This window comes from Heptranchias perlo, chromosome 4 (assembly GCF_035084215.1).
Source record: "Heptranchias perlo isolate sHepPer1 chromosome 4, sHepPer1.hap1, whole genome shotgun sequence".
NCBI classification, from domain to species: Eukaryota; Metazoa; Chordata; class Chondrichthyes; order Hexanchiformes; family Hexanchidae; genus Heptranchias; species Heptranchias perlo.
The window spans coordinates 33,606,783-33,728,565 of NC_090328.1; the positions used below are offsets into that span (position 1 = coordinate 33,606,783).

Consider the following 121,783-nt stretch of genomic DNA (forward strand, 5'->3'; position numbering starts at 1 on the left):
TCTATCCAACACAAGACCTGTCTGCCAATCCCACAAGATGCAACCTTACTTAGTGGCCTTTTGTGTGGCACTTTATCAAAGGACTTTTGAAAATCTAGATACACAATATCTACTGGACTTCCATCATCCACCAACTTTGTTACCTCCTCAAAAATTCAATCAAGTTGCTTATAACTGAAGTTAAACTAATGGACCTATCGTTACTCAGTTCTGGCTTAAAAAAAATATAGGCACTAAATGGGCCCCTCTAGTCTATAGGAACAATCCCAGACCTCAGTGGCTTACATAACACAGCCATCATTTCATTTAACACCCAAGGGTGAATGACATCAAGGCCAGCAGCCCGATCTGCTATAAGAGTTCTAATTCTAGCGAGAACTGTTTCTGATCCACTTCTACATGTTCAGTTTTGGCATCAGCTACAATATTGATAGTTCAGCTTCATCTTCAATAGTGAAGACTGATACAAAGAAGCCATTTAAAACCTCAGCCATGTCTTGAGACTCCACCCAAATCTGCCAGGCAGAATGTCTGAATAGCCCTACAAAGTCCTTAATCATAGAATGGTTACAGCACAGAAGGAGGCCATTAGGCCCGTCGCACCTGTGCCGGCTCTCTGCAAGAGCAATCCAACTAGTCCCACTCCCCCACCCTTTCCCCGTAGCCCTGAAATTTTTTTTCACTTCAAGTACTTACCAATTCCCTTTTGAAAGCCACGATAGACTCTGCCTCAACCACCCTCTCAGGCAGTGCATTCCAGATCATAACCACTCGCTGCGTAAAAAAGATTTTCCTCTTGTCGCCTTTGGTTCTTTTGACAATTACCTTAAATCTGTCTTCTCTGGTTCTTGACCCTTCCGTCAATGGGAACAGTTTCTCTCTATCTAGATCCGTCATGATTTTGAACACCTCTATCAAATCTCCCCTCAACCTTCTCTGCTCTAAGGAGAACAATCCCAGCTTCTCCAGTCTATCCACATAACTGAAGTCCTACATCCCTGGAACTATTCTAGTAAATCTCTTCTGCACCCTCTCTAAGGCCTTCACATCTTTCCTAAAGTGCAGTGCCCAGAATTGGGCACAATACTCCAGTTGTGGCCAAACCAGTGTTTTATAAAGTTTCATCATAACTTCCTTGCTTTTGTACTCTATGCCTCTATTTATAAAACCCAGGATCCTGTATGCTTTTTTAACCGCTTTCTCAATCTGCCCTGCCACCCTCAATGATTTGTGCACATATACCCCCAGGTCTCTCTTAATGGCTATGATTCCAAACATATGTGAGAAAGATCTTGATATCAGTATCGACTTTCTTCTTCTCCATTGCTCTTTTAGTCAATCTGATAACAGATCTAGTTGCCCTCGGCTGATTGTGATACCTATCTCTATTGCCCTGATACTTAGTTACCTTATATCTGATAAAATATTTCCAGTGCTACAACCCCCTCCAAACTCTCCATTCCTCTAACTCCAACCTCCTCTTGTGCATCCCCTCTTTGTCCCACCATTGGCAACTATGCCTTCAGCTTTGTCGGCCCCATTGTGGAATTCCCTCCTTAACCCTTTCTGCCCTTCCATCTCCTTTAAGATCTTCCTTAAAACTCACCTCAAACCCCCTAATATTTCCTTCTTTGGCTCAGTGTCTATATTTTTGATGACTCCTTTATATAGCACTTTGGGATGAATCAATTCCATTATTTTACACAGGATGGAAGAGAGACCAATGTATCCGTAAATGTCCGTGCCTGTTTTGTCATCTTTTTTGAATATGGACATCACTTTAGCCCATTTCCAATCTCCCCAGTTTCCAGTATCACCCATATAATGGTTGTCAGTGCCTAACAAATCTCGTCCCTACTCTCTTTCAACATTGAGATAAAGACTATCGAACTCCAGTGACTATTCGTCGAGTTTTTTATAGCCTGACTAGGGTTTTCGTTTTGAAGTCATTGACTTTACTTAGATTACCGCTTTTTTGAGTTAGGCATATTGTCCACGTCTTCTCTTGTGAAAGGTGGAAGTAGTCATTCAGAACATTTATTATTGTCGGCTCATCCTCAGTTTCAAGCCCATTTGCATCTATTATGGTTGTAACCTCTTCTCTGACTGCCCTGTTATTGTTGTAGTACGAGAGCAGTAAGATCTGGCTGTAGGAGGGAATGAAGCCCAGAGTCACCCAGCTGTCAAGCAGCCAGAGAGATGGATTTATGTTTGGAGTCACTTGGAACTGGAACTGGAACTGAGAGGCTTATTACAGAGGACAAAGATTGAGATTGTTCGCAGGAATGTGGGTATTATTCCCTGCGAACCATGCAACTCTTAATACATTAATGGTCTTGTGTTATGACAAATTAATTAGCTGTCAATCAGCATCTAATGAGAGGAAGTCCCTTAATAAATTGAAGATTTAAGGTAAACTACCAAGTTCAGAGGTCAGTGATGATGGACATAGAAATACTAGAAAATACACTTTGCAGTTCAAAAGGACATTCTGATTAGAGAGCCCCTGATCAAATCTAATGTAGTTTTTTTATAAATAGAAGTTATTGTTGAGGGGACAACTTAGTGTTCAAATACAGAATGTAAACAGATGCATAGTCCATCATATTCTCAGTGGACTGTTTGCATCTTTGAAAGGAATTTGAAGAAAATACTTTTCAAATTTCAAAATATTTTTTAAAAAATTAGTCGCCATGCATTTACAGATTTTAAATCCAGATTCCTTTAAAAATGTACAGTGCGCATTCTACATAGGCCCACTTCCTGTTGTGAAGCTGACTGACAATAAAAAGCCCTTCAAAATACAAAGCATGATCCATGTGCAGAGGATACTCTAATATTGTATTGCATACTATTTACAAACACTGCAGAAAAAGTTACTTTATGACTTGGTAAAAGTTAACTACACAATTTGGTAAATGACTTTTAAGGTATCTGAAGAAACTTTTGGATATGTTGGGTTTCGTCCATTTGGCAAAAAGGAACTGAGCATGCGGTAAGACGAAGTTTGACAAAATATTACAACTTATTAAGATAAGAAGTCTTTATTGAAGTGAAAATGGGGGAATATTTTTCTCTGTTCACTAATCTTAGCTGAAATGTTGGCCTGAGTATAATGTGAGTTTCTCTGGTTTATACTCGTGTCAACTTTTTTGCTAATCGACTGGCAACAAAGAAACATCAATTACATCTCCGAAAAAAGGGAAGGAGTATGATGCACCAAGTTTGGGAAATTATTCAAAAGAATTCCAAGCCTGATGAAATATGGGAAAAATTGAAAGATATTCTCCTAACATGGCTTTTCCTTTAGCCATTTATTCTTCAGCTAAAACAGGCTCAGTTTTGTCAACGCTACAGAAAAGACAACTATGTCAGCAGGTTTTATAGCTTTACAATAGTCAAGTGAGTCTGGGCAGTGACCAATGAAGCTTGAATGCAAGGTTTTTGCTAAAACTGCTTCTGCAGGAATTCTTTTGTGCTTTTGGGCAAGTGTGCAAATGTAGGATATAGATTTAAATGAAACCAGAGAGTGTGATGAATAAATAGCTTCTCATGTTAAGTTAAAGTATGATGGAAGCATTCTAAATTATTTTAGAGTCTCTGGATGTACAACAGAAAAACAATGAATCAAGAGTACATTTCTTCCTCTTCCATCCTCAAAAGACATGCAAGAAAAGATGGCATCCAAGTTATAACATAGTTTTTTTCTGGGACCTTTTTCTTAGATACGAAAAATGCATGGCATTCTCTTTGACCTTTCCCAACTACTGTAACAGTGACAATCTTCAAAACTTGCTCATCAACTTTCATTTCCTTTCTTCAAGAATTGCTTTGTTTTTTTTTGTGTTCTATTTGTCTGTTAGAAAATGCAAAACCAGATCTTAAAAAAATTGTTCTTTCAGCAGACTGGATGAATATCAATAATTTGTGAAAGATGCACAGATACAGCTGTTCCACACTATCCAATGATACAGTCCAGGTGAGTTACTCGGAAAGTAAGACTGACCGCAGAGGTTTGTAGGTCCGTCGGCTGATTTTCCTTTGATCCAGCAGAGGGTTAAGGGGTTTCTTTCCATTTGGTGTGTGGCAAAGCATATCATCGAGACTCAGTGTTGTGATTTGTCCAGACTTTTGCAGTGTTTCACACACATCCTCAAACTGGCTTTGAAGCTCTGGTTTGTTCTCCAAGGTTTCTCGCACTACAGCCAGCTTGATGAAAAATAGATCAGAGTTAATATAGGCTTGTGATCGGCTGCCAGATCACAAATCTTCTTCATTTATTTAACTTGGTGGCCGTTTTACAGTGTTAAATGGCATCAGTGATGAGACATGTAGAAAACAAGTGGGCATCAGTTTGATACAAGTGCAGAGAGTTTGGGGATTCAAAACAAAAATACAAATGAGATGGACATTTTTTGTCATACATAAATTGATAGCATCAGTTGGTAGCAAGATACTTAACATAACTCAGTGGACTAAATAATGTTCACAGTCACAATACTTTTACTTCAAGGGTACAAAAGGGGAGTAAAATGTAGAACAAGGTCCCGGTAGATCATGCCATCCACCCTGCAGAGTGCTTGCATGCTCTCCCAAGCCTTGCACCACAGGAGGTGCATAATAAATAAACCAAAAAAAGAACAGTGGTGTATCCTCTCCTATAGAGACAGGGAACAGCTCAACTGATGGCTCAGTTAGTAAATTAACTGTCAAGTGCTGTACTGGACCATACAGAGCAGGAAGATCCCAGATTAAACCCCCGATCTGTGCGGCATTAGATGATCAAAGCCTGGGTAGCAGTATGGTACTAGATGTTGGCTTCAGTGCTTCTGGGCAGGATTTGAGAAATAAAAGGAGCCAAGGTTCCTGCTCAGGATTGCTAGTCTCAGGACTTCAGCTGAAATTCATGCAAGTGGACATCAGGTGAGGACAGAATTGGGATCAACTGTTAGCCTCTGCCAGTCACCACTAAGATGCACACAAGAAGATTGGCCTTTTTAAAAAAACATTCTTCGGGATATGGGCGTTGCTGGCAAGGTCGGCATTTATTGCCCATCCTTAGTTGCCATTGAGGTAGTGATGGGCCTTCTTTTTGAATCGCTGCAGTCCATGTGAAGGTACTCCCCCAATACTGTTAGGTAGGGAGTTTCAGGATTTTGACACACCGACAATGAAGGAACGGGCAAAGTACTGGAGAGTTCAGTCAGGACATTAGGATTCTCTATTTACATACTTACCACTTCTTGTGAAAAATCCACCTTTTTCACAAATTTTGGGACATTGTTTACAACTGCTGTTTCCAACACAGAGAGTAGATTCTGTTGTGCTCCTGACAGAGCCAGTACAAAGACCTGAACAAATATTGCATAGTTACATTTGATATAGCGCTTAAAAACTAAACACATTCTCAGTTGCTAGTAAAAGTATAGTATATAAATATTTATCATATTAAAGACCCTGATTAGATCACCCATCAACTTTCTGAACTCATGGGAATGCAAACCAACTTTATGCAACCTGGCCTTATAATTTAACCCTTTCAGCCCTGGTATTCTGGTGAAGCTGGACTGTACTCTCTCCAAGACCAACGTGTCCTTCCTGAGATGCGGTGCTCAAAACTGAACGGAGTACTCTAAATAGGGTCTAAACAAGGCTCTGTACAAATGAAGCATCACTTCCTCACTTTTGTATTCCAATCCCCTTGAGATAAAGGGCAACATTCCATTAGCTTTTTTGATTACTTTTTGTACATGTCCATGGGATTTTAGTGATTTGTGTACATGGATTGGAACTGGACTGGATTGGAAAATTGCAAATGTCACTCCATTATTTAAAAAAGGAGGGAGAAACGAGGAAACTACAGACCCGTCAATCTAACATCAGTTGTGGGGAAGTTATCATCTGGGACAGAGTAACTGCCATTTCCTTACTGTCCATTATAGTTTTGTCTGCATCTGTCTTTAATATGCCCACATTCCCTTTTACCAGTCACTTTTAATATATTTGTAAAAACTTTTAGTGTTAGGTTTGCTATCACTTGCAAGTTTTTTTTTCCTATTCCCTTTTTATTACTTTCTTTGTATCCTGTTGCTACTTGTTAAAGCTGTCCCAGACTGCTGGATTACTTTTCCTTGCATTTGTGTAAGCCTTTTCTTTTAGTTTAATACTCTCTTACTTCATTTGTTGACCACGGTTGCTTAACCACATGAGTTGAGCCGTTGCCTTTAGGGGTATGTACTGGTTTTGTATCTTGCCAATAACTAATGTCAGTGCGTTTCATGCCCAGTTTACTGCAGTCAACGCATTTCTCATGCTTCCAAAGTTTGTTTTACTAAAATTTAAAACCCCGGTTTGTGACTCTCCCATCTCTCTCTCTCGAGCTTAATATCAAATTTGATCATATAATGGTCACTTTCCAAAGATGTTCCCTTACCATCAGATTCTTAACTAATTTTAATTTGTTACTCATCATTAAATCTAGTATGGACTATTCCCTTGTCGGTTCTAAAACACATTGTTGTAGAAAACTATCCCGAACACATTCTAGAAATCCATTGCCTTTACTACTTGAGCTGTTCTGCATCATCCAGTCCACGTGAAAACTAAAATCTCCCATTATAAATCACATTGTTTTTTGCTATATGCTCCCCTGATCTCCGTATTTATATATCCCCACTACATCATTACAATCAGGAGGTGTGTAGACAGCTCCTACCAGAGTCTTGCATCTTTTGCTGTTCCTTCATTCTGCCCATAGTGTTTCCACTGTTCTATCACCCTTCCTGAACTCCCTCTTTCTACTGTGTCTTTGATCAATATTTCTACTTCTCCTCTTTTCCCAATTTCCCTGTCCTTTCTAAAGATCCTATAACATGGAATATTTCGCTACCAATTATGCTCAGCTTGTAGCCAGGTCTCTGTAATTCATGCCCTTTAAATGGAATTTGTGCTTTTAACTTGCTTGATTCATCTCTTATATTACGTGCATTTGTGTACAGAGCTTTTATTTAGGTAACCACCCCTGCCCTGCCCAAATGTCCTGTTGGTCTTTCTTTTCCAGTTTTTTTTCTTAGTGAATATCAAGGTCATCCCTACCACAGGCTGAGCTCAGCTAATACAACAACAAAAAAAATCAGTGATAGAGCCTGGAACCTTTGTGGTCTGTGGAGTCCAGTTACTCGCTGAATAAATTCTCAAACTAGATATTTAAACCATCAGTATAACAGTTTCCTTAACTATTATGTTGTTATGTAAAAAAGGGGAACTGGATGGCACAGTAGGTGAGCACACTTGTGACCTGGGTTTGAACTCAACTCTCTCTGATGGGATGAAACATGTACTCTTTGCTGACACCATGGGACTGAAGTGAAATTAATTGGAGATAGACAGGTGCTTTTTCAGTTTGTCTGAACTCATTTTTGTTCCATATGTCTAATTAACCTGTTAAAAAGTGTTTACACATTTTAGGTGGTTTGTAAATATACCACTGCTGCCGAATTCTGCCACGAAAATATAGAAAATGCGACACAGGTGAGGTCGTCAGGAGCAGGGACTGGGACTACTTTTCTGGTTAGTCCCACAAATGACTTGCCACCTACTTTAGTTTTTCCAACATGATCTAATGGCATTTTTTGGCTGGGTTGTGAAAGGTGCTAAATGAATCCAAATTCTTTCTTTAATAGTGATAGTGATACTTACATGAAGATTAAGACAAATTTTGCTGTCTGTGTACATAATGCGTGAATAAATTGATCGAGCCTTTTCAATATCATTCTGCAAAATGAGAGAATGCAAAAAAAACCACCATAAATAAAAACAAAGAATTAAGCAATGGCATCACATAAAATTTCCAGTGATGGAATAACTAATACTAGGTTGGATCAAATTCCTCCACTTTTACCGAAGAACATTAAAGACGCTGTGTTTGTTTTTTCCCTTAAATGAAGGCAACTGCATTTAACAGACCTTTAAAAATTAAAAACAGATAGGACATCATAGCAACACCATAGCAAAACCAATAAAACTTACTCAACAAACATCAAGTTACAGTACCTGATGTCAGATGCGCTAATGGGTGCATATTTAAATTCACAATTTAAATATACCTCTGGCATGGTCTCACGCTACTTAAGTACTATGAGATTGAAGAGGCTATTTCCCATTGGAATATTATATATTAAACTCAGAAAAACAGCACAAATGTGATTACTTGGTTTAAACATAGTATATAACTTACAATCTTGGAAATAAAGACCTTGGGCCACAGGAAATTAATTTGAATGCCCCTAATTTGGATGTGCTGTATTAAAAAAGATTATTCACATCTCTTTCTTGTCCTCTCCCCACTGTCTACCACAAATTTGGGGGGTGGGGTGGGGGGGAGGCGAGTAAGAGGAGATTTATTTTTAATTCTGCTGCATTGCTACAAGTATTTTGGATTACACAACATAGTGTTGATGTTTATTTAACAGCACTACAAAATAAACAGAATTCCACTACTACTCTATAATGGTTACAAAAAAAACCTTAAATCACAATGAAAGCAAGCTAAGTTTTTAGTCTGGAAAATAAATTAACTATAAAGAACTGGTCTTTTAAGTGTATCCTCCAGGTAAGACAGTGGAAAACAGAACCACATTAAAGAAAGAAAAACTTCCTGCATGCCTAATTCTACTTTATTAGGATCAGTAGCAACTTATATATTCAGTGCTGCAAGGCTGGGTAGAAAACCATACCTGCTTGATTGCAAATGCTACTGCAAAGCAATATGCATGTCGGGGAATGAAATCGCCTCTTAACAATGATTCTTCCAATAGCACGATGCAGATCTTGTATGACTCAGCGGTATTCTGTGTGAAGATCATTTAGATGTTCAGAGAATGCAGACCTACCCCAGTGAGCAAAGCCACATAGTCTCCTCCCTCAACTAGGACAGCAGGACAAAGTGACATTCATTATTCTACACAGAGTTGAACTTGTTTTCACTGGTAAAAAGATTTGGGGCAGGTGAGACAGGATCAAAGTTTTTAAAATGAGAGTCATTGATGGTGCAGATGTAAGCAGGCAATTTAACTTGTCCCAAGAGTGAAGAACTAGAGGGCATGTGTACAAAATTAACAAGCCTCAAGTGAACCCAGAGGTTAACTACAATCCATCTCACCCCAAACCCTGCTCGCCAAGAGTAGCGGATATATGACAGATTCCCAGCAAAATGTTTAATATAGTGTACAGAGAGTTCAGGAAAGTCCTCAGCAAGGTAGCAATGACCAGTTATATTGATAAAATAGAGACAGCCAAGAAAGAAATGTGGAGAGAAGGTGGAAGATAATCTTTGTTATAATTACAGCCATGACTGGAGCTACAGATATAGGTACTGTACTGTACGACCAGAGTATAATGACCAATTTTCAGGAATGTTGCCCATTTAAGTTTGAATGGAATAATCATACATGGCAGATAAATAACTGTATGATGGTTATGCACAGGGATGTTAAATATATAGTAGACTGAGCTGACTTGCTGGGCAATGACACTGAAGGCAGTTCATAGCCAGTGAAACAGGAACTAAGTTAAAGGCAAATACACATTCAATCATTTTGGACAGAATTAGTGACTGGGTCGTCTCACTGTATGAAGTAACACACCATTTGCCTGCCCACTTACCAATGTTGTTTATATCTGCCTGCAGTGACTCACTAGAGCAGAGAAGATTAAGGGGTGACCTGATAGAGATCTTCAAATAGTGATAAATTACATTCTTTGTAGCAGACCTAAATGTTTCAAACAGAAGCAGTAGTAAAAGATTTGTTTCCATATATTATAAGTGCCCAAGACTCTTTGTAAGAAGTGCTCATCAGGTGTTTTTTTTTCTCCCCTCGTTTCTCTCCCCTCCCCAACTTTCTTCTTCTTACTCCTGCAGGGAAGTACCTATTGCTGGGGTGTGATTCCATAGTTGCCATGTGGACATCCGTTATTCGCAGGCTGCTTAGAGGAAGCCAAGGTGAAATGAATGAGAAGGCATTGTTTAATGGTAACCTTCCCACATATAGGCAGGATATCCAACAGGCTTCTGTTGTTTCTTGATTTGCTTTTACACAAGCTCTGCATGAAAATGTCTTCTGCTTATTAACCAAGCCCTGTGTATTAAGATTCTTTAGGAGTAGGGGTTTCCTTACAGTACCTATATCTGTAGCTCCAGTTGGCAAAGGCATGAAACTGATGGCCAGCTCTCCACTTATGCCAACATACAGATTTAAAGCAAGAAGTGCTTGACATGTTTAAGAATCACTTACCAGTTTGTAACAGACAGCAAATGCCAGTATGTAAGTGTCTTTACTAAATTTTACTCCTTGATTTTTCATTTCCAAGAGGACTTCCAAAGCACCTAATCAATTAACACATTATTAATTTAACATTAAATAATTACAGTGCCGTACAGAAATACAATGGCTGGCTGAAATCTTGAATTAACATTGGCATGGCATATAAAAATGAACAATTCTGACACTTCCATTTGAACTCTTCTCTCCATCAGATTGTCATGTGACATAAAGCTATAATCTTTCAAAGTTCTCTAGATTCAGGAACTGTCCCTCTAGATTGGAAAATTGCACGTCACTCCGCTTTTTAAGAAAGGAGAGAGAGGGAAACCAGGGAATTATAGACCAGTTAGCCTAACATCTGTTGTGGGGAAAATGCTGGAGTCTATAATTAAGGATAGGGTGACTGAACACCGAGAATTTTCAGTTAATCAGAGACAGCCAGCATGGATTTGTGAAAGGTAGGTCGTGCCTGACAAACCTGATTGAATTTTTTGAAGAGGTGACTAAAGTAGTGGACAGGGGAATGTCAATGGATGTTATTTATATGGACTTCCAGAAGGCATTTGATAAGGTCCCACATAAGAGACTGTTAGCTAAGATAGAAGCCCATGGAATCGAGGGAAAAGTACGGACTTGGTTAGGAAGTTGGCTGAGCGAAAGGCGACAGAGAGTAGGGATAACGGGTAGGTACTCATATTGGCAGGATGTGACTAGTGGAGTCCCGCAGGGATCTGTCTTGGGGCCTCAATTATTCACAATATTTATTAACAACTTAGATGAAGGCATAGAAAGTCTCATATCTAAGTTTGCCGAAGACACAAAGATTGGTGGCATTGTAAGCAGTGTAGATGAAAACATAAAATTACAAAGCGATATTGATAGATTAGGTGAATGGGCAAAACTGTGGCAAATGGAATTCAATGCAGACAAATGTGAGGTCATCCACTTTGGATCAAAAAAGGATAGAACAGGGTACTTTCTAAATGGTAAAAAGTTAAAAACTGTGGATGTCCAAAGGGACTTAGGGGTTCAGGTACATAGATCATTGAAGTTTCATGAACAGGTGCAGAAAATAATCAAGGCGGCAAATGAAATGCTGGCCTTTATATCTAGAGGACTAGAGTACAAGGGGGCAGAAGTTATGCTGCAGCTATACAAACCCTGGTTAGACCGCACCTGGAGTACTGTGAGCAGTTCTGGGCACCGCACCTTCGGAAGGACATATTGGCCTTGGAGGGAGTGCAGAGTAGGTTTACTAGATTGATACCCGGACTTCAAGGGTTAAGTTACGCGGACAGATTACACAAATTGGGGTTGTATTCTCTGGAGTTTCGAAGGTTAAGGGGTGATCTGATCGAAGTTTATAAGATATTAAGGGGAACGGATAGGGTGGATAGAGAGAAACTATTTCCGTTGGTTGGGGATTCTAGGAGTAGGGGGCACAGTCTAAAAATTAGAGCCAGACCTTTCAGGAGTGAGATTAGAAAACATTTCTACACACAAAGGGTGGTAGAAGTTTGGAACTCTCTTCCGCAAACGGCAATTGATACTAGCTCAATTGCTAAATTTAAATCAGATAGATAGCTTTTTGGCAACCAAAGGTATTAAGGGATATGGGCCAAAGGCAGGTATATGGAGTTAGATCACATATCAGCCAAGATCTTATCAAATGGCGGAGCAGGCATGAGGGGCTGAATGGCCTACTCCTGTTCCTATGACATTATACTGATTGTGATTACCCTCAGCATTAAATGTGCCTCATTCTCTAATACTATCTACAATATTCTTGTTACCTTTATATCCGGTTATGTGTGCAATCTACTCTTTTTCTAAATGACGAGATATAATCTAGGCTGGCACTTCAGTATAGTTCAGAATGAGTGCTGTAGTGTTGGAGTGTTGTATTAATGTCTTTCAGATGAGGCACTAAACCATGGTCCCATCTATCTGGTCCAGTGGTTCAGGTAAATGTTAAAGATCCCAAGACTCTGAGGAAGTGCAAACAATTCTCCCAATGTTCTGGCCAACATTATTCCCTTAACATACACCACCAATTAAGTTAATTGGTCATTCAACTCATTTAATGTTTGTAGCACCTTGCTGTGTGCAAACTGGCGGCTCTGATTGTCTACATAACAGTGACTACGCTTCAAAAAAATTAATTGGCTGTAAAGCACATAGGATTTCCCGAGGACATGATAAGGCACCTTATAAGGGCAAGTCACGTTCTCAAAGGCAATTAAGGATGGGCAATAAATGCTGGCCTTGCCAGCAACGCCCACATCCCATGAATGGATAAAAAAATTCTCTCTTACTTTCTACTTGATTTCTAACAACTATTGGGTTTACTATTCTTTCCTCAAACAAACAGATAATATATTATAATAATAATTCTGAAGAATATTTAGGAGGTTTCTCTTTTAGGTATCATGACAAGATCAGCCTGAGAGAATAGCAACAAGCAGATATTTGTTTCTGATTGATGCTGGGGCCACAGGAAGGTTTAGAGAAAACATAACGGCCCAGAATTTACTGTCAAAATAATGGCAAGGCTAATGGTGCTCACCGTCATTTATGTGCAAACGCTACAGCAACTTCAGACGAGGGCAGACGCGCGGTCAAACGCAAAAATCCAAAAGTTACTGTCTGAGATGCGCCGCTCCACCATTAGCATCGCGAAAACGGCATCTCGCTGTCTGCCACACCATTGAAAGATATTAAACGGCGTGACATTCCTGTATTTGCGCGGTAGATACAAACTAAATTCGCCACAGAAAGTTAAATCTAGTCAATTTCAGTCTAAGTACCCTTTTAATGACATGATAAGTGTTAATTAGAATCATAGAGTCATAGAGTTATACAGCACGGATAGAGGCCCTTCGGCCCATCGTGTCCGCGCCGGCCATCAAGCCCTGTCTACTCTAATCCCATATTCCAGCATTTGGTCCGTAGCCTTGTATGCTATGGCATTTCAAGTGCTCATCCAAATGCTTCTTGAATGTTGTGAGGGTTCCTGCCTCCACAACGCTTTCAGGCAGTGAGTTCCAGACTCCAACCATCCTCTGGGTGAAAAAGTTCTTTCTCAAATCCCCTCTAAACCTCCCGCCTTTTACCTTGAATCTATGTCCCCTTGTTATAGAACCCTCAACGAAGGGAAAAAGCTCCTTAGTATCCATCCTATCTGTGCCCCTCATAATTTTGTACACCTCAATCATGTCCCCCCTCAGCCTCCTCTGCTCCAAGGAAAACAAACCCAATCTGCCCAGTCTCTCTTCATAGCTGAAGCGCTCCAGCCCTGGTAACATCCTGGTGAATCTCCTCTGCCAGTCAACATCTTTGGCACTGAAAATTAACTATTACAAGTGTGGAGTCTCATTCCTTCAGGTTCTAATTGTCGTTGGAGATTTTTTTTTAAATTTAAAGAAAATTTTAAAAAACTTTTCCTTTATCTCTTTTTTCTCTCCCTCTCTTTCTGTACCTGATTTGACGTTGAATTCACCCACTCTAATTTACACTTCGTTCTCAGTCCTTGCGCTGTTAATTTCACAATCCTTGAATCTGATTGGTTAAGGAGATCCACACTTGCTTGCCCTGTTCACTCAGATCCCAGATACGCGATTTCCCCCACTGCAACGTTTCCATCTCTCATGTCCAGCAACTTGTGGCTCAAAATATCAAAATTAAACAAGCAAGGGCAAGTCTAACTAACGGCGGACGCTGCTCGTTGCCCTGCTACAGCAAATTCTAGGCCATTGGATAGCAATGGGCAAAGTTACACAATTCATGCTCCAGTAATCAATTACTTAAATACATTAACATGTTCTGCCTGTTTGTAACAGGCAGCTGAATGCCTGTATTACATTACAACCACATAAAATAACTGATTCATTATTTGGGTGCTTTGGATGATATACATTTCTTCACCATGCCCTTGATATGTTGTGATTTATGGCTGTAGCATTATTACTATAGATATGCAAGGACTGATTCCAAGATCTGGTGCTAGTTAGGAAATTGTGGGCCCAAAGTACCTAATGGTCCACCCATTAATTTGAACATGGGCCTGCGATTTCCCGCATCACACTAGGAGCACACGATCATGGAATGAGCCCAACGAAGAAATAATCATCTGCGGTCGATTACAAAATTCTTTGTCCAGTACACGTCGTAAAGCACACTGGTTTTCAAAGCTCACTTACGCTCATAGTTTCCCTTCATAAACAGCATATCCATCACAATGTTGAATGAAGTTGAATCAGAGAAGAAACCCTTCAAATTCTAGGGACAAAAGAGTGAAATTAATAGGTTTCCACTTGAATAAAACCCACATATACAATATATTTCTGATGTCTGGTCATCTAACAACAATATTCCTAACCAACCATATAAAGTGTCAGAAATGGCAAACAAGACTTAGCTAGTGCGATACTTTTCAAGAACGGTGTTCCAGATATCACTCAATTTCTTGCCTGTTTTGCCTGGGATATCCCTGGCCCGCATCACTATCACACACACCATGTGGTGAATTTATCCATCAAGCCACCATGGGCTTACTTTATGCCTGCAATTGTAATACTGTAAGTGGCATTAGCACATCTCTGGCAAAAAATAATTCAAGATTAGCTGATTTCCCATGGCGCTGCTTGTGGGTAATCTGGAGTACCAGGATACAGCTGTTTAACTGCTAAAGCGGAGCAGTGTTTAACTTCACCTGTCCTTTTAAAGTGACTGTTCAGGTAGTCCTAAATACGTACATCATGAGGCGAGAAGGTTGTTGCTGTTGGGCCAGCCAGATGTAAACAAAGGTCTTTTCCAGTCCCGTACATCCTTTTTTCCCCAAGTTTCTCTGTATTGACAGCAGCTTGGCTCCTCTCCTTGTGGAAATTCCAGGTTAGAATTATAGAATCACACAGCACAGGAGGTGGCTATTTGGCCCATCTTGCCTGTGTTGGCTCAGTGAAAGAGCTATCCAATTAGCCCCACTCCCCTGTCTTTCCCCATATCCCTGTAAATTTTTCCTTTGAATCTGCTTTCATCACCATTCCAGATCACAACAACTCACTGCATAAAAACTTCTTTCCCCATCTCCCCCCTGGTTCATTTGCCAATTATCTTAAATTTGTGGAAACAGTTTCTCCCTATGTACTCTATCAAAACCCCTCATAATTTTGAACACCTCAATTAAATCTCTCCTTAACCTCTCCGCCCTAAGGAGAACAATCCCAGCTTCTCTATTCTTTCTGCATAACTGAAGTCGCTCATCTCTGGTAGCATTCTATTAAATCTCTTCTTATGAACCATCTCCAAGACCTTGGCATCCTTCCTAAAGTATGGTGCCCAGAATTGGACATAATACACCAGCTGAGTATTATGTCAGTCAGAAAAACTGTAGGAAATGACTAGTTTTCTTTCTCTCAAATACTTTAAAAAAAAACAATTGTCCAGTTATGATTTGTTTGAAATGCAACAGATGTGCCAAATTCTAAACGTGTACTCAAAGGATAGCCTAGAAAGCTTCAAAATGAGTTTGCAGTGAATTGCTGCCCAAGGGCAGTTAACTGACAGAGAAATAGATACTGCACAATAGATACAGCGCAAACAACAGGAGTATAATTTTAACATTTTAGTTACTTAATTCAATATTGTTCGCATTACATAACAATGTCTTATCTATTTTTTAAAAAAATGTGACATATAAACTACATATTAACAGGGGACTACCAGAATACTGTAGAATCATAGAATGGTTACAGCATGGAAGGAGGCCATTCGGCCCATCGAGTTCGTGCCGGCTCTCTGCAAGAACAATCCAGCTAGTCCCACTCCCCTCCCTTTCTCCATAGCCCTGCAAATTTTTTCCCTTCAAGTACTTATCCAATTCCCTTTTGAAAGCCACGATTGAATCTGCTGACGACACCCCCTCAGGCAGTGCCCCATTCCAGATCATAATCACTCGCTGTGTAAAAAAGTTTTTCCTCATGTCACCTTTGGTTCTTTTGCCAATCACCTTAAATCTATGCCCTCTGGTTCTTGACCCTTCTGCCAAGGGGAACAGTTTCTCTCTATCTACTCTGTCTAGACCCTTTATGATTTTGAATACCTCTATCAAATCTCCTCTCAACTTTCTCTGCTCTAAGGAGAACAACCCCAGCTTCTCTAGTCTAGTCACATAACTGAAGTCCTTCATCCCTGGAACCATTCTAGTAAATCTCTTCTGCACTCTCCCTAAGGCCTTCACATCCTTCCTAAAGTGCAGTGCCCAGAATTGGACACAATACCCCAGTTCTGGCTGAACCAGTGTTTTATAAAAGGTTCATCATAACCTCCTTGCTTTTGTACTCCATGCCTCTATTTATAAAGCCCAGGATCCAGTTTGCTTTTTTAACCGCTTTCTCAATCTGCCCTGCCACCTTCAACGATTTGTGCACATATACCCCCAGATCTCTCTGTTCCTGCACCCCTTTTAGAATTGTACCCTTTAGTTTATATTGCCTCTCCTCATTCATCCTACCAAAATGTATTACTTCGCACTTCTCTGCGTTAAATTTCATCTGCCACGTGTCCGCCCATTCCACCATGTCCTCTTGAAGTCTATCACTATCCTCCTCACTGTTTACTACACTTCCAAGGTTTGTATCATCGGCAAATTTTGAAATTGTGCCCTGTACACCCAAATCCAAGTCATTAATATATATCAAGAAAAGCAGTGGTCCTAATACCGATCCCTGGGGAACACCTCCAGTCCGAAAAATAGCTGTTCACCACTACTCTCAGTTTCCTGTTACTTAATCAATTTCACATCCATGCTACCACTGCCCCTTTTATTCCAAGAACTTCAACTTTGATGACAAGCACTGGACAGACTCCATCTGGAATACAGTGCACACTTCTGGTCACCTAATATTGGGAAGGATGTTATTGCCTTTGAGAGAGTACAGGGACAGGCAATGAAAATTATTTGTTGAATCATGAATTTAAATTATGAGGAAAGTTTACAGCAAATAGGCTTCTTAGTTTCAAAAAAAGACTTTAAATTGACTTAATTGAAATTTTTAAGATTATGAAGAGAATTAGTAAAATCAACTATTCACTATGGTGAAAGGTTTAAATAGCCGGTTAGGATTTTGGGACAAGGGAAATCAGATGGTATTTACATTCAAAAGGTAATGAACTTGGGAAATTATTTACCAGAGAAGACCATTAAAGCAGACATATAAATTGGTTTATGAGGCATTTAAATGTATTTCTAGAGAGAGAAAGGATTGAAGAATATGCTGAAGTGAGTAGGTGGGATTGATTCATGAAAAAGGGATGGCTTCTTCTGTCCAAAAACGTTTGTGTGCTGAGACAGCAATACTACATGAATTAATTCAACTAAGGCAGAGCTCAGCTTGTGAAACCCGTGCTCACTACATTGGTAATATGTGTGTTCCCTTGAATAGACATTGGAAGCAAGATCTAAAGTGTCACATGCTCCACTTAGTAGTTTGGCTAAGGACGGAGGGATCCGAGAAATCTCACCTGCTCCTTCTGGATGTAATGTGACCATCTTGCAGTAATCAACCAGCTAATTAGGTGTAGTAACAGTCCTGTGCCGAATTTAAATGTACTCTAAAAGATTAGAAATTTTTGAGGAGACCAATGCATTTTGAAGAAATTTTTTTTGCAAATTTTAATTAAATTCCAATCCAAGCTGTATTTAAAATCATATTCAAATTCAAAAAGGTGTTCATCAGCTCAAGTACACTCAATGAGATGAATAGGCTGGTAAGGGTAATAAACAAGAAGAATATTTATCAATGAAACAATACACAATGTGGTCATCAAGCCCGCAGCTCAATGTTGCAGTCAGCCACCCTCTATAGTAACCTCAAGCTCCCTGGTCCCTAAGCTATCCTTTTATTCTACAACAAAACCCATCCAGTTCTCTTTTTAAAATAGTCTACACATTCAGTATTTAGTGCAACAGATTATTCTAACCTCACACGAGAAGTCTGTCCATTTATTTCACAAATTAGCAGCATGTTTAAAATTAGTTCCTTAAAAAAAAAATCAGGATTAAATAAAACAGAAATTCAAACTGTATCATGTATAATTTTCCGTGATGCAAAAGGCAAAATAGAATCTTCTAAGTAGCTGTAAATTTCTCTGGTGAGGAGCAGCTTTGAAGTATTGACCACTCCAGCATCAAACACTCTAAACTGACCCATAAGTGTGAGTTTTGGCAATCCACACAGTTTAGCTCTGCACTTTAAAGATAGCGTTCCAAATATCGCTCATCATGTTTATGCTTCGACAAGAGATCTCTCTGGTCTGTTTGACTTAGTGCCACACTTCCACAAGTTGAATTTATCCACTGAGTCACAGGGGCATTTATTTCTTGCCGGTTTATAGTATCTTTTGAATTTTATTTCAAAATGGTTTTCATGTTTTTTAGGGACCACTTTTGGGAAAGTTTCTTAGAGCAGCACATTTTAGAGCCAACCAGAGAGCAGGCTATTCTAGATCTGGCAATGTGTAATGAGACAGAATTAATGAATGACCTCATTGTATAGGAGACTCAAGGTAGCAGTGACCACAATATGATTTGAATTTTGCATTCAATTTGAGGGAGAGAAGAGTAGGTCTAAGACTAGCGTTTTAAACTTAAATAAGGGCAATTATGAGGGCATGAAGACAGAGCTGGCTGAAGTGAACTGGGAACTTAGGTTAAGGGATAGGTCAGAAGAGATGCAGTGGCAGACATTTAATGAGATATTTCATAACACTCAGCAAAGATACATTACGGTGAGAAAGAAAGACTCTAAGGGAAGGACATACCATCCGTGGCTACCTAAGGAAGTTAAAGATAGTATCAAATTGAAAGAAAAAGCATACAATTCCACGAAGATTAGTGGGCAGGTTAGAAGATTGGACAGAATGTAAAAAAAAGCAAAGAATGACTAAAAGAATAATGATGTGGAGATGCCGGTGATGGACTGGGGTTGACAATTGTAAACAATTTTACAACACCAAGTTATAGTCCAGCAATTTTATTTTAAATTCACAAGCTTTCGGAGGCTCCAGTCATAGTCATACAGAACAGAATGGACTATTGCAAAGAAGCATACCGACAACTGGACAACCAGGAACACTACAGACGGTTACCCGCAGACCCGACCAAAGAACACACCCACCAGCTCAACAAACTGATCAAGACCTTCGATCCAGACCTTCAAAGCATCCTACGCACTCTCATCCCACGTACTCCCCGCGTGGGAGACTTCTACTGCCTCCCAAAGATACACAAAGCCAACACACCCGGACGTCCTATCGTATCAGGCAACGGAACCCTGTGTGAGAACCTCTCTGGATACATCGAGGGCATCCTGAAACCCATCGTACATGGAACCCCCAGCTTCTGTCGCGACACTACAGACTTCCTACAAAAACTCAGTACCCACGGACCTGTTGAACCAGGAACACTTCTCACCACGATGGACGTCTCGGCACTATACACCAGTATCCCCCACGATGACGGCATCGCTGCGACAGCATCAATACTCAAACCAAACAACAGCCAATCTCCGGACGCCATCCTACAACTCATCCGCTTCATCCTGGATCACAATGTCTTCACCTTCGATAACCAGTTCTTTACCCAAACACACGGAACAGCCATGGGGACCAAATTCGCACCCCAATACGCCAACATTTTCATGCACAAGTTCGAGCACGACTTCTTCACTGCACAAGACCTCCAACCAACACTATACACCAGATACATCGACGACATTTTCTTTCTATGGACCCACGGCGAAGAATCACTGAAGAGACTACACGATAACATCAACAAGTTCCATCCCACCATCAAGCTCACCATGGACTACTCCTCAGAATCAGTTTCTTTCTTGGACACACGAATCTCCATCAAAGACGGGCACCTCAGCACCTCACTCTACCGCAAGCCCACGGACAACCTCACGATGCTCCACTTTTCCAGCTTCCACCCTAACCACGTCAAAGAGGCCATCCCCTATGGACAGGCCCTGCGAATACACAGGGTCTGCTCAGACGAGGAGGAACGCGATGGACACCTACAGACGCTGAAAGACGCCCTAGTAAGAACGGGATATGACGCTCGACTCATCGATCGACAGTTCCGACGGGCCACAGCAAAAAATCGCATAGACCTCCTCAGGAGACTAACACGGGACGCAACCAACAGAGTACCCTTTGTCGTCCAGTACTTCCCCGGAGCGGAGAAACTACGCCATGTTCTCCGCAGCCTTCAACATGTCATCAATGACGACGAACACCTCGCTATGGCCATCCCCACACCTCCACTACTCGCCTTTAAACAGCCACCCAACCTCAAACAGACCATCGTTCGCAGCAAATTACCTAGCTTTCAAGAGAACAGCGTCCACGACACCACACAACCCTGCCGCGGTAACCTCTGCAAGACATGCCAGATCATCGACACAGATACCACCATCACACGAGAGGACACCACCCACCAGGTGCATGGTTCATACTCCTGTGACTCGGCCAACGTTGTCTACCTCATACGTTGCAGGAAAGGATGCCCCAGAGCATGGTACATTGGTGAGACCATGCAGACACTGCGACAACGGATGAACGGACACTGCGCAACAATCGCCAAACAGGAGGGTTCCCTCCCAGTCGGGGAACACTTCAGCAGTCAAGGACATTCAGCCACCGACCTTCGGGTAAGCGTACTCCAAGGCGGCCTTCGAGACGCACGACAACGCAAAATCGTCGAGCAGAAATTGATAGCCAAGTTCCGCACCCATGAGGACGGCCTCAACCGGGATCTTGGGTTCATGTCACGCTACACGTTACCCCACCAGCGAACAAATGTTATCTGTTTTTAATATAACGGGTCAGTTGCTGTCTTTTCTATGTTTCTACCTCTCTATCTCTGTTTTTTTTTGTTTGTTGTTTTTTTTGGTGATTTGTATATTCTGAGACCTGGCAGGTAACACCTGTCTGTCTGCACACTGATTGCCTTGGCAATGGGCAGTTGAAAAAACTGTCTGTAATCACTAAGCATTGTTCTGTGAATTATAAATGCGATTTCATTTCGAGGATTTCATTTTCACATCGTTCACCTGAGGAAGGAGGTAGCCTCCGAAAGCTTGTGAATTTAAAATAAAATTGCTGGACTATAACTTGGTGTTGTAAAATTGTTTACAATTAAAAGAATAATAAGGAGGGAGAAATGAGAGTATAAGAGAAAGCTAGCTAGAAATATAAAAACAGATAGATAGTAAGAGTTTCTACAGGTATTTAAAAAGGAAAAGAGTAAGTAAAGTGAGCATTGGTCGTCTAGAGAGTATCTGGGGAATTAATAATGGAGAACAAGGAAATGGTGGATGAATTGAACAGATATTTTGCGTCCATCTTCATTGTAGAGGATACAAATAACATGCCAGAAATAATTGTGAATCAATAGGTGAAAGGGAGGGAGGAACTTAAAACATTTACAATCACCAGGGAAAGGGTTCTGAAAAAAAAATTAGAACTAAAAGCTGACAAGTCCCCAGGTCCTGACAGACTTCATCCTAGGGCCTTAAAAGAAGTGGCTGCAGAGATAGTAGATGCATTGGTATTAATTTTCCAAAATTCCCTAGATTCTGGAAGGGTCCCATCAGATTGGAAAGTAGCGAATGTAACTCCTCTATTCAAGAAGAGGGAGGCAGAAAGCAGGAAACTACAGGCTGGTTAGCTTAACATCTGTCATAGGGAAAATGCTAGAATCTATTATTAAGGAGGTTAGAGCAGGGCACTTAGAAAATCTCAATGCAATCAAGCAGAATCAACACGGCTTTGTGAAAGGGAAATCGTGTTTGACTAATTTATTAGGGTTCTTTGAGGAAATAACAAGCAATGTGGATAAAGGGGATCCTGTTCCTGTAGATGTGGTGTACTTAGATTTCCAGAAGGCTTTTGACAAGGTGCCTCATCAAAGGCTACTACACAAAATAAGAGCTCATGGTGTAGGGGGTAACATATTCACATGGATAAAGGATTGGTTAGCTAACAGGAAACAGAGAGTAGGCATAAATGGGTCATTTTCAGGTTGGCAAGATGTAACGAGTGGAGTGCCACAGGAATCAGTGCTGGGGCCTCAACTATTTACAATCCATATCAATGACTTAGATGAAGGGACCGAATGTATGGTTGCTAAATTTGCTGATGACACAAAGGAAAGTGTCATTGCTTTGGAGGCGGTTCAGAGAAGGTTCACTCAACTGATTCCTGGGATGAGGGGCTTATCTTGAGGAAAGGTTGGACAAGTTGGGCCTATATACATTGGCGTTTAGAAGAATGAGAGGTGATCTTATTGAAACATATAAAATCCTGAGGGGACTAGAAGGGGTAGATGCTGAGAGGATGTTTCCCTTTGTGGAAGAGACTAGAAGTAGGGGCCACAGTTTAAAAATAAGGGGTCTCCCATTTAAGACGGAGATGAGGAGAAATTTTTTCTCTCAGAGGGTTGTGAGTCTGTGGAACACCCTTCCCCAGAGAGCGATGGTCATTGAATATTTTTAAGGCTGAGTTAGATAGATTCCTGATTAACAAGGGAGTCAAAGGTGGTAGGTAGACGGGAAAGTAGGATTGAGGTCACAGTCAGATCAGCCATGATCTTATCAAATGGCAGAGCGGGCTCGAGGGGCCGAATGGCCTACTCCTGCTCTTAATTCATATGTTCTTTCTTTATAATATTGCAGAATCCCACGTTAATATTTCATTTTTTTTTAATAGTGTGCTCAGCTAAAGAAGACCTTCTTTGTTTTCTTTTTTGTTTTCCCTGTGGACCATTTCCTGACCAACTGGGTAGACAGATGTCTTGCTGTCAGCAGAGTGGTAAGGAGTGGATTTTTTCATCCCTGTGGAGGTGCAGAACCACTTAGTGCCTTCCCCAAGCACTGGATGTGACCAGTGCCTGTCTGTGAAGATTAATAGAGGCTGCAGTACCAATCTCAGTGTCCTTTGTCTTGACTCATATTCCTCGTTGGTGGTGTTCCATTATTTTCTATGAAACCATCACCCCACATCAAGCTGCCTCTATCTTGCTGAGCTTGCTTGTTGCAAAAACATATCTTTAAAAAGCTAAATTCTGTTTATGTTAAACATAAAAAATAACTGGCGGAAATTTAATCTCAGATTTCTGCAGATGCTTATGAACCACTCTCACATTTAAATGATGTTATCAGAACCGCTTAACTGAAGTTCTGTCTGGTTATTCAGTCTTCCTTTTATTATTCTTTATGCAGTACTGTAGGGAGACCACACCCAGAGTATTGCATTAGGAATTAGTTTTTAAAAAAACATTGCTACATTAGAAAAGGTACAAAGGAGGATATCAAAAACAATTCCTGCACTTAGATCACTGTAGTCAGACAGATCAAAACAAAGCTAACTGAACATATAACTCAAATTTGTAATAATATAAAATAATGTACATACGGAGTGCAGATGAAGTGTAAACCAGCAAACTTTGAAATTAAATTGGATTAGTAAGATTAGAGGTCATGCTTCAATTATGGATTAAACTGCCACCTAGTGGGAAGTCTGTAAAGGAGTCAGAAAAAATGCTGTTGCTGGCGGCTGTGAGGGATAGAAGCTGGAATCTAAATTGATTTAGGCTTGAGAGCTAGGAATCAGATAATAACATTTTGCTCAATTACAATCCGCTGGATGCAGTAAACTTAGAGGATCAAATGGCCGTATAGTGTTCCATATGTTCTTTGAGTTGGGGATCCTTAATGGGAACTGTCTCACTGATTTATTAGAAAGATAGTGTCATAAAATAACAATAATTTATTGTAAGTTTACTTTGTGGGATGGGGGAAAATAATCAATTAACTTGCAATGATACTGTTGCCAGCACTCCATAGACGGTACAAAAACAGTCCCATAATATGATGCAATGCAAACAGAAAAGGCTGGAAACTCACAGCAGGTCAATCAGCATCTAAAAGAGAGTGCTCAGATGGTAGGTTACACACAAAACGTTAATCTTATTTCACATGCTGATCTTCCTGCTGCTCATTCCTTTATTTCAGATTCCAACATTAGTGGTTTCCTTTTAACCAAGGTCAAGAAAACACAGTAATACAATTTATTATCATAGAACAGTAATAAAACAAAAAAGGCAAAGAAAAAGCTAGTTGACAAAGAAATCATGGAAATTACCCAATGATTAAGGAAAACATTTTAAAATCAACAACTCGGATTGTTAATACACAATGAACAGATGCACAGTTTAATCTCAAGGGATATATACAAAGGAATTGCTCAACAACTTTTTATCCCATGTAAATTTGTGCAACAACATTAATTTAGACGTGTGAATTGTTCTGAACTCAATACCCATCATGGGGGGTTAAACACTTTATTAACAATCATTAGAACAGCTGTTGCTAAAAACTGCTATGAGTTGGTTTGTTTTTAGCAAGTAAAATGATGGTAAAGTAGACTACATTGATACTGCTTTAATGTTAATGCCAGTGGGGCATTTGCACTGCAGATTACTGAAGAACAGGCCTCAGCTGCAGACAGCAACCCCATGGCATACTTGCCAGATTCACCAAGGTCAGCATCCAGGAAGACAATTTTTACCAGGTCTTCCAAGATTCCAGCCTTAGCTAATCTGGCAGATTTACATTAGCATTGCCAGCAGCGATGTGAGATCTGCACTTCGAGTAGTTACCCTTAACCCCTGTTTTCTGTTTTGTAGCCAACTTGCTATCCATTCTGCTACCTGTCCCCTGACTCCATGTGCTCTGACCTTAGTCATGAGTCTACAATGTGGTACCTTATCAAAGGCCTTCTGAAAATCCAAATATATTACATCTGCTGCATTACCCTTGTCTACTCTTTCTGTTACTTCTTCGAAGAATTCAATAAGGTTGGTCAAGGATGACTTTCCCTTCTGGAAATCCGTGCTGACTATTCTTTATTAAATTTTCTTTCTAAGTTTTTCTATTACATCTTTGAGTAAAGATCCCATTTTCTTTCCTGCCATCGACATTAAGCTAACTGGTCTATAGTTCCCTGGACCTGTTCTATTTCACTTTTTAAATATAAGAATAACATTAGTGTCTGGCAATCTTCTGTCACTATTCCCTTTCCTAATGAATTTTTATTTGTATGTAATAGTGCCTCTGCTATCTCCTCCCTAACTTCTTTTAATATGCACGGACACATTCCATCCGGACCGGGGTTTTATCCTAAGTTTGATTAGTTTATCAATTATCTCCCCCTCTTTCTATCTTAAATGACTTTATATCTTTTTCGACCTCTTCTTCTAATGTCATGCCCACCTTGTTAGTCTCCCTGGTAAATACTGAGGCAAAGTAATTATTTAATATTTCTGCCATTTTGCTGTTGTTACCTGTGAGTTTATCTTGTGCATCCCTTAGTGGTCCTATCCCTATTCTGATCTTTCTTTTGTTATGAGTCTGTAGAATACTTCGCTATTTCTTTTTATATTCCTTGATAATTTAATTTTGTAGTTCCTCTTTGCTTTCCTAATTGTTTTTTTGACTTTTCTAATCTCTTTGTATTTCCTTTTGTCATCTTCTCCTTTATTGTCTATGTACTTAGTGTATGCCTTTTTCTTTAGTTTCAATTTTACCCTTATCTCTTTATTCAACCATGGTGTTTCATTATTGGCTAGTTTGTTCATGCTTTTGAGAGAAATATATTTTTCCTGAACTCTATTGATCACCGTTTTAAATATTTCCCGCTACTGTTCTATCTCTTTGTCTGTCATTTTATTTCCAGTTTACCTTCCCTAGTTCCATTCTTATCCCCTCAAAATGTGCCTTTTTCCAATCTATTACTTTGGTCTTTGTCTTACTTATGTCTTTCTCAATCATTATTTTAAACCTTATTATGTTATGATGGCTATTGCCTAGATGTTCCCCATCGCTTATTTCTCTTATCTGCTCTGCTTCATTTCCCATTACTAAATCCAGCAGTCATTCCTCTCCTGTTGGGCTTCTCACATACTGGGTAAGAAAGGAGTCCTGTAGACACTGTAAAAATTCCATTCCCCTTTCCCTACTTCTTCTTGCCACTTTATTTGGGGGTAGTTAAAATCTCTCATGATTATTATTCGATGATTTACTCATTTCATAGATTTGACTACATATTTCAACCTCTACTTCCCTTCCACTATTACGTGGTCTGTAGAATATACCTATTAACGTGATCGATCCCTTCTTATCCTTTGTCTCAATCTATCTTAATGTTACTTATGTCCCTTTTTTCTATTGCCATCATGTTGTTTCTAATCAGTACAGCTATCCCACCTCACTCAAGAAGCCTATTGCACATTAAAGTGTATTGTTTATTTTTGGATATTTATACTTCGGTACCAGTTGTTCAATTTTTGGTCATAGAGTTATACAGCACGGATAGAGGCCCTTCGGCCCATCGTGTCCGCACCGGCCATCAGCCCTGTCTACTCTAATCCCATATTCCAGCATTTGGTCCGTAGCCTTGTATGCTATGGCATTTCAAGTGCTCATCCAAATGCTTCTTGAATGTTGTGAGGGTTCCTGCCTCCACAACCCTTTCAGACAGTGAGTTCCAGACTCCAACCACCCTCTGGGTGAAAAAGTTCTTTCTCAAATCCCCTCTAAACCTCCCGCCTTTTACCTTGAATCTATGTCCCCTTGTTATAGAACCCTCAACGAAGGGAAAAAGCTCCTTAGTATCCATCCTATCTGTGCCCCTCATAATTTTGTACACCTCAATCATGTCCCCCCTCAGCCTCCTCTGCTCCAAGGAAAACAAACCCAATCTTCCCAGTCTCTCTTCATAGCTGAAGCGCTCCAGCCCTGGTAACATCCTGGTGAATCTCCTCTGCACCCTCTCCAAAGCGATCACATCCTTCCTGTAGTGTGGCGACCAGAACTGCACACAGTACTCCAGCTGTGGCCTAACCAGTGTTTTATACAGCTCCATCATAACCTCCTTGCTCTTATATTCTATGCCTCGGCTAATAAAGGCAAGTATCCCATATGCCTTCTTTACCACCTTATCTACCTGTTCCGCCGCCTTCAGGGATCTGTGAACTTGCACACCAAGATCCCTCTGACCCTCTGTCTTGCCTCGGGTCCTCCCATTCATTGTGTATTCCCTTGCCTTGTTAGTCCCTCCAAAGTGCATCACCTCGCACTTTTCCGGGTTAAATTCCATTTGCCACTGTTCCGCCCATCTGACCAACCCATCTATATCGTCCTGCAGACTGAGGCTATCCTCCTCGCTATTTACCACCCTACCAATCTTTGTATCATCAGCGAACTTACTGATCATACCTTTTACATTCATATCCAAGTCATTAATGTAGACCACAAACAGCAAGGGACCCAGCACCGATCCCTGTGGTACCCCACTGGCCACAGGCTTCCAGTCACAAAAACAACCTTCGACCATCACCCTCTGCCTTCTGCCACTAAGCCAGTTTTGTATCCAAAGTGCCAAGGCACCCTGGATTCCATGGGCTCGTACCTTCTTGACCAGTCTCCTGTGGGGGACTTTATCAAAGGCCTTACTGAAATCCATGTATACCACATCCACTGCGTTACCCTTATCCTTTTTTTTTAAAACTCTGGATATATTTTCAGCTCGTGTTTAAGACTAGTCCTGGGGGCTTTGATAGCCGCTCCCTTAAGTCCAAGGGATGCAGACTTGAAGGTTTATAGCAGACAACTGGTTTAGCCATTCATCACTAGATCTGGCTGGATCACATAAAGCACTATCAGGTCCTGCTCTCCTCTGCCAAAACTGCTCACTATTCCATCCTGGACCCGATAGTGCTTAATAATGATAGGATAGGATGATCCTGGAATGCAAAGATAACCCCCAGCTTCTCTTCTACACTACACACAGTCTTCTTAAACCCCCTCCCCTGCCCCCTCCACCCTCACCTCCAACAAGAGGTTGCAAGGAGCTCACGGCCTTCTTTGTCACTAAGATTGAGACCATCCGTTCAGCTGCCTCTGCCGCTTCCTTCCCTTCCCCTAGCCCACCAAGCCAAATTTCCCCTAAGGTTCCCCCCTGCCCCAGCCCTGAACAGGCATCTTTCTCTAGTTTCTCTCCTACCTCCCCTCATGCCCTCTCCAAACTCATCTTGACCATGAGACCCACCTCCTGCTCCCTCGACCCTATTCCCATCAAACTGATGAACATCCAACTTCCCTTCCTCGCCCCCATGTTAGCTAATATTGTTAACGGTTCCCCCTCCCTATCGTATCTGCCGTCATCACACCCCTCCTCAAAAAAACTCTCCCTTGACCCCACTGTCCTTGCAAACTACGGCCCCATCCCCAACCTCCCATTGCTCTCCAAAGTCCTTGAACGTGTTGTCGCCTCCCAAATCCGCGCCCATCTTTCCCGCAGCTCCATGTTTGAATCCCTCCAACCAGGTTTCTGCCCCTGCCACAATACTGAAATGGCCCTTATCAAAATCACAAATGGCATCTTATGTGACTGTGACGATGGTTAATTATCCCTCCTCATCCTTCTCGACCTGTCTGCAGCCTTTGACACGGTTGACCACACCATCTTCCTCCAACGCCTCTCCTCTGTCATCCAGCTGGGTGGGACTGCGCTCACCTGGTTCCATTCTTATCTATCTAGTCGTAGCCAGAGAATCACCTGCAATTGCTTCACTTCCCACTCCCACACTGTTACCTCTGGAGTCCCCCAAGGATCTATCTTTGGCTCCCTCCTATTTCTCATCTACATGCAGCCCCTTGGCAACATCGTCCGAAAACAAATCAGATTCCACATGTACGCTGACGATATCCAGCTGTATCTCACAACCACCTCCCTTGACTCCTCCACTGTCTCTCATTTGTCACATTGCTTGTCTGACATCCAGTACTGGATGAGCAAAAATTTCCTTCAACTAAATATTTGAAAGTCTTTGGTCCCCGCCACAAATTCCGTTCCCTAGGCACCGACTCCATCCCTCTCCCTGGCCACTGTCTGAGGCTGAACCAGACCATTCGCGACCTTGGAGTGCTATTTGACCCTGAGATGAGCTTCCAAACACATGTCCGCTCCATCACCAAGGCCGCCTACTTCCACCTCTAACATCGCCCGTCTCCGCCCCTTCCTCAGTTCATCTGCTGCTGAAACCCTCATCCATGTATTTGTTACCTCCAGACTGGACTATTCCAATGCTTTCATGGCTGGCCTCTCATCTTCCACCCTCCATAAAATTGAGTTCATCCAAAGGTCTGCTGCCCATATCCCGACTCGCACCAAATCCCGTTCTCCCATCACCCCTGTGCTCGCTGACCTACATTGGCTCCTGGTCCGGGTAGGCCTCGATTTTAAAATTCTCAACCTTGTTTTCAAATCTCTCCATGGCCTCACCCCTCCCTATCTCTGTAACCTCCTCCAGCCCTACAACCCTCCGAGATCTCTGCACTCCTCCAATTCTTGCCTCTTGCACATCCCCAATTCTAAATCGCTCCACCATTGGCAGCCATGCCTTCAGCTGCCTAGGCCCTAAGCTCTGGAATGCCCTCCCTAAACATCTCGACCTCTCTACCTCTCTCCTCCTTTAAGGTGCTCCTTAAAAACCTACCTCTTTGACCAAGCTTTTGGTCACCTGTCCTAATACCTCTGTGTGTCTCGGTGTCAAATTTTGTTTGATAATCGCTCCTGTGAAGTGCCTTGGGATGTTTTACTACATTAAAGGCGATATTTTCATGCAAGTTGTTGTTGTAGTTATAGTCTCATACAGAAGGCTTCATCATGCTCCCTAACTTCCCAAGAGTGTTTTCACTTGCCCTAATTTTTTATTTTTTCATTCTTGGGATGTGGGAGTCACTGGCACGACTGGCATTGCCCATCCCTCGTTGCCATGAGGTGGTGGTGATGGGCCTTCTTCTTGAACTGAAATTCATTATAGCAGTTTGAAACAATTGAGTGGCTAGATGGGGTAAGTAGGGCAAGTTTCCTTCCCTAAAGAACATTAGTGAACCAGTTGGGTTTTTATGACAATCCGACAGCTTCATGGTCACTTTTTTTGATACCAGCTTTTATTTCTAGATTTTTTAAACTGAATTCAAATTCTCAAACTGCAATAGTGGGATATGAACTCACATTCACTGGATTGTTAGTTGAAGCCTCTGGATTACTAGACCACGACATTACCATACCCCATTCTACAGGTAAGTTTGATAATGCACCCAGGATAACTAACTGCAAGCTTTTCTTTAGATTGCTTTAGTTACTAGTTCTATTCCATGCCTCCACAGGAACCTCCTTGCATCTTTGAGAAGCGATAGACCTAGTTTTTAGGCTTTGGCTGCCAAACAAATATAAAAGTAAATGAACAAGTGCACGAACTAACTCATGGTAAAAGGACAATAATCAATGGCTCACAATCTCTATATTAAATTATATATACACGTCATAATTAACTTTTAGAAACATTGTTTTTCTTTTTATATCATTTTTATTGTATTGGCATTGGGTTACTAAACATATCCTGACAATTACTCTGAAGAAAAGTTGATGAAATTTAAGCTGCCAATTATACGCATACCTGAATCAATCATACAGCATGCTTATATTTGAATTGCATGGCTTGGTTCCTTCCTCAAACAAACTGTTTGGCAACAATTAATCAGTCCTCACAACATAGTATCAAGTTAGGCTGTGACAGATTTCTGAGTGCAACTGGTTTTTAAACTTCTGCAGTGACTGAATTAAAGGAGCTAATATCAAATTAAAACAAGACAAAATACACTTGTATACTAAATAAGCCTAGTGACAACATTGATTCCTATTTCAACAATACTAACTAAGCAGCAAGACGAGATAGAGATTAAGATTGCTACAGAATCCTGAGTGAGAAACAAAAGGACACTGCTAATGTGTGACACATTCTCTCTCATAAGAAATAGGAGGAGTAGGCCATATGGCCCCTTGAGCCTGCTCCGCCATTCAATAAGATCATGGCTGATCTTCGACCTCAACTCCACTTTCCCGCCCGATCCCCATATCCCTGGATTCCTCTAGAATCCAAAAATCTATCTCAGCCTTGAATATACTCAACGATTGAGCATCCACAGCCCTCTACGGTAGAGAATTCCAAAGATTCACAACCCTCTGAGTGAAGAAATTCCTCCTCATCTCAGTCTTAAATGGCCGACTCCATATCCTGCGGCTATGTCCCTAGTTCTAGACTCTCCAGCATCTACCCTGTCAAGTCCTCTTATAACCTTATATGTTTCAATGAGATCACCTCTCATTCTTCTAAACTCCAGACAGTATAGGCCCATTCTACTCAATCTTTCCTCAAAGGATAACCCTCTCATCCCAGGAATCAATCTAGTCTCCTACGTTGTTGTTGCTGTTGGAGGCTACCCTGCTGTGAACAGCATCACACCAAACCCAATCTTATTTACACCTGATGCCCACACACTTCTCCAGCAGGGGTCACTGGAGAATAATCACGAACAGGACCCCTGGCTGATTTTTCCTCTCCTTCACCCAAGGGCCAATTCTAACACTCCAATTGCTTTGTGGCTGTAATCAGCTAACTCAGCATAAACCATGGCTTGAAGCTGGGCCTTCTGGTTTAGCTCTACATTGGTAAAAATGTGTCAATGTTATTACTGGTCGATTCTCAGTGTACCCACAGAATGCACAAGAACATAGGAGTAGACCATTCAGCTGCTTGAGCCTGCTCCAACATTCCATTAGATCATCGCTGATCTGTACCTCGACTCCATTTACCTGCCTTTTCTCCATTTCCCTTGAAACCCTTATCTAACAAAAATCTATCGATCCCAGTCAAGAAAGATTTACCTGGTCTTTCACCACCTCTTCTGCAGTTTTTTCCAGACCCAACTCATGACACAGTCTCACAAATAGAGGTCCAAACTTAAATTCTCCAAATGCCATGTTTCTGTTCTCAGCATGGTATCTGTGGGCAAACAAGTAGAGTACTGCACATTAATGTCACTGAGTTATATGAAATGATAGCAATGTCCATGATAGTTATTAAATTACTAAGTAACTCTCAACAACTGTTGTGCCAAACAGAGTAAAATTCAATTATTTAATTTTATACTCTCCAATCTTCCATCATCACAATGGCTAAGTTATCTGGATACCAATGACAACAAATTCTGGATTGACCCATTAGGAGACAACCTTGAAGAGTGAGAGAAAACATTTTTTGCTCCCTTCCAAAAAACCATGTAAGTAGCTCAGGAACAACTATGTTCCAAACAGTATTTGATACGTCTTCTTCGCAAAAGGCAACTTTTATGGATGAGCTTTAACCTTCTGCATTTAGTATAATGCAGAGTGTCCAAGTTTTTGGGATGGGGGAGGGGGGGGTTATGCCTAATTCCCTGTGGTAAAAACAATTCTCCTAACTCTCCCTTCGTTCTTTTGCTGATGATCTCAAATTTATGGCTCCTGGTTACTCACCACCAGTGTAAATAGCTTTTTCCCATTTATTTTATCAAATCCGCTGATAATTTTGAACATGTCAATCAGAATTCCTTTCTCCAGTCTCTCCTCATTACTAAAGCTTCTCATTTCTGGAATCATCTTCTGCACCACCTCCATGGCCTTGGCATCCTTCTTAAAGTAGTACACAAAATGGACACAACATTCTAACTGATCTCCAACCTATGATTTATGTAGATTTAGCATTACCCAGTCACTTTTATACTCCACTCTTACCTATCCAAATTATAGCCAGAGCATCTCCAACGGTAGATTCTCTTCCCACTCCCACACTGTTACTTCTGGAGTCTCCCAAGGCTCTATCCTTGGCCCCTCATCTACACGCTGCCACTTGGCGACATCATCCGCAGACATGGGGTCAACTTCCAAATGTATGCTGGTGACACCCACCTCTACATGACCTCTCTCGACTTCTCCACTGTATGCCCGATGTCTTAGGCATGATTTTAAATGGGAAAAACGGGTGGGTTGGGGAAACAGTAAAAATTTTTAAAATCTAAAACCCGCCCCCTACCTGCCTGCAATCCACCCACTTCCGGTTTTCACAGAGGCGAGATAAGGGCGGGCGACCAACACGCTCTTAGGAGGCGGTTCAGTCAGTAAAAACTTTCAAGGAGGCTGTGGGCCTCCATTTTGACAGGTTTTTTTTGTTATTAACCTGGGAGGGGGGCCAGGATTCCTGGGCCTTCTACTTCACACCATGTGAGAGGAGGCTAGAAGGCCTGAAACTGCTGGTAAGTGTGGGCCCGGAGGGGCAGGAGTGCTTCCCCCAGGCCCAACAAGCCTACCTGCAGCAACCACTCCCACGATCTCCGACCCCCCCACTACGGTCCCCCCGATGACCGACCCCCGACTCCCCCCGAACCTCCCCCCCCCCCCCCCCCCCAACCCCCGATCTAACACATACCTGTTCACATCCTTTTCCCCTGTCCGACTGAGATCAGCCTGTCAATCAGGCTGGCCTGTCAGGCAGGAAACCGTCGAAAAAAATAAACGACATCCATACGTCAAAATGGTAAGGACATCCAGGAAACCCGTACTTCCGGGTGCTGCAATTTCCTTCAGTTAAATATCGGGAAGACTGAAGCCATTATGTTTGGCCCCTACCACAAACTCTGCTCCCTGGCCACGGATTCCATTCCACCCCTGTCACAGAATCAGGCTGATCCGGAGTGTTTGCAACTTCGGAACTCAGGACTCTGTTCTCCAAGCTCTGACCTTTTGTGCATCCCCCCCCCCCCCCACTCCCTTCAGCCCACCATTGGCGGAGGTGCTTTCAGCTCCCTAGGTCCCACTCTCTGGAATTCCCTATGCCCCTCCACCTCTCCAGCTCCCTCTCCTCCTTTAAGACCTTCCACTTTGACCAAGCTTTGGTCACCCCTCACAATATCTCCCTCTTTGGCTAAGCATCCATTTATTTCTGATTACTCATGTGTGAAGCATTTTGGGATGCTTTTCTATGTTAAAGATGCTATATAAATGCAGGGTGGTGTTACACTCTGCCTTTAATGATAATAGAGCATATGAAATACTAGGTTTTTTCAATACATTATCAACTTCTCCCACATTTAAACTTATCCTCCCAATCTTGCTTTAGACTCATTAATTTTACGCTCAAAACCTCCATGTTTATGCTCATAGTCCAAGTTATATAACTTGATTGCAGTTATATCAGTATTTTGAAGACCTGAATTTGTCTCTTTTCAACTTTCTTTAAAAAAATTAATTCAGCTCTGTGAGTCTCTCTTCAAAACTTAGCATTGCACATCAGTATTGTTAGTCCTTATTTTAATTTCAAATCTACTCATATTGTCATTACTAGAACCCAAGTTACTACTCAGTTCTGGTGGACTGCCTGTTAATCTAATATAGCAAATATATCATCCCGCTTCGTATGCTCTGTTGAACAATAAATTGTATCACACTTCATTAACTACCTCCATATAATTGTTTGCATTTTCATCATTTCAGTTGTTCATGATCCATCTTTGCTTCCGGTATGATTAAACTGTCACGTCAATAAAGTTAAAATTCATAAGCGCAGCACTTATGTTCCTTCTTTCTTGGGATGGGGGTTGGGAAGAAAATGTTCAGGCTCTCCCCTCCCGCCACAGCAGGTTTCCTAGTTGTTTAGTGGAAGAGCAGCTTCATAAGGGGAGAGTCACTGCGCTGCTGACAAGATCCGGAGAGTTGAGTGGATTTCAGCAGCAGCAATCACTTCTTTCACTGTGGGACTGGAGGTTGGAGAACAATTCAAACAAATGGGTCAGCAGGCAGGATTACTAATAATTACTAATGCTCCTGCCAACATCACTGGAGACTTTCCAGGTATTCTAAGCAGGGGTCTTAAAATATTGAAACCATCAGATCAGCTGTTGTAGTGTCCAATGATCCTGCCAGCTCGCAAGGAAGACTGATTGGGAATGCTTTGTTAGGCACACAGCTGTGATCCTTATGTTTGGATCTGGAAGCAGTGGTTGGAGCCAGAAGCCATAGTTGGGGCTGGGTTTTAGATAAAGAGGGTTTTGGGAAAGGGGAGCAGCATGCTTATGTGGTTGCCGAGTGAGATTTGGAAGCAATTGCTTGCTTTCTGTGGAAGAAGCCATGTCTTTGGTATTTTGAGGTATTTTTCAGCTGCATGATGATTTAAAGCAGAAATTGGCATCAGTAACTGAAACCATCATGTCAAAACAGCTGCCTGGATCATGGTATCACCAGCAGTCCTCAAATTAACAACAGATTACACCCTAGTACACCTTCACTTACATCCTCCATTAGACAATATGTACACTGCATCTTATACACTAAACACATTCAAAAGTCAATCTACACATCAAAAAATACCTACATTTCCGTGACAATCTATGCATACCCTTTGTAACCAGACCTAAGCTCAAGGTAACTTTTAGTAGGTCTACCAGTGAAATGCTAAATCTATTTAAAACCTGGGAAAAGACATTCTAGGAGAGATCGTGCTGTAGCTGTATTTGTTCTCAGTACTACTGTATAATTTAATACACTTAATTACAACTGCTATAATGCAATGCTAATATTGATGTGATAGAAGAGGAATGTAGATGATTTAATTTTAAGCCTGTTTTAAATTAGAAGATTTTATTGGCTAAAAATCACTAATTTGCTGGAGGGTTAGAGTAAGAAAATAGCTGCCGACGCACACTGTCTAGACTCACACTTGGGACTTATAAATGGAACTGAATAAAAACATTCACTGCAAGCAAGAATAGAAATTGACATTTATGAGATACAATATCTTTAATTTTTTTTTTTAAGAAACACACCTGTAAATGACATCCTTCGCTGCCTCCACATCTGCTGGTGTTTGGCACAAATGTAACAACATTTTTAAATCATCCTTGAGGATTAACTCATTCTTTTTTAGTTTTTCCTCAATGGTGTTGAAATATTGATCTGTAAAGTTTAAAAAAAAGCTCTAGTCTTTAAAGTAAATGATAATCATCAAAAAAATAAGTTTAACTTTTACATGGGCTGCATACTAAAATATAGTAACATTCGTTAAAATATCAATAATATTTGAGAGAGAAAGAAAATTCCTGAGTCTGCATTTCAGTTTGTAAAATTCAAAAAAAAACTGCCACAGATTTTGAATGCTACTGGATAAATAGAAGCAATAAAATACAGGCTCTGCAAGGCCACAGAAACACTGCTACTGTATGCATCCTGAGTCAGGTATACGGCAATGAAGGATGCTCCTTTTTATCAAAGCTGTTTTGTGCAATTCAACAATTGTACTCTCTCGAGTTCAGGAATTCTCCTCTATCAAATTTCAAGTCACATTATCCATCTGAAGAGAATTTTATAATCATGATACAAGAAACTGGGGTGTCCTAGTTTCTTTACTACAAGGCAGTGTAAAGCATATAAATATGTAAGAATTCCCTTACTGAGAGCACCTTTATGGTAAACAAAACAATCCCGTTATCCTCACTTTTCTACCAAAAGACTCTTATTTTTAATTTAATATTTAATCATCCCTCCTGAGGTGCTCATGTTTTTAAAACTTGATTTATAAAATGGTTATGCAGTGCACCTAGCTTTGGTCCTACTGCTTTCCATTCTGTCTCAGTCAGATACAGTAAATTAGAGGGAAGCACACAATGAGAAAAGCCACCTCATCCATCCCATAGATAATGTATAAAGTTGAAAAACCCTAATTTATTAATCTCTGGAGGGAGGTGAATAGTCCAAGAGGAGAAAACGCAGATTTCCATCTGTAGGGTGCGATGCCTAAGAAAATGGGTCAGACTACACAAGGGCAGGAATGATCCCTCAATCCATTGGTAGAGTCACAGCCAAGCTCCTCTACTTCCATTGAAAGAAGTGCTCGTTCCTCTCTCCTGCCACGGACAGATTTTCTCCATTCTTCTGAAGGTGCTGACTCTTGCCAGGATGATGTTTCACAGTTGCTGGCAGCTTTCCTGTTTCTCAACCAAATGACTGTACTTCACACGTGTCCACAGGCTATCCAACCATGGAGGCCGTCAACGCTCAGCCTGATCCTGTCCTCACCAGACATCAACACGGTGCACTTTTCAACATGGATTACTAAAATCGGGAGCAGAAACAGTAGCTGGTTTTCCCCATTCTTAGCTCAGAGGTGCTTTGGTCAATTGTAATGAATAGCAAACTGTGAGGAAGACTGCAGGAGGACAGGCAAGGAGAGGGTACAAATCCAGTTAAAGCAGTTTAATCTGGTAAACAGTTAGTGGTAGAATCACATTATTAACAATTCTACCACTAATAATTTTGCCCAAAGTACACTGATCTATTAAACAAACACCAAGGTGTAAAACAATTGAATAATAAATCAGTAACTCAGCAAACATCCCCTTTTAACAAGTAGCCCATTAATTGGCAGATCTGTTTCGCTTACATGTTTACCCTATCATGTTTCCCAAAATACTTTTACAGTCTTAATATTCTTTCAAACACAAAAACAGTACAGCTTACCTCTATTAACATACATCTGGTTAGCAACTGCAACCTTCTTCTGCTGAAACTCCAGCAAACGAATCACATTGTCAGACAGTAAATATCGTTTTGCTACAAATAAAAAATTAACACAGATTAAACACAGCTTCAAATTTGTACTAACAGAATACACTGCTTGTATGTGAAATTTAAAGAAATAATACAACTGTTACAATAACTTTATTTTATTAAATTTTCTCTGTTAATTTTGGAAAACCATTTTATAATCCGGAGTGTACCTTATCCTGAGAATCAATGATGAGGCATAGCCCCATTCCCTTCAAAACCTCAGAGGTCAACCCCTCAAAAAGTCTAACCGTCAACCCTTTCGTCCTTGCCATCTCTGAATTGAACCATCGCCAACAATATCCTCAAACGTGTTGACACCTCCCAGCTCTGCACCCAACTCTCCCTAAATTCCTTGCTAGATTGCCTCCAGTTCAGTCTCCATCCTTCTCACAGCACCAAAATGGCCCCAAAATCACACCTGTTACTGTGGCCAAGTTTCATTATCCCTCCTTATCCTCCATAACCTCTCTGCAGCATGAGAGTTAACTATGCCAGCCTCCTCCAATACCTCTTCTCCATTATCCAGCTCCATGGACTGCCCTTGCCCAACCATAGCCAGTGCATCTCCAGCAATGGCTTTACTTCCCACCTCCAAACTGTTACCTCCAGAGTCTGCTAAGAATCCAATGGAGAAGATGCAAAAAAGATTTACTGGGATGATACCAGAACTGAGAGGTTATACCTATCAAGAAAGATTGATCAGGCGGGGGCTCTTTTCGCTGCTCTTTTCTCCTTTTAAAAACCTTCTGAAAACCCAACTCTTTGTCCGAGCTTTCAGTCCCCCTTTAGAATCTCTCCCTTCCTGGCATTTTATCCATTCTGTTTATGCCTCAGCAAAGCTCGTAAAATGTTATTGTTCAAGGTGCCATAGAAATGCAAATTTAGCTTTTATGTCCTGATGATGCAGCTGCTACCTCAAAAGAGAAAGCCAACCTTTATGGATCATTTTTCTCCTCTAATTTCAATGAACATAGTATTTAACCTCTTGTCCATTGTCCCATTCTGTTTGACCATTATGATCAACATCATGTTTTATCACCACCAGATTGGTTGGATCATTTGATCTCTAGAATCCAATAAGACCTCTGGTCTTGACAGTATCCCTTCAACCAAAAGAGATTTTCAGAAGGTTTTTAAAAAGAAGAGAGAACAGCAAAGAGGCAGAGGTTTGCAGTGGGAATTCCAGACAAATGAAGTCTCTGCTAGTGGTGGGGCAAGGGTGGGGGGAATGTACAAAAGGCTGGATTTAGAGGAACGTAATATTCGAGGTGATGTATAGGGCTGGACTAGATTGCAGAGATAGGGTGGGCCAATACCACTGGGTTACACACAAAATACATAGAAGTTACAACACGGAAACAGGCCATTCGGCCCAACCAGTCCGTGTAGCATTCACCCTTCAAGCCAGCAAATAAGTTTCCAATTCACATTTACTTACCCTGTTTCCTCATTCATTTATCCAATCGAACCTTCAATGTTGACATAGTTTCTGCCTCAACCACTAACCTTAGAAGTGAAATCTGCATCCTCATAGTTCTGTTCTAAATCTTTTACATTTAATCTTGTGTTTATAGCCTCTCATTCTAGTCTCCTCAAATATTGGAAACAGTCTGTTTCCATCTACCCTGACCCATCCTTTCATAATTTTAAACACTTCTATTATATCACCCTGTAATCTGCATTGTTCTAACAAAAGAGGCTCAATTTTACAAGTCTTTCTTCGTATTTGTATTTCCTCAATACCAGGCAGCAGCCTAGTGAATCTGTGTTGTACCCTCTCTGAAGCCTCAATATCCTATAATGTGTAGTGCAATACTGCACACAGTATTGTAACTGAGATCTTAAGGTTTTATATAGGCTCATCATTACCTCTTGGCTTTTATATCTCTTACAATAATGTCCAGAATGCCATTAGCTTTTTTTTTTAAAACAGCCTTATCAACCCAAGGTTCTGTCTTTAATGTCCTGTGAACCTGTACCTCCAAATCTCTCTGCTCTTCTATAGCACTTCCATTCATAGTATAATTACTGCTGTTATATTTTCATCAAAATGTATCACCTCACACTTACTGACATTGAATTCCGTCTGCCGCATTTTAGGCCATTCCGCCATCTAATCAATATCCATTTGCAGCTTCCTTTGGTCTTCTGAAGAATTAACTATGCCTCCTGTTTTGGCATCACCTCAAATTTCAACACTACTCCGTCTAAGCCTATATCCAAATCCCTCTTGCTAATTTGCTTTCTACATGATTATCTATTTCTCCCTTCACTATTAGCTGATCCTGATTGGTTTTATTTTCACAGCCCCTTCCTAGTTTAAACACATTGGCAAAATGGTTCAATAGGGAAGTAACAATCACGCCACTATTATACAAGTAGGATCAGAATCCCCAAACTCATGTCACTGAGGATCTTTACAGCTGTTAGAAAGAGGCTAATTCATCAGTCTGGGCTGAACACAAATCCAGACTCTAGAGGTGAAGGACAGTGTGTTAACCCACTACATCACTCAGATACCCATTGTTGCGTTTCCAATTTATTTAGGGAATGCTGAATGCTTCTTGCTCTTCAGTTTCTATCAGAAACAAATTCAATCTTTTACATGAGTCCACTTGATGTGTGCTGTCCCCTAATATACACCATTCCGGTGTAAAACTTAATGGAATTACTTCTCTAGGTGGCTACCTATTCTTAAATTTACTCTTTATAAGATCTCTAGGAGTGGACATTAATTACTAGCTTTTACCAAATTTGGAGTTAACCCTGTATGAAACTATATGATCCTGTTAATTTTTTTTTAAAAAGGAGGGGTTAGCTAGGTATCCGACATGTAGAAACCCACCGTCATACTCACAAATCTCCAAACCAAACTATTTAAAATCAACTGATACAGACGGCGCACTGCCTCCTTATGAGGACCATCTATTTAAATAAATCCAAAAGGCTTAGGTTCAGGTTGGCATCTGCCAAGGCTTAAAGGGCCCCCAACTGTGCGAAGCTTACCAGCATTAGTAAGCTTCTCACCGTTCTCCAGCCAGGTCCAAACTGCTTGTTTGGGCACTGGTTTTCAGTGTTATTTGGAGCAGAGTAGTAAGAATCTCAACCTCAGATACCTACCCTCCAGATCCCATTAATGAGCTAAGATTGTTCAATCATTTGAATTTAAAAGTACAGGTTTCACCCTCACTGGCAAACAGCGGATAGCTGAAACTCCTCATCAGCATAACTCACCATAAAATGTGAGTACATCATCATCCTTCTGTCCAGAGTACAGATGCAAACTATACTGCTTGCCTCTCTGCATCCCAATCATGGTAATAAGCATATGAACATAAGCATCCAGAACTAGCTGCGCCTCTAGCCAAGCTGTTCCAGTACAGCTACAACACTGGCATCTACCCGACAATGTGGAAAATTGCCCAGGTATGTCCTGTCCACAAAAAGCAGGACAAATCCAATCTGGCCAATTACCGCCCCATCAGTCTACTCTCAATCATCAGCAAAGTGATGGAAGGTGTCGTCGACAGTGCTATCAAGCGGCACTTACTCACCAATAACCTGTTTACCGATTGCTCAGTTTGGGTTCCGCCAGGGCCACTCGGCTCCAGACCTTGGTCCAAACATGGACAAAAGAGCTGAATTCCAGAAGTGAGGTGAGAGTGACTCCCCTTAACATCAAGGGAGCATTTGACCGAGTGTGGCATCAGGGAGCACTAGTAAAACTGTAATCAATGGGAATCAGGGGAAAAACTCTCCAGTGACTGGAGTCATACCTAGCACAAAGGAAGATGGTAGTGGTTGTTGGAGGCCAATCATCTCAGCCCCAGGACATTGCTGCAGGAGTTCCTCAGGGCAGTGCCCTAGGCCCAACCATCTTCAGCTGCTTCATCAATGACCTTCCCTCCATCATAAGGTCAGAAATGGGGATGTTCACTGATGATTGCAGTGTTCAGTTCCGTTCGCAACCCCTCAAATAATGAAGCAGTCCGAGCCCGCATGCAGCAAGACCTGGACAACATCCAGGATTGGGCTCATAAGTGGCAAGTAATATTCGTGCCAGACAAGTGCCAGGCAATGATCATCTGACATGATCAATGATCATCATGATCACCAACAACGTTCACCTGAGGAAGGAGGAAGCCTCCGAAAGCTTGTGAATTTAAAATAAAATTGATGGACTATAACTTGGTGTTGTAAAATTGTTTACAAACATCTCCAACAAGAGAGTCTAACCACCTGCCCTTGACATCCCCCACCATCAACATCCTGGGGGTCACCATTGACCAGAAACTTAACTGGACCAGCCATATAAATACTGTGGCTACAAGAGCAGGTCACAGGTTGGGTATTCTGCAGCGAGTGACTCACCTCCTGACTCCCCAAAGCCTTTCCACCATCTACAAGGCACAAGTCAGGAGTGTGATGGAATACTCTCCACTTGCCTGGATGAGTGCAACTCCAACAACACTCAAGAAGCTTGACACCATCCAGGTCAAAGCAGTCAGCTTGATTGGCACCCCATCCACCACCCTAAATATTCATTCCCTTCACCACCAGCGCACAGTGGCTGCAGTGTGTACCATCCACAGGATGCACTGCAGCAACTCACCAAGGCTTCTTCGACAGCACCTCCCAAACCTGCGACCTCTACCACCTAAAAGGACAAGAGCAGCAGGTACATGGGAACAACACCACCTGCACGTTCCCCTCCAAGTCACACACCATCCCGACTTGAAAATATATCGCCATTCCTTCATCGTCGCTGGGTCAAAATCCTGGAACTACCTTCCTAACACCACTGTGGGAGAACCTTCACCACACGGACTGCAGCAGTTCAAGAAGGCGGCTCACCACCACCTTCTCAAGGGCGATTAGGGATGGGCAATAAATGCCAGCCTCGCCAGCGACACCCACATCCCATGAACAAAAAAAAAATCTCATACCCAGCATCCAGATAACACCTTCCAGCAACTATCACACCAAGCCTCAGAGTTTTTTTTAGTTAGCTATATGATGGATATCTATCTTCAGCTTGCGGAAAAAAACCTACGCAGAGCAACTTGCATTCTTCCAGCCATCTTTTTACTCTAGATGTCAATATCCAGTGCGACATAAAAGGCTTACTAATTATTAATTGTTTAATCATGGTCTTTATACAAGGAGCTCTGGCAGAGGTGTGCCTCCCATCTCCATAGGTATCGAGTGGAAGGTTCGGATATGTTCAATCTCGCCCTCCTTTACTGGCAAATATTAACCTCAGTACGAGTACTGAACTTTGTATATTGGCCAAAGGAAAGCCTTCTATTGCAAGAGTGCCGAACCATGAAAAGAACTGTTTAGACGTACATCCTACAGATTAATGAAGGAGCAAGACAAAGATCCAAATGGGATCCAACAGAGGATATTATTAGCATTATGTCTCCAAGCTGGGTAGTCATTCTGTGATAGCACTTATTATTGCTGCTATTAAAAGGATTTGTGAATCAGTTTACCGTAACTAGAACTTTGGTAATACCCTATCAGGGAAGGAGGATTGCATCCACCTAGGAACAAAAAAACCCTAGACACTTTTAGCAACCCTTTTAAAAAAGGACGATTTTGTCCTGTTTTTCAAGGTTAAAAATCCTGCTTTCACAAGAGCTCTTAAAGGAGAAAGCGACAGTAGCCGATTGGAAGGAGTGCATGCGATAAACTGCGTTTTGCAGGATTCCTTTCCATTTAAAATTCTTCAGCTTTGGAAAATAAAAAAAGTCAGTCGTGGTCAGAGCCTTAGGAGCTGGTCGAAGAGCTGCAGTTACCACCTTCACGTGTAGAGAGTGACGGTCAATCGCTAACATTTATTTAAAACGTGTCCTATTTTTAAATGCCTCTCACTCTTTTGAAACGAAGTGAAACGCAGCTCCTTCCCTTTAAGCGGGTTCAGCGACCTGTCCGGTGCCCTCTCACTAAACACAGTAACGTAACCCCGGTTTACCTCCCACCCTCCAACAGCCCAGCTGGCACTGAAAGCGAAGCGCTCGGTTAGACGCCAAGGACCCACCGCCCGCCAGCCACTCACCGCCGCGCCAGCACTCGCGGGCTTTATGCTGATGAAGGAACGTGCGGTGCTCGAGGTTCTGGAACAGAACACGGCATCCCCGCGTCACAATCACCGCCATTCTACCGTGGACACTACCACTACCCTCCGGAGGTGGGAGACGTCGGTCATCGGTTGCGCCACCTGACCTACGACCACCAGGGTGCAAATCGCGCGCAGTCCCAGTTCAACCGCAGTCCTATTGAGTTATTCGATGCGGAAGAACTTTAATAACCGGAAGCGTGTAAGCGTTTTAAATGATGCCCGGTGTGTTTACTTTGGCTGTTGGATCCACCTGTCGAGTTGGTTTGGTTCATTCCAAGATGGCGGGCCCCTTGTTGGTGCGGTGCGCGCTGTTGGGCCGAGGACGGAGGGAGCTCGCAGGTACCGAGCGCTCTGTCCATCACTCGACACCCCGAGGCCCGCCGGGCAGCCGCGGCACTTTGCTCCGCTGTGCTGCAGACTGTCGATTCGCGGCTATCGCTTTTTTTAAAAAAAAAATCACATGCGCGACATGTTGGTGAGGCCCCAGGTCTCTCGGGTTGATTACTCTGTCGGCCGTTATCCGCTGTCTATCCCCCCGTTCAGTTAATAACACAGCGGCACTCGGGCTGGGTTTACCTGTGAAGAGAGACCACATACTCGAGGGTTGTCCGAGGGCTGCTCGCTCCCCCAAGGAGCCAAACCCCAGCTTGAGGTGATGGAGGCTGTAATCCAGAACCGTGATGAAATGTTTGTCGCTCGCCTCTGCTGCCTCCGTCTCCAGCACGTTGATCCCTGGGCAAGAAGTGATTGCTCTCCCTCCATATAAACTCTCCTACCCACATTCATGGCCACCCACTCGACCGCACAATCCCACATTGGCCTCTCGTTGTTTCGATTACAGACAAGCCCATATCCGAACACTTCCTTGTGTCCTTCACCACCAGTATCCCCTACCCTTTTCCCAATCCAACTTCTGCATCTGCCCCTAGAAAAACTCTTTCCCCCCCCCCCCCCCACCAAGTCACTTTCAAACTCCCAGCCTTTGGCTCTCCATTCGCCACAATATTTCTTCAGCTCTGCTCAGTCACTCCCTTGCTTCTACCTTTGATGCCCTTGTGCCCAGTAAAACCCATACTTTCTCCCAGCCTGTTCGTACCCCCTGGTATGTCCCCATTTTTTCTCTCTCAAGCCCAAGGAGCGCAGACTTTGTGTATCTGGCATACAACTGGTTTAACCATCCATCACCATATCTGGCTGGACCACATCAAGCACTATAGAGCCTTGCTGTCCTCTGCCAAAATCATTTACTGCTCCAAGATCATCCTGGAAAGCAAAGATAACCCCCAGCCACTTTTCTTCACTACCAGCTGTCTCCTTAAACTCCTCTCCCCTGCCCTATCTCATCTCCATCAACAAGTGCGAGGAGCACATGGACTTTTTTTGTCACACAGATTGAGACCATCCTTTCAGCTGGCTCTGAGACACTTCATTCCCCCCCCCCCCCCCACCGGCCCCCCTTGCCCTTGCCCTTGCCCACCAAGCCAAACCTGCCTCAAGGATCCTCCCAGCTCTAGCATCTTTTTCTAATTTCTCTCCTATCTCCCCTAATGTCATCTCTGAGCTCATCTTGTTCATGGGACTCATCTCTGGCTCTCTTGTCCACATTCCCACTAAACTGCTGACTACCCAACTTCCCTTCCTGACCCCCAGTCTAGCTGACATTGTAAATGGTTCCGTCTCTTCATGTACTGTTTCCCCCCCCCCCCCCCCCCAATCTTTCAAAACCACTGTCATCACCTCCTTCCTCAAAAAAACTCACCCTCAACCCCTCTATCCTTGCCTCTTTTTAAATAAACCTGTTAGGAGACACTGGATTGCACAGTGTCGTCAACCCAAAATAAAAGAAATCTAATAAAAAGTGCCCCTGAGGGGCACAAACAATAAACACCTAAATCGTACAAAAGACATAGGAAACTTAACAAATTAAATATTATTTCTAGTGTCCGCTACACACTCCAGTCCCTGTGGTCGTGGAAGATCTCAAACAAACCAGCGGACACCGCATGCTCTTCCAGGGCCACCTGGGTGCTGATAAGACCCCTCTATCCTTGCAAACTACTGTCCCATCTCAATCCACCCTTTTCTCTCCAAAGTAATTGACTATGTTATTGCCTCCCAAATCTGTGTCCATCTTTCCCGCAACTCCATAGCTGAATCTCTCCCAATCAGTTTTCCACCCCTGCTACAGCACTAAAATGGCCCTAATCAAAGACACAAATGACTGTGACTGTGGCCCTTATCCTTCTTGACTTCTCTGCAGCTGTTGATACGGTCGACTACATCATCCTCCTCCATCGTCTCTCCTCCACTATCCAGCTGAGTGGGACTGCCCTTGCTTGGTTCCACTCTTACCTATCCAACCATAGCAAGCACATCTCCAACAATGGGTTCTCTTCTTGCCCCAGCCCCGTTATCTACGGAGAACCTAATGATCTAACCTCGGCCCCTTCCTCATCTATATGCTGTCCTTGGGTGACATCATCGGTACTCATGGTGTTAGGTTCCACATGTACACTGATGACAGCCATCGCCTCTCACAACCCATCCACTGCCTCTGTGTTGTCAGACTGTTTGCCCAACATCCAGTCCTGGTTGAGCCACAATTTCCTCCAATTCAACATTGGGAGGACTGAAGCTGTTGTCTTGAGCCCCCGCCACAAACTCTGTGCCCTTGCCTCTGATTCCATTCTCCTCTGGCCACTGTCTCAGTTGGAAGCTGACTGTTCGCAACCTTAGCGTCCTGTTTGTCCCCGAGCTGAGCTTCTGACCCTATATCCTCTCCATCACAAAAACTGGTAACTTCAGTCTCCATAACATTGCTCATCTCTGCCCCTGCCCTGGCCCATCTGCTGCCGAAACTCTCATCCAATATTTTGTCACCTCCAGACTTGTCTATTCCAATTCTCTCCTGGCAGGTCTACCATCCTTCACCCTCCATTAACCAATCAGATCATCCAAAACAGAGTTTTGCTGTCCATAATCTATCCCGCACCAAGTCCCACTCACCTATCACCCCATGCTTGTTGACCTGCATGAGCTCCCGGTCCCCCAACCCCTCCAATTTAAAATTCTCACCCTCCTGTTCAAATCCTTTTATGGCCTTGCCCCTCCCTATCTCATAACCTTCTCCAGCCCTACAACCATCCAAGAACTCTGCGTTGCTCTAACGCTGGCCTCTTGTACATCCTGAAATCCCTTTGCACCACCATTGGTTGCCATGCCTTCAGCCACCTAGGCCCTAAAGCAGTGGAATTCCCTCCCTCAGCCTCTCTGCTTCAACACCTCCCCTTCTTCCTTTAAGACCCTCCTTAAAATCCATCACTTTGACCAAGTTTTTAGTCTTCATTCCTAATATCTCCTTCTTTGGCTCGGTGTCAGTTTTAGCCTGATTACACTTTTGTGCAGCTCCTTGGGATATTTTTGCATGTTAAAGGTACTATATAAAGGACAGTTGTTGTTTAGGGCTCTGTCAGTGTTGGTCTGAAACTGTTTAGAAAGTCTGTAAGACTGTCCTGGAGTGACTTTCTTTTTAAATACACTGTTTCCCCTTATTAAAACACCTGGCCTCATCATAGGAACAGGAGTAGGCCATTCAGCCCCTCGTGCCTGCTCCGCCATTTGATAAGATCATGGCTGATCTGTGATCTAGCTCCATATACCTGCCTTTGGCCCATATCCCTTAATACCTTTGGTTGTCAAAAAGCTATCTATCGCAGATTTAAATTTAGCAATTGAGCTAGTATCAATTGCCGTTTGCGGAAGAGAGTTCCAAACTTCTACCACCCTTTGTGTGTAGAAATATTTTCTTATCTCACTCCTGAAAGGTCTGGCTCTAATTTTTAGACTGTGCCCCCTACTCCTAGAATCCCCAACCAGCAGAAATAGTTTCTATCCACCCTATCTGTTCCCCTTAATATCTTATAAACTTCGAAACTCTAGAGAATACAACCCCAATTTGTGTAATCTCTCCTCGTAACTTAATCATGACAGCAGAGCTTAGGCTGAGAGCTCAACATGCGATGGATTATTTGTGACTTTCAAGGAATAACACACTGAGGTTTAATCTACTGTGCTATTGCACGACAAGACAATGATAAAACATTTTTATATTTACAGTCTCAATGGGTGATGGCTAGAAATGTAAACTAACAGTAGTATGTAACAAATGCTATTACTGTTACATATGTGTGTGGTAGCTGCAATCAGGACAGACTTGGAGAGCCTAGGCATTTTACTTTGGAAAACTTTGTAGACTTTGAGAAGATATTATTGAGGTCTTAATGAAGAGAGAAGGTTCTGTCCATTTGGATGGGTTACTTGAGTAGATAGGCAGGGGAGATCAGTGCTGGTTAGAAAAGTATAGAGTTAGGCTAGATGCCAGGAAGTGCTTTGCGCAGAGAGTCATTGACCTCTGGAATAGGTTGCCAGTACGTGCAGTCTGTGTGATTTGCTACAATGTTTAAAAGGGAGCTGGATGAAGAGATCTCGAGTTATAGAAGTTAGGTGGGTTAACAGGGATAGTGATATCAGTTACACAGTCTCTCGGAGCTTGCTTGATTGCCGGTGGGGGAAGGAGAGGAACTATACAGAAATTTTTTCCTAAATTGCCTAAGGACTTTTTTTCTTTTACAATAGATTGCATGACTGGTGGGGGGAGGGGAAGAGAGCTGGTGGGATGGCATAAGTTTAATGGTGTGTGTGTTGGTTGCACCACGCTTGGAAGACACAGACTTGATGGGCCAGCTGGTCCTTTCCTGTCCTTTTTCTTATGTCCATATACTGAAATTTATTTATATTTTTCTTCTAGTAACCAAAAGGTGTCTGCTATCTGCAGCCTATTTGGATAGTCAGAAATGGGACCGGAGGAAGAAAGATCTTCAAAATCTGGGTAAGTGAAAAATCATAGAGTTCAAATTATAACACTTTGTAGGATATTGCTTCTACTTCTGGAAGTTAAGTGGACATCTGGGAGACAGTGGCCCTGATATTTACGGGGAGGTGGGGAGAGAGTGGGGGAGCGTTTTTGCGGGCGAGGTGGGGTCCCGGAAATCCCGGGAAGGCGGAGGTCCTGCCGAATTTAAGGCAGGACTTCTATCATTTTGTTTTACTCCGTTTCCCACCCGGCCAGCCGGGCGGGAAAGCCAGCAGTAAAAGGCCTTAGCTGGGGACCGTTGAGGATGGTCCCTGACAATCTGGAAAGTTCAGGGTTTGTTGAGGGAGGGGGTACTGGGAGAGATCGCGGGGCAGAAGTAGGGGGGGTTGGACTGGCAATCGGGAGGGAGGCTGGACCAGGAGAGATCGCGGAGCAGATTGTCGGGGGTGGGGGGGGGCGGCGGCAATCGCAGCAGAAGATTTGCTTGAGGGGCCGGGGGGAGTACTCCTGCTCCTCCTGCCTCACAAGCAGTGCTCTAAAAGGCACTTACCTGCTGGATCTGGCTGTTCCCGTCTCCATTTTGGCATAGGCATGGTTAGTAAGTTTGCAGATGACACCAAGGTTGGTGGCATTGTGGACAGTGAAGAAGGTTATCTAGGATTGTAACGGGATCTTGATAAATTGGGCCAGTGGGCCGATGAATGGCAGATGGAGTTTAATTTAGATAAATGTGAGGTGATGCATTTTGGTAGATCGAATCGGGCCAGGACCTACTCCGTTAATGGTAGGGCGTTGGGGAGAGTTATAGAACAAAGAGATCTAGGAGTACAGGTTCATAGCTCCTTGAAAGTGGAGTCACAGGTGGATAGGGTGGTGAAGAAGGCATTCGGCATGCTTGGTTTCATTGGTCAGAACATTGAATACAGGAGTTGGGATGTCTTGATGAAGTTGTACAAGACATTAGTAAGGCCACACTTGGAATACTGTGTACAGTTCTGGTCACCCTATTATAGAAAGGATATTATTAAACTAGAAAGAGTGCAGAAAAGATTTACTAGGATGCTACCGGGACTTGATGGTTTGACTTATAGGGAGAGGTTGGATAGACTGAGACTTTTTTCCCTGGAGAGTAGGAGGTTAAGGGGTGATCTTATAGAAGTCTATAAAATAATGAGGGGCATAGATAAGGTAGATAGTCAAAATCTTTTCCCAAAGGTAGGGGAGTCTATAACGAGGGGACATAGATTTAAGGTGAGAGGGGAGAGATACAAAAGGGTCCAGAGGGGCAATTTTTTCACTCAAAGGGTGGTGAGTGTCTGGAACGAGCTGCCAGAGGCAGTAGTAGAGGCGGGTACAATTTTGTCTTTTACAAAGCATTTGGACAGTTACATGGGTAAGATGGGTATAGAGGGATACGGGCCAAGTGCAGGCAATTGGGACTAGCTTAGTGGTATAAACTGGGCGACATGGACATGTTGGGCCGAAGGGCCTGTTTCCATGTTGTAACTTCTATGATTCTATGATTTTGCTGCTGTGTTTCCTGAGCTCGGGAAACCCAGCCCGCAGCTATTAAATTTAAACCAACTGCACTGTGGGAGCCTGATTAAAATATTATGAAGAGGTGTCCCACCTCTCGAGCGGGTCACAGACACACCATGCAACCCGTCACTGTAAAAATGGCGGCAAGTGCGTACGCAGCAGGTTGGGGTTGGGTTACACGATTTTTTATTTTAATCCTGACCCCGTCCCACCCATCGTGGGGGGAGGGCGAGGGTGGTGGTTAAAATTCCCCTCAGTGTACATAGTGTTTTATAAATCCCCGCTAACACTCCCTTATAATCACATCCTGTAACTTTGTGAGTGACAGGATCAAAATTGCATTCATTGGATGTTCTGTATTCAAATCCTGCGTCTGTGGTTAATCGTGTGGTTAATCCTTAAGTGTTAAGGAAGCCATCCAAATGGTGCTGAAACAATGAAAAGTGCTAGCTTGGCCTAGTTCGACTTCCCTGTTGTTATCGGCCTCAAAAATGGTAAATGCAAGTGTGGGAAATCATTTACAAAGCAAAAGAAACTAGTGTGGAATCGAAAGTAGAATGAAAGAACAGAAAAAGAATGGAGAGGAGGAAGAAAGAAAACTGCTTTTATAAGTAGGCACAAACGTGCTCCCAAACATCTGGTGTTGCTAAAATATTTTGTTGGCGTTCCAAATATTTAGAAAACAAGGTTCAAGACACTGGTATTTTTGGCTACCAGATACTTTGATGATGTGGCTACTTTTTATCTTTCTCTGCTAAGTAGTTTTGTTTTCAGTATGTGACATTACTAGCCATTATCCGTTAAAATTGGATAGCCATGTGGTGAAGGCTAGAATACTAGAGCCCAGTCTTTAGTTACTTCCAAGCTTTTATTAATAGAGATTCCCCTTACACACCCTAGATCAGCTCTCTTATAAATGGATACAAGAGCGGGCGCAATTGAGCCACACCACCTGAATACAATTAACACTAATTGATATAAATCACATGGATACAATTAACATTATCCTACGAGGACGTTAGCCCTCATTACCCTAAAGCAGTCTGAACCTTTTCCTGTACAAAGACCATCAGCTGCTATGTGTTCTTCAATTGGACAAAAATTTACAATCTAGCTGAAATCATCTGTCTTGTGAAGTGGAATTATTTTTTCCTCTCTGTCCACACTGAATTGTGGCTATTGTGATTTCTGTATCGTAATTTTTCGCTACATTTTCTGCTGGATCTCAGTTATCATAAAACTGCTGAAATGAGGCCTTTTGACCGAGGACCATAATCATTTTTTTAATCCTGTAAAAGAGTAATTTTCTTAATTATCAGTATCTCCATATCCTTGTTCCAGCTGTTACAGGACTATCAAAATTTGTACTGTCACATCTAGCCCGAAGCCAAAAGTAACTGTCGTCCCTCCTCACTGGAGGAATGGCAGAAGCAAAAATATATTTATTTAAAAAAAATATGAATTTTATTTTGCGATCAGGTGATTTTGTAATTTTTAAAAAATACTGATGGCAATGAAAGCTTGCATAAAGATCTGTTCCTATGGGGGATAATTATATATTGTGGAAATTTCATATAGAAAATTATGTAAATCTGATGCATCAGTTGTTTTTGTGAGAATTTCCATAATGCAAGGTTGATGCTCATTATGGAACTGTCGCATGGGAAATAAAATTTGAAAAGATTGCTTCTGGCAGTTGTATTAATATTGCTTCTACAAGCAATAAGCCATCATCAATATATTGGATGAAGCTCTATTCTGCCACAGGATAAACTTTTTTTAAACAATTCTTTTCAATTATATTCTACAACGGTGCATTATCCGTCAATTTACTGAGTCTTGCTCATTCCAGCTCAAGTGATGCAAAGAGCATTTTGAATATGCACAAGTCATGTTACAGAAAGTAGGAAAACCTATTCTCGTACCCAATACAATTAACTTTGTAGAAGCATTTTTTTAAGGTCTACATTCATCCCACAACTTAAAAGGCAAGGCAAGTCTTGGGAGCGCTCTGTGTTCAAATTACTACTCTTATTCTGCTGAAAGTATTCACAGGAACCAATTGAGAAGCTATTGTGCATGAGTGGGAAGATGGCAGATACTGTAAACATGGGGTTCCAGAGTAAAGAAAGATTTCTTGCACCCTAAAGAATGTCTATTTTAAAATATCTATCTAAAAAGTGTTCGTTGAATGTGTTGTGGATGCCATGATTATAGTACCTGTCATGGACATCTGTCAGCTTTCTTCGTCCTCTGGTTTAGTCTCCTTTTTTTGTTTTCTAATTGGTTATTTTCTACTTTTACTATTAATCCAATATGACACCCCCCACGTAAGCTCAGAGGAAAGCTTTTGATAGTTTTAGTTTAAATGTTATGATTCCTGATGTGAGTGGATTGTCATGTGCTCCTAGGAATAAAATGGCAGAGAGATTACCTGCACAGACTTGTAACTGTATTTACACCAACTTGATACGGAGACTCGACTTAAAAATCAGGCACTCAACTCTTCTTCCATTGTTGCGTATGCTTCTGCTCCATCTATATCCCTCTCCCTTGTACGCTCACCCTGACTGCGGGCCACCTCTGCTCTTCCTTCACACACCTATCTCATTGCTTCAGCTAGGTTCTGGTAGCTTTCTTGACCTCACCCTTGACCCCTCTGTCCTTGCAAATTACCGCCCCATCTCCAACCTCCCTTTCCTCTTTAAAAATCTTGAACTTCTTGTCGCCTCCTCATTATCCCTCTATCAGGGATAATGAGGAGGCGACAGGTCGAGAAGGATGAGGAGGGATAGTGGCACTATCCCTCCTCATCCTTCTCGACCTGTCTGCAGCCTTTGACATGGTTGACCACACCATCCTCCTCCAAACCCTCTCCTCCATTGTCCAACTGAGTGGGACTGCCCCTGACTGGTTCCATTCCTATGTATCCAGTCGTAGCCAGAGAATCTCCTGCAATGGCTTCTCTTCCTGCTTCCGCACCGTTACATCTGGGGTCCCCCAAGGATCTATCCTTGGCTGCCTCCTATTTCTCATCTACATGCTGTATGCCTCAGCCCATCTGCTGCTGAAACTCTCATCCATGCTTTTGTCACCTCCAGTCAGGACCACTACAATGTTCTCCTGGCCGGCTTCCTATCTTCCTCCTCCGTAAACTTCAGCTCATCTGCTGCCCATATCCTGACTCGCACCAAGTCTCATTTACCCATCACCCCTGTGCTCGCTGACCTACATTGGCTCCCAGTCCAACAACATCTCAAATTTAAAATTATCATTCTTGTGTTCAAATCTCTCCAGGACTTATATAGAATCATAGAAGTTACAACATGGAAACAGGCCCTTCGGCCCAACATGTCCATGTCGCCCAGTTTATACCACTAAGCTAGTCCCAATTTCCTGCACTTGGCCCATATCCCTCTATACCCATCTTACCCATGTAACTGTCCAAATGCTTTTTAAAAGACAAAATTGTACCCGCCTCTACTACTGCCTCTGGCAGCTCGTTCCAGACACTCACCACCCTTTGAGTGAAAAAATTGTCCCTCTGGACCCTTTTGTATCTCTCCCCTCTCACCTTAAATCTATGCCCCCTCGTTATAGACTCCCCTACCTTTGGGAAAAGATTTTCACTATCTACCTTATCTATGCCCCTCATTTGACACGATGGGCCGAAGGGCCTCTATCCGTGCTGTATAACTCTATTATTTTATAGACTTCTATAAGATCACCCCTTAACCTCCTACTCTCCAGGGAAAAAAGTCCCAGTCTGTCTAACCTCTCCCTATAAGTCAAACCATCAAGTCCCGGTAGCATCCTAGTAAATCTTTTTTACTTGCTCCTCCCTATCTCCGTAACCTCCTCCAGCCCTAGAACCCTCCAAGAACTCTGTGTTCCTTCAATTCTGGCCTCTATTTGCCAATGGAGAGGCAAAGATTTACTTTGCCCCTCCATTGGCAGTCTTGCCATCAACTGCCTAGGTCCTAAGCTCTGGAATTCTCTCCCTAAACCTCTCTGCCTCCCTAATCTCTCTCCTCCTTTAAGACACTCCTTAAAACCTACCTCTTTGACCAAGCTTTTGGTCACCTGACCTACTATCTCCTTATGTGGCTTGGTGTCAAATTTTGTCTGATAATACTACTGTGAAGCGTCTTGGGACATTTTACAACATTAAAGGTGCTATATAAATACAAGTTATTGTTGTTTCTGCTCTAGCCTTGAGCCCAGGTGGGCCATGGGCGTGCTCATCCTCCACGCCAGCCTTACAGGTCCCTGCTCAAAATGCCTACCTTTGACCCATCTGTCCCCTCCACATCTCTAACCTCCCCATCCTGTCCTGTGTTGTTACTTCCCAGCACAATGCTCATCTCTCCCAAAAATCCCTGTTCAAATTTCTTCAAGAGTACAGGAGGTTTTGCTGTAATTATATAGGGCTCTGGTAAGGCCACACCTAGTGTACTGTGTACAGTTTTGGTCTCCTTACCTAAGGAAGGATATACTTGCCTTAGAGGGAGCGCAACGAAGGTTCACTAGATTGATTCCTGGGATGAGAGGGTTGTCCTATGAGGAGAGATTGAGTAGAATGGGCCTCTAATCCCAGGAGTTTAGAAGAATGAGAGGTGATCTTATTGAAACGTATTAAATTCCTAGAGGGCTTGACAGGGTAGATGTTGAGAGGCTGTTTCCTCTAGCTGAAGAGTCTAGAACTAGGAGTCATAGTCTCAAGATAAGAGGTCGGCCATTTAGGACTGAGATGAGAAAAAATGTCTTCACTCAGAGGGTTGTGAATCTTTGGAACTCTCTACCCCAGAGGGCTGAGGATACTCAAGCATTGAGTATGTTCAAGACTGAGATCGATAGATTTTTGGACTCTAAGGGAATCAAGTGAAATGGGGATAGGGCAGGAAAGTGGAGTTGAGGTAGAAGACCAGCCATGATCTTATTGAATGGCGGAGCAGGCTCGAGGGGCCATATGGCCTACTCCTCCTCCTATGTTTTTCAGTCTGTTCCAATGCAGCCAGCACATATCTTGCAATTGTTTCTCCTTCAGCCCCCGCACAGTCACTTCTGGAGTTCGCCACAGATGAATCCCGAGCAAACTTCACACGTCCAACCTCAGAAAACCACTCCATATTATATTAGTGTAACATTTTACTTTTTGTTTTGGACTTGAAGCCTGTCTGAGTGAAATAGTCAAATTGCTACCAACTGTGTTCAATCATATTAACATCTGTAAAATGCAGCTTTGCATCATGTACCCAGCCCATTGGCAACATGTTTGAAACTACCTGTACTTACTTCACTTAGGAACCTTAAAAGCTGTCTGAGGTGACTTTCATGTTATCATTCTGGGCTGAACTTGAAGCCAGATTCTAGAGACTCAGAACATTTTACAGGGCTCCACTCAGCCCTCCAAAAAGAGCATTTTTTTCTAAACACTAAACTGAACAACAGAGACGCTATGCATAAAAGTTGCTGGAAAGCTTCCTAAGTACATTATAGTAAGACATTGAATTCCTCCATCTTTATTCTTTCCACATTTATAAGTACAATTTTTGCCCGGTAGTATTGCTAGCGAGTAGGAGTAATTTTACCAAGCCGTAATCTTTTAACCTTTCTACTAAGGGATGTGTAGATTGGCTGGTTATACTTTATTTTCCTTCAGTTCTGGGTGAATTTCTTCTGCCACTTAGGAGACACTACAGTTTTACAGGGTGGATAGGTGACCTTTCTCCCAAGTCTTTTTCAATGTCGCTCTAACCTGGTTTCTAACAAGTACAACATGGTCTCTGATTTTCATAAGATTTACCTAGTGTATGTAGAGTATAGTCAGTGAAAAGTAAGTTTAAATTGCAGTTCTTCAAATGGAAGCATGCTGTTTGTACAGTATTTGTCAAACTCCGCCTTTACCTTCAACCCCCTGTGTTGTTATTGCTAGGATTCATTGAAGTGTGAAATTTTTGTACTGTATCTACCTGAACTGTGGGGGGGGGAGAAAGTACCCAAGCAGTACAGTTATCAAAGCTGCCCTTCCAAACGTGGTTGGTACTTAGAGTATTTTGATTTACATATGACACGAGGGTGAAGTATTAGTCGATGGTACTACCGGTGGAATCAATTTGAAAGGATGAATTCAGAGGTCACACAATAAGTGCGTTGCACATTGTGAAAGCGTATTGGTTTAAGTAGAATTTTCCCTTTAACGTGTTGCTTCCAATATGTTAAGTAAAGCTAGTGAAAATACTGCCGTCGGACTTTATGCTGTGACTTTCCCTTTCAGTTCTGGAGTGATTGTTCAGTCATCAGTCTGTGCGGGACATGGCAAGTGGAAGCTATGCCTTGCCCATGGGGGAGGAGAAATCAGAGGCTGTGTTGTTCTCTGACAGCTCCTACCAGCTAGGTCAGATTGGAACTGAGAGCGAGCTGGAGGAGGAAATTATGGAAGAATTGCTGAAGTGTTCACTATTGTTTCACTATATTGAAGCACATTTTGAGGGTTATTTTTACATTGCAACTTTAGTACAAATTATTTTTAAATGATTAATGTTACAATCTTACTGAGATTTGATCTATAAAGGCATAGAATATAAGAGCAGGGAGGTTATGCTAGAACTGTATAAAACATTGGTTGGGCCACAGCTTGTGTACTGCATACAGTTTTGCTCACCACATTTCTAGAGAGGGTACAGAGGGAATTTACGAGGATGTTGCCAGGGCTGGAGAATTTTCGCTATGAGAAAAGATTGGATAGGCTGGGGTTGTTTTCTTTGGAACAAAGGAGGCTGAGGGGAGGTATATAAAATTATGATGGGACTAGATAGAGTGGATAGGGAGGACCTATTTCCCTTAGCAGAGGGGTCAGTGACCAAGAGGCATAGATTTAAAGTAATTGGTAGAAGGATTAGAGGGGGGCTGAGGAGAATTTTTTTCACCCAGAGAGTAGTGGGGATCTGGAACTGACTGCCTGAAAGGGTGTGAGAGGCAGAAACTCTCAACTTATTTAAAAAGTACTTGGATGTACATTGAAGTGTTGTAACCTACAGGGCTACGGACCAAGTGCTGGAAAGTGGGATTAAGCTGGATAGCTCTTTTTCGGCCAGCACGGACACAATGGGCCAAGTGGCCTCCTTCAGTGCTGTAAATTTTTGTGATTTTATAAAACTCTGATTTTTTTTTAGAACATGCATAAGCCGTAATAAGAAAATTTGCTACATCACAACCAAATGATCAGACATAAAATGTAAAATAAATCAATGTACTAAGAATAGAGCAGTAAAGCTGAATATTTGATCAGTTAGAATCTGTTTATAGGCCAGTAATGAAGATGATGTAGTAGTTTTCATCCTACCACTTTGTACTCTTAGAATATGTGTGGTAATTTAATTTATTTTAAATTGAAGTGATGCACATGAGCATTCCAAAATATTAATTTTGAAGATATTCCTGAAATTTGAGAGATAAGGTTAGTGATTTAATGGCTGTTAACAGATTGGTGTACGAAGGAGAAAGCCCCTGAAAGCTTGTGATTTTCAAATAAAACTGTTGGACTATAACCTGGTGTTGTAAGATTCCTTACAATTTATAAAGCATCCCTTAGTCGTAACAGGCTGAATAATGTGGGGATGATAGATTTAGGTGAAGGGTTTTTGGAGAAATGGAAAAGAACAGCAGGTGGCAGTATGGGTTTCTTCCCGGAGGAATATTTATTGCATCTAATTTTTACTTCTTTAAAAATGTATACGACATGGGTCATTGCCAGATTCCAAAATATGATGCAGCGCTTGTTGACGTTGCTGTTTCTTTTCTTTTGTTCTACCAATAATCACCAATGAACCACGCCTTTTTCTCCCAAGAATTTCCAGCCACACCTGGAATATCATTTAACACGTGAAATTTATTTATTTTTTTCCTGAAGGACAATTTGCTTGAATCCATATGCACTTTAATTGTAAAACGTGATTGCAAACATAAAAATAAGGCTGCTTCTGAGTTTTTTTTGAAAGGGTAGGTGGAAAGAATGTCTCCAGGTTTGTGGTGAAAATTGTCCATTATCTTTTGAATGAATGTGAGTATAAGCTGGAACAAATAATGTTGTGAACAACGTTTTATAACCTTGCTGGAATATTGACTGACTGAATGCCTTCATTAATGAGAACTGATGGGCTTTTTTAAGGATTAGCTCAATAGCAGCCAAAGGCCTTTGTTAAATAGGATTGAGCAAAAAAGGTCAAGGATTCCTTCTATTTATGTTTTAAAAATCTTTCCATAAGGGCAGTGATGCTACCTCTTAAATAATGTAAGGTGTTTATGCATATTGCTAGATTTTTCTATAGCTTACAGGGTATTTATTAAATATAATACAAATAATCTCAATCAAAAACAGTAGTTGTGATACTGGTAAAAAATTTTAGCCTGATGAAACAAAAGACTAACACACTTTAGTTCTTTTCCACGAGAATGCTTCTCCTTTATTTTGATATGTGTGCTTATACCTCTCATAAAAATTTCATATAATCAAACATGATTCTGCTTCTTCTCAATCAGCGGAATTAGCTGCACTAATGGACATAACCTATGAGAAGAAACTTCCTGTCAGCTCTTTAACAATAGCACGGGTAAGACTGATAAAGGCATGCTTCATGTATTATTAACATTATATATAATATCTATTTGATGTATCAAAGAATAGTATAGATTTACAACTACTCTAAAAATAGCCTCTTTGAATCTTACCTCTGTGATTCCACTACAAGCATAGATTGTTTTTAAAAGATCATGTTTTTGGGTCTAAAAATGTAAGCTAGTTTAAAGACATAATACCTATAATCCAGTATTATCCATAGATTTCTGTATTGAGTTTATCCTCATGATGAAAAAATTGTACTGAAATAAGCATTATTTGTAACATTGAAGGAAAACTAGGGAGAATTACAAAGATACACACTAAATTATTGGGGGCAGTGAAGAGAGAGAGCAAGAACCAAATTAAATTATGTTTATTTGCTATAATAATATTAGTTGGTGGTGTGAAGAATTCCAAGCCCATATTATTAAATGTTGTCTTTCTAGCCTGAATACTATTCTCTTTCTTGATCCAGTAGATCATTTCAAATTAATGCTCTGCTTCTGATCTAAATCTCTCACCAAAAACAGTCCACAGCATGCAAAACCCTACAGCAGCCATTAATGAGGGGAATTGCCAAGAATGAAGTGGACGATTCTCCTTTAATCTTCCTTTCTTTGACCCTATATCTCAATAATGATTTTTTACTTGTTGCTAGGGATGGTGATTTAATAATGGGATCTTCTTTAGGCAGGGCTAGGCATGGATCCCATCAAGTAATAGGGAGATTGCCTGTCATTTTTTTAAAAAAAAGAAATGATTGGCAGGCAGTGCTCTGGCCACCTCTTTTTGTTGTAGCAGCACATCCCTGGGATCTGCAGCTGCACATTTCTTGCCCCCGACTCCCACATAGAGGAAAGGGAGCCACTGCTAATATGGTAATGAGCCCTGGGATAGAAAACTGGCCAGGGTTGGGGAGCTATCTCAGGGCTGGCAAATGTGGCCGTCTGCCTCACTTCTGCCAACGCAGTAATTGCGCAGAAAGTCAGGCCACGCTGTCTACTCCTATTATTTCAAAATTGAATTACCCAGGTGTTCGAATTAAGTAATTTCAATAAAACAGGTTCATTTTTTTTTACAAAATTTTCAACTCGATAGATAATTTGAATTAAAACTAGACTGTGTTACTGACACTGTGCTACACTGACTTGTCTCAAAACTATACCTATGACTGTACATGGCACAACAATGTTGAATGCAATCCTTTTATTTCCTTTTGATCTTGCCCATTGCAGATAAACTGCCATTACTCAAGAGATGCAATTTGTCTTCTTGCTGCAGGCCTAAATGAAATAAAAAAGCTTAATAAAGCAATAACCGATGCACATAAGCAGAGCCTACATTTTCAATTCTCTGAACGATTTCTTTTGGAGAAATCTTTTTTTTTCCCCCTCGGGTTTATTTTGCTGATTTGGTTAAATGAAGTAGGGAGGGAGGAGGCTCGTGTGAAGCATAAACACTGACATGGACCTGTTGGGCTGAATGGCCTGTTTCTGTGCTGTACATCCTATGTGATTTTTATTATTTCATTATTTATTCTTTATGTTGCTCTTACAGTAAGATAGTTCAAGAACATAAGAAATAGGAGCAGGAGTCGGCTATACGGCCCCTCGAGCCTGCTCCGCCATTCAATAAGATCATGGCTGATCTTCAACCTCAACTCCACTTTCCCGCCCGATCCCCATATCCCTTGATTCCCCTAGAGTTCAAAAATCTATCGATTTCAGCCTTGAATATATTCAGCGACTGAATATCCACAGCTCCTTGGGGCAGAGAATTCCAAAGCATCACAACCCTCTGAGTGAAGAAATTCCTGCTCATATCAGTCCTAAATGGCCGACCCCTTATCCTCAGACTATGCCCCCTAGGTCTAGACTCTTCTGCCAGGGGAAAAAGCCTCTCATCATGTACCCTGTCAAACCTTCTAAGAATTTTATACGTTTCAATAAGATCACCTCTCATACTTTGAAACTCCAGAGAATATAGGCCCATTTTACTCAATCTTTCCTCATAGGACAACCATCTCAAAGAATCATAGAAAGGTTACAGCACGGAAGGAGGCCATTTGGCCCATCGAGTCCGTGCCAGCTCAATGCAAGAGCAATCCAGCTAATCCCACTCCCCCACCCGATCCCCATAGCCGTGCAATTTTTTTCCTTTCAAGTACTTATCTAGTTCCCTTTTGAAGGCCATGATTGCATCTGCATCCACCACCCACTCTGGCAGTGCATTCCAGAACCTAACCACTTGCTGTGTAAAAAGTTTTCCCTCATGTCACCTTTGGTTCTTTTGCCAATCACCTTAAATCTATGTCTTCGGGTTCTTGATCCTTCTGCCAATGGGAACAGTTTATCTCTATCTACTCTGTCTCGACTCTTCATGGTTTTGAATACCTCTATCAAATCTCCTCACAACTGTCTCTATTCCAAGGAGAACAACCCCAGCTTCTCCAGTCCATCTATGTAACTAAAATCCCTCATCCCTGGAATCATTCTAGTAAATCTCTTCTGCACCCTCTCTAAGGCTTTCACATCTTTCCTAAAATGCAGTGCCCAGAACTGGACACAATACTCCAGCTGTGGCCGAACCAGTGTTTTATAAAGGTTCATCATGACTTCCTTACTCTATGTCTGTACTCTATGCCTCTATTTATAAAGCCCAGGATCCCGTGTGTTTTTTTAACCGCTTTCTCAACCTGCCTTGCCACCTTCAGTGATTTATGTACATAAACCCCCAGATCTCTCTGTTCCTGGAACCCTTTTAGAATTGCGCCCTTCAGTTTATATTGGCTCTCCTCATTCTTCCTACCAAAATGTATCACCTTGCATTCATCCCAGGAATCAATCTAGTGAACCTTCGTTGCACCCCTTCCTTAGGTAAGGAAACCAAAACTGTACACAGTACTCCAGATGTGGTCTCACCAAAGCCCTATACAATTGTAGCAAAACTTCCATTACTCTTATACTCCAACCCCCTTGTAATAAAGGCCAACTTACCATTTGCCTTCCTAATTGCTTGCTGTACCTGCATGTTAACTTTCTGTGTTTTGTGTACAAGGACACCCAAATCTCTCTGAACACCAACATTTGATAGCTTCTCACCATTTAACAAATATTCTGTTTTTCTATTCTTCCTACCGAAGTGAATAACCTCACATTTGCCCACATTATACTCCATCTGCCACCTTCTTGCCCACTCACTTAACCTGTTTATATCCCTTTGCAGATTCTTTGGGCTCAATTTTAACATTGAAAAACAGGTGGGTTGGGGGCGGGGGGACATTGAAAGTTGCCACCATTTCAGACCCGCCTCCAACCTGCCCATTTTTGGTTTTCACCCGGGCAGATGGAGGGGCGGGCAACCAACCTGCTCCCAGGAGGTGGGTCGGGCCTTAAAACCTTTTCAAGGAAGCTTCGGGCCTCCATTTTGCTGGACTTCCCGATTTCAACTCGGAGGGAGGGGGCGGAATTCCCTGCCTTCTGTTTTACGCCTCGTGAAAGGAGGTGAGAAGGCGAGGGACTAACGGGTAGGTGCCTAGGAAGGCACAGCTTGAGGGCCCGGAGGAGCAGGAGTGCTTCCCCCAGGCCCAACAAGCCTACCTGTACCGACCCTCCAACGATCGCGGACACCTGACCCCCGATCGCCGACCTCCTCCCCCCCGCCCCCCCAACTCCAATCACCCTCCCCCCACCATCTCCAATCCTCCTACCCGCCAACTCCGATCCCCGCTCCGATCCTCTTTCCATCCCCACCTGCTCCGAAACTCCCTCCCTCCTCCCCGCTCCGATCCTCCCTCCCCCCCCGCTCCGATCCTCCCTCCCCCCCGCTCCGATCCTCCCTCCCCCCCGCTCCGATCCTCCCTCCCCCCCGCTCCGATCCTCCCTCCCCCCCGCTCCGATCCTCCCTCCCCCCCGCTCCGATCCTCCCTCCCCCCCGCTCCGATCCTCCCTCCCCCCCGCTCCGATCCTCCCTCCCCCCCGCTCCGATCCTCCCTCCCCCCCGCTCCGATCCTCCCTCCCCCCCGCTCCGATCCTCCCTCCCCCCCGCTCCGATCCTCCCTCCCCCCCGCTCCGATCCTCCCTCCCCCCCGCTCCGATACTCCCTCCCCCCCGCTCCGATCCTCCCTCCCCCCCGCTCCGATCCTCCCTCCCCCCCGCTCCGATCCTCCCTCCCCCCCGCTCCGATCCTCCCTCCCCCCCGCTCCGATCCTCCCTCCCCCCCGCTCCGATCCTCCCTCCCCCCCGCTCCGATCCTCCCTCCCCCCCGCTCCGATCCTCCCTCCCCCCCGCTCCGATCCTCCCTCCCCCCCGCTCCGATCCTCCCTCCCCCCCGCTCCGATCCTCCCTCCCCCCCGCTCCGATCCTCCCTCCCCCCCGCTCCGATCCTCCCTCCCCCCCGCTCCGATCCTCCCTCCCCCCCGCTCCGATCCTCCCTCCCCCCCGCTCCGATCCTCCCTCCCCCCCGCTCCGATCCTCCCTCCCCCCCGCTCCGATCCTCCCTCCCCCCCGCTCCGATCCTCCCTCCCCCCCGCTCCGATCCTCCCCCTCAATGATCACTGACCCCCGCATTGACCCCCCCCCCCCATCCCGACATCCCCCACCCGTGACTGACCCCCGATCCCTCCCCCCATGACTCACGACCCCCATGCCAACCTATGCCCACCCATTCCCCCGTGCCCGGACCTGCTTCAAACCTCTACAACAAGGCTACTGTTGTTTTACGCAGTAGCTTTGATTTACCTTAAATTTTCCGTATCTAATAATAGCAATAAAAAATGACTACTTTTGATGGTGGAATTATTAGTTAGTGTGATCTAAATGGCTATCACCATATGTCTTTTGTATTGCATAACATGCTGAATTGATAAAGTAACAATTGCTGATTTTATAGCAAAGCATAAATACTTTAAATTCACACATTGTTTTATTTTTATAGTTTATCGACAACATTTCTTCAAGGGAAGAGGTTGAGCAGGCCGAATACTATCTTTACAAGTAAGTACATTTTCTTGCAGAGAGCAGGACTGTGAACAAACAGTACATTGTTCTGTTCCATGCTCACCAGCATGAACCAGTTGGGCCGAATGGCCTGTTTCTGTGCTGTACATTCCATGTAAAAACCAACCTGACCAGTCAGAAAAGGAAGTGCCAAAATCTTCTTGTCCTTGCCTCTTCATAATTTTAATGTTTTGTCTCATTTCTCTTCTCCCCGCCCCTCCCCCCTCCAAGACATATTTTACAATCCTCTAACTGTCTAATTTCTGTTTGCCACACAGTGAGGAAAATTTAAAATAGCTTAATTAGCAGTTAAATATTTTCAATGATTTATTTATGAGAAAGGAAAGGTTGTGCAGTCTAAATACCAAGAACAATAGGATCTCGGTAATTCCCTACAACATCCACTTTTTTGACTTGCTTCAGTCGTGAAAGGTGCAGAAATGATTCTGTAATAGGCCTATTTTTGTCCTACTGTCTGCCTCAGTGTTACATGATTTGTGTTGTACTTACAGGGGAAGGACAGGCTTGCTCATTTTGTTTCCTGCCACCTACTGTTGATTGCGTATTTCTCAAAGAAGCAACAAGGAGCACGTTGGTCAGTTGGGCGTTGTATGCATGGTCGCTTTAATTTACTGTTAGAAAGTTTCCATCAGCTGCAGGTGGATTGAGGTTGTGCTGAATGACCAAGTATCTGCTCATGCCACTTGTTTGTTATTGTCTAGCCTCTCCGCTGCTGGAGGGTTATACAGGTAGTCGCACCTTAAAACCTACCTCTTTGACCAAGCTTTTGGTCACCTGTCCAGTATCTTTTTATGTGGCTCGGTGTCAAAATTTGACTGAAAATGCCCCTGTGAAGCACTTTGGGATGTTTTTACTAAGTTAACGGCGCTATATAAATGCAAGTTGTTGTTGGTGTGGTGGCTTACTTAATCTTTGCTATTTTCTCTTGCAACTTTTTGGCAAGGAATGTTGAGATTGCCAGTAAGAAAGAAATGCCATCTAACAAAATAAGTTACCTTAAAAGAAGAAAATTAATCACTTTTTTTCTTATGCTGTTTAATCTTTGCAGTCTAGAGCTGAAGTTACATTTAGAACTTTGTACTTTGGAAGCATTTAGAGTGAGAGACTCCGATGAGGTGGGAGTCAGGGTGAGAGTATGCAGAGTCAGGCCGAGATCAATGGGATAAAAGTCATCCATTTCAAACCTCCTCTGCACATGCCTAGTATTTTAAATTGGAAACTTGGAAAAACTTCAAGAAAACTCAGAGAGAGAGTTGGATTTTAAATAAAAACTTGAAGTCTCTTCTAATTACAGCAAGTTGGCATCTCTGCTCTTGGCCTATGTAATACCGGAACTAGGAGTACTTCACGCTGATACTGGGTAGATAAAGTGGCAAGAAGTGATATCCCTCATGTTGATGAGCACGAAAATTCAGCAACAAAAATTTAAAATGAGAAGCCTACTCTCAAACTTTTGCTGTGAGGATATGAATGAAAGCCCAAGGACATTTTTACAGAAATAGTTTCAATCATTGAACCAGGAAACTCATTGACACACTGCCAAGTCTGAGTACATAAATATTGCCAGGAATCGGTTTAGATTTGCTTCACACCTCTGTCCTCTTCTTTGACTTCAGTCACTGACGCAGAGGGGAAAATAATGTCCAGGATCATTATCAAGATCTAAACTGTGGTGAATGACTGACTACAAGGCTGTTGCCTCTTCAGTAAATACTGCCTTGCAATCGCATGTTAAGATGTAAGCTTAATTATACAGTTCAGACTTCAGATTATTTTTTGAAAAGCTACCTAGACAAGACAATCCCAACTAATAAATCAGTCCCCTTCCATCTCTCCTTCCCAGCTGATGGCTCTTTTTTAACCTCCTCTGTTGCCGTATTAAATTGGTGAGAGTGATCAAAATCCTAGAACGGAGAAAACTTAAATATAATTGAAAGACAATGAGGTTTAAAGATGAAATAAAGAGGAAACTTTGAAAATGAGTGCTAAGCATCATAGATGCAAATTAGAGAAAAAATAAAATGTACAAGTGTTTGTGTATGACAACATCGGGGACTACAGGATTGGGTTTGTCTGTGATACACCCCACAGTCTTAATAGCTTGCCTATCCTCACTGTCTAGGCTCACACACAGAAGATTGCCTGCTTGGAAGAGGCACTAAAGCCTCATGTCCCAACATACGCCAGTGCTTTAGGGCAGGGGGAAAAAAAGAAAGTGAATAGAAATTTTTTATTTTAAAAATTGCAAGTTATTTGCACCTAATGTAATTTACTGTTCAGGTTATATTTATTTAACAACTCACAGGTTGGTTTTCTCCAAATCCATTTCTGTGTTTTCTTTGCTGTCCTTATTCACACAAAAACAAAAGCAAAATACTGTGGATGCTGGAAATCTGAAATAAAAACAGAAAATGCTGGAAACACTCAGCAAGTCAGACAGCATCTGTGGAGAGAGAAACAGTTAAAGTTTCAGGTCGATGACCTTATTCACACTTCATTTCAGATGTATAACTTGCACTTTTCTTTCATGATTCATCCATGCACTTCAAACAATACAGTTGAAAATATTAATTCTTTACAATAGTTCCTAGTTTTGGATGTTGCTTTTTGATGTGAAATAATGGTTAAGCTAAGCTTAAAGAATAGACTGATTTTGTTCATGCTGAAACAAAACATCAAAAGTAAGATTATGGAAGTAGAAACATTTGATAAGCTCACGATCAGCAGAATGCACCTTGTCTGTGTACTCGCATGTACATGATCAAGATTCAGAATTTTTTTTACATGTAGGATTTAATAGGACACAGATTTTTAGTTCCAGTATTTCTAAGCTTTTAAAAATAAACTAGCAAAATCCCTGCATGAGATGCATCACGATCATTTAGATGTTAAAAATCGAATTACATGGGTGAAATATTGATTAACAATACACTAGTAATTCTGCTTGATCCTGCGAGAAAATTAGGTCTCGTATTTATCTAACTTCACCGGCTTTAAAACTACATCAGCTTTGCAAAAATATACTTCTGTTTATTTGCATTACATCGGAATATAGAATGTGGGCACTATATTCATCAACTAACATTTTTTAAGTTGTTAGTATTTTCTAACCAATAAAGGAACGTATAACCACTACTTACATTTTGTTGGCACATACTATGTACCAAGAGACATCTCAGAACACATGGATAAGTTTAGAATGATCATTAGTTTAGGAAAAATTGCCCCAAGCTTTTATTCAGCTTTGCGACTTCATTTTCAGTGATCTCACCCATTGTGAAAGACTAGTTCTGAAATCTAGAGTCAATAATTGAGACATGTGAGCCTCTTAAAATTATGGAAATATACCAGTAAGCCATCAAATATCAAACACTTGGCCCCAGGTACATTGAAAATCATTTTCTTTCTCCTCAAGCCAGTATGTTGCTCACATACAAGTTATTTGATATTGTTCTCAACACATTGAAACCACAGCCGGACTGACTTACCAGCCTTATGAAAACAGTCCATATAATGGTAATAAATGGTTATTTGGATTGTGCAGCCTCAACACATTTAATACATTAGCTGGTGTTTATTTCTGCGATGTTCTTTTACTATTAGGTTTAAGGGGTGTCGTATAGATAAGGGATGCATTGCCTTGTACAGTGCTAACCATAGGTGTCTAACATAGTACATTGCTTTCTTAGAACGCTACCTCCATCCCATACTTCACTACACAGGAACAACATTAATGTTTGTGCAGGTGTTTTTTTTTAAAGACAAGAGAGTCTTATTTGCCTCAGTGCTGTTTTCAAAATAAAATGAGATTGCTGTAGCATTTCAGATGGTAGCTGTTCCATAGGTCATCAGCAGCACTGACTAAGAGGAGATTCAGAAACTTAAAGCTTCAGGACTAAAAATGTTTAAGCGTTAGATCACTGCACCATTGAAAGTTTTGCTGTGTCAAATCTTCCAATAGTAACTTTATGTAAAATAATTGGAATATAGTATTAGTATGACAAAGGATTTAACTGGTCTGATGCCAGGTCTAGGGAGGTGTTGGAACATTTACTAGTAATTATATGGCTATTTCCTGACTGGTGAAGTTAAATGATTAGATATGTTTAAAGCACTGTACTTTCATCTGCAGTAGGCCATATTATGAAGCAGAAAGCTGTGCTCACTGAAAACCTATAATCCTATAACACAACATAGTGAACTTTCTGAATTTTTGATATTAAAGCAGGTTTGATTCATGCAGCTGATATAAATCAAACTCCATTGGAGCTGCATTAGCACTTAGCAGGGCGCTGGAGGAAATTTCATCACTGAGTCACCATAGCAACCACTCACCCCATCAGTCTGCTCAGTATGCTCAGCCTATCGTAATTTCAGATTCCAATGACACTCCTTGCTTGTGAACCAATACAAATGTATATATCCATTATATTTTAATATATATATGTACATGTGTGCCTGTCTATATCTGAATATATCAAAATGTACTTTTAAAACCAATATAGAATATTTAAAATCCACTGTTTTTGTGCCATTTATTTATTAATTGTTATATTTCATGAATAGAGTTGCTAGGCTTTCTATAAATGGAGAATCCATGTTAATGTTGCTAATAACATCACTGTTACAGGCCTCCAATGTGTAGGATGTTGCATAACTATCATTGAGTTGCAAGGCAGTATTTTGATTATATTTTCTGTGTTTAGCTGATGGACCTAGTGGTACTGCATTTTATGGAAATACTGAGCAAAATAATTTTGTCTTCATTTTCTATTGGTGTTTTGGGATACATCTGAAAATTCTGACCTGGTTTTTCTCCTTCATTCTCCCGTTCTGGCACTTCCTGTCTCCACAGCATTCTCCATGGCTTAGAATGCATGTAAACGGACTGTGGTCTGCATCAATCGGTTGTTAGAGACCAAGTGTTCGCTGGTTGAGACTGCTGGTGTAAAGACTCTCCTCTTTCCCTCCCCCAGATTTCGTTCTTCCTGCTTGTCTGCCTGCTTGAAAACTGATGAGATTGATCACACTATGTACTTCACTGTGGAGGTCCTGAATTCATTGTTAATGAAACCATGATGGAAATATTTTTCTGTTTGCTATTTGTTTGCAAAATTCTATTCATGTGTATATAGGATACATTTTCACTCACTTTCTATTTTCTAAATGGTAAGAAGCTAGGAACTGTGGAGGAGCAGAGGGTTTTAGGGGTCCATGAACAGAAATCGCTAAAAGCTAGTAGACAGGTACAAAAATTAATTTAAAAGGCTAATGGAATTTTAGCCTTTATCTCAAGGCAGGTAAATGGAGTTGAAATACAGATCTGCCATGATCTAATTGAATGGCTTGAGGGGCTGAATGGCCTACTTCTGTTCTTATGTTCCTAATCTCACCACAAATAGCGAATGGGAGAAGTCATCTTCCCCCTCCCCTTCTAGATTATGCGCTGTCTTGAGCATGTCAACCAACACCACATTCTTCTGTGAAAGGAAATTGAAGATAATCATTCAGTAAGTGCAGTGAACTAACAGTCTACATACAATGGTTACTCTGCCGCCCCACACTCTTGCTTTCCTTGATGTAAATACACATATCAACAAAAGGAAAGTTTGAGGTGGGACCTTTTCATCTCACCTGTGCTCTACCTGACCTGTGTGTTGTCGATGATGTCACTGATGAGGTGGTGAAATGTTCCATTTCTCACATTAATGGCCACATATGTAAAAATATTTAGCGAAATGAAGGTCCAAATATTTGTTGACTGAATCTTTTTTGAAATCTGTTCAGGATAACTTTCTTGACCAGTACTTTTCCGAGGAAGGAGGCATTGCTGGACTTGGTTCTAGGGAATGAGGCGGGCCAAGTGGAGCAAGTGTCAGTGAGGGAGCATTTAGGGAGCAGTGATCATAGTATCATAAGGTTTAGAATAGCTATGGAAAAGGACACAGACCACTCTAAAGTAAAAATATTCAATTGGAGGAGGGCCACTTTCAATGGGATGAGAACAGATCTGGCCCGGGTAAATTGGAATCAAAGATTGGTAGGCAAAACTGTAATTGAACAGTGGACAGCCTTTAAAGAGGAGATGGTTCAGATAGTCTAGGCAGAAAGGTAGGGCAACTAAAGCCAGAGCTCCCTGGATGACAAAAGAGATAGTGAGTAAGATGGAACGGATAAAAGGGGTGTCTGACAGATGTCAAGTTGATAACACAAGTGAGAACCAGGCAGAATGTAGAAAGTTCATAGGGGAAGTGAAAAAGGAAATAAGAGGGGCAAAGAGAGAGTAAGAGAATAGACTGGCGGCCAACATAAAAGGGAATCCAAAAGTCTTCTACAGGCATGTAAACAGTAAATAGGTAGTAAGAGGAGGGGTGGGGCCGATTAGGGACCATAAAGGAGATCTACTCATAGAGGCAGAGGGGATGGCCGAGGTACTAAATGAGTACTTTGCATCTGTCTTTACCAAGGAAGAAGATGCTGCCAGAATCTCGTAAAGAAAAATGCAGTTGAGATACTGGATGAGCTAAAAATTGATAAAGAGGAGGTATTAGAAAGGCTAGCTGTACTTAAAGTAGATAAGTCACCCAGTCTGGGTGGGATGCATCCTAGGTTGCTGAGGGAAGTAAGGGTGGAAATTGCGGAGGTACTGGCCATAATCTTCCAAACATCCGTAGATACGTGGGTGGTGTCAGAGGACTGGAGAATTGCAAATGTTACACCCTTGTTCAAAAAAGGGTGTAAGGATAAACCCCGTAACTATAGGCCAGTCAGTTTAACCTCAGTGGTGGGGAAACTTTTAGAAACGATAATCCGGGACAGAATTAAGTCACTTGGACGAGTGTGGATTGATTAGGGAAAGCCAGCATGGATTTGTTAAAGGCAAATTGTGTTTAACAAACCGGATAGAGTTTTTTGATGAGGTAATAAAGAGGGTAGATGAGGGCAATGCAGTTTTGATGTGTATATGGACTTTCAAAAGGCATTTGATAAAGTGCTGCATGGTAGGCTTATCATCAAGATGAAATAAAGGGGGCAGTAGCAACATGGATACAGAATTGGCTAAGTGACAGGAAACAGAGAATAGTGGTGAACGGTTGTTTTTCGGACTGGAGGGAGGTGTGCAGTGGTGTTCCCCAGGGGTCAGTGCTGGGACCACTGCTTTTCTTGATATATATTAATGACTTGGACTTGGGTGTACAGGGCACAATTTCAAAATTGCAGATGACACAAAACTTGGAAGGGTAGTAAACATTGAGGAGGATCGTGATAGACTTCAAGAGGATCTAGATAGGCTGGTGGCATGGGCGGACACGTGGCAGATGAAATTTAACACAGAAAAATGCGAAGTGATACATTTCAGTAGGAAGAACAAGGAGAGGCAATATAAACTAGAGGGCACAATTCTAAAAGGGGTACAGGAACAGAGAGATCTTGGGGTTTATGTGCACAAATCGTTGAAGGTGGCAAGGCAGGTTGAGAAAGCAATTAAAAAAGCATACGGGATCCTGGGCTTTATAAATAGAGGCATAGAGTACAAAAGTATGGAAGTCATGATGAACCTTTATAAAACACTGGTTCAGCCACAACTGGAGTATTGTGTCCAGTTCTGGGCATCGCACTTTAGGAAAGATGTGAAAGCCTTAGAGAGGGTGCAGAAGAGATTTACTAGAACAATTCCAGGGATTAGGGACTTTAGTTACGTGGATAGACTGGAGAATCTGGGGTTGTACTCCTTGCAACAGAGAAGGTTGCGAGGAGATTGCTCTTGCATAGAGCCGGCATGGACTCGATGGGCCAAATGGCCTCCTTCCATGCTGTAACCATTCTATGAATCAAAGAAGTAGTGCTGGAAATTTGACTCTGTTTATTGTGCCTGTTTATATTTTGCTTGTAAGTTTAAGTATCTATATGAAGGTTATTTCTTTCAAAAACACAGATTAGCTGTTCATTCGTCGCATTTATTGTTTGTGGGACATGGCTGCTACATTTCCATACATAACAGTCATTGCACTCCAAAAGTAACTAATTGTGTGAAGCACTTTGAGATATTTCAGTAACGTAGGGTTTTTATTATAGATAAAGGGCTTAAGATCGAGCCATCTCTTATGAGAGACATGAAGAAATGTTATCTTTTTAAAAAAATTTTTGAAAGAAACCAGGTTCCCATTGCTCTATTGACTGATTCAGATATAGTCATTCAGCCATTGCAGTGAGAGGGAACCAGACGTTGCATATACTGACAGCATGCAATTCAAAATAACCTTAGATCCTTAATATGTTAGTGGATAACTCACTGACTTTCCAGCACAGCTTACTGGATAGTGATGAGGGGCAGAAATTTAACTTTGAAAAACGGGTGGGTTGGGAGTGGGGGGGGCATTGAAAATCGCATCAATTTCAGACCCGCCTCCAACCCACTTATTTCCGGTTTTCACCGGGGTAGGATGAGGGTCAGGCAACCAAACCGCTCCCAGGAGGTGGGTTGGTCACTTAAACCTTTCAAGGAGGCTGCGGCCCTCCATTGTCAAAGGTTTTTCGATTTCAACCCGAAGGCCGGGATTCCAGGGCCTTCTCCTTCATGCCACGCGAAAGGAGGCGAGAAGGCTCGAAACTGCAGGTAAGTGCCTTTCTGGCACAGCTTCCCCCAGGCCCAACAAACCGACCTGCAGCTACCCCCCCCCCCCCCCCCCCCCCCGCAACGATTGCTGAGCCCCGATCTCTTTTCCCCCCCCCCCCCCCCCCAATTGCGGGTCACAACGATGACCCTCGATCCTCCTTTCCCCCCCACACCGGTGACTGACCCCCGATCCCTCCCCCCATGACTGACTCCTCCGATGATTGACTCCCCCTCCCCCCTGTGACCCCCATGCCCACCCATGCCTCCCCCTCCCCCTCCCCCTAATCCATACAATGAAAGACTTACCTGAAGACTTACCTTTTCACGTCCTCTTCCTTGCTCTGCTCCTGTCTGACTGAAGCCGGCCAGTCGGACGGCAAACCATCAAAAAATATAAAAGACGTCCTTACGTCAAAATCGTACTTCAGGATTTCCTGTCCGCGATTCAACCCTCCCCCCGCCCCCCTTCCTGGCTCCGGGTTAAAATGACCTCCTAGGAGTGAGAGTCCTGGTACTTTATTCCCCCTTCCTTCCTTAGTTAAGGGACTCAGACCAAATGTAGTGCCCTACTTCTGTCCTCGCTGAAATCAGCAAATTCAGCTCTGACCTGAGACATTCATAGTCTGTATCACTGAGTACCATACCATTTACCCATTTGATTAAATCATCAGAGGAGCCGAAACAGCATTTCTCTTCCTGATTAAGCTCAAAATGGACCAACTCTTCTTCCATGCATGAGGGAAGAAATATTTTGGGAAGAAAAAAATAATACTGCAGTATTTCTTCTAGAGGGAAACGTATCGTAACATTTATACTGCAGTTACTGCTGTTGAGAACAGTGGCTGCAGCATCTGTTCCAGCCTGGCAGTAGCCTGTTCATACCGCCTGGCTCCGACTGGAATTCTCCTGCCTAGGAGGGAGTACTGTATATGCCTGTAAGCAAGTGACACAGAATTTCTCTTCCATATGGATAGAATTTAAATGTTTAGAGCGTGCATGTAGGTCTCTCAACATTCAAATCAACGACAGATTAGGGACACCCTGAGCACTTTTAAACAAGGGTTGATGTTGCAATGGAGTTAGAGGCAAACCCACTATTATTAAAAAGCAGTGTTTTACAGAGACTTCACTGAAATCGTATTGCAAGCCATTTGCATTTCATCAAACTCCTGCCCTTTCCTGACCCCCCCCCCCCCAATAGTGCACCTGATTTCTAATATAAAACGACATTGCTGTTTTTCCTCAGGCTCATCCTCAGCCCCTTTCCCCATGACTCATCATTTGCTGCAATGCAGCACTTGAGAAATAGAAACAAATTGCTTCCTGTACCAAAAGTATAACTTAAGGTTTTGAATTGGAAAACAAGCTGTACTACAAAGAATTTAGGAGGGTTTTCCTGATCAATGAGATTGAGTATGGCTTTTACTTGTAGCTGGTTTTGCATATTGTCTGAATACATCCTCTCCCTTGATTCACTCTGTGATTGCTGCCACAACACCCCACTCTCTATTTGGAACTAGGCCCCATCCCTGCAAATTCTCCATTCTGAGTCAGAGCTACCTTTCGACTGTCCCAAAACAACTGTTGAAATTAGCATGTGTATTTTATAGATGACTCCTTGTGGCTGTGTTAGAAAGGCTTTCTGTTACTACCATATTTCTTATTGAGAGAAATAAATAGCACCAATTTGCAAAATGTTGTAGCCTCTGTTTGTTTTGAGAGTCTTACTGAATCACAGATTTATGCTCCGATCCGCTGAGAAACAGGCATTTTCAAAGCCCACAAGACTTTATCAGCAGAAATTGACACCGAGCCAAAGAAAGAAATTTTAAGAGGGGCGACTAAAAGAGGTAGGTTTTAAGGAGGGTCTTGCAGGAGGAGAGAGAGGTGGAGGTGGAAAATTTTAGGGGGAAGATTCCAGAGCTGAGGTCCTAGACGGCTGAAGGCCAGGCCGCCAATGGTGGGCCGAAGGGAATGAGAAATGCACAACAGACCGGGTTGGAGGAATGCCAAGTTTTTGGAGGGATGTAGGACTGGAGGAGGTTATGAGATAGGGAGGAGCAAGGCTAGAATTTTGAACACTAAGATGAACACTGGGTGTAAAGTTACTGATTTACTGTAACTTTTCTTTTGGTGTAAAGACATTTAATTCAACAACAATAATTTGCATTTATATAGTACTTTTAACTTAGAAAAACATCCCAAGGAATAAAGGGATGCTGAGCCAAAAAATTAGATATTGGGAGGGTGAGCTGAAGTTTATGGAGGGTGGAGTATAGAAGGCCAGCCAGGAGAGCATTGGAATAGTCAAGTCTGGAAGTAGTAAAGGTATGGAGAGTATTTCAGTAGCAAATGGGCTGAGGCAGGGGAGACATTATGGAGGTGGAATTGGCAGTCGTGGTAGAAAGGATACGGGGTTGGAAACCCAGATCTGAGTTGAATAGGATGCTGAGATTGCGAAAGTCTGGTTCAGCCTAAGATAGTAGGCGGGGAGAGGGATCGAGTTTGTGGCAGGGGCTGAAGACAATGGTGTTGGTTTTCCCAATGTTTAGCTGGAAGAAACTGCAGCTCATCCAAGACAGGGTGTCAGAGAGCACAAAGGCAATGGAGGGGTCGAGATAGGTGGTGGAGAGGTTGAGCTAGGTGTCGTCAGTGTACATGTAAAAGTTGAACCGATGTCTTTCAATTGTGCCATCGAGGGAAATGGAGGGGGCCAAGGGTAGATCTTTGAGGAACTCCGGAGGTAACATAGGAACAGGAGTAGGCCATTGTTCCTCGAGCCTGTTCCACCATTCAGTGAGATCTTGGCTGATCTGCATTCTAACTCCATCCACCCACTATGGCTCCATATGCCTCAATGCCCTTGGCTATTAAAAATCTATCGATCTCGGATTTAAAGTTATTGATTGAGCTAGCATCTACTGCTTTTTGTGGGAGAGTGTTCCACACTTCTACCACCTACACTTCTACCACCCTTTGCGGAAGATGTGTTTCCTAACTTCTCTCCTGAATGGCCTGGCTCTGATTTTAAGGTTATGTCTCCTTGTCCTAGACTCCCCCACCAGCGCAAAAGCTTTAATTTTAGTTAACAGTTCTTTTATGTGGAACCTTTTCAAATGCCTTCTGTAAGTCCATATAAACTACATCCATAGACATTCCCCTGTCTACTACTTTAGTTACTTCCTCAAAATATTCAATTAGGTTCGTTAGACATGGCCTACCCTTTACAAATCCATGTTGGCTCTCTCTAATCAGCTCAAATTTCTCAAGTGCTCAGTCACCCTGTCCATAATTATAGATTCTAATAACTTCCTCACAATAGATGTTATACTAACAGGCCTATAATTTCCTGGTTTCTATCTCTCACCTTTCTTAAATAATGGAGTTACATTTGGAATTTTCCAATCTAAAGGGACAATTCCTGAATTGAGAAAGCTTTGGAAGATTATGGCTAAAACATCTGTAATTTCCTCATCTACTTCCTTTAAAACCCTGGGGTTGGAAGAGAAGCCATTGCTGGAGAACCTCTGGCTATGATCAGATAGGAATGAGTGGAAACAAGCAAGAGTAGTCCCATGGAGCTAAACAATGGAGAGGCCTTGAGGAGGATAGTATGGTTGACTGTGTCAGGCTGCAGAGAAGTTGAGGAGCACAAGGAGCGATAATGCACCACGGTCACATTCACGGAGAATGTCATTTGTGACTTTGGTTAGGGTTTTTTCGGTGGGGGGGAGTGGAAACCTGATTGAAGAGACTCAAACAGGGAGTTGCGGGAGTGATGGGCGTGGATCTGGGAGACGTTCAGGTGACAGAGTATGTTAGGAAGAAAATTCCAAACTCTGGAGCCTGACTGCCATTGATATGAACGTTGGGAGAGGATGAACAGCGGTCGGACATTGGAAGAGTGCAAGCTGGGTTGTAGGAGCTTTCAATTCAGAGCATGATAGATTGAAACAACATTTCAGAACTGTTCTAACTGTAAATTTTCTTTATTTCCTACATGAGTGCAAAAATCCTACTGCATTATTGGTCTTAAGAAGAGCGGGTATATGGTTTTTGATTTTACTATAACTTTTCTTTTGGAGTAAAGAAATTTAAAGCACCTTGATGTATTTCCATGTACAGTAATAAGCAGTGAATTATGACAGAGGAGTGGAATGTAGTCATGTGGAAGAGACTGTTTAATACGGGAAGGATGCCTCATCTTACAGAGATTATGTTGTTGCTGACATGTTATTTTTAAACTAGAGGCTTGTCATCTGAGGCTCTTATGATGATCAAAATGTTGAGGACACTAAATATAAGTGACTGTATACTTGTTTCTATCTCATTTAAAACTTGCAAGTAGCCTATAGCCATGGTTTACTGGAAAGCCAGCAACAAAAAAAATGAAGATCATGACCTTTTAAATAACCCAGTAAATGTGGTGGAAAGTTTATTCATCCATACAGAGGAACCAGTCATGAACCTGACTGCTGGTACAAATTCGCTCCAGGCTTTTAACATCACGACTGCTAGAATGTGACCCAGACTGCTGTCAATTGATGTTTGAGTTGGCAGTGTGTCTGCGTTTGTCACAAGCTGGCATTTTTTATTTTGGAAAAATATACATAGACAGCAATGCTGTCCATCATTAGTTTAAGAGCATTCTCTCTTCCCACCCGCCACCCCTCACCCCTCCACTGTCCACCAATCCCGTGTCTGCCAGTTGCAGTATTTAATGTTGCATCATATTAAAGGTTGGCATAGTGCAATCTTTTGTTATCCACCAATATCAAACATGTATAAATAACACTGCTGGCTCCCAGATATGTGAATATTGGTATCAGTAGTGAGAACTGATTGATTTAATAAATATTTGCTCACCACGGTGAGGGATGTTAAAAGGGGCACCTGGTGTCTGGTACAGCACAAGCTGATTCAGAATAAAGCTCCCTGTACTCTGACCCAACAATGTGCCTCAGCCCCAACCTCAGAAAAGCACCAATGTGACATTGTTTCCGTTTTCCACTTCAGCTGTCCTGTGGCCTTTGAGTGAAATTGCCAATTACTGCTGAATTAGAGACCATTGTGTGCTATAACTGGAGTAAGAAACTGCCCAAGCTCATTTCATGTAAGACCCTTACAGCCAACAGACTGAGGAGTCTTTCATCCCATCAGTCTGGGTTGAATTTGTACATGTGTTTTGGAGATGAAAGACCAGTGCATGCTGCTGCTTTAAACTACACTTTTGAACTTCAGGCAATCTGCTGTGCTGCCATTCAATTTGTAATGACTAATTTTAATTTATGTCAGCCAGTCGTTTCTCACAGAAACCCATTAGCAAAGTTGTTTTTGTTTGCCTGACTTGGATTGTACACTCTCTGCAATGGGAACACACCACTCACCTAAGCCAAGAGAACTTAGACGCAGTTTGGCTTAGAGACCCCGAAGTGTAGCTAGGCATATTGCTAGCTGGCTAAACCCATGCAGTTTACCAGCACACAGCACTGGTAAGCTTTCCGTTGCTTGTCCAATTAGGACCATGCTAGTTATTAGGGCATTGGATTTCAGGGTTATCTGAAGCTGACTAGTTGACATCTCTCTGGTGGAGAGACATGTGCAGGAGCACTTGTGACATAATGATTGAAGAAGAGATGACTATTAATAACTAAAAATGTCAGCAGTAGTTATAGGAAGGTAAATATCACCACATTTATACATTTGAAAATATTCTCCTTCCTTCACTCAATAGTGATGCAAGAAGACAGTATTACCCTGGGTGTCCAATTGTGTAACTATTAGAAACGGAATGTATGTACAGAACTGTTACAGCTAAAGAGGTTGATGATATGTTTCCGTCCCAAATCACCAGCTAACATCTTCGTTGTGACACAGTGGTTTTCATGAGCATCTCTGGAACAGCAGTATCTCGAGTAGCAAATGTAATTTCCATGCCTGAGAGAGAGATTGCTGCCTTTTATGGCTATGGGTAGGCTGAAAGTTCAGAGTAAAGATTATGCCTGCTGAGTTGATTTAGACAGAAAAAATGAACACTAATATATCTCTCACATATTAATCCACCTTTACACTGTCACTACTATTACAAAGTACATCTTTAAGAGGTGACAAATTCTAATATTCATATACAATGTTTGGCATTATTTGTGCAGTATCTTAAAAGACCATTTTCTGCTCAGTGAGACCATTTTCTTCACATCTATACATGGAGGTTAATAAGATAATTAACACCTGTTCCAGAGATTACGGCTGAAATGTTTGATAGCCATTTTAAAATGCTTTGTTTTTTTAAACCAACCTAGCATTTGCATTTTGCTCTTGTATATTTTATAATATTCCAGGCCTATCTAAGCTGTTACACAAATAATGGCAGTGTTTGTATATGTACATTAGAATTTGTCAGCTTTTAAAGATGTATTTTGCAATACTGCTGGGAGTGTAAAATTAGATTAATATTTGAGGGATATTTTATTAGTGTTCATGTTTTTCTGTCTAATCAACTCAACAAGTATGATCTTTGTTTTTGTCTCTAAACAATTACTATCTAAAACTTTTCACTAATTGTAGATTATAAATTAAGAATTAAAATATGTGTGTGAATTAAGCTATGTGTGTGAATTAAACTGAGGCACTACCTTGTGCTGCATTTATGTTGCAGAACCACTTCCACTTGAAAACATTCTTTTCGTATTTGCAGTTTTGAATAAATTTATGGTAGAAAACTAACCTGGTCTGTCCTGTTCCAACATTGAATGGTGATAGATTGGGATGAATGGTGATAGATTGGGAAAAGGGGAGGTGCGACAAGACCTGGGTGTCCTTGTACACCAGTCGCTGAAAGCGAGCATTCAGGTGCAGCAAGCAGTTAGGAAGGCGAATGGTATGTTGGCGTTCATTGCAAGAGGATTTGAGTGCAGAAACAGGGATGTCTTACTGCAGTTTTACAGGGCCTTGGTGAGACCACATCTGGAGTATTGTGTGCAGTTTTGGTCTCCTTATCTGAGGAAGGATGTCCTTGCCATGGAGGGAGTGCAACGAAGGTTTACCAGACTGATTCCCGGGATGGCAGGACTGACGTATGAGGACAGATTGGGTCGACTAGGCCTATATTCACTAGATTTTAGAAGAATGAGAGGTGATCTCATCGAAACATATAAAATTCTAACAGGATTAGACAGACTAGATGCAGGGAGGATGTTCCCGATGGCTGGGGAATCCATAACCAGGGGTCACAATCTCAGGATACGGGGTATGCCATTTAGAACCGAGATGAGGAGAAATTTCTTCACTCAGATGGTGGTGAACCTGTAGAATTCTCTACCACAGAAGGCAGTGGAGCCATGTCATTAAATATATTCAAGAAGGAGATAGATATATTTCTTAAGCTAAAAGGATCAAAGGATGTGGGGAAAAAGTGGGAACAGGGTACTGAGTTAGACGATCAGCCATGAACATTTTGAATGGCGGAGCAGGCCCGAAGGGCCGAATGGCCTATTCTTGCTTCTATTTTCTATCATTCTATGATTCTATGGGAGTGACCAGGAAAGGAAGGGCGATCAGGAGGGGGGGCAATCAGCAGAGGGTCGAGTGAGCAAGCGGGACAGGAGTCGAGGGGGGCAATCGGGACATCGGGATAGGGGGCCAATCCGGACATCGGAAGGAGGAGGCAATCGGGATAGCTGGATGGAGGTCGAGGCGGAGGTCAGGAGGGAGGTAGATAGGGTAGATACAGTGCTCGTTGACGTACACTGGCTCCCAGTCCGGTAACGCCTTGATTTTAAAATTCTCATCCTTGTTTTCAAACCCTCCATGGCCTTGCCCCTCCCTATCTCTGTAACCTCCTCCAACCCTCTAACCCTCAGAGATCTCTGCGCTCCTCCAATTCTGGCCTCTTACGCATCCCCAATTTTAATCGCTCCACCAGTGGCAGCTGTGCCTTCAGCTGCCTTGGCTGTAAGCTTTGGAATTCCCTGCCTAAACCTCTCCTCCTCTCTATCTCTCTAACCTCCTTTAAGATGTTCCTTAAAACCTACCTCTTTGACCAAGCTTTTGGTCATCTGTCCTAATATTTCCTTATGTGGCTTGGTGTCAAATTTTGTCTGATTACACTCCTGTGAAACACCTTGGGAAGTTTTACTACATTAAAGGCGCTATATAAATGCAAGTTGTTGTTGTTGTTGAGAAAGGTAGGGGACTTACCCACTGGCTTCTGTAGTTTTAAATTGAAGGCAGCAAGGACATCTGCCCGAAGCCTGCAAGGCATTTTTTAAATATGCAGATTGGACTCCTATGACATCATCGGGACCCAAGTGCATTTTAACCTGAGGTCTGAGCAGGGGAGCAGTGGTGGCTTTCCCACCAGGCCAAAGCTCTCGGGAAGTGGAAATCTTTTAAAGTTTCTTTGTGGGCCAGGAGTGCACCGCCAGGCCTCACAAGGAAACCTTGGGCTTTTCCTGCCCTGGACATCCTTTCTCCTCCCTGGACCATGATCCCAGATGGACCCCTCTCCTGAAGACTTACCTTAGCGCCGGCAATCGTTTCTTCTGGTCCCTAGGATTGACCTCCTCCCGCCCTATTTTAAAGGTCGGACTACCACTTCCCACCGACTTCCTGGCTGTTTTGGTCAGGAAGGCAGCCAGCAGCGTGCTAATGAGGCCTGGCCTGGTTAAAATCAGCTGATCCTCCCTGCTGTCATTCCCAGACAGACCAACCGCTTGCTAAATCCACCCTGGGGTTAAAATCGACCCCATAGAGTGACAATATGGTTTACCTTATTTTAATTCACCCTCTCCCACCAGATAATGTGTCATCCTTGGCTCAGTGGTAACACTCCCATCTGAGTCAGAAGGATATCGATTCAAATTCCACTCCCAAGACTTGAGCACGTTATCTAGCCTGACACTCCAGTGCAGTACTGAGGGAGTGCAGCACTATCAGAGGTGCCATCTTTGGATGAGATGTTAAACTGAGGCCCCGTCAACCTTCTCAGGTGGATGTAAATATGCCATGGCACTATTTGAAGAACAGCAGGGACGTTCTCCCCAGTGTCCTGGCCAATAATTATCCCTCAACCACCATCACTAAAACAGATTATCTGGTCATTATCTCATTTCTGTCTGTGGGGCCTTGCTGTGCGCAAACCTGGCTCCTACATTTCCTATATTACAACAGTGACTACGCTTCAAAAGTACTTCATTGGCTATAAAGCATTTTAGGATGTCCTGGAGGTCATGAAAAGCACTATATAAATGCAAATTTTCTTTCTTTCTTTCTTTCTTTCTTTCTTTCTTTCTAATGATAGACCAACATTGACATTGCATTAGAGAGAGTACTGAGGAGATTTACAAGGATATTGCCAGGACTGGAACATTTTAGGTATGAGGAAAGATTGGATAGGTTGGGGTTATTTTCTTTGGAACAGAAGAGGCTGAGGGGAGATTTAATTGAGGTTTATAAAATTATGAGGGGCTTAGATGGAGTGGATAGGAAGGACCTATTTCTCTTAGCAGAGGGGTCAATAACCAGTGGGCATAGATTTAAAGTAATTGGTAGAAAGATTAGAGAGTAGCTGAGGAAAAAAATGTTCACCCAGAGGGTGGTAGGAGTCTGGAATTCACTGCCTGAAAGAGTGATAGAGGCAGAAACCATCATTGCATTTAAAAGTACTTGGATATGCACTTGAAGTGCCGTAACCTACAAGGCTATGGACCAAGAGCTGGAAAGTGGGATTAGGCTGGATAGCTCTTTTTTGGTCGGCACAGACACGATGGGCCGAATGGCCTCCTTCTGTGCTGTAAATTACTATGATCCCTGTTGTAAAACATTCTAACCTCCGAGAACTCTCTGAATAAAGACATTGCTGGAAGATGGGAATGAGTCAGTATCTGTAAAGAACATATCTATTTCCAGCACTTTTTGTTTTTATTGCAATTAATCATGTTTGATTCTCAAATGCAACAGGATCTTGTGCCCCTCGCTTTGGTTTGTAGTCAACATCTGATCCAATGTTAATCCCAAGTTGTGTTTGCCTGAAGCATAAGTTTAATTGTTTTTATTAAAATATTAACGGACATTCGATTTGAAACTTACTTCATCTTCACCTCCTTTTAAATTTCAGGTTTCGACATAGTCCAAACTGCTGGTATCTAAGAGATTGGACTATCCACAGCTGGATTAGACAGTGTTTAAAATATGATGCTAGGGACAAGGCCTTGCACACCGTGAAAAATCAGGTACAATTGGTAAACTATTCATTGGATAAATATGCATTGCAATCTACATCATTTTATGAAAGTATGAAAGAACTTATGGAAAGCTCAGTATGGAAAAATAAATATCAAAATGGATTGACGATTATATTTTTAATTCTGTTTCAGTACTCCCTGCATTAGTCTGAAAGATATGTCAGAAGCAATTTATTTGTAAATATTTGATCTAAAAGTGATTAATTTTTCATAATGCAAGCCATAAACTGTAAATCATAGAAGAATCATAGAAAGGTTACAGCACGGAAGGAGATCATTCGGCCCATCGAGTCCGCGTCGGCTCTATGCAAGAGTAATCCAGGTAGTCCCACCCCTGCCCTATCCCTGTAGCCCTGCAAATTTTTTCCTTTCAAGTACTTATCCAGTTCCCTTTTGAAGGCCATGATTGAATCTGCCTCCACCACCCTCTCGGGCAGTACATTCCACATCCTAACCACACGTTGTGTAAAAAAGTTTCTGCTCACGTTACCTTTGGTTCTTTTGCCAATCATCTTAAATCTATAACCTGTGGTTTTTGACCTTTCCGCCAATGGGAACAGTTTCTCTCCATCTACCCTGTCTAGTCCCTTCATGATTTTGAATACCTCTATCAAATCTCCTTGCAACTGTCTTTGTTCCAAGGAGAACAACCCCAGCTTCTCCAGTCTATCCATGTAACTATAGTCCCTCATCCCTGGAATCATTCTAGTAAATCTCTTCTGCACCCTCCCCAAGGCCTTCACATCTTTCTAAAGTGAGGTGCCCAGAATTGGACACAATACTCCAGTTGTGGCCATACCAGTGTTTTATAAAGGTTCATCATAACTTCCATACTTTTGTACTCTATGGGCATGATATTAGGAGGGAGGCGGGTTGCCAGCGGGAGGGGTCGACTGGGCGTGTGGGTAACCCGCCCAGTAAAATGGGTGGGTTCCCCACACGATCGTAAGTAAATTGAAGCCACTTATCTTGGCTTCCGGGTTTCGCGCTGGAAAGCTGCATAGCGGGCGGACTGCGCACCCGCATCATCGGCTGTCAGCTGGAGGAACTCTATTTAAAGGGACAGTCCTCCACTGACTGATGCTGCAGAAAGGAGCCAAAATTACAGCATGGAGCAGCTCAGGGGGAAGGCTGCTCCCAGGTTTAATGGTGCCTCACTCCAGGTCCTACTGGATGGGGTGAGGAAGAGGGGGAGGATAGAGATCTTCCCCCTGGCGATTGGGAGGAAGTGGCCTGCTTCTGCCACCGTGAAGGCCTGGCTCGAGGTGGCAGAGGAGGTCACCAACATATCACGCACCTGCATACAGTGCAGGAGGTGCTTCAATGACCTAAGTAGGTCAGCCGAAGTGAGTACACTTACTCATTCCTTTACACTCCATCTGCCACATCACCACCCCGACCCCACATCTCCTTCTGCAGTGCCAACACTACTCTATCACATCACTTCTCACACCCACTCATCTTACCTGCACTTACTCACCTCGCCAGTACTCATCCCACCACTACCACTCAACCCAATCCTCATACAATCTCATGGCTCTATCTCATACTCACCCTCTGATGCATCTCTTTCACGGTCAGCCTCACCCAACCTGCCACTACCTGTGCTGCAGCCACAGGGCATGCATCACATATGTGTAGTAGTAAGCGTAAGGCAAACTTGTCGTGAGCATGGAGGGGATGCATAAAGGTGTTTGAGGGTTTGTCATGGTTTTTACTTACATTTAATTTCTGATCAACTCACATTACATATTATACTGTCACCACTACTGCCACGTCTTGGCCATTCTTGACTGGCTTGTGCAATAATGCCCTTTCATGAGGTTCTCCATGAACACCCTTGATGCAACCCATTGGGTCACCCTACAGTGGGTGTATGTGTAGTTGCACGACTACTTTGTGCAGGTGCTTGTTGCGCAACACTGTGTTGTGTAGCTCCACGTGGCGGAGGTGAACGCCACGCCTGGATGCCAGGCGAGGCTGGTGATGTTGGTCGTCCTCCAATGGAGTGATGAATGCAGCAATGGAACCCCCCCCCCCACCTCATCCTGACGGTGTGAGTGTGAGGGGGTTCACAAAGTAGGTAAATGTGTTTGGACAGCAGAGTTTAGGGTCTGATTTAATAATTTGGAGTGTGGAGACAACGGTGAGGCAGGCAAAACTTTGTCTGAGGTGACAGAGTGCCCTGCTGCAATGAATGAGGGTTTACCCCGCACCTGTTAAATAGACCTTTGCAGCTGCTGCTGGCTGCAACACGTCTGTTCAAAAAATCTAGCAGGTTAGTTAAACACGATTTGCCTTTAACAAATCCGTGCTGGCTTTCCCTAATCAATCCACTCTCGTCCAAATGACTGTTAATTCTGTCCCGGATTATTGTTTCTAAAAGTTTCCCCACCACTGAGGTTAAACTGAAAGGCCTATAATTGCTGGGTTTTATCCTTACACCCCTTTTTGAACAAGGGTGTAACATTTGCAATTCTCCAGTCCAGAAAGACCAGGAAGTTGTTTAAAAGCTACCATGAATAACCTGGTACGCTGAACTTAAAGATTAAACAAGATGTGTGTATCATATTTCCACCCAGAAACTAACTTGAACTTCGTTACGGTACATTAAATTGAGTCTCTGGTGCATTCCCAAGGTGGGGTTTAGCAACAACAACAACAACTTGCATTTCTATAGTGCCATTAATGTAGTTGTAAAACGCCCCAAGGCCCTTCAAAGAAGCATTATCAAACAAAATTTGACAACGAGCCACATGAGATATTAAGACAGGTGACCAAAAGTTAAGTCAAAGAGGTAGATTTTAAGGAGCATCTTCAAGGAGGAGAGAGGTAGAGAGACGAAGAGGTTTAGGGAGAGAATTCTAGAGCTAGGGGCCTAAGCAGCTGAAGGCACAGCTGCCAATGGTGGAGTGCTGAAAATCGGGGTTGTGCAAGAGGCCAGAATTGGAGGAGCGCAGAGATCTCGGAGGGTTGTAGGGCTGGAGGAGGTTACAGAGATAGGGAGGGGCCATGGAGGGAACTTGAAAACAAGGATGAGAATTTAAAAACGGAAATAAAGCAGAATAATCCTGATAGCCTACTTAAAGCACAAAATATTTCCACCAATAGCAAGAATCTGACCATGTAGCATGCAATCCTGCACTGCGTTATCACTCACATAGGTAGCATCACCTCATTTTGAGTCATACAATGCAGTTACTGAGTCAGAACTTATTGCTACCAATTTTCATAAAGACCAAGTCTATGTGTTATTTGCACACTTCTGTATATGAGCTTCCAGAGAATTAAAGATAACTTTAAATTGCTAGATTTTCTACTCACACTTGACTTCATCCAAACTCTTAAGCTATTTTTTTTGTAACAATTGTAAACTTCATATTCTGTACAGCACCAGGTATATGACTGGAGGAATTTTTGAGATTTATGCAGGCAGGAGACTGGAATTCTGATTATCATAACTAAGGCTTTTCACAATTTGGCTGTAGCAGCGGTAGTGCACCAGAAAGCTATCCCTAAGTAACAAATAGATCCTAATATTTTCCGACAGGTTTCCTAACATCCCGAAGAGGATTTGTAGCTTAAAGATCATAACCTAGATAGTCCTTTTTGTGATAAGATTACCACTTTGTTTGAAGAGAGAACAGTGTTCCCATAGTCAGTACTTGGAATGCAAGAAGGGAGAGAATAAAGTAACCAACGGTAGAGACAGCAGAATTACGAACCTACTCCTAAATTTCCACCATTTATTCAATCTCAGAGAGTGACCTTAACAATGCAATGTTGCACTGGTAACTTATGTTAATAAGTGGCTCAACTGTTGTGACATTGTACCACAGGGTTGGAGAGATTTATATTAAAGTCACCTTGTTCGTACCTGGCTCGTAATTACAGCTCAAGTTGATTTTCTTCTCTTTCCTCGCTGGCAGGAGCCACACTTCTGACTCGCACACCACCAGTTTTTTTTTATTTGATTGGCATTAGTGGAAAATATGCTCAAGGGAAAACTCACTGCTTGTGATGACTGCTATCACCTATCAAGAGGTGAATCTGCATCTATCACCCCTTCCTGGGCGCCTAGTTTTCTCCCGTTCTCTTCAGAAGGCATTAACTTGTGCTGAGGTAAAGTTTCATGGCTGACGGTTGTCCTCCGCTACCTCACCCAAGTAGCTATTCCTCATGTAAGCACAAATAGTCAGTGCTGCCGGACTTTTACAAAGGGCATTACAGCCAAACTGTATCCCGTCCTTGCCCGATTGCTACGTGTACACACATTCCAAAAAGGGTCAGTCAATAGTGATAAGTAATGTGAATTCTGGCTAACTAAAGTTACCTAGGAATTCAGAATCTAATTGTAGTGACTTTATGGCTACCTTATTTGACATTAGATTATTCAATACAGACCAGAGATTGAACCTGAGACTTTAGGTGTATATACTTCATTAGCACATCAGGCTGTGGATATACCCAATGGGCCACTGATAAAAACTATAATTTTCGGTAATGATGAAAGGTAAAGTCAGTAAGTTTATCTTTCATTTTAAGAGCTCCAGAGTTGCCCGCATGCCCCTTCTATTCCTCATCTACTTGCTGTTCCTTGGTGACATCATCCGTAGACACAGGGTCAGCTTCTATTTGTAAACTGGTGACCCCCTATTCTATTCTCCACCATTTCCCTCAAACCCACAACCATCTTTGTGCTAACAGCATGCTCATTTGACATTAAGTTATGGATGAACCAGAATGTCTTACAGTTGAACATCGGTAAGACTGCAGCAATAGTGTCAAAACCTCCACATGCATGTTATCAGCTCCCTTCCCCTACCTGGCTGCTCATTCATGCTGAACCAAGGTGCACGCAGCCTTGTCATTCTGTTCAACCCAGGGCTCAGCACCTGCACTTTTTCTCCTCTGCAAAGTGACTTGGGATGTTTTGTCATGTTAAAACACTAGATAAATGCAAATTATTGTTTTTACATTTTAATGTCACTAGACTAATGTTTAAGACTATACAACAGTTTAATATGATTTTAATTTTCAATTGTGGTTGACAGAAAATAGTATGTCTGCAATAATTAGAAAATATATTCAAATGTAATTCTCCCAAGTGCTGAACCTATATTTGGATTTTTAAAAAACAGGCAATTTATCTTCTAATGAATTTTATTTTAGACCAAAATATTCAGGTTGCATGCTTAGTGGTCATAACTTTTTCATCTAGAGGATTCAAGTATGATTTCATTTTATCATAGTGACTAATTATAATACTGAAATGTGAAACAGATGTTTTCCAGTGTCAGATTTTAATCCTTTTTTCCAAATTACCATGTACTGTGCTATGCAGCAATGTCAGCAGATTATCCTGAGTCCTGTGGTGAGTTAGTGTGATCACTGTAGTAGAATGCTATAGCTAACTGTTTTACACTAAAACCATTTAAAAATTGGCATACTGTCTTTTCAATGTTGCTAACAGAATTTCTGACACAGATTCAATAACTAGAATTTAAGATAAAGGGAGCATTCTCAATAGGAATCTGGAATACAGAATCTGCTTTCCACTACATAGTACATGTATTAATTAAAAAAAATATATAAATAATTTTGTTTTAATATTAACTATTACAGGCTTCGAGGAGAGGTTGTTTAACTCTTAGACTTGCCAGGTGGTTAAGGGAAGCTCTTGTCTTCCTAAGCTATCCAGGTCTCTTTTATCAGCGTGACGACTCATGGACTGAAAGTAAATACGAATGATACAGTAATAAAAAGGGTTCTTAGAATTCTGCAGCACCCCAAAGTGGATTTCTGTAGCAAGCCCAACCAGATTCTGCAGCACATATTTATGTCTTCCGAAAAGTGTAACTGCAGAAAACTTTAAATTAAAAAGCATAAGTTTAGTGAATGGGACTTGAATAAACTTACAGTCCCTGGTGAGGAAATGAGGAAATGGAGAGCACCGATGAAACAAGTGCTGAAGAAAATGCAGCAGCCTCCAGGAGCAGAAAGGTAAACCGAGACCTGGAGCAGCCAGTCTACAGCCACCCCAGCCAGCCAGCAGTCAGATTTTTAATTAATAATATGCTTTAAATGTACAACTATACAACTTTACATTGATATTGAAGGCATCACTTAAGCCAAAGACGACTGACCCCTTAGATTTTTGCCATTTTACAAATCTGTCCATATACTGGCTAATATAGGATTGCAAGCACTATCAGATACGTTTTCCTGTCTTTACAGAAGATGGACTGAAAAGCACTTTACTGAGAGGAGGCATGATTGCCAACCAACAAGTTGGTTTATTTTACATAAAATACATGAGTGAATAGAATAGTTTTCATAGTGATGTCGATTATTTCCCTATGTTCCTCGTTTCATGAAAAGCAATAAAGACATGTTCGCACCAATGCTTACTTTCAAGTTAGCTATCCCGAAGCTAATTGGCCCTGTCTTTTCTGTAAAATGCAACAAGTTTTCTATGTATGATCCTCAGGTCACACTATTATTTAACTGGGTATTGGGCAATAAAAGGTGCACACCCAATCGAAAAGGATGCGAGGTCCACTTGTGGGAGTGACCAGAGATGCTAAACTCAAGAGAATATCTAGCACAAAACCCAAAGATTTTGTAATGGCTATCTGATTTAAATTATTGCTCACTTTCCTTGTAACTGGGATGTTAACAGAGCTTTGTGTCATAGTCCAACAATAATAACTATTGCATTTGATGTTTATATTCATTCTTCTGTTCAAATTATGTTTGAGGTTTATCATTTGCCTTCTGTTCACAGACTCCTGTTATAGAAAGAATATCAATTGAGTTGTATTACAATGTTTATCACCAGACTTTTTTTTGGTTACATTTTTCACTAACAAAAATAATAATGCTTGTGGTTTAGCCGATGAATTTGACCATGACAGACTCGATCATTTTTTAGAAAAGCATTGCTTCTGCTACTAAGACAGAATATGCGGCCTTCTCTAATGATAAATCAATACATTCTGAAAGGATTGCCTTGTATGATTGTAGGAGACTCGGAGCATATTGGAGAAATTGATGCTTCATTTATTTCATTGCGCTACTACTGAAGGTAGCCTGAATTTGGAAATAGCATGGTAAAGTAACAAAGCCAGTGCTGTTGCCTCAGCAATTCTGAGAACCAACGGCCATTGGACAGGCCCCAGTGTAGTTTGACTTGCAAGAGCTGAATGGGTCAGCCCAACAAAGTATTTTCCTCTGATTTTAAGAGAAAAAAATCTAAATCACTTCACATGCTCAGATAATATACCCACATAAAATTGACTGTTAATAGATTTTCCTTGCAGGGATCAAATTGGTGAGGAGGTGGTGCTACACTTTTAAGTGAGCAAGATTTGGGAATAGAGAACATGAGCCTGTTTAGTGGTCAGTGCAGTACCAAACTGAGTTGCTTTGCGAATGAGACAAACAATCGAGGTGGATCTTGGGCAACAGGAACACAGGTTGAGTCTGGATGATTTAGTGTTCCAGTGCAGCTTGTATTAAATCAGAAGGAAATGTTGTATAGAGGTTATTAAAGGATGCAAAGTTTATTTTTTAGAAGATTCCTTTGATTTGAATGTTGGAAATTTAATTTTTCTCTTTTGGACCTGTAACTTTCAAATCCTTTTACAGGTGCAATATGGAATTTTTCCAGATAACTTCACGTTTAATCTACTAATGGACTCTTTCATTAAGGAGGAAGACCTTACGAGTAAGTGAAGAAAGTTAATTGTCTTATTGTAGTTTGTATATTTAAAACAACTGTCTGCTTTGAGGGGAAAATGCTGCCTTGTCTTTTATCCCCAAATTGTTCATTGCACAAAGGTTACTGTTGTGCTAAAAGCCTGTCTTTGGAATTAAATACCATATATACATTTAATATTGTGTAAGATTGCTGTCATTAAAATCTCTTTAAATTGGTTGATGATACCATATGTGGATATAATTATTAAATGTCAGTTCACTAATGGCAATGCAGTGCAATTGAATATCAATATACCCTGCCATGGAGGGAGAGGATGTGACATTCCATCCACAGTTATTTACACACTAAATTACTGACCTCAGCTGCGCTATCTTTGGAAGGCCCCAAGTGGAGACCAGGTGTTTTCCCCTGTGGATGGAGAAGTCACCCTTACCCACTGTCAATTTCCTAGCTACTGGTTATTGAGTGAAGGCTGAAAGCAGTCCACCCATCCATCCACCCTTTTGGCCAACCAAGGTTGATACATTAGTTGGAGTACATTCAGTATGGCTGATGGCTGTCCTCCCTTTCAACTATCCTAGATCATTTAAGTCTTTCTTTCCCATGGTTAAATGTCTCTTCCATTCAATATAGTTGCAAAATGCATCTTCAAACAAACAGGGACAATTAAATGTTCATTTAAGATTACTTGTTTGGGGTTGGAGAAAGGGTTGGGATGCACAACAATGAGCTGTCTGACAGTCTCAGCATTTAATTAATAAGAATGATGAAAGCTCTCCCCAGTTGTTCTGTAACTATAAGCTCTGAATTTTATGGTGCTGAGCCATGTCTTCACCACTGTGTGCTGCGATCAGTTTCATTCGTACAAAAATCTGTAAAACTGATTGTGTTAACTATTATGCGAGACCCAGCTTATGGCAGGGTATGTAACTGAGAATCATAGATGGTTCTCTACTCCATTGTAATTATTTAAATTTTTTACAATAGATTTATAATCTTGTACATAATTAGAAGGAGAACGAGTGTGCAATAAATAGAATGTAAAAGAAATGTTTTTGGCTTCAATCAAAAATATTTTGTTTCTAAATTGAATGAGATTGACTCATGAAACTGTTACTCTCTTTACAGATGCACTAGCTGTTGTCGATGAAGTGATGCTACAAGAAGCATTTGATGAGCAATGTACACAGCTTCTTTCCCTTTATGTTCTACATAAATATCTACATAATAAGCCAGAATTGAAGGTAAAAAGAACATAGATTTTCTTAATAGTGCCCTCGTTATGAAACACACATCCTAGCTCTGATAAGGTAGTTGATTTATGGTGACAAGTTACAAAGGAATTTCTTTTCTCCCTGGAAAGACAGTTTGAATTCTGCATGTGTCTGCACTTTCATTAGTTAATCACCTTTTGGCTGACATGTGAAGGAGCATTAAACCTTCAGTAGATCTTTAGTATTTATGCTTTTAAGAGGAAGTTAGATAAACACGTGAAGGAGAAAGGAATAGAAGGATATGCTGATGGGGTTAGATGAAGAGGGGTGGGAGGAGGCTCGTGTGGAGCATAAGCACTGGCATAGAACAGTTGGGCCGAATGGCCTGTTTCTGTGCTGTACATTCAGTGCAATTCTATGCATTTGTTTCTTCTGTTCAGGCAACTGGCAGGTCATTGCGGTGGCAAAAGAACAACTGGGGGGATGGCGATAGGAATCTTACAATTATATGGAACTCCAGTTTGTAGCAAAATGTTTGCAGTGTAACTGCTGGATCCTAATAAACTAAAGCTAAACCTAAAGTCATTGTAATAGTCTCAATGTGTACAAGGTTGAATATGCAAAAATTTCCATAAATGGAAACTGTGACCTTAGCAACTATTGTATAGGTGACCTTCACATGCGTAAATAAGAACATAAGAAACAGGAGCAGGGGTAGGCCATACGGCTCCTCGAGCCTGATCCGCCATTCAATTGGATCATGGATGATCTTCAACCTCAACTCCACTTTCCCACCTGATCCCCATATCCCTTGATTCCATATCCCTTGATTCCCTTAGAGTCCAAAACTCTATCGATCTCAGCCTTAAATATTCTCAATGAGCATCCACAGCCCTCTGGGGTAGAGAATTCCAAAGATTCACAACCCTCTGAGTGAAGAAATTCCTCCTCATCTCAGTACTAAATGGCCAACCCCTTATCCTGAGACTATGCCCCTAGTTCTAGACTCTCCAGTCATTGGAATCAGCATCTACCCCGTCAAGCCCTCTAAGAATTTTATACATTTCAATGAGATCACCTCTCATTCTTCTAAACTCCGGAGAATATAGGCCCATTCTACTCAATCTCTCCTCATAGAACAACTCTTTCATCCTAGGAATCAATCTAGTGGACCTTTGTTGCACTGCCTCTAAGGCAAGTCTATCCTTCCTTAGATAAGGAGACCAAAATGGATTCCAACATTTTCTAAATGATTGATGTCACGCTAATTGGCCTGTAGTTCCCTGTGTTCTCTCCCTCCTTTCTTGAATAGTGGTGTTACATTTGCTACCTTCCAATCTACTGGGACCGTCCTAGAATCTAGGGAATTTTGGAAGATCACAACCAATGTATCCACTATCTCTGTAGCCACCTCTTTTAGAACCCTAGGATGTAGGCCATCAGGTCCAGGGGATTTGTCGGCTTTTAGTCCCATTAATTTCTCCAGTACTTTTTCTTTACTAATATTAATTACTTTAAGTTCCTCACTCTCATTAGACCCTTGGTTCCCCACTATTTCTGGTATGTTTTTTGTGTTAACTACTGTAAAGACAGATACAAAATACTTATTTAACGACTCTGCCATTTTCTTATTCCCCATTATAATTTCTCCTGTCTCAGCCTCTAAGGGATCCACGTTTACTTTTGCTACTCTCTTCCTTCTTACATACTTGTAGAAGCTCTTAAAATCTGTTTATATTTCTTGCTAGTTTGCTCTCATTTTATTTTCTCTCTCTTTATCAATCTTTTGGTCATCCTTGCAGGTTTCTAAAACTCTCCCAATCCTCAGGCTTACTACTCTTCTTGGCAACATTATATGCCTCTTTTAATCTAATACACCCTTAACTTCTTTAGTTAGCCACAGATGGATCACTTTTCCCCTGGAGTTTTTATTTCTCAATGGAATGTATATTCGTTGAGAATTATGAAATATTTCTTTAAATGTTTGCCATTGCTTATCTACTGTCATACTTTTAATCTAATTTCCCTTTCTACCTTAGCCAATTCGCCCCTCATAACTATGTAATTGGCTTTATTTAAGTTTAAGACTCTAGTTTCAGACTTAAATAAGTCACTCAGGAACTCAATGTGAAATTCTATCATGATCACTCTTCCCCAGAGGATCCCTTACTATGAGATTACTAATTAACCCTGTCTCATTACACAAGGCAAGATCTAAAATAGCCTGTTCCCTGGTTGGTTCCACAACGCATTGTTAAGGAAACTGTCCCGAATACATTCCATGAACTTGTCCTCCAAACTACCTTGGCCAATTTGCTTTGTCCAGTCTATATGAAGATTAAAGTCCCCTACAATTACTGCATTACCTTTCCAGTATCCAAACCCTTCACCTTGTCACCAATAGCTGTGCATTCCTAAACGCGAGTTATAGATAAAACTCTTTGTTGAACAAGTTAAGATGTCCCGCCTGTCGCCATGAAGGTTAAAACTAGCAAGTTTCAATGCATTTTTGTATGATGCTCTAATATCTACAAAAATGATAATCCATCTTATTGGTTCTGATTTATAACAATTCCACTCAAAATATTGTCATTAATCTTTTAAACAATTAAATAAATTTCTGCTTTCAAAACATGCACCTTCGTATTTCCTTTGAAAGTATCTGCAGAACTGAATCTCTGCAATTTTCTTTCTATCCCTGAACCACTGCTCTCGCTAGGGTACAGTTCCTTTGTGACCACTCATACCTCATGCAAGCATGACCCTGGACAAATGAGTGTTGGCAAGCTATTTGATGGTGCATTTCTGTCGATTTTTAATCATGAAGCTTGTGAATGAGAGTTCAAGAAAAGCAGATCCAATTATTGAAAAACCTAATTGAAAAAAACTGCAAACTCGTTGCATTTGTATCATTGGTGCTGAAATAGTACAGCAGTCCTCAAAGGATTAATAGGAGGATTACTCCATGACCCACTATGCTGTGAAAGCAAGCGTTAAGTACAACAATCAAAATTAAAATCTTGTTTTTATTCCCTTCACGAAACCGTGATTGTACTTTTTATCATGTGCATATACAGATTAAGCCTGATGAATTTCTAAGATCTGAAAGACAATTATGTGGAATATTAAAGCGCTCTCTAAAGTATGATGGATTTTTATTGCTTTCTTTCACTTATGGGTCAGTTATAATATTGCATTTGATACTTCAAATATAAAATGCATCATCACTATAGCAATCATGTTACCTGAAATATGTCTGATCATATTTTAGAACATAAACTAAAGAGCTCAGGGGCTCAATAAAAATTACAGTTTTTGAACCTGCAATTTTTTTTACTTTGTTCTGCGAGGCATGTCTAATAATGGGCTCTGATTTCTACCAAAATCATAGATTAAGTTATATAGGCCTACCTAATCAATGGTCCTGTGGCATATGGCAAATCAGATTATCAATTCATCATTTTATGACCTTGTATGTATGAGAAAATCTAATCAAAACTTTATAACAGATCTAAACGGAATCTGTTCATTTTTTTTCCATCTTCCTCCACCCCATTTCTATTTTTTCTTTTTTCATGCTTTGAAACCCTGCAGTCCATCCCGTCCATCCCGTCGTTCCCCCTGCATCCCACTGTCCCCCCTACCGCCCAGCCATTCCCCCCCCCAGTCCATCATTGTTTTGCCCCCTCTAGCCTGTCGTTTCCCCCCCCACCCCCCAAAACCCGTCATCTGTGTAAATCACATTAGTAAGCAGTCTGTGAACTGGTGTCTTCTACTAAGAATTCCACCACTCTAGTATTGTAACCTATTAGGCTGCCTTGAATATGAAGCATTTCCCAAGAACAAAGCACTGATTTGCATAATGGTTTAATATTCATGCCTTAAACCTGTTTGTTTTTGTGCCCAAGATTTTAATTAGGAAAATTTACATCTGGTATCTAGTGATAATAGAAATGCTTAAAAAGAGCATATTAAATCCTTAACTAAAAAATTCTCTTTTATCCCCTGGTTACTTGCAATGGCCCTGTTTTATTTTAACATAAAAATGCGTTTTGCATCATAAATGGCCAGGTTAGCCAGCCTCCACTCTCATTCATGTCCGATGCAGAGACTGAACCTTCCGTGCCAGATTCTTTACTATGTATTACTGAGGAGCCCGTGTTAGGCAGTGGTATAATCGGAGTGCAGAATTGCAGCTCTCTGCACTGCCTTAGTTCTGTTTTGTAAACTGAGGCTAGATTGTTTTTTCTCACCTCTCCTGAAGCTGCTGACTCTTGTGCAGTTCACCAGGCATTGCTAATCCCCCACTACTCTGCAAGTGTAGCCGTTTTTTACGTGTATGCGCAAACAATGAATGTTGACAGGTTATTCAACATGGAGGGCATCACAGCCGAGGCAGATCCTGCTCTCGCATGACAGTCACATGTATTCATTTTTCCAGCAGGGGCCATTGGATATCAATCAGCAGTGGGACCCAACTGAAGCGTGCTGAGGCCAATTGTAGCACCACCCCAGCTGAGTTCACCTAACTTGGCACAGATCAGGAATCAAATATGCAATCTTATAATCTGTATTATAGCTCAATATCTCACCACATGGTACATTTACCCACTAATGGGAGCTCTAGCTCATAGAGCACGCAGAAACAAACACAGATACTGCCTGACCTGCTGAGTGTTTCCAGTATGTTCTGTTTTTATTTAAGGTTGCCTTGATTTTGATGAATTATATTTATAGCTTTTATTTTGAAGTAGTTGTTGTTTTCATATCAATGAAGACGACATATCTGTGGAAAAGGGATATGCTGGAGGGGGAACGACGAGTTGGAGAGGGAATGACTGGAAATTACTTTTTACAGTGTTTTAGAACAATTTTTAATTAAAATTAACTTTTTTAAAATTTAAAATTGATTTAAGATGGTTTCAGAACAGACAGCTCACAAAACCACCACCCCCCACCCCAAATACCAAGTGTCACTCTGATTTATGGCGTCTGTTCTCAGCATTTTATAGCTCCGTGTGGTAGGTCTGCGGGGTCAGCTATTTGCTGTGCCGTGAACAAAGTCCTTGATTCGCCATTGAGCTCGCTGCGCCGCAGTCAAATCAATTTTCCAGTGTGGTATATCGCATCGTTCCAAGAAAGTCCGGGCCATTGACAGGTGTGCGATACCTGGACAGGATGAGATTTCAAATGTCAGCAGCTGTCAACAGCAAACCTGCGAGGTGACCTGTCTTTACATTAAAGAAAGTCTATCCAATATAATTCACCGTCCATCTGTGATTTTCAATTCCCTACTTCGCACTGCCTATACCACACGAGGCGGCTAAGATGAGCTTTGCAGAGTCATTCCCCACATAATGCCTATCAGAATTTCAGTCAGTGGCTACAGATGAGATCTACAAAGATTTCAGTCCATTTCTTTTGTTTTGAATCAGTTTATATGGTATTTTACTTTTTAGTTTCTTACTGCATCTTTCTACTTCTGTGTAAAATTTTGTAAGTAAATTTGACTATTTTAGCCTTACAAGTTAGTCTGATGTTGTTGTATTTACTGCCTTTTGGATAGAAAGGAGAACACCGTGAGCATCCCACATGTTCTGTGGTGCAATATACCATAATTAAGAGGTAATTGTTAATTGCATAGCCCGGTATCCCATTCTCAGCAAACATAAGGATGCAGATTTCGGTTCATAGGAGACTCCGCTTGTGGAAACTGACTTTTTGCTGTGAGCACAAAGTACAGGTGTTGGAAGAAAGTCCAAATCATAAAATGAAATTGGAAATATTTTGAAATCTTGATTAGTGATTACCTGATAGGTTTTAACTGTTTGCTTAATGTAAAGATTTTAATCTACTATGCTTATTTTCTATATAATCTGCTGTTTTCCAGTGGGAAGATGAGCGGAATCTGGGTGCAGCTTTACTTTTGGTTGGGCTGAAGCAGAACAACACGGTTGGCTTTAGCTCTCAGCTTCTGGGCCTTGCATTGCTCGGTACGTTTCCTGCAGCTCTTCAATTTAATATATTTTGTGTGCCATCCTACAGAGTGCTTTTGACCCTAAGCAGATTTACCAACATATTTTAATTTTCTGTAAATCTTTAACAGGAAAAGTTGAACTCTCTAAAGGGATCCGTGCTGTTTACACCAAAATGCCTCTGATCTGGACCCCAGGATACTTGAATCGAGCTCTAAATGTAATGGAGAACATAGTTAAAGCATCTGATGGGAAAAGGCTTTGTAAAGAAGTGGTAAGAAATAATAAAATATATACTGTTTTTAAAAAAATCTTAACTCTTAATCTGCTACATGTGGATGCTACTTTGTATTCAGATGGTTTCTCAAGAGTTAAATGACATGGTTGTGGTTGTATTTGTGCCCAGAAGTGCAGGTTTAAGGGTTGACACAATTTGCATTTTTACGTGCGGGGTTCAGGTAGGTCGGGAATTGGGTGTTCTACTTACTAATGACCCTGTAGATTTGTGGGTCACTATCCTTGCCGGTTTATGGGCGGGCCACTGTTGGTGATCTGTTTTCTCCTTGGAGAGGGTCAGGTTGTGTCTGGTGGGGAGGAAGTTTGAGAATAGATTTTGTACCGTTTGGGAAGTGAACCCCAGATTGACTGCCCTCCATCTGGATCTAGAGGGTTGCCAAACAGATTGGGATATGTCTCAGATGTAAATTAGCTACATGTTTGTTTTACTGGGTCAGAGCTGAGAGGCGGAGTTTCCACCTTGTGGGTAGTAGCAAAAGCTGTGCTTGCCTGAGTGTTGCAGGTTGACTTTGCTCTGCATTGATTCGAACCAGCAAGCATTGGGCTGTCACCTCTTGAATTGTGAGTTTATGGTCCTTCTGGTCATCCTGATTGCAGTCAGTTCAGTGACATGACCAGAAATATGAGCCTTTCTGGCCGCAGCGCTTTCAGCAGTTCTCTTAGAGAAGGTTCATAAGACTATATTAACCCTTCCACGAGGGCCAAATAATGCCCTTTCATGGGGCTGTCTCCCGCACCTTAACAGTGTCTGAAAAACGTCTGATCCCAAATTGAGTTTGCCGATTTTTTGGGTACTCCCAATGGCCGCAAAAAACAGGCAGTAGACCCCTTACATATGTAAATGAGGGGCCTAACGCATGTTTTAGGACCCCTTTCCTAAATTGGATGACACTGATTCTTCAGCAGTCGCTGCGGCTAAGCAGTGTCTGCCAACAAAAAAGTAAGTATAACATTTTTTTGGAAGTTTGGTGTGGAACCAGGAGGAACAGCAGTGTTCCTCCCGGCTCCATAGCAACTCCTGAAGTCCGCTGCTGACCTGCGGTTGCTCCCTACACCCACCCCACCACCCAGGACGTGCCTATGGGCTGCTGCCAGTGAGGCAAGTGGCCCGAAATTAATCCCCTTGAAATGGGTGAGCTGCCTCTGGAGGTGCAACAGGCAAGGGCGAGGTGCGACAGCAATTTAGGGCAGCCTCGGGCCTCCTGGTGTCTGCGCGCTGTTGGTTATGCATCCGAAAATGAAAACTAATTTCTACCTCAGTATCTTTCTAGGATGATTTGAAATGTAAAGCGATTCTGTAAATCATATATATTAAAAACTGCTCCATTATCGTAACTGTGAAAATATTTATTAAAGCCATTCAAAGCTTTTAGGCATTTTATGGCTGACCTGCAGCACAACATGGGATTTGTTTTAAAGAGGAATTTCATTCATTTTGACAGCATGCTTGCAAACTGAATCCTGATGCTCTTAACTTTGTTTTGAGAAAACTTCAGTTCCACTAATCCACAACATAACTGGTGACATTTTGTGCTCTTTCCCCTTTTGACTATTGATCTAATTCTGAACTGTGAACGATTTGCAGGAAATCAGTCCTAAGTGGAATACACATCCATATTGCTAAGTTATTGCAACCCACATTTGAAATAATGTACCCTGCCTCATGTCATTTTACTGAGAAACCTATGCACAATAAAGTCTGCAGGCATCAAGAAGGGAAACAAAACGGGACTGCTTTTATATGGAGTGAAAAGAATTAAAATTCACTCCGCTTATATCACACACAGGCATTCTGCAACCACTGCCAATGGTACTCATACTTGGCCTGAATGGGGGCAAGTGTGAGTGGATGGTGAAATTTCACATCCCTCTCCTCTTCCACTTAGCTGTGCAGTTGTGATAGGGGCTCAGCATGGAATAGGGAATGGAACCTGTGTCTCTCTGATCCCCGGTATTCTGACACTACAGTACTTGATATAATTGACTCCATTCAGAATGCCAAGACATTTAGTTTAAAGATGAAATATTAAATACTTCTAAAATAGTTTGGTTTCCCTTTTAAAAGCTTTAAGTAGATTCTTAGAGATGATCCACAGGTACATAAGAATGTGGCACATATGAAGTGATTTTTTTAGTGTGCAAAAGATCTTCAGCTAGCTTCGTGTACAGCATCAAAATGTCAATTATTTGTATTTAGAATATTTTCACTCCCACATACTGTATTTCTTCTTCACCTTGGGAAGGGTACGAAGGTCTGGTCTGTAAACATTCTCTGTACGTGGTGGGCAATGTCGGTTCCTTCTGCCTGACCTAGATCGCCCTGCCTCTATGAGATGATTTGGCCAGCAGCTGGCACAATACTGACAAAACCTATTCATTGAGATGAGTACGAGTGGAAGCCGTTCCAGGGACTCTGTCCTCTGATCGGGAGCCACTTTAATTCCTGGGTCACCTGCAGTGCCATATATTTTAATGCACTTTAATCATCCTTAACCTGCGTAGCTACTATAAACAGGATCTCGGTTAATTACTTCAACATTTTTTTTAAACTATTTTGACGATGAAACATATCTTCAGCAAAGTATTTCTTCCTTTTCTACAGCATATCTACACTGCTAAAATTGCATTGTGCCTGTGGGTAATTGCTGAGCAGTAGTCCACATAATGCTGGCATTGACTATCTAATTTAATTGCCAGCAATTGTCTGCTGCTGTTAACATCCTCAAATACTTTAGCCAGTTCAGAGAAGTGTTCATAGTGTCAATGTTTAGAGCACTGTATCCTACTGCCATAAAGTATTAGATTTAACTATTTGAGGACATTGGTACTTGATTTATGAAACCACTCAATAAACAAGTAATTAGTCAACATTACCTAAAATGTTGTTTATTATTTGTTTACAAGTTCTGGGGGCAGCATACTGCAACAGCACCATTTATAGTATTGTAGAGAATGCTGTTGAAATGAAATATTATGTTGCCATACGCATTTGTAACAAATTAAGATGCTGATGGCTTTTACAAATGAATAGTTCTTTGTGTAGCTTTAAAAAACTGTTCATAGTAGTGCAGAAATGAAAGCCCACAGAGGATATGGCCTTGTAAGGTTCAGTTTTGAGATCTTAATTCCAGCTCCTATGGCAAGCTAACTCAAAACATGAAATTATTCCTTTTTTAGAAATGACTTGAGCTTTTAAATTAATAAAGGGGGTGGATAACAAGCTCTCCATTTAAACACCCCCCACACATCTTGGAAGTGAAGCCCAGCTAGATTAGTTGTACAGAACCTTGTGCTTAGCACATAACAAAAGTGCTATCATGACATTGTAGTTATACAGTGTAGCCTGTGGCCTCTTCTTGAAGTAAAAGCCCTTATCGTCCTTGATTGGCGTTGATGAGGCACTCTTTTGGACTGACTCTGAGTGCCTGCCAAAAGTTGCTTCCCAGTTTCATTTGGGCCAACAAACTGTCCTATTGTTTTATCTGCTGCCACACCATTTTGAAGTGGAGTGTTTTTACTTTGTAGCCATTAATAGAACTCTAAGTTACTCTATGGGCCCGATGTTAGCATGGCTGCGGGTTCTCGGCGGGGGGGCTATCGGGCGCGTGGGTAACGCGCCCGGTGAAATTAGTCAGTTTCCCGCGTGATCGTAGCAGACAATCCACTAATTGGATCCACTTACCTGCTCCTCCGGGTTCCCCACTGCTGATCTGCGCGTCGAGCGGGCTGCGCATGCGCAGTACGATCTGTCAGCTGGAGGAGCTCTATTTAAAGGGGCAGTCCTCCACTGACAGATGCTGCAACAAATAGCAAAAATTACAGCATGGAGCAGCCCAGGGGGAAGGCTGCTCCCAGTTTAATGATGCCTCACTCCAGGTATCAATACATGGGGTGAGGAGGAGGGGGAGGACAGAGATCTTCCTCCCGGCGTGCGGGAGGAAGCGGCCTGCTTCTGCCACCAGGAAGGCCTGGCTCGAGGTGGCAGAGGAGGTCACCAGCGCAACCAACATATCGCCCACCTGCATACAGTGCAGGAGGCGCTCCAATGACCTCAGTAGGTCAGCCAAAGTGAGTACACGTAATCTTTCCCCTACACTCCGTCTGCCACATCACTGCCCCCACCCCACATCTCCTTCAGCACTGCCAACACAACTCTGTCACATCACCCCTCATACCCACTCAAACCTCATCCTCATCTTACCTGCACCTACTCACCTCGCCAGTACTCATCCCACCACTACCACTCAACCCAATCCTCATACAATCTCATGGCTCTCTCTCATACTCACCCCCTCGTGCATCTCTTTCACGGCCAGCCTCACTCAACCTGCCACTACCTGTGCTGCAGCCACAGGGCATGCATCACATATGTGCAGTAGGCAGCGTAAGGCAAACGTGTCGTGAGCATGAAGGGGATGCACAAGGGTGTTTGAGGGTTTGTCATGGTTGTTACTTATATTGAATTTCTGACCAACTCATATTACATATTATATTGGCACCACTACTGCTATGTCTTCGCGAATCCTGTCTGTTTTGTGCAATAATGCCCTCTCCTGAGGATCACTATGAGGACCCACAACTGATGCCACCCATTGTGTCACTGCAGAGTGGGTGTAGGTGTATTTGCAGGGCTCTTTTGTGCAGACGACTGAGAGACATCGGCGATGTCCCCGGTTGCACCCTGGATGGATGCGGAGGAGAAGTTGTTGAGGGCAGTGGTGACTTTGACAGAGACAGATAAGAAGATGGTGCTCGGGCCAGCCAGGAGCAGCTCGGCATGAAAGAGGCTGCAGATGTCCACGACTACATGTCGAGTGACTCTGAGCCTCCGTGTGCACTGCTGCTCAGAGAGGTCCAGGAGGCTGAGCCTCGGTCTGTGGACCCTGTGGCGAGGGTAGTGCCCTCTGCGACGCATCTCTCTCTGCGGTAGCCCTCCCTCCTGCTGTGCAGGTGGATGTGTCACAGCACTCTGTTGTGGAGCTCCACGTGTCAGAGGTGGACGGCATGGATGGTGAGGCTGGTGATGCTGTTCGCCCTCCGAGGAGGTCATGACTGCAGCTATGGCGGCCCCCATCTGCAAGATGTACATCTGAGGGGGTCCTCAAGGTAGGTACACGTCTCTGGACCCCGGGGTAAGTGTGCAGGTTGGTGACTTTGACTGTCAGGAGGAGGGTGGTGGAGGCCAAACTTTGTCCCAAGTGACAGAGTGGTCTTCTGCAATGGGTGAGGGTCTCCCCCCCACACCTGTCAAATGGACCTTTGCAGCTGCCACAGGCTGACAGCTGCAACACGTCCATTTGACCTGGGAGTGTTTCCCCCAGTGTGGGAAACAGTCCCAGTTTGCTCTAAAATCCCACATAATCCCTTAATCAGGTCAGTTAATGACCTGAAATACCTAAATAAATAGCTTCAAGTGGAACCCCGCTGGCTTTAATTGCCTGCGGGATTCCCACCAGCGGGGGCTGCGCGCGCACGCCGGCGCGTCAGCGGGGAACCCGGAAGTGCGCGGGTTTGGGGCGGGCTCCGGTACCGCGCCGGGATTCTCCGATTTTCGGAGCCCCCCGCCAGGAACGCACCCGACAGCGGTTGCTAAAATGACGCCCCATGTCTCATACATAGCAAATTTGGAAGTGTCTACAGATAGTTGTTTCCTATGGTGTAAAGCTGCAGATAGCTAAGTAAATGGTAAAGTGCATTCTGTACCACTCACATCTTGTAGGAAATAATGCCAAGGAACAGATTAAGGGTCATTCCACTCTTTCCTCCATTTCTGTCTGAGAATCTTTCAATCGGGTTCCAAATTACAGTATTTGCAAAGGCTACCACACGGAGCAAATCTTGCACGTTTGCTAAACAATATCATCCTCACACACAAAAGGTAGTGGAAACCTGGAATTCTCTCCCCCAAAAAGCTGTTGAGGCTTCTTCAATTGAAAATTTCAAAACTATGATTGATAGATTTTTGTTAGGCAGGGTATTAAGAGTTATGGAACCAAGGCAGGTGAGGTGCCTGAAGATTGGAGGGTAGCAAATGTTGTACCTTTGTTTAAGAAGGGCGGCAGGGAAAAGCCTGGGAACTACAGCCTGACATCTGTAGTGGGTAAGTTGTTAGAGGGTATTCTGAGGGACAGGATCGACAGGCATTTGGAGAGGCAGGGACAGGATCTACAGGCATTTGGAGAGGCAGGGACTGATTAGGAACAGTCAGCATGGTTTTGTGAGAGGAAAATCATGTCTCACGAATTTGATTGAGTTTTTTGAAGGGGTAACCAAGAAGATAGATGAGGGCTGTGCAGTAGACGTGGTCTACATGGACTTCAGCAAAGCCTTTGACAAGGTACCGCATGGTAGGTTGTTACATAAGGTTAAATCTCACGGGATCCAAGGTGAGGTAGCCAATTGGATACAAAATTGGCTTGACGACAGAAGATAGAGGGTGGTTGTAGAGGGTTGTTTTTCAAACTGGAGGCCTGTGTCCAGCGGTGTGCCTCAGGGATCGGTGCTGGGTCTGCTGTTATTTGTTATTTATATTAATGATTTGGATGAGAATTTAGGAGGCATGGTTAGTAAGTTTGCAGATGACACCAAGATTGGTGGCATCGTGGACAGTGAAGAAGGTTATCTAGGATTGCAACGGGATCTTGATAAATTGGGCCAGTGGGCCGATGAATGGCAGATGGAGTTTAATTTAGATAAATGTGAGGTGATGCATTTTGGTAGATCGAATCGGACCAGGACCTACTCCGTTAATGATAGGGCGTTAGGGAGAGTTATAGAACAAAGAGATCTCGGAGTACAGGTTCATAGCTCCTTGAAAGTGGAGTCACAGGTGGATAGGGTGGTGAAGAAGGCATTCGGCATGCTTGGTTTCATTGGTCAGAACATTGAATACAGGAGTTGGGATGTCTTGTTGAAGTTGTACAAGACATTAGTACGGCCACACTTTGAATACTGTGTACAGTTCTGGTCACCCTATTATAGAAAGGATATTATTAAACTAGAAAGAGTGCAGAAAAGATTTACTAGGATGCTACCGGGACTTGATGGTTTGACTTATAGGGAGAGGTTAGATAGACTGGGACTTTTTTCCTTGGAGAGTAGGGGGTTAAGGGGTGATCTTATAGAATCATAGAAGTTACAACATGGAAACAGGCCCTTCGGCCCAACATGTCCATGTCGCCCAGTTTATACCACTAAGCGAGTCCCAATTTCCTGCACTTGGCCCATATCCCTCTATACCCATCTTACCCATGTAACTGTCCAAATGCTTTTTAAAAGACAAAATTGTACCCGCCTTTACTACTGCCTCTGGCAGCTCGTTCCAGACACTCACCACCCTTTGAGTGAAAAAATTGCCCCTCTGGACCCTTTTGTATCTCTCCCCTCTCACCTTAAATCTATGCCCCCTCGTTATAGACTCCCCTACCTGTGGTTCTTTTGCAATCACCTTAAATCTGTGTCCTCTGGTTCTCGACCCTTCCGCCAATGGGAACAGCTTCTCTATATCTACTCTGACTGGACCCCTCATGATTTTGAACACCTCTATCAAATCTCCTCTTAACCTTCTCTGCTCTAAGGAGAACAACCCCAGCTTCTCCAGTCTATCCACATAACTGAAGTCCCTCATTCCCGGAACCATTCTAGTAAATCTTTTCTGCACCCTCTCCAAGGCCTTCACATCCTTCCTAAAGTCCGATGCCCAGAATTGGACAGAATAATCCAGTTGTGGCCAAGCCAGTGTTTTATAAAAGGTTCATCATAACCTCCTTGCTTTTGTACTCTGTGCCTCTATTTATAAAGCTCAGGATCCCGTATGCTTTTTTTAACCGCTTTCTCAACCTATCCTGCCACCTTCAGCGACCTGTGCACATATACCCCCAGATCTCTCTGTTCCTGCACCCCCTTTAGAATTGTATCATTTAGTTTATATTTCCTCTCCTCGTTCTTTCTACCAAAATGTATCACTTCACACTTCTCTGTGTTGAATTTCATCTTCACGTGTCCGCCTATTCCACCAACCTGTCTATATCTTCTTGAAGTCTATCACTATCCTCCTCACTGTTTACTACACTTCCAAGTTTTGTGTCATCTGCAAATTTTGAAATTGTGCCCTGTACACCCAAGTCCAAGTCATTAATATATATCAAGAAAAGCAGTGGTCCCAGCACTGACCCCTAGGGAACACCACTGTATACCTCCTTCCAGTCCGAAAAACAACCGTTCACCACTACTCTCTGTTTTCTGTCACTTAATCAATTTCGTATCCATGCTGCCACTGCCCCTTTTATTCCATGGGCTTCAATTTTGATGGCAAGCCTATTATGTGACACTTTATCGAATGCCTTTTGAAAGTCCATATACCCTCATCAACCCTCTCTGTTATCTCATCAAAAACTCAATCACGTTAGTTAAACATGATTGCCTTTAACAGATCCGTGCTGGCTTTCCTTAATTAATCCACACTTGTCCAAGTGATAATTTTGTCCCGGATTATTAAAAGCTAAAAGCTTCCCCACCACCGAGATTAAACTGACTGGCAAGTAGTTGCTTTCAACCTTTTTTGAACAAGGGTGTAACATTTGCAAGTCTCTCGTCCTCTGGCATCACCCCCATATCTAAGGCTGATTGAAAGATTATGGCCAGTACCTCTACAATTTCCATCCTTCTCTCAGCAACCTAGGATGCATTCCCTTCCGGACCGGGTGACTTATCTACTTCAACTACTTTCTAGTACCTCCTCTTTATCAATTTTTAGCCCATCCAATCTCTCAACTACCTCCTCTTTTACTGTGACTTTGGCAGCATCTTCTTCCAAGATCTTTGTCTTGATCCGTGAGAAGTAAGTGGAGTGTGAAAGGTCAGAAGAGTGTGGAGTTTAGCCTCAACATGAATTCAGCCTCGAGTTGCCATTGGACAAGAATTTTGTTTTTATTTTTCCTAAACTTAATATTTGTGTGAAGTAAGAGTAGTTTGATTCTTGTTAGTGTTTGGTGCTAGTGGGAGTTCAGGCTAACACTATCTACATTTTCCAGAGTGTATCCACGGACAGCATATTTACATTAAGTGTTGGAAAATTGGGTCCCTGGAGCAAAGGACCTCTGTGCTCAAGCACCAATTGGCTGCACTCCACAGGATGAGAGAGGATGAGGGGTTTCTGGGTCCTACTCTCCAGAATGTGGTCACCCTAGAGGCTATGCTAGACAGTTCAGGACTCGGGGATAAAGTAGAAAGAGAGAAGTGGGTGACCATTTGCAGGGTCAGCAGAAGGAGACTGGCTCCTTAGGTGCAAGGAACCCCTGAGTTACTGGAACTGTTCAGTAGATGCTTAGTGTTGGACAAGTACGAGGTGGACAGGGACAGCGTCTGAGGATAACGGTGCTGAGCAATATTGCGGCACCGTGGAGCGAGAGATTACCCAAAAAGGGGTGAGGTGCAGATAGACTACAAGAGTAGGAGAATGGCACAAGTGGACGATTCTGTAGTTAAAGGTATCTATGACCTTTTTTGCAGTTATGACCGGGAGTTGCAAATGATTTCCTCATCAAGATTTTCTCTTCTTTGTGGTCAGTAAAACTCTCAGTTGCTTCAACCCCAATTTCCAATGGCATAAACCTGTTATTTTTGCCCTCCTGTCACATCACTCGTCCTCTTCTCTTGACAACAACACTAGCCTTGTCGCACTAGCCTTGCATCATTAATCTTTTGCCTTCTATCACAAGAGGACACCACAAAACACACCCTAGCTTTCCCTCTCTACTTTCTGGATACACCATTCCCTCTGTGATACTCTCGTTGACTCTTCCATCACCTACATTCCTGATTGTTCCTTCCCAGGCACTTTCCCATGCAACTGTACCAGATGTAGCACCTGTCCATTTGCTTCATCCCATATCTATTCCAGAGTCTCCAAACACTTGTACATGGAGGATTTATATGTACCTGCTCCAGTCCAGTATACTGTATTTGCTGCTCGCTATGTGGTGGTCTCTATCTTGTGGCAATCAAATTCAGATGCTGGCAGCTTTGCCAGATGTCTCCATTCTGTCTGCAAGTGTGATTCTGACCTCCCTGTGGCTTGTCACATAAAGTGCCCTCCCATTTTCACTGATCTTTTTATCTGTGCCTTCTTAGCTTGTCCCTCTCCCTCATCTCTTACAACGATGTTGACTCCCTCTTATTGACTCTCTCCATTCCACTAGCCTCCACATCACTAAATTATCTGCCATTTCCAATGAAGCTCAACAAAGTTTCAAGAAAATAGGATCAGGAGTAGGCCACTCAGCCTCTCCAGCCTATAATTCCATTCAATTAGATCATGGCTGATTTGTACCTCAACTCCCTTTACCCACCGTTGCTCTGCATATCTTACGTAACAAAAATCTGTCGATCTCAGTCTTGAAAATTTTAATTGACCTACCATTCACAGCCTTTTGGTGGAGAGAGTTCCAGATTTCCACAACCCTTTCCATGAAAGAGTGCTTCCTGATTTCGCTCCTAAATGGTCTAGCTCTAATTTTATTATTATGCCTCCTTGTTCTGGATTCTCCCACCAGAGGAAGTAGTTTCTCTGTATCTACTCTATCGAATCCTGTAATCATTTAATCGATTAGATCACCTCTCAACCTTCTAAACTCAAGGGAATACGAGCCAAGTTTATGCAACCTGTCCTCATAATTTAACCCTTTAAGCTCTGTATCATTCTGGTAAATCTGTGCTGTAACCCCTCCAAGGCAAATGTATCCTTCCTGAGGTTCGGTGCCCAAAACTGAATGCAATACTCCAGGTGGGGTCTGACCAGGGCTCTGTACAGCTCAGGTCAGAAGTGGGGTTGTTCGATGATGATTGCAGTGTACAGGTCCATTCGTAATTCCTCAGATAATAAAGCAGTTCATGCCTACATGCAGCAAGACCTGGACAACATCCAGGCTGGGGCTGATAAGTGGCAAGTAACATTCACGCCAGACAAGTGCCAGGCAATGACCACCTCCAACAAGAGAGAGTCTAACCACCTCCCCTTGACATTCAATGGCATTACCATTGCTGAATCCCCCATCATCAATAACATGGGGGTCACTATTGACCAGAATTCAACTGGACCAGCCATATAAATACTGTGGCTACAAGAGCAGGTCAGAGGCTGGGTATTCTGTGGCGATTGATTCACCTCCTGACTCCCCAAAGCCTTTCCACCATCTACAAGGCACAAGTCCGGAGTGTGATGGAATACTCTCCACTTGCTTGGATGAATGTAGCTCCAACAACACTCAAGAAGCTCGACACCATCCAAGACAAAGCAGCCCGCTTGATTGGCACCCCATCCACCACCCTAAACATTCACTCCCTTCACCACCGGCACACAGTGGCTGCAGTGTGTACCATCCACAGGATGTACTGCAGCAACTCGCCAAGGCTTCTTCGACAGCACCTCCCAAACCCGCGACCTCTACCACCTAGAAGGACAAGGGCAGCAGGCACATGGGAACAACACCACCTGGACATTCCCCTCCAAGCCACGCACCATCCCGACTTGGAAATATATCGCTGTTTCATCATCGTTGCTGGGTCAAGATCCTGGAACTCCCTCCCTAACAGCACTGTGGGAGAACCTTCACCACACGGACTGCAGCGGTTCAAGAAGGTGGTTCACCACCATCTTCTGATGGGCAATAAATGCCAGCCTCGCCAGCGACGCCCACATCCCATGAACGAATCAAAAAAAAAAGATTATGGTCAGCACCTCCGTAATTTCCACCTTTACTTCCCTCAGCAACCTAGGATGGTATCCCATCCGGGCCGGGTGACTTATCTACTTTAAGTACAGCTAGCCTTTCTAGTACCTCCTCTTTATCAATTTTTAACCCATCCAGTATCTCAGCTACCTCCTCTTTTACTGTGATTTTGGTAGCATCTTCTCCCTTGGCAAAGGGAGAAGATGCAAAATGCTCATTTAGTAATTCAGCCATTTACAAATCAAAACAGGTTTGTGCAGAATAAAGCACACTATGAAAGTCATTATTCAAACGGCTTGCAAAGAAGAAAATCCAACGAAATTGCTTAAATAAGTGTTATAAGATAAATGTTCTTTTACAAGTTTCTCTGATGTGGACGTGTTCCCCGAGTGGTGTCTTTCTGAGCTGCACATACCAGAAAGATCCTGGTTGAGTCCCTGGTATGTGCTGAGTTAGCCCATCACAGCTGGCACTGGCACTGGCACTGGCACATTTTCCATGCTTAATAGCTGGGGATTCAAGATGGGCCTGGATTTCTAGGATTTGAATAGCCTGCCAACACTGTCCAGCTCTTACGGATGACAAATAACTATTTTGACAATGTACCTGAGGTCTGTCAGTATATGTGGAACCATATGGTAGAGTGAGTTACTACCTGCATGCGAGGAGGGGTAAAAGGAGGAAGTCTAAGCTAAAATGGAAGAGAAAGAACTGGAATGTTTCTTTAGGGACAATAGTTTCAAATGTTAGATTTTTTTAATATCACGCATTTAGTAAATCAGGGCGCTGGAGCATGGTCTCCAAAACAGCAATTGCAAAGGCTGACTTATTAGCTGGTGAAGTCACTGGAGATTTTTGCTCGTGTTCTACAGGTGGATGCCATGGCAACCATGTTGGAGATGGCAGCATCTGAGACCAGTGAAACCAAGGTGACAGAAGAATCACAGGAAACAAAACAAGAAGCTGCACTTGATGACAATGATGATGAGGATAATGAGAAATCAAAACTTACAGACTACTTGAACAAATTTACGGTATTTAGAAAATGACAAAGTTCTTTACATTTTTAATACATTGAAATAGTTATGTGATTTTCTTATACAATATATATAATACCACATCAAGATAGATTTGTACAAAATGACATTGTGAAACTGTCCCAGGAGAATCTGAGATTACTGTTCTATTGAATGCTCCTTCCCACTATCCCTGCTATATTATTGTATTTAAGTACCTAATCTCAGGCCTACCTAGGGAAGCAGACAAGTACTTTGCTTTTATGTAGCAACAACTAGGGAAAATGTACTTTTCCTTTCAATTTTAATTTTTTAAGCAACTCTTCCAAAATCCTTTACATTTGCTCGTGTAAAATGTCCCTAGAACACTAAAGGCTGTTTACTTTGGGCTTTTTATGAACAAATGCTTGATTTTTAAATCTTGCCTCACAACAAATCAAATCACTTAAGTTTCCACCGCATCTAATAAAGAAACAAAGCTTTAGCTCATCTTTCATTTAAAGAACATTCTGGAGTGACACTACTCTAATCAGGAAATGTTTTCGCCAAATCAATAGCATCAACGCTGATTATAAAGCAGCCATTCAGTACCAAGCCTTTGATTCAAACAGGAAATAGATTGTCGGCAAGCAAAGCAAGATCCAAGGCCAAGCATTTTCTCTCTGCGGGGAGCTGCCTAATGTCACTATAGATTTTTTGGGGTCAATCATAGTTGTATTAACAACAATGATAACTCTCCTTAAAGGCCCATTATGTGGTGCTGTATCGAGCTATTTCTGTCCGACCAGACTAACATGCCCAGTTTTGTTGGTTTACTGTTTCAAATCAGTTGTCCAGTACCTTAGAATTAAAGTGCGCCAGGGTACCATGTACTCAATTATTCATTTGCTGTTGTGTTGAAACTTAACTGCAAAACAAGATATAATTACACATCGCTGACTGAGAAATGGGATTTAATAAACAGAGGGGAGAAAGTACATTCATATTTTTTACATTTTGTTTTATAGCAAGCTGTAAGAATGAGAAGGTGTACAACATGATTCAGAGCAATGTTTTATCATAATACCAATTGAAGGATCTGTTTGTTTTGGGCAGGTAGCCTAGAAATGAGGTTGCATTTCCGTTGCTCAGGCTTGTATATACTTGAGCCTGTTTGGATTGATATTTTAGAAATTTACTTTAATTTCAATATCCAGAAGATCATGACATACTCATTGTTACATTGGGAAATTCCATTTTTTTCACAAAGACAGTCCATTCTAATTCCTGTAACTGTTTTTGCTGCAGACTTTTGTTCAGTCAAAATGAGGGGGAAAATTCCTGGTTTAAATGTAGTGCTGCATACTGCTCCAACATGTCTGTGTGTTTCATTTGTTTCTCTGTGATTAGCAGGTAGACAAGCTGAGATAAACAAACTGTCATTTTTCCCAAGACAGAAAAAAGTGCTTAATCTTCTTGCCTGTTGAACAGATGAACTCTCTGTGGAATGACAAGGAGCCTCCAACTGAAGCTAATACCTGAGCTACCACTAAACACTAGGGACAGTATTTTCCTCTGTTTGCTAAAGAGTAGTTGTGAGCAAATATGTCACTAGAGAGCACCAATGAATGTTTGTGTTTAGTACTGCACTGAGTATCCTTCCCCTCCAAACATTAGTGAAAAGTTCAGGAAAAAAAATGATTTGTGCTTGTTCATTGAGTTCATTGAGGAACTTGTGCAACATTTCTCAGCTGAAGTCCAAATTGAAAAGTTGAGTGTTCTACTCTTGATCAGACCTGGTGTTGGTGAGTTAAAAGAATGGGAAGATCTCAAAGCATGGCCATAACAGTGAATAGTACAATCCCATACAGTGGGATGGAGAGGCGGTTTGAACAAATTAAATGCAGCTTGTAGGGAGGTGTAGGGAGGAAACATAGAGTCATAGAAAATTTAGGGCACATGCAGATACTTTTCAAATGAGTTGAGGGTTTCTGCCTCTTCCACCCTTTCAGGCAGTGAGTTCCAGACCTCCACCATCCTCTGAGTGAAAAGATTTTTCCTCAGCTCCCCTCCAATCCTTCTACCAATTACTGTAAATCTATGCCCCCTGGTCACAGATACCCTCTGCTAAGGGAAATAAGTCCTTCCTATCCACTCTACCTAGGCCCCTCATAATTTTGTACACCTCAATTAAATCACCCCTCAGCCTCCTCTGTTCCGAAGAAAACAACCCCAGCCGATCCAATCTTTCCTCATAGCTAAAATTCTCCAGTCCTGGCAACATCCTCGTAAATCTCCATTGTACCCTCTCTAGTGCAGTCACATCCTTCCTGTAATGTGACCAAAACTGTACGCAGTGCTCAAGCTGTGGCCTAACCAGTGTTTTATACAGTTCCAGCATAACTTCCCTGTTCTTATATCCTATGCCTCGGCTAATGAAGGAAAGTATCCAGTATGCCTTCTTAACCACCTTATCTACCTGTCCTGCTACCTTCAGGGATCTGTAGACACGCACTCCAAGGTCCCTCACTTCCTCTACACCTTTCACTATCCTCCCATTTATTGTGTATTCCCTTGCCTTGTTTGCCCTCCCCAAATGCATTACCTCACTCTTCTCCGGATTGAATTCCATTTGCCACTTTTCTGCCCATCTGACCAGTCCATTGATATCTTCCTGCAGTCTAAGCTTTCCTCCTCACTATCAACCAAACGGCCATTTTTTGTATCATCTCCAAACTTCTTAATCATGCCCCCTACATTTAAGTCCAAATCATTAATATATACCACAAAAAGTACTGAGCCCTGCGGAACCCCACTGGAAATAGCCTTCCAGTCACAAAACCACCCGTCGACCATTACCCTTTGCTTCCTGCCACTGAGCCAATTTTGGATCCAACTTGCCACTCTCTCTTGGATCCCATGGGCTTGTACTTTTTTGACCGAGGGGAATATGCAGGTGTGGGGACCTCTGGGGATTTTATTTATTTTTAAAATTAGTGTCCCTATTCAGTGCAGAGCAACTGCTAACTGTGCAATGTTAGTTTTACGTATATTTTTATTATTCGTTCATGGGATGTGGGCGTCGCTGGCGAGGCCGGCATTTATTGCCCATCCCTAATTGCCCTTGAGAAGGTGGTGGTGAGCCACCTTCTTGAACCGCTGCAGTCTGTGTATATGCGCAGGATCCCGCTGGTAAGAAGCATCCGTGTACAGGGAAATAGCCTGTAAGGTGAAATTCAGTCTTATCAGGCTGGGTGATTATTTACTGGAAATTTTGTTTTCTGGTGGGGGGAAAACAAGCTAAAAATGAGGGTTATAGGGCCAAGGAAGAGGCATAAAAATGAAAATTAGCCCTAGCTTCATAAAGTAGTAATCATGAGAATTGCAAACATAGGCCTGTGTACATGGGTTCAGGCGCAGCCAGTTCTAAGGAAGGGTTAATCACAACACATTAACTTGTCATTTCTATTTACCGATATTGACCGACCTGTTGCGTGTTTCCAGCATTTTCTGTTTCTATTCGCAATTGTGTCTTTCCCTCTGTTCCTTTTGTCTCTCCTCTCCTTCCCCTTTCTCTGTGTGTGTCTCTCTCTCTCTCTCTCTTTCTCCTACGTGCTTTGTGCTCCTCCTTCCCTTTGTTCCTTTCTCTTTCCTTCTGAATGTGTGTGCCTGTCTGTTTCTTTCCCATCCCCCTTTCTCATTTGCACTTTCACCTTTTCTGGTTTTCATTCTATCTTTCTCCTCCCCCTTTCTGGTTCAGTCTTGCTCTATCTTTCTCTCTCTGTTTTTCTGGTTCACGTGCTCTCTTTGTCTCTTTGTCTCTCTCTCTCTCTCACTCTCTCTCCCTTCCCCTCTCACACTCGCTCTTCTTTTTCAATTCATTTTCTTATTTAGTTCATTTTTTCTCTTTCCTGTTTTGATTCACCCTTTCTCTTTTCTGGTTCATTTCCTTGTCTGAACCAATTTCTCCTTTTTCTAGTTTGCTTTCTCTTTCTCCTTTTATGGCTCACTCAGCCTCTCCTTTCTTTAGTCTCTCCTCTCTTTGGTCTCTTTCCATATGCCTGCAATTTCCGACCGATGATCTTTTATATCACTTATCTGTTTTCCATTGAGCAGTTTGCAGGTCATTTAACACTCAAATTCTCCCTCTTTGATTGGTGTATCTAGTGGTTATCTCCCCCCCACCCCCCCAACTTTTCTCTCTCTTTCCACCCTTACTAAAAATGTCTGTTTATCTGTCTTCAGTTCTGATGATGGAGAAATGCCCAAAAAGTACAACCTGTCTTTTCTTTTTGTAGATGATGACTGACCTGTGCGTTTCCTGTTTTTTTTAATAGTATGTAATTGCTTTCTCTAAAATGAATGCACCTGTTCACCTTACTCTTACGAACACACTTTTCTGTTTAGTTCTGTTGTTTAATTTGGCAGGAGCCAAAGATCCGTGGTTGGTGCTGATGCCAAGAACAAATTCCTTGGCTCATCACATTCAGACATTTCCTTATCCTTTGTAGGTTCCTAATACTGATTCTGTGAGCCTCATTGTGAGACTGATGGAAATTCCTTTCTAGATTTATATTCCACTGATGGTAATATATATTTTTGGTTTCCCTCTGATAGGAGCTAAATGCAGAGCTGGAGTCTCTTGGAAAGATTGAAGCAGCAAGTCTATTGACTCTGACAGACAAGCTTGTCAAAGAAACTCTCCCATCATCTGAAGCTGGTGAGATCCTTAGTTACGAGAAGAAGTTAGAAAAGTGGGAAGAAGAACGTGCTGCACTGATTGAGCGAGAAAAAGAGTTGAGGGAGAAGGCTCGTCAAGAAAGAGAAGCCAGACTAGCAGCGAAAGCCACAAGTTAAACCTAGTAAAGCTCCGCCTTCGGTGAAAGTTACCATCTTGTCCTGCAAAGTTGATTAAACTGTGCCAGGAAATGCAGTGTGCGTAAATTTGTTTCATTCTCTTTTCAAAAGTTGTAAAGCAATAGAACCATTTTTGAGTCTTGCTGAGTGAAATCTGCAAAGTTGCAAAAATGTATTTTCCAAAAGCTAATTCAATCCGAACTTCTGGGGATGGATCATAACACTTTCACCTCACCGTGAACGTAAACTAACATCCAATGGTTTATAAACTGATACTTTAAAAATTACTACAGGTCAATTAACCATTTATATCTGGGTAAGAATTATTTAACATACAAATGCCCAAGATAATGTCTACTTTAAGATGACTACATTCACCAGTCAGATATATAATAAGCCAATCATTTGCAGAAATACCTTATTTGGTCAGCTGTTATATTAAAGAAGATAGATATTTTCTAAAGAGGTAGATGTGTGAAGTAAACCTTATTACCGTACAACTTTCATCGAAAGCTAGCAGTTGTGATATCCTCTCGTGTTATTTGCACTGGGTTGTAAAATTCTAGCATAAATTTTCAGGTGAGAAATGACTGCTCTAAGTTATTATTGGAGAATGATTCACAAAGTAACTTGATCTATTGATGAATTGTTCTTTATGGGGTTACTAAGAGCTTAAAAATTGGAAAATCCCCCTTTAATGTACTGTATTTGCAATTTTATCTCCTGTTAAACTGTGTTAAGTCTCTTAATTCAAGCCTGATTCGGATCACTTATTAAACCCATTGATACATGGTTTAGATCATAGAATCATAGAAGTTTACAACATGGAAACAGGCCCTTCGGCCCAACATGTCCATGTCGTCCAGTTTATACCACTAAGCTAGTCCCAATTGCCTGCACTTGGCCCATATCCCTCTATACCCATCTTACCCATGTAACTGTCCAAATGCTTTTTAAAAGACAAAATTGTACCCGCCTCTACTACTGCCTCTGGCAGCTCGTTCCAGACACTCACCACCCTTTGAGTGAAAAAATTGGCCCTCTGGACCCTTTTGTATCTCTCCCCTCTCACCTTAAATCTATGTCCCCTCATTATAGACTCCCCTACCTTCGGGAAAAGATTTTGACTATCTACCTTATCTATGATGTGGAGATGCCGGTGATGGACTGGGGTTGACAATTGTAAACAATTTTACAACACCAAGTTATAGTCCAGCAATTTTATTTTAAATTCACAAGCTTTCGGAGGCTTCCTCCTTCGTCCGGTGAACAATGTGACATCGTTCACCTGACGAAGGAGGAAGCCTCCGAAAGCTTGTGAATTTAAAATAAAATTGCTGGACTATAACTTGGTGTTGTAAAATTGTTTACAATTACCTTATCTATGCCCCTCATTATTTTATAGACTTGTATAAGATCACCCCTCAACCTCCTACTCTCCAGGGAAAAAAGTCCCAGTCTATCTAACCTCTCCCTATAAGTCAAACCATCAAGTCCCGGCAGCATCCTAGTAAATCTTTTCTGCACTCTTTCTAGTTTAATAATATCCTTTCTATAATAGGATGACCAGAACTGTACACAGTATTCCAAGTGTGGCCTAACTAATGTCTTGTACAACTTCAACAAGACATCCCAACTCCTGTATTCAATGTTCTGACCAATGAAACCAAGCAAGCTGAATGCCTTCTTCACCACCCTATCCACCTGTGACTCCACTTTCAAGGAGCTATGAACCTGTACTCCTAGATCTCTTTGTTCTATAACTTTCCCCAACGCCCTACCATTAACGGAGTAGATCCTGGCCCGATTCGATCTCCCAAAATGCATCACCTCACATTTATCTAAATTAAACTCCATCTGCCATTCATCGGCCCACTGGCCCAATTTATCAAGATCCCGTTGCAATCCTAGATAACCTTCTTCACTGTCCACGATGCCACCAATCTTGGTGTCATCTGCAAACTTACTAACCATGCCTCCTAAATTCTCATCCAAATCATTAATATAAATAACAAATAACAGCGGACCCAGCACCGATCCCTGAGGCACACCGCTGGTCACAGGCCTCCAGTTTGAAAAACAACCCTCTACACCCACCCTCTGTCTTCTGTCGTCAAGCCAATGTTGTATCCAATTGGCTACCTCACCTTGGATCCCGTGAGATTTAACCTTATGTAACAACCTACCATGCGGTACCTTGTCAAAGGCTTTGCTAAAGTCCATGTAGACCACGTCTACTGCACAGCCCTCATCTATCTTCTTGGTTACCCCTTCAAAAAACTCAATCAAATTCGTGAGACATGATTTTCCTCTCACAAAACCATGCTGACTGTTCCTAATCAGTCCCTGCCTCTCCAAATGCCCGTAGATCCTGTCTCTCAGAATACCCTCTAACATCTTACCCACTACAGATGTCAGGCTCACCGATCTGTAGTTCCCAGGCTTTTCCCTGCCGCCCTTCTTAAACAAAGGCACAACATTTGCTACCCTCCAATCTTCAGGCACCTCACCTGTAGCGGTGGATGATTCAAATATCTCTGCTAGGGGACCTGCAATTTCCTCCCTAACCTCCCATAACGTCCTGGGATACATTTTATCAGGTCCCGGAGAACTAGCAAGCAATAATCATAAAATAAAAATTCTGGTATTTAGTTGTTTAACACTAATAAATGGTGACTTTGATAATTTTTAGAAGTCCTGGATGATGCACACAATCCAAACTGTGACTTATTCCTTTTTCTATCTTTGCACTTAACTATGTGTCCAATAACCCTGATATATCACCTTTATCAGTTTAAAACAAACCAGCTAAGCCATTTCTGTTAATCTTGGCAAGATCATCCCGTCCTCCCAAAAAAGGTCGCTGCATTGCAGTGAGTGCTTTCTTCAGGGGAATGAAAGCAGGAATGTGTATATTTTTCTGAGGGGAGGTTGTATATTTGAAGTTGTCTTCTCGTCATCTCCAAATAAGAAGCCAAAGTTGAAGGACGAAGTCCCATAGTGCAGGACACTAAGATTGAAAAGAGTAAAACTGAAAATGAGATAAAACAAAAGGTATTGATGCCAAACTTGGTTTGAAAAACCTGAAGCTTGTATAGGAAAAAATATGGCAGGGTAAGGTGTTTTGGTGTTTTGCAGTTTTGAAGTTCTGGAGAGAATGTGTTATAGTAAGAGACTGTGATGTGAGTCTTAACGTCAATACATTGGGGAGGGGATTTATGGAGAAGAAAGAGTTTTTTCATTCTTGGGATCTGGGCATCGCTAGCAAGGCCATCTGACCATCAGCTTAGTACTTCATAACGGGAGTTCACACTACCACATCAAACTTTCAAAAAATACAGAACAGGTCGTTTTTTCTAATTCATGTTTAGTCCCAAGTTTCTTCTCTTTTCTATCCTCCATTCCATTTTGCATTTTGTTAAATACTGATTAGACAGAAACCATGCAAGATGTGGATACTAAAGATCTTTTGGGTAAATAGCACCATCTAATGTGGTATTGAGCCCAAACTAGGAAAATCCCAAGCCTGTGCTCAGTTAGCTGATTTCTGCCTAGGCAGCGATAAGAGTGCGACAATTGGCCTTTGTGCACCTGGACTGAGGAGGAGAAAAACAGTCAAAGGTTTACAAAAATGTCAGTAAATGTGGAATCATAATCTAGTGACCTCTGCTGGACAATGGCAGGGGGTGAACCCTGGGTGAGAGTACAATCAGGCTTCCTCCAGTATAATAATCCATCGCCACTCACTGTTGAAATTCACACATGAAGCATGCCACTTGGAGGGATATTGGAGGGATGCTAGTGCCTGTGTGACCATGTCTGAGGAAGGGAGAAAATTGAAGAAAAAACAGTGCCTATTTGCTCCAGTCTAGGTTATTACAGGATGACTCACAAAGCAATTTTGATATCCTATAGTAAAGTAGGATGCCTGTGACTTTCCACACACGCTGAATAGATACCAGGTATGTACCTATCCAGAGGGAAGGGAAAATCATTACTGGTTTGGTTTTCCTTGATTTTTAAGAGGGCCTTTCTTTTTGTAATCGGCTTGGTACCATTGACTTCTGACGGACAGCCTCTGGTCTCTGTGTTCACACTCCCCTGATCTCAATCACCCACATTGACACCTGAGCTACTGACGATTGCTTCATTCTCAAAAAAGAAATGTCCACCTTTAAATATGGAGACGGCAAAGTAAATAACGGAATACACGATAGAATTTAAAAGGTCACGGTTACAAGTATAGGATTACGGAAAGGACAGTGCAATGAAATACAAAACTGAAAAATGCCAGAAAGCCTGAAGCACAAAAAAGCAGAAGATAGAATAGAGTAGTTTTATAGGTCAGCCAAAGTGAGTACACTTACTCATTCCCCCACACTCCATCTGCCACATCACCGCCCCCACCCCACATCTCCTTCTGCACTGCCAACACTACTCTGTCACATCACCCCTCATACCCACTCAAACCTCATCCTCATCTTACCTGCACTTACCTCGCCAGTACTCATCCCGCCACTACCACTCAACCCAATCCTCATACAATCTCATGGCTCTATCTCATACTCACCCTCTCGTGCATCTCTTTCATGGTCAGCCTCACTCAACCTGCCACTACCTGTGCTGCAGCCACAGGGCATGCATCACATATGTGTAGTAGGCAGCGTAAGGCAAACGTGTCGTAAGCATGAAGGGGATGCACAAGGGTGTTTGAGGGTTTGTCATGGTTCTTACTTATATTGAATTTCTGACCAACTCACATTACATATTATATTGGCACCACTACTGCCATGTCTTTGCGAATCTAGTCTGGTTTGTGCAATAATGCCCTTTCCTGAGGATCACTATGAAGACCCACACCTGATGCCACCCATTGTGTCACTGCAGAGTGGGTGTAGGTGTATTTACAGGGCTCTTTTGTGCAGATGACTGAGAGACGTCGGTGATGTCCCCGGTGGCACCCTGGAAGGATGCGGAGGAGAAGTTGTTGAGGGCAGTGGTGACTTTGACAGCAACAGGTAAGAAGATGGTGCTCGGGCCAGCCAGGAGCAGCTTGGCATGAAGGAGGATGCAGATGTCCACGACTACATGTCGAGTGACTGAGCCTCCGTGTGCACTGCTGCTCAGAGAGGTCCAGGAAGCTGAGCCTCAGTCTGTGGACCCTGTGACGAGGGTAGTGCCCTCTGCGACGCATCTCTCTCTGTGGTAGCCCTCCCTCCTGCTGTACAGGTGGATGTGTCACAGCACTCTGTTGTGGAGCTCCACGTGTCAGAGGTGGACGACGTGGATGGCGAGGCTGGTGATGCTGTTCGCCCTCCGAGGAGGTCGTGACTGCAGCTACGGCGGCCCCCATCCGGAAGATGTACATCTGAGGGGGTCCGCAAGGTAGGTACATGTCTCTGGACCCCGGGGTAAGTGTGCAAGTTGGTGACTTTGATTGTCAGGAGGAGGGTGGTGGAGGCCAAACTTTGTCCCAAGTGACAGAGTGGCCTCCTGCAATGAGTGAGGGTCTTCCCCCCCGCCCCCTGTCAAATGGACCTTTGCAGCTGCCAGAGGCTGATGGCTGCAACAGGTCCATTTGAACTGGGAATGTTTCCCCCAGTGTGGGAAACAGTCCCAGTTTGCTATAAAATCCCACCCCTCCTCACATAATCCCTTAATCAAGTCAGTTAATGACCTGAACAAGCAAAATAAATACCTTCAAGTGGAACCCCGCTGGCTTTAATTGCCTGCGGGATTCCCACCAGCAGGGGCTGCGCGCGCACGCTGGCGCGTCAGTGGGGAACCCGGAAGTGGGCGGGTTGGAGCCGGGCTCCCGACCCACTCCGGGATTCTCCGATTTTCGGAGCCCTCCTGCCAGGAACGCACCCGATAGCGGGTGCTAAAATGATGCCCATACTGAAGGTGTAAGGCCCAGTTGGGAGGCACAGAATTTTCTGGTTGTGCAGCTTTGCATTGAAATAGCACTTACCAATGTATAAAATGGAGTGCAGGTTGGAAAAGTAATGAAACACAAATTATTGAAAAGCT

At 42.3% G+C, this 121,783-nt stretch overlaps 2 protein-coding genes across 7 annotated transcripts; one reads left to right on the plus strand and one right to left on the minus strand.

Annotated features, from left to right (window-relative positions):
• Positions 1-3,025: 3,025 nt before the first annotated feature.
• Positions 3,026-44,799, minus strand: ptcd2 (pentatricopeptide repeat domain 2). Of its 4 annotated transcripts, none has more exons than XM_067982747.1 (10): positions 44,629-44,799; positions 37,839-37,931; positions 36,149-36,278; positions 32,178-32,295; positions 14,522-14,600; positions 10,293-10,384; positions 8,736-8,849; positions 7,699-7,773; positions 5,238-5,351; positions 3,026-4,209 (listed from the first exon to the last, which is right to left on the minus strand). In XM_067982747.1, the coding sequence occupies exons 1-10, from the start codon at positions 44,645-44,647 to the stop codon at positions 3,985-3,987; spliced, it is 1,059 nt and encodes a 352-aa protein (XP_067838848.1). In that variant the 5' UTR covers positions 44,648-44,799; the 3' UTR covers positions 3,026-3,984. The 4 variants fall into 4 exon arrangements, with proteins under 4 accessions (XP_067838848.1, XP_067838846.1, XP_067838847.1 ...); XM_067982745.1 differs by lacking the exon at positions 44,629-44,799 and adding an exon at positions 43,990-44,200; XM_067982746.1 differs by lacking the exon at positions 44,629-44,799 and adding an exon at positions 42,982-43,038.
• mrps27 (mitochondrial ribosomal protein S27) lies at positions 44,121-115,829 on the plus strand. 3 transcript variants are annotated; one of them, XM_067982743.1, is made up of 11 exons: positions 44,121-44,251; positions 48,860-48,940; positions 59,006-59,076; positions 64,020-64,078; positions 82,837-82,951; positions 90,614-90,692; positions 91,815-91,930; positions 97,791-97,893; positions 98,007-98,149; positions 110,774-110,935; positions 115,514-115,829. In XM_067982743.1, exons 3-11 carry the CDS (start codon positions 59,023-59,025, stop codon positions 115,751-115,753), a joined length of 1,071 nt encoding a protein of 356 aa, XP_067838844.1. In that variant the 5' UTR covers positions 44,121-44,251; positions 48,860-48,940; positions 59,006-59,022; the 3' UTR covers positions 115,754-115,829. The 3 variants fall into 3 exon arrangements, with proteins under 3 accessions (XP_067838844.1, XP_067838843.1, XP_067838845.1); XM_067982742.1 differs by lacking the exon at positions 44,121-44,251 and adding an exon at positions 44,283-44,391; XM_067982744.1 differs by lacking the exon at positions 44,121-44,251 and adding an exon at positions 44,684-44,704.
• Positions 115,830-121,783: the final 5,954 nt, after the last annotated feature.

Excerpts from the sequence above, each read along its gene's own strand:
- ptcd2 (XM_067982745.1), bottom strand. The coding sequence starts at position 44,089 with ATGGCGGTGATTGTGACGCGGGGATGCCGTGTTCTGTTCCAGAACCTC. Across the intron at positions 5,352-7,698 it reads AAATTTGTCTTAATCTTCAT|GTCTTTGTACTGGCTCTGTC; the intron begins GTAAGTATCACT and ends ATATTTGTTCAG. Across the intron at positions 4,210-5,237 it reads TGGATTTTTCACAAGAAGTG|CTGGCTGTAGTGCGAGAAAC; the intron begins GTAAGTATGTAA and ends TTTTTCATCAAG.
- mrps27 (XM_067982742.1), top strand. The coding sequence starts at position 44,331 with ATGGCGGGCCCCTTGTTGGTGCGGTGCGCGCTGTTGGGCCGAGGACGG. Across the intron at positions 44,392-48,859 it reads AGGACGGAGGGAGCTCGCAG|TAACCAAAAGGTGTCTGCTA; the intron begins GTACCGAGCGCT and ends TTTTTCTTCTAG. Across the intron at positions 97,894-98,006 it reads TCTGGGCCTTGCATTGCTCG|GAAAAGTTGAACTCTCTAAA; the intron begins GTACGTTTCCTG and ends AATCTTTAACAG.